The sequence below is a fragment of the Genypterus blacodes genome, unplaced genomic scaffold, assembly GCF_046128005.1.
Source record: "Genypterus blacodes isolate CSIRO-AG114 ecotype Tasmania unplaced genomic scaffold, CSIRO-AGI_Gbla_v1 ptg000106l_1, whole genome shotgun sequence".
Classification (NCBI taxonomy): domain Eukaryota; kingdom Metazoa; phylum Chordata; class Actinopteri; order Ophidiiformes; family Ophidiidae; genus Genypterus; species Genypterus blacodes.
In genome coordinates this window covers 1,170,781-1,309,987 of record NW_027466910.1, presented here as the reverse complement: position 1 = coordinate 1,309,987, position 139,207 = coordinate 1,170,781, and the positions used below count along the sequence as shown (strand labels likewise).

The window sequence follows — 139,207 nt, the reverse complement described above, 5'->3', positions numbered from 1 at the left end:
TTCTGCTTCATGTAGGAGAACACACTCTCAACACACACACACACACACACACACACACACACACACACACACACACACACACTGCAGGGACATGATCAGAGCATTCGAGATGGGAAAAGCAGGAAGTAACTGAAGTGGATAAAAAAAATAGAAATACTCCAATAAAGTAGGAATTATTCTAAAACTTTTGTATGTGAAGTTTTAATTAAGTGAAAGCGTACAGCTTCATCCAGAGCAGAGAGTTGGGTTTGTATTATTCTCCTTTATGGTGGAGTCATGAGGGAGACGGAGGAATAGTGGGATGGAGAGAAAGAGGACATGAATGTTATCAGTAGAGAAGGAAGCCTCAGGCATAATAATAATAGGCATCAAAATGATGTTGTGCATCAGTGAACAGGGTGAAGGAGCAAAAAGACACAAAGGCTGAAGACACGCCGCTCTGGTGTGAACTGGGATATTGGGAGAATTCTAATTGGATTACGATAGATAAATCAGATAAGAAGTGAAAGTAGATCAAATGAAGGGCATGGGGTGAGGGTTACTGCAGAAGTAAACTTGCAGCTTCCTCATCAACAGCAGCAGAAGACCTCAGCCTTTGCTGCGTCAGTGTTTCAGCTGGTTTGCTAGAAACACCGCCCTCAGCCACTTTATCAACGATATCAACCATGAGAATTAAACTTGACCATTCCAGTGGTTTCCATGTTTTGCCTCATTAACTTCAAATTCCTTTACATCATTATGATGAATGTCATATTGGTTTCAACTGACGCCTTGATTCCTCCTACAGCGCTATAAAAATCATCTTACAGAGACTTGACATTTTCTAAAGATGGATGATCCATCTCCTTTTTGATCTGCCCCACAAACACATTACTGGCTTTCTTCTCCTGTGCTGTGATTGGCTTCCCTCACTCTGTTCAATCTCTGCTTCTGTCATCATCATTCGCAGCTTGTAGCAATTTCATATTGTGCTGCACGTCAACATGCTCTCCTATTCTGACGAGTCCGTCCGTCCCTCTGACCTGCTGTCACGACCCCCACAGGCTCTGCCACTGCTCTTCAATTTTCTGCAGAGCGCAGTATCTGGCGCCTGCTGCTGAGCAGATGCTGGGGATGGCGTCTCTTTCTGACCCCCTGAAAAAAACTGGAAATAAACCTCGCAGGAAAGCCGAGGCACTGCTGCCGTTAAAAGCTTCACACAAGCTGCACGCCTCTCTCTCTCTCCCCTCCTCCTCCTCATGTCGCATCTCTTAGTAGGGCAACTGCTCAGGCAGCATCCGTGCAAATCAGCGCCACATTTAGCATCTCCACTGTCTCCAGCTATGGCAACTTCAGACAGGATTTTACATCATGTATGCATATTAGAGAGTTATTTTACATTACACATGTACATTTATTCTTCTTAAGTAACTTTGCAAGTTCTCTTCAAGTAGTGAAATGAATAAGAACCGGCTGCAATAGAAGGCAGTGAATGAAAGCATCACATCTGTCTTTTTCTCTTCACATCTATATTTTACATCTCATCCACAGGTTGGTAAGATCCGTAAGACAGCGTCGCGGAGGAGAGAGTACCACATACTGTTCATGGTCCTGACCACGGTGGTGTGCTACATGCTGTGCTGGACTCCATATGGCGTGGTGGCCATGATGGCCACCTTCGGCCCACCGGGCACCATCAGCCCCGTGGCCAGTGTGGTGCCGTCGCTGCTGGCCAAGAGCAGCACGGTCATCAACCCTCTCATCTACATACTCATGAATAAACAGGTGAGTGGGGCCGCGTGTGGGGAGAGGAAGACGGCAGAAACAGAACAAAAGCAAGGTTACATACAACAACTTTATTTACATGGTAAAAAAGAGAAATTACACCAGCTAAAATCATACAAATGTTCTATTTAAATATTAATTCAAGTGTAATAAAAGAGAAGTCACTGACAAATCAAAATGCAGAAAGAACCCTAAGGCTGCTGGGAGTGAAAACACGACATTCGCTCTTATTCTGTCAGACATGAATGTTTCCTTTCATCCCTTCTTTCCAAGAGAACAGCAGGATGTTGAGGGAGGTTTAGAAAGGGAAACTAAATGGACGGTCCTTCAGAGGCAGTGTGGCGCAGGACCTCTCATCCCGAGTAGAGTAGAGTAGAGTAGTAGTAGAAGACGGGCTGGACAGCGTCGTCTTTTCTTGCCCCGCTCCTTCTAAAACAGATAAGACAATGCTGAGTGTGAAATCTCACCCAGGGCTTCCCCGAGAGACGGAATAGCACCACAAGTCCTGCTATTATTCCAAAAGACTCCTGATGCTGCATTAACTCACACAGGAAAAAACAGAATAGGAAAAGAAAGAAATTTGGCACAATAATAAGATTGGACTGAAGTTGCTCTGCACTTAAATCAAGCGCCCTCAGGGAACTAATAATAGCTGCACCGCAGCCGGGTGGGGTTCCCTCCACAGGCATGCATCAGAGTCTGCAACAGCAGTTAGGAAAGAAACTCTCGTAGCTCGGCCACCTGCCTCTTCCGACACGGATGACAATGGTGTTTACTGGCAGCACAGAACAGCACAGACAGTTTAAGGCTCAGCCCTGATAGACATGCATGCCCTGTGCAGTGAAAAGTAATCAAACTTATCATACATGTACAATATATTCATGGTTTCTGCACCTTCAGTGTGTTACAATCACAATAAAAATATCTGAACATTTCAGAGACATATTAAACCAACAGCAGAGCTGAAACCCTGCCTGATTCCAAACAGAGGCTATAAAGGCCTCAGGAAACAAAGAGATCAGGCCCACGGACACTGGTGTTTAATATCATTTTTAACAAATGGACTTCACAGGTCAATATGAGCCTGAGGCCAGAGGCGTCAGTCAGGGCGGCAGTGGCTGCAGTTCATCAAGCCCACAGTATTTAATGATTAAAAGTGGCCGGAATACAAAGAGCCTGAATCACAGCATGATGAGCCTCGCAAGACGCTTTGTGTTTCTGCCCTGAAGGTTGTACCTCATACACCACCAGGGCCTCAAGCCTCAGAGAGAAGGATTTGGGGTCGTTTCTGTGAGTTTGAACTTAGCCCTCTAACACTGCCAGGCTCCGCCTCCTGCAGGGTACTTATACTAATACTACTACTGCTGACTGCATTCAGCCAGCAGGGTCATTATCCTAACAGTCAAGTATCAGAAATTGCCACAGAACGCTCGGTCAGGATACTCGTCTCGTCTCCTCTCAGATCTTCACTTACAGCCTTTCACCTTTAAACACTTTTAACACTTTAAACACTGATGAATTTTGGAAGTTTGACTTCATTTTCGTCTTTACGTTCAACAAAAGTGTCAGGATATACAGTATGTTTGGTATCAGTGCCAAAACTCAAGTATTGCATTTCTCATCATCCCCAGCCCTGCCTGACACACACACACCACAATGCTAAGCACCAGAAAGATCACAGACACAGGAAAGTAAAGCATCTTAGAAGGTAAAAACTGGCAGTTATCTTATTCTCTACAGGACAAAGGGATCCTCTTTAACTATGACTCATCTGACTAATCAATGAAGTTGGGACATCGTGTACCAAACCATAACCAAAGGGCACTAAACCTTTCCTACAGACTAGCTTACACTTAGCACTAGCTTGCACTAAAAACCTGTTACAGGCAACACTTATCAGACTGCAGATCTGCAGGAAAGCCCCGGCAAACACCCCCACCTCCCCCCCAACCAAGCCCCAGCCCTCCATGCCAAACAAACACATCTATACGCTGCTGCAGCTCATAAACATGAAAACCATCAAAACCGGAGACAGAGCAAATCTCCGCTATTACTGATTCAATTTCCTGCGACATGTCCTCCTCCTCCCCCCTCTCTGCTCTGGAGAAGGTTTCGCCCTACAGACCTTTACAGGAGGATTCAGAAAAGTGTTCGACATTTACATTTCCAGCAGAGGAGCCTCCTGCTGTAATAGGACAAATAAATAACCCCCCCCTCCTGCAATGAAGACAACATACGCAGACTGAACTTTCGTGCGGGACTCCCGGGGTGATTTGGCGAAAAATCCAATAAAATTACATTCAATAAAAGCTGAAGTGACCTTCAAAAACACGGGCTGATGGCTGCTGAGGCAGAGCAATACGTCCCCATTCACTGTTTAACACAACAATAAGTACTGCTCAGTGATTACACACACACACAGTCCTGACAGTGTGTGTGTGTGTGTGAACGGCAAGAACCTCAACAGTCCAAAGGCAAGAAGACTTCAGCCGTCTGAGGCGTCTCAGGGTTACACTGTTCGCACCCGTTTGTACCATTAAGCTCCATTTTGTCCCCGTTGTGTTGTGGTCGCTGCGAAGGTAATTATATTGAAGGATCAATCTAAACACTCAAACTAGTGCTTAGTTGGAGTTTGAGCTCTGAGAGGTCACCCTGAACGTGTGAAGTGACACTCGGGATGCAAATGGCAAGTGGTTTGCTAAATCATGCACAGCAGAAACAATTCAGTCGTGAAGTGTGAATTAAAACCCTTGCGACAGAGCACACACACACACACACACACACACACACACACACACACACACACACACACACACACACACACACACACACACACACACACACACACACACGGTGTGGGAGGGGGTGTGTGAGGAATGTCAGACGACGCCAGCAGAGCTAAGAAACATACGCGTGTGTGTGTTAAATAAGTAAAGTAGGACAGTGTTGGGTGCAGATCAACTTCCGTACATAGTTCTGCATGTGTAGCTGCTGCAAGTCAGCGGAACGTTATGTGTGTGTGTGAGTGTGTGTGTCCATTCAATGCAGACTCCTCCACATGTTCACAATCCTTTGGACCAAAAAACATAAAATCACAAATCTCCACTGTTAAAGCACAGACAGTTGCTCCTCCTGGGCCGACCTAGACTATAGAGAAACACAGAGGTTACACCATGAAAACACACCCAGGGATGAAAAACTCACTTCATCTAAAAACACTGGTGTGTTGTTGCTACTCTAGTCAGCTCCACAGCTAACGTGGCTCAGCTAAAGCAGAGAGAAAGGTTCGGTCGGGCCAGTGGACACGTCGCTCTTAGAGACGAGCTCCTTCCTGTGCTGAAGGAAGTGGTCTAGATGAAGCCAGGGTCCATGCTGATCGCACCCTGAAGGTCTATGGCTTATGTTCTTCGTTTGAAACGTGTGTTCCCTAGTCGTCTCCTCTCCAGTGGCTTTATTGCACCTCGCGTTTAGACAGCCAGAAAAAGGCCCAAGTGTGTGTGTGTGTGTTTGGGTCTGGGAGGTTTCCACCAAAGTGTCAGACGTCACATTGGACGGTGCTGAAGCCGGGCAGGGTGACGCGGCCCCTCCTCCTCAGGTCGCTCTCCGGCCCCGTGTTGATGCGCTGGATCAGGCTCTTCTCAAACAGCAGAGGGTGGTAGGCGCCCAGCGTGCAGGCGGCGTCGTAGTAACGCTCGTGGTAGTGGCACAGGTCCGTCTGCCTCATGGAGGGGATGTACTCGTACACGTGCACCTTCTCGCACAGCGCCATCATCAGGAGGATGCCTGCAACGACAACACAGTGAAGAGTTGAGACATTCGTATACAAAAAATAAACAAGCCAATTCATGCGATTCAAAGCCGTTTCCTGCAGTTCCACATAGACACAGCTGGTGGCAGTAACAAACACCACCAGGACGGGTTTCGAACTAGTGTATAATATATTTCGATCTCCCTGAAGATACTCCATCGCCTCGCTCCTCTCAGCCTGAAGGCGTCTGGGTTTCGTTTCATTATTCCTGCACAACAGCAGCGAAGGTTTGACGGTGAAACACCACGAAAGAAGACTAATGACTTTCAAACACGTACCTTCTTCTCCTTCTGTAAAGCCAAAGCCAGACTCTTTAGTTACAGCAGCAAAGATGGTGACGGGAAAATTAATGGAGACGCGGCTCTAATGGTCACACTGAGTGATACATCCCTTGATTCAATGCCAACGAAGAGACGAAATGACTTATTGAGTGCAAACAGAGAAACAAAAGGGAAACCAGAACATGGCAGGAAAGGTAATTGACAGATAAATGACATCATCCCTTGAGCCTTGGAGGGAGAAGCCAGGCGTCCACACTGCAATTGGAATCAGTCCAAACCGAAGTGAGATTAGCGCCTGATGTAAACATCTCAGCCTGAGTGTCTTCAGCCTCATTCTGCTGTCACTCAACACCTCACCTACACATCACATCGATTCAGTGAAAGAATACGGCTTGATCGGTTTTGCCTCTTAACAGCTTTAAGGACAAATACCCCTGAGTATCGATTTAATGCACTGAACCATTAGAGCCCCTCTGCTGTGCTCTGTTAGGTGGTAGGTTCACTGCCCTCCCCTCTCTCTCGCCCTTTTCTTCTCTCTCTCTTCCAAACCCTTCACTCCTTGCAGCCTTCATCATCTGGGAATTATGCATCTCCGACCTTTTCTCCGATATGTTTAGAAGTCATGCTTTGACATTGTTTGCTTACTGCCTCTGCCTCTGAGCCTGAGCTTTAAATCTCCACTTCATTTACAGGAAGCTGGGCTTTGACCTAACTGGAGAAGATTTAATTAAAGATGACTTCATACTTTATTTGCCCGCTCTTATACAAGAAGCACGAAACAGAAGAGCAAACGCTTGTGTGTTCAGGATGGAAGCTGTCAGGGTGTTTGATATACAGTAGTGTGTAAACATCAAGAATATCTGAAGGTGCTCACACTCTCCCTCTCTCTCTCTTTCTCTCTCCCTCTCTCGCAGTTCTATAAATGTTTCCTGAAACTGTTCCGCTGCGATCACTGGGTGAGAGAGAAAGGAAACACCTCCATGCCCTCTAAGACCACGGTCATCCAGCTGACCCGCAGAGTCTACACCATCGAGTCCACGGCCACTCGAGGTCCCCCATCGTCCCGGACTGTACCCATTGCGACCACAAGCGTCGGAACGGCCAACACCCAACAGTCACCCAACAAATCGCCGGCGGTGCTGAGGTCGTCCGCCACTTGACAGAGACAAAGGAGCTAAATACTGTAAAGCATGACCAACCACAACGTAAATGTGTGTTTGTATGTTTGAGCTTGTGCTTGTCTGCAGAGGACAGTGTTCTGCATCCATGTGTGTCCCCTGACTTTGAGGTTGTATTTGTGTTTTTGTGGCTAAAAAGACACAAAGAGGCCGAAGATACGCTGTGTGTTCGATGATGATGATGATGATGATGATGTCTCGTCTTCAGTATTCAGTGTGACCAACTGGAAATTGATCTGTGAGTTATATCCTGTATGTTCTATGAGTCTAGCTGTCGGGTGTTATTACTTGTGTAACTAAGCACACAAACACGAACGCAAGAGCTGTCAAACTTTGTTTCCTGTCCCTAATTTTCAATTTTCACCACAATTCAGAAAAAGAGAATTCAACCTTTTCATTGAAGTCTATTTTGAAAGCTTGGCAATGCTTTAATGTAAGAAAAAAACACAATCCCTTCCATGCCACACTGCCGCTGTGCATACTGAGTGCAAACTGGCCATTGTAGATATATTGTCTCTTTCAGGCGAGAGACAAAACACTTCCTACTGTATAACAATACAATAAAACAACAAAAACGCACAATACATCCCCTTTAAACTTGTATTTGTTTCTATTAATTAATAGTTAGTGATTTATAATTAGTGAATCCCCTTTAGTGGCTTTTCTCTTCGTTCCCCCGACTGTAAATAACATGGACGGCGCAGACTCTGTCACGACTCTGAGCCTCTTCAATCAGCGTACGAGTGGACCCACACATCCACTGAACTCCTTCACCTCCCCTGCCGGCACCTCCAGCCTCTTGGTCGCACTGACCGTCACCATGGAAACACTTGGAAGCCACAAGAAAAGCAATTTAAAGAGATAAGCAGAGCGGGCACGTGATGCTCTTGTGTGTCAGAGAGCTGCCAATGCATCTGAAGTCATTTTCTAATCACCTGCATGAATGTACTGTAAACTGCCTGCTCCTCCACACCGGCAATGGATGTGAGAATAAAGTATTTTTAAGAATCGGCGTGACCATCTCTGACCACACACACACACACACACACACACACACACACACACACACACACACACACACACACACACACACACACACACACACACACACACACACACACACACACACACACACACACACACACACACACACACACACACACACACACACACACACACACACACGGAGGGAGATCACACGAGGGTAAGGATGAAATATTTATTAAATCCGACAATAATACAAAAGTGACTGAATTAAACTAAGGCAAACAGGATCAAACCAAGCGGGGAGATCCGGTGACCTCTGTCTGAGGCCCACAGGCTCCAGCTGGGACAACACAGGAAATGAACCACAAAGCCACGTTTTAAACTTGGCTCATAGTGTATTTTGATGGACCTGTGAGGGTCTGGAGACGTTTTGGTGTCGGGTGTCTTGCTCCTCTCGCTTCTTTCCAACTCGGAGGAGAGAGAACTGTACTGAGCAGAGGTCACATGTGACGCTGGTCGGGTCAGAGGTCACATTCAGGTTTGTATGATAGAATTGGTTTGTCCAGATCTCTTCAATGGGTTTTTAAATGTTTGAGAAAATATCAAAATTTGTCTTGCAATTTCAATGAAAGTGAAATAAGTCTCCAGTCAGGATCAGCAGCAGATTCAGGCTCAACCTGCACCTCTGCTGTCATGACTCCATATCCCTGCTAACACAAAACAAACAAACTGTCCCCATTCAAGCATATTCAACTGTGGTTGCTCTGCACGTGTGTCCTGCATGATTTATTTTCATTATCAAAGCGCTGAGAATGAACATTTGATTCATGGCGGCTCAGTCTAACAGAGAGCAGAGTCCAGCTCAGCTGATAAGCAGCTTGTGTGTGTCCCTCCAGATAAACACTGTTTTACATTCATCTGAACACATTCCTCGGGGAATGCGGCGACACGGAGAGGAACGAGTTCACTTCCCACCGCGGCATCCAGTGCACACACTCACACACTGCCTGCACGACCTCCTGCAGTCATAATTACTACAGGATGTTCAAAACAACAAACACACAAAGGGAAAGACAGAGCCAAAGCCTTTCTAATAAAAGTAATTCTCATTTTATGGACTGGGCTCTGGCAATAACTCGGGCTTTTCTGAGCTTTGCTCCTTTATTATGAGGTACACCTGTGCAATTCAAAGCAATCCAAGAATGATCCAGCAGAAGATCTCACGTCTGTGGAGCCAGACAGACCTGATGCTATCTGAACCCTGAACTGCACCACAGACAGTTCTGTGTGGTCTGTGCTCGGATAAGAGTCTATCCAACTGAAAGGTGTTTAAATATTGTGTCTGTTAAGGACTTAATTCAGTATTTGTACTTGATTAAAGGGACGGAGACGTCACATAAAGAGAGCCGTGCATGACAGGGAACGTTACAACATCTTAGTCATGCTGAAAGGAAAATCCCTCCATGACAGGGTTGCTGTTTTACCTTTCTGCTCCTATGCACACAGATTTCATCCGAGCCATCAAATCATCTGAGCGAGTCTCCTGGTCAACCATCATGTAGAACACACAGAAACCAGCAGCACTCTGAGTAATGACTGCTGCAAACCAAACCCTGGCTCCGTTCCTGCGGCTCTGCTGTGCATCAAAGGTGAACCCTCTGCTGACGTAAACAGGTTTGACTTTGTTAATCGCTCTCTTACTCAATGTCAGTTTCAATGAAGTTTAGCTTTCATTTATAGGTTGGAACTCTCCGAGCTCCCACTAGGCTGTCATAGCACCGGGGCCGACTTGTGACTTATCCTCATTAAAGTAAAGGTCATGGTAAATGTCACAGCTTCCGACCCTTCAGGCTCCTGTGTTAAGTGTGTCTTGAATAAGTGTTAAACCAGTGACAAACGCATCACTCCAGTATTTAAGCAGTAAATCAATTCTCGTCCAACATCGTGTAAACACCGTCTACAAGAATAGATGCCAGTGAACGCACCGCGGCTCTACGACTGCAAATCAATAACTGTCGAACACCGACACTACTTCAGCTTACAATAAGCTTATCAAGCATTCTGTGTGTGTGTGTGTGTGCAGTTTCCCTCTGGATGAATCCTATGAAATGTGTATTAGCAATAATCAAATTAATTCATAACGACATGAATCCTCTCACAGAATTTGATAGTAATGCCCGACTGTGATGAAGAGGAGACGTTGACATGGGAATCTGGTAATACATGAATTGAATGGGGATGTGGGGGAACGTTCTCCAGTGAATATGCAGAGGCTGGGAATGAGGGCAGATTGCTTCACTCTGGGGTTTTATCTCACAGTATGTTATTGGTATTCTGCTGTCATCTTCTCGTCAAGCATCAAACGGCATCCAGCAGAAAGTGACAGGCCAACATAGCTGCTGGGCCTCATGTCGTCCAATCACTGAATGGTGCATGTGTGGAATGTGGAAGAGGCTTTCAGCGCCTGAATTGCCGCTTCCTGAACAGATGTGCTACATGGCAATATTACCAGGATGTGAGGAAGATCAGAATCCCATCACCTCCCTCTCCACGTGAGGGTGTGTGCGTGTGTACTCACCTATGAAGCCAGACGAGGGGGGATTAGGCTGGATGTTCTCCTCCGTGTTCCCTTGAATCACATCCCACAGTTGCCACACGTATCTGGGGTGAAGGATGTAGAAGGGCTGGTCAGGGTGGAGCCTGCGGTGCGCCATGTACGGACCAAACAGGTTATAGTCCGGACTGGCATACCACTGAGAGGGAGAGGGAGGCATAAGGAGAAACCGCTGGACGTAAACATGTTGTCATGACAGACACGTGTTTGATATAATGGAGTGCAAGCAAAGGAAAGCAGTGAACTCTGTGGTCCACCTTCATGCTGTTGCCTAGATACTTTATCCAGATGCTGAGGTAGCAGGTTTAAGGATGAATTCTCCCCTTAAAGCCCAAAGCCCAAAGATTCTATCCATCAACACAAACACACTGAACACACAGCCTTTCAATTTTGATTTTGAATTACACGTGCAACCTCTCACAGTCCGTTTGACGTCTCCGAGCTTATTTACAGTTTGTTCACATGTGAGGTTCAAAGGCTGGGCAGAGTTTCCCAGCTCTGCTCTTACCAAGTGTACATTCACACACACACACACATACACACATACACACACACAATAGATGGCAGAGGAGATGGAAGATTCTTATCACAAAGCCGGAGCACACTCACACAATCGGGCCTTTCACTCGCGGCCATAATGAGGGTGAATTCCAGATAGAAACACCGCCCTTCTTAAAGCTGTGAATATGTGCACTATGTTTTAGCTATTATAGTGGAAGTCTATAGTACAGCCACTTCAAAGGACTCCATTTACAGGGGGCATGATTAACTAGTGTGTTTCCTAACAGCTGAGCTTAATTATCATCTGTTAGTGAAGTGATACTGAAGTCATGAATATGGAGATGATCCTGATGTTAGAGACTTTATATATATATATATATATATATATACGCTCCTTTGTGTTGCTTTACACACAGAAATGCAGAATTAAAGAGCTTAAAGAGCTGCTGCTGATAATGAGGCCTCCAATTACATCATATCTTTGGAAGTCATTCTCTTCATTAATATGTTATGACCCTTAAGAGAGAAACGCATTTTACTTTAATGGAATTGTAAAAAAAGAGAATTCTAGTCTATTTTAAGAGAATGAAGTCAATGATGTCGCCAAATATTACCATATTACATATTCAGCCCAGTTCAACCAGATAAGCGCCAGATCACACAGGTGCAGAGATCAGGTGGAGCTTTGGTTCTGATCTCCGTCCTGATTTGTTGTTTTGTTTTCAAAAATAGCCAAAATATCAAGAAACCCCTTAACTGTCATGGTTAGAGTGCAAAAAAAATCATTTTCTTCTCCGCGCAGACAGAGAGGCTTCTTTCACCACAGGCTGATGTGCCACAAATGGGGAGTTTGTGAATTAGCATTTCTGCATGAATGTGTGAGCGGCCGCAGCTTCTGACACATTCTGCTGATCTCCATTCTGCGGGAAAATGGAAGTGAAATGTTTAATGATCCGTGACAGCCGAGGTCACCGATGTGGCAAATGCATAATTTGCACGGTGTTGACTGATTTCCCCCATCCTTTCCTGTACGTGTGTGTAATATCATAAAGTCAGACTGACGCGTTTAGAGCCTCAGAACCGCTCCTCAGCTACGTCACAGCTGAGAGTGGATTTCTAATGGACCCAAATACTTTCTTCCCCCAACACGAACACATCAACTGATTGCTTGATCTATGCGTTTTAATGACTGTTTCAGCTGTTTAAAGCACGCAGGATAATGTCATCGCCCCGGCGGAGCGGCACAGTGAGGTGGGACACTCCAAGGGAATGCCAGCAGGTGATGTGATGTAATTACCTCTGCTGTTCTAACAAAGAAGCAAAGGTCAGCGTCTGAGAACTGCTGCTTGTTGATACGGAGGGACAAGCGTCTCTAATATTAGCCCGCAAGAACCGAGAGTCCCGGGTAATTCAAATGGACGGGCAGATAATGGACGATAGTGCCTGAAAAAAAAAAAGTAAGAATGGCAAATAATTGAAATCGTTCGAGGAGCAGAGAGGGAGAAATCGATTTTATTGCGCCGTCCTTAGATTGGTAAGCTGATGGGATCGGCCCTCGCAGAAAGAGTGGAGAGTGGCTCATTGATTGTAGCTGCATCATTTACTGAATATTAATATTTAGGGAGGTCAGGAAGAGGTGAAGGTGAAGGGAGGGTGGGGGGGGGGGTGAAAGGACAGGAGAGAGGAGGGAGACACACTGGACACTGGACATGAGTCAGAGAGACTTTAAAGGCAAGGACAGACAGAGGGCGAATGTAGCAGGCGGAGACGGATGAGAGCAGACTGTCGATATGAAGGAGGAGGGGATGGGTGGGAGAGGGGGGGGGGGGGGGGCAGGGGGGATGAGCCTCAAGTGGAGATGTGATAAGGAGCGATGTTGCGTGTTTGGATGTTGGGACATGGTGTTCCATCTTGATCGTCACAGTAGACTGATAAACTACCCACTTGATTAAAAACCCCTACCTTGTGTAGGTTGACTGTATAAGGTGCAGGGTCCCAAGCCACCAGCGTCACGTTCTTGTAGAGGGAGCTGGTGTTGAATCGATGCTTTGGATTGGCCAGAATCTACAGCACAGCAGAGCATTGTATCAAATTCACACCACCAATACATACAATCCACAAACAGGGTCAATCAATCTCTCTCCCTATATGATTTAGACTTTAAAACACGTCGACTGTCCAACCAGAAGGTCGATTCTGGTTGGACAGACTTCTACAAACTGGTTCCAACAAACTTCTCATTTTGTTCTAGAACTTGATCACAAACTCAGTGGTAAAGTCATCGTAGAGCTTTAGGTGAGCTTTACCTGGGAGTTGATGATGCGTATAGTGGTCTTGCTCCCCACGTCCCTCTCGTATCCCTCTGTCGGTGCGGCGTTGAACCGTAAAACTGCGTCGTGAGAATCTGAGGGGCGAATCAGACAAGAGAATACTTCAATCTGGAAACGTTTAGTAACAACCGAGGCATAAACAATGTAAAGACGTTGTGCGGCACCGTCATAAAAAGAAACTGAGACGCGACGCCGAATACAAAGACTCAGGTACAGGTGCTGTGTCTTTGAGGCAAAAGTTACTATGACAACACTATGGAATGTGATGATGACCCGTGAGCACAGTGACTAGTACAGCAGGTCTGCCAGGCTCATAGAAACAGCCAGGATGCCCTCTAGTGGCTCACTCGGGTAACTCTGCCCTGACCAGAGATTCGTCACCAAACACACATGACTGGTTACTTTCACACCCAGACCTTCATGCTTCACACACAGACATGGAGGGATCAGCTTTGATGGATGACTGTGGTGATAATTACAAACATGTCATCTCTGCATGTCTATCGATCCGTCCATTCCACTTTGTCAGTCATGTGAAACATGAAGGAGCGATGCTCGGGGGGGTTGCTGTGACAACAGAATGGATGATCCTCCGCCAACTGACCTGATAGTCCTTCATCACTGCCACCAGCCGACTGGTATGACACACAATCACACAGAATACTACACTACTCTTATATAATCCTGCTGCTGACGAGTGTGTGACGCAGGATGAGGTTTGTGTGGAGTGTGTGGATGGGGTCACATGTCCTTATCTTCCAGTCACAGATCCATTTTGACACCTTGGCAATTCTCTCACAAGTGCAAGAAAACCAAAAAACTAAACAAAATGCAAATATCCTTTCTTGGAGCAAAGCTGTGCACACTGAGTGACAACATGTTGTATTAGTTTTCAGCCAGTATATGTATAGTTCCTATTGTCTTGTGCGAAAAAAACTAAACAGGAAGCATAATTAAGTCATAATATGCATCTAAGACACACCCACACACACCTGCAGAATGGCATGTGTGTGTGTGTGTGTGTGTGTGTGTGTGTGTAAAATAAGCTGTTATTGTAGGACAACATCCCTCCTGTCAGCTGGTGAACCTTTGAGGCGAGGCCTGCTGGAGCGGCGGCTGCAGCGTGATGAAGGCTCCACTCTCACACGCTGGCTGGGTTCATTTGGTTAATTGACAGAGGAACCCTGAGGGCGGCGAGCTGTCAGCGACGTCACGCCACAGAGGGAAAACACCACTTAATGGAAAATAGTCTCATTTAATTGCCTGTCAAGTTTTAAACATCTTGATGATTACATGTTTTATAATTAGCTCTTTCTTTAGTTATTGATTTATTTCCTCTGGGCTCTGATTCTGCCCGCCGTCATCCAGACCAACAACTACTGCTGTGAAGTGGGATTAGTTACTTTCATAATGGAAGGTTTCCACTAGAACATGGCTGAACCTCTTGGTCCCTTAGAGCCCGACATGAACCTCAGCTCTCTGAGACCTGGAAGTCTTTGTTGACGCTCACGTCTCTTGTGTGAATCCAGACAGACGGAGACGCCATCCTTACTGAAATCCAAAACACCACAGCTTTATTTTTTCCGTTTTCTCAAAATATTCTTATGTTGGCTTAATCTCACCTCACCAGGTTTTTATAACTACGTTCTTCTCTTGTGTTCTCTTTCTATGCTGGATTATTCTATTCTTAATAAACACTTTGAGCTTCCTCATTATATTAACCAGCATGACAAACGTGTCCTTTGACATTCAAAGACTTCACAGAAAGAGAAACATCTTTATGTGTCATGTTAGGAGCTCAGAGGCTTGAAGTCATATTTATTGACTTCAAATGATTTTTTTCATGAAATCATTAGCTCAGTCAGATGTTTGGATCCTGACGGAGCCTGGTGAGAGTTCTTACAGGAAACATCACACTGATGTAATAAAGCTTAACGGGAATAGCGACAAATCAAACGAGGTCAAAGGTTTACAGGCAGGAGAACAGAAGAAGATCTGAACGAAAACAGGAACAGTTTTATGTGTTTATATGTTATGTTAGTTCTGCCAAGATAAGAAGATAATATTGTAAATGTGGAATGATTGTGAATGTTGCTTTGCCTCAATACGTGTGTGCGTGTGCGTGTGTGCAGCCAGCAGGCAAAAAACACAAGACAAATAAGTCATTAAGTTCTCAAAAACAGACGAAAATCCCACCAAATGCCGAACAAGAACCCTGCACTTCTCTTCTTGGCCACACGATGGCAGACAAACATCACAGGGCGACGCACCGACGTCAAGCTGCGAGCTCATAAATGAGTTTTCTGGTGGCAAACTGGGCGCTGCTGCAGCCACTGAGACCAAACTGACATTCAATACAAAAAGGAGCCGCGACGTTCAAACATCCTGGTGAGACGATACACGAGCCGACGTCCTGCAGGTCTGGACTCGGCGCAGAGGGGAGAGGGAAGTCGAGTGAGAATCAATGAGCTCTGATTTGATCCTGCTGCACAATAATTACTCAGCTTATTACCTTCACCTTATCTGTCAGGAAGCTTCTGTCAGGCTCAGACACACTGAACACACACACTCAGATAGCCACCGTCTCAAGCTAACTCTTTTAACGCTTTTGTTACCATGGGTGTGTGTCAGTGCTTCATAATTCCCACTCTGTTCACCGTAGTTTCTGCTCATTTGTAGAGTTTAGAGCGTCAACTCCTCTGTGACCGCGGGGGTCAGACTCTAAATGAGCTCTGGTTGATCTATCTGTGTGTCTGCGTTTCCTCGGTTACCCAGACAGCGAGCGGTATGTGGCACAAACTCAGATGAATCTAAATGTTGTGAATTTTCAGGGGCAGCGAGTCGCTCTGAGCTAAATTAAGAGCGAAATGCAAAGAAGATATAAGTGATGTGAAGGCGCCTGATTGGTTAGCAGAGGGGGTTCGGCTTTTTTTCCACTCAGCCATCTGTCCCCGAGTTCACACTCTCCCCACCTATCAAGGAGCTGCCAAAGGCTCTAAACCAAGAGCACACACACACAAACACACCCTCTCTCATGCAAAGACATATGACGGTCTCTATACACACACACACACACACACATACACACACACTGCACAACACCCAACCGACGGCTTAATCAACCAACACTGTGACAAACAAAGCAAGTTGATGGAAACGGCAGCGAGTGTTTGCACCTGGCAAGCTCAGAGTGTGTGTGTGTGTGTGTGTGTGTCCATTTCAGACAAAGACCTTCAAGAGGAGAATGACGCTGCAATTCTGGGCAGAGAGGGCAGTGTGTTTGGTTGATATTCAGGTGTGTAAGTCAAAGCTTACTGCGTCTCCATGGGGCTGCAGCTTAGAAACACAAGAGCCTCAGCAGATCTTCATCACATTCGTCTGTGAGATTTTCTCTGGGCAGACAAAATGTTACACTTCTGTCCAAGAAACATAAAATCCAAAAGCCAAATCATCAATCATGCCTTTCCAGCTCAGGCAGCGCCCCCCGCAGGTCACATCCAGACCCTGCAGGTCCGATCCAGACCCTGCAGGTCCGATCCAGACCAGATCAACACATCCAAGCTTCTAACCACAACACAACTCATGGTCATGTTTCCCCTCTGTGTGCCGCCTCTCTACTCACCGATCTCCTTCCCCAGGCCCGAGCGCAGGATGGCCCCGGCTGAGGTGACCACAGCGCAGGTCTTGAAGCCTTTCTGGTCCCGCCCGCTGTGGAGTCGCTCCAGGGGAAGGCGCGGCGCCAGAGCGGCCCAGCCCAGCAAGGAGAAGGGCTGCTCCGACCCGTCCACGGTCCTCAGCCTGGCCTGGGCCTTCAGCTGACACAGCAGCTGCTTGGCGCTCTGTGCGGTCCTGCGGCGGCCCTTGTAGGACACGTGGTGCTTGTTGGTGCTCAGGTAGTCCTTCATGGCTCGCTGCAGCCGAGGACTCAGCATTCCGGGCGACACGCGGCCGCGCCACAGACGCTGCACCACCGAGGCCGACTTGGAGAAGTAATATTCCTCCAGGTCGGAGGAGTCGCCGCCTCTGCCACCGCCGCCACCGCCGCCGCCACCGCCGCCTTCCTTCCTGCCTGCTGTAGTCTTCATGCGGTTTCCCATTTCCCCTTCTTCCTCTTCCTCCTCCTCCTCCTCCCCCCCGGCACGCTGCCGCTTGGGGCTGATCCTGTTCTGACGAAACTCTGTGGTTTGCGACATTCTCTCGCGGCTCAGCACCACAGGGTCGGAGTGAGAGCCCACGTTCTCTGTGCCAAAGGAGGACCAGGCAGCCAGACTCTGGGGGTCCAGGTACTCTTGGCGGTTTGCCTCCTGGCTGGCGTAGTTGGCATACGGAGCGCTGTTCGGGCTCTGGCTCACCTCCAGACTGGACTCTGCAGTGGTGAGGCTGGCCGAAGGCTCGGGCTCGGGCTCTTCTGCCGGGTAGGTGGTCGTCACGGTGGCGGGCTGTTCGGGCTGCGAGCCCATGATGGCGCGCTGCTGACGGGTGGCCTGGATGGAGGACAGGCGCCGCGTGTCGGGGTGCTGGGAGAGCGAGGAGCCAGCAGAGGTCAGCGGCTCGTCCACGCGAGTGTCCAGGAAATAGGAGAGGAGGGCGAGGAAGAGCAGAACCCAGGCCAGCATTCCCACCAGCACCAGCCTGCGCCACTGCCTCATACTGGACTTCATCACCTCCCACTCACATACACGCCTGTTCAACCGCAACGCCCTGCAGCCAGGACTGAACCAGGAGCTCAGCTGGAGGGCCTGAGGAGCAGAGAGACGGGAGCATGAAACTTCACAGGAAAGAACACAGAAAGAACACAGAAGAAAAGAACAGAAAAGAACAAAACATGACGACAAGAATCAGGCAGAGAAACTCACCTCCACTTGTGATTCTATTTCTTCATATCCATTTGCGTATTCCAGGACACAGCAGGGCCCTGAGGAGAGGAGAGGGACAAATTAACATTGCACAGCTTTGCTCTTGCACACACACACACACACACACCATGTTAAAACACCTCCTGCAGGGAAGAAGTTGGCCGCTTTCCACTTAGAATGAAATAAGAGGAATTTTTCTGCTCTACACCGTTTATTAAGTAGCCTCACATTTACAGCTCGGCTCTTATAAGCTTAAGCACTTAGCTGATGACTAAACTTCTCACACTCACACACACTCACACTCATACACACACTCTGGTCGATTCATCTTATTTGGTCGGGGGTTTACTGTGAGATTAACAAAGATCAACATCTAAATTTATCGTATTTTCCTCTATTTAATATGATTTATGAACATATTAGTCGCAGCCGTGTCGGTGATATTCAGGCGTAAATAGCATGTTAGATTTCCTTGACAGCTTCCTGTTCGGGGGGGGTGGAGGAGGAAACGAGGAAGGTGAGTGAAACCAAGCGTTAAATTGCTCGTCCGCAATCAGCTCAGCCGTACGTAATTATGAGTTTGGGTCTCTTAATGTGGGAGCTTTCCTCCTGAGAGCGCCACAACGAGGCAGGAGAAAGCTCCCCGGGTGTTCAACCTCCTCTAGACCTAATTACAGCTTCCTGTTTCTGCAGAGCCTCGACTCAGCCGCCGGCGCTCAGGTTCAGACGGCCACGGCCTCCTCCTGCCCCGAGGCCACACAGGGAGGCCAGAGCTCAGCCGCTGACCCCGGGTGGGCGGGCCGGCGGGCGGGCAGGAGGGGACTAGCGGGGAGCCCCACCCCCCAGGGAACAGCAATTATAGAGGACAGAAAAGCCATCACACACACACACACACACACACACACACACACACCTCCAGCTCATTCTCAAGCCTGAAGGCCTTGAAAGTTCACCAAAAATTCACGAAAGCAATGCGAGAAAACACACAAGAGGACGCAAGCTTCACCTACAGATGCACCACTCAGGCCCTGTGTGTGTGTGTGTGTGTGTGTGTGTGTGTGTGTGTGTGTGTGTGTGTGTGTGTGTGTGTGTGTGTGTGTGTGTGTGTGCAGTGGGTTTCACTTGGTTTGCCTCACCTGGCAGCAATCAGTGTGCTTGCTTCAGCGACTGCGGTGCAACAACATACAGGCGTCTGGGCACAGATGGAGAGGCGGGGGTGGAGGACACAGCCAGAGTCTGGTGAGAGGTAGACAAAGAAACACCACAGAATAAGAAACCTGGAAGCGAGACGGACAACTCCCAGTTAAAGGAGCGGCAGACGGCGAAGGAAAACGCAGTTCCGGCGGCGGAAAATAGAAACGGCACTAATAAAGTCATTTTGCGGTCGTCTGCGATTCTGAGCGGATGAGTAATGATGTCATGGAAGAGAGACTGATGACGGAAGTGCGTCTCGCCACTGCGGACGCAAGGTTGGAGCGAGTTTGCTTGAAAGCTGAAATGATGAGCCGCCAGAATCAAAGGCGAGAGACTCTGAGGCGGTAACACGATGCAAAGCAGATGGAGATTATGCAGAGAGGTTAGGGAGCGCTTGTTTCGCCCCGTCTGCGTCCTGGGACCCGGCTGATAAAATGTCCCGGCGCTGGAGTGAAATCTGAACTTCACGTGTCAATAACCTCCATTTACAGGAGAGAGAGGAGGGGAGATGTGTTACTGACATTCAACATTAAACTGGAGAGGAGAAGAAGAAAGAGAAGAAGAAGAAGAAGAAGAAGACAGAATCTGAGCGAAACATGGAAACTTGGATCGCGCATTAAAATCATCTTATAAGGTCCAGCTGTGAGCAAACCATAAACATCCGACGGTGCCATTCTACCGCAGGAACATGTTCAGGAGCTGTTTGTTTGACCTCCTGCTGCAGTGTAGGGCTGCAGGTTTTCCTCACTGCTTGTTCTAAGCTCTTCCTTACTATTGGCTACAGAATTCTGGAATGCTGGCCTTCTTGTTGGACATTAAAATAACTCTAATAAGTAACCAGCATTCTTAAATAGACTCATTCATTTGTAAGATTAAGAAAACGTTTAATTTGTTAATAATTTGCCACAATAATAGAATTTCCACAGATTTATTCTGTTTTGATTTACTGTAGAAATTCCCAAATCAGTCACGGCGTGAAGATCAAAGAGTGTAGCTGTAGAATAATGTGACCTGCTCTAATTACACAATGAGTATAAATAGAATGCGAGCAGCGTTGTGCCTCATGTTGCATGTTGCGCCTCATGTTGTATGTAAACACACAGCCTCGTCGTCGTAGCGCCCACTTTGGCTCGTCTGCAGCGCGGGAGAGCTGCAGACGGAGGTGAAGTCCCAGCTGCCGTCTGGCTGCCAGGTAAAGTGCCGGGGCGGCCCTGAGGGGAATCCAGCTGCTGCACACTGCTGCACACTGCTGGGCCCGGCTTCATACGAGCCCTGCTGAGGCGCCCGGCAGAGAGAGAGAGAGGCAGAGCTGCACACGCCTTCATCCCAGCCACAGAGAAAAACGGCTTTAATAAGCCAGCAGAGGCTTTAGAGGGAAGTGGAGCGCCTGACTTTGGCTTAAGGAAGCAGCCGGCATTAAAAAACACAGAATTCAAACGCATTAAACCTGTGTTTAAGTGTAAAACACCCAATGGAGGCCGAGTGGGCGGAGTGATGGAATAATGTGCCACCTGTGCTGCTGCAACAATAAAGACCTGAACAGAAAAACAATTAGAGAAGAAGTTATTAATCCATTTATTCTCTACATGGGCACAGAGGGAGGGAGGGAGCAGGGTCGGGCTGGACAGGTCAGCAGTCACAACGCACAGGATGACCGCAGTGTTTAACCCCCATCAATCCAAGACGGTGTGTGTGTGTGTGCTGCTGAGGAGAACACGCCGTCCTCCTCTGCTCTCTAACGTCAAACCTGCACGTCTCCCAGAAAACACTGACCAAAGAGTTTGTTCCTCATTAAATATTGAGCCCCCGGAGGAGCCCGGTTGTTCAGGCGTCTTTAAAAAAAATAAATAAACAAACAAAGCCCTTTCCTTTAATATTCAGCGCTCAGCAGTTTGCAGAGCACAGTTGCATCCCCTCGTGTTTCTGTGTGATTTCCTTACACTGCAGGCAGCGACTGAGCAACAATACATCACTGAGAGGTAACACAACAATCAACAAGACCGCATCTGGCGACACACACACACACACACACACACACACACACACACACACACACACACACACACACACACACACACACACACACACACACACACACACACACACACACACACACACACACACACACACACACACACACACGCAATCCAGAACACTCACAGTAAAGATCATAAGTGCATGTTTATGGTTGAACAGGCAGAGAGACACTCAAAATGGAAACCATGACATGACTTCACACTCCGACGCCCTCGTGTGTTAGATTTAGACGGTTTACTGCTAATTTGCAAGCGTTGTGTCAATCTCACAACGCTTTGTCAAGTTGTTGTCGTTTCTAGTCGCTGTTTCCTGGTTCTCTGTTCTGTTCCTGCAGCCTGGGAGGTGCTTTCTCTGGGTAAGCACAGTACCTTCTTCTCTGTTGGACAGTCTGGCTTGTGTTCGTTCTATCGGAAAACCTGGAAGTCCCCTTTCCTGTCTTTTTAGACCTATCTCCAGGCTCTGCCCAGACTTCAGCTACAGCGGCGGTTTATGCATGAAGATCGATTCTCCTTTTATTCAATTAAGGGAAATTCCCAAAACCAAACAAATGGCGGCGTCGCTCCGGTGTACAACAAAGAGATCAGGAGGTCATTAGTTAATCTCCACGCAAGACAGCGAGGGGAGAGTGTGTGAGGCAGCTGAGGCTCAACGTGTAAATCACACCAGTAGCTCTGCTAAGTATGAGAACAGAAGGAGGAGCAGCATCTGATCCACACCCGGGCTAACTCACATGATTCAATAAGAACCCAGACCCTGATCTGATCTGGGAGAGGTCCTCAAACGCAACACCAGGAGAAAAGATGTTATTAAAGCAACGGGGATCGATCCCGTCCCATTTTTAGAACTGCTGCAAGATGAAACTTCCAAAGTACTACACATTCGAGCGTGGCTAAACGGACCTAACGTCTCCCCCCTCCCCTCGCCTCAGGAATGAGCAGCTCAGGGTTCAACCAGGAGGTCATCGCTGTGTGGGACGCACCAGACTTCACCTGTTGTAATTACACTTAATTCTCCAGCGCCATAAAAGCTGTGCCACACCTCATCACATCCCATCTGGGATCCCAAAGTGCAGCTGTTAACAAAAGCTCGCAGGCCACCTGAGCTCCTTCAACCGGTTTAGGACGGTGTCACGGTGTTGCCGCGTCATACAGTCCACAATTTCCCCCCCCCTCCTATATCTGCTTTGGCCTTTCTGCTGCGGCATCGTTCCTGAGCTAAAACGGGAGGAGAGAGAGAGAGAGAGAGAGAGAGAGAGAGAGAGAATGTTTCGGAGGAGAGAAGGAAGACGATGACGGAACTGACTATCACTTGATTTCAAGGGGGGAAAGGCTGGTGGTTCAGGGGTTAAAGCCCACCCTCATCCTGCCTCTGCTCCTGCATGGTGACAGAACGAAAGGCTTCCTCATCCTCCTCTTCTTCACCGTCTCCTCCTTCCCCCCCACATCTGCCTGGCTCTGACCTACATTCTGCTGCGCTGCCGTACATGCAGAGAGAAGTGGAGACCGAGTTACGCCTCACCTGCAAAGAACCGAATCAATACGGCCGTCCGCTGATCCGCATTCATCGCAGTGTCAAAATGTGTGTGTGTTAGTGTGTGTGTGTCACAGTTGTACAGTCCAGCCTGCGTTAAGGTGGATATGTGACTTTACTACCAGCCGGACATCAACCGGCTCTTCAGCTCTGGCAGCCAGCATGTGGTGCCGAGAACACACACTGCAGGCCATACCACTCATTCCAGCCATCCAAACGCCTGCCAATCACACATACACGCGCGCACACACACACACACACGGCCAAATTCTATTGCCTCGCCTGTGAAATAAAGGTCTTAGAAACGACCAAAGGATCCTGAAACGAGAAATGTGCCGTCTCTCCCCGTGTCCCTCTGCTGCCGTGTCTGTGGGAGCATCAGATCACCAGGAGCTTCACGGCGTGGCGGCGTCCTGGGAGGTCAGAGCAGGAAGCAGCGACTCCATTAAAAGCCCGACCATGCCGGGGCAGATTAGAGCTTCTCTCCTGTCCCCTGCTATCCCTGCTCACACACTCACACACTCATTCAGCTTCCTCTCAGGGAGCAACAGCCAAAAGGTGCAAGAAGGTGGATATCTTCCTCACACACACACACACACACACACACACACACCTGCTCTCCTGTCACAGTCCATCTGCTGTATAATAATAATCACACCTGATCCACAACGCTGCAAAGAGACGACCGCTCCCATCAAAGTAAGTGTGTGTGTGTGTGTGTGTGTGTGTGTGTGTGTGTGTGTGTGTGTGTGTGTGTGTGTGTTGTGATAGTGAGAACAGTGGACATCTTTACACTCTTTGACCACAACAACAACCCTCCATTACTAACAGTAAGCAATGGAGAGGAGAAAGTAGAAGAAGAGCTTCACACAGCACAGATCAGGAGAGCGAGAGCGAGAGCGAGAGCGAGAGCGAGAGAAAGGTGTGGTTACAAACCCAAAGGCACAAAAGGAGAGAGGAGCGTTGGCCTGATGAAGAAGCTTCTCCAGGTCGGGCCCTGAGCTTATTACCGTGTGGGACACCAGACTTCACCGGCTGTAAACACACACCAGTGTCCACGCTCAATAAAGACTCAGCCACTCCTCATCACACTGCATCAGTCATCCCAAAGTGCAGCTGTTAACAAGAAGCTCACACGCTACCTGAGCTCGTAAAAGAACGGCATGTCAAGACGGGACGTGACGCAATCCGCCGTTTCAGAACAAAAGGAAAGAAGACGGACTCATTATTGGGGCGTCTGTTGGAAGAGACGAGACTCCCAGGATTCAGAGGCACAGGACTTTGATTCTGATCCAATTTAAGGCACTGAGTTGATTGAAACACGGTGTGAACTCTGGAATCAGATTGAAATCGGCACAAACGAGTCCTGGATGAGTCCTGGACTGCAAACTGCAGAATCCAATCCTTCCATTCAAGTCCATGCAAATGATGTTTTTCTCTTTAAATGTGAGACCGGCGTGAAAATCTGGAGTGAGTTGGAAAAACACAGCAGGTGACACGAAAATCTGACAAAACAGCTCCTGAATGTGTGGAGACGCTTCAGGAGCCCAGCCGGTAGAGAGATGACATCATCACTCATCTGCCGGTTGTCTTACAGGCAAACACGAGGTCGGGGGGGGGGGGGGGGGGGGTGGGGGGGGGGGGGGGGGTGGTTAAATCGGTTACGCGCGGCCAACGGAAACGGCCCGGACGCTTTAATATGAAAACTAAACTCCTGCTTTAAGGAAGTGAGACGGGGGCCGAAACAGCAGGCTGGGCAGAGATGAAGCCTCCTTCTGAGCGCATCTCCTTCTGCTAAATCATGCAGGGCTGTGGTTCTAGATGACAGCACACACACACACACACACACACACAAACACACACACTCCCCTGCCAGCAGCAAGGTCCTGTGAAGGAAAGGCGGCCCCGCTCACCTCCCATTATGGCCCATAAATACAGCCGGGAGCACCCACACCCACAGCAGGCTGCTTCTTCACGGGAGGAATTAGAGAGAGTCCATTTACGGCACATTTCACTGGTCGTTCCTCCCGCCGAAGAGGCTGTAAAGAGACGAGGACGGAGCGGCGGCGCTACACTCCGCTGGGCCCGGGAACAAGAGGTAATACATTCCTAACAGCTTATAGGGTGCAGGAACGTGCTCAGACGCATTCAGATCCGGGCGGAGCGGAGCAAACATGGAGTGAATTAATAGAATCCCTGTGTTTGCCGAGCACACACGTGACCGATGGTGTGATCCGCAACTTTCAAAGTGTGTGAATGCTGATCGAGTACAATGGATTCAAAATACAAAGGAATTACTATGCACCAAATTTTGGGACAAAGTATCTGTCTGACCCATCATGGACCTGCGCTCCTGTCTGTGATGAAGAGTGCAGCTTTGTCTTAGAGTCTCAGAGAGAACTCAGTCTTTACCTGAGCAACAGCAGCGAGTGTGAACGCCGAATAATCAGGATCTGAACCTTGCCTGCTGTTTATCAAGCGGCCTTTTCGATGCAGACTGAGGCTTTTATGAAGAACATTAAGTGCCCGCTTGGTCTGAGCTTCTTCCAGATGACTCAGCCTCCCTGCCATTGTATAATCCATAAGTGTCGTTCACACTTCAGAGACACGTGTGTGTGTGTGTGTGTGTGTGCGTGCGTGCGTGCGTGCGTGCGTGCGTGTGCTGAAGGCTTCCTTTGTCTCCTTACAGACTGAATTCACATACTGGGTCAGACTCTCTGGACGTTCTTGCCGTTCTTTAGTAGTCCAGTGAAGAATGAGGACAAATGCTTCCATAGAGTTTGTGCCCTAAGAGCGGTTTGTTGCTCTTACACAACGTCCTCGTACTCTTCAGCACCTGAGCTTCTGGCAGAACCGAGGTAACGAGAAATCTCATTACAATCCAAATGGATCCTGGTCTGGTTTTTCCTTGCAATTTCTGTTAATTTAATCAGGATGGAATTGTTCCGGCGTCTGTTTTACCAAAACGCAGTGCAGCGCCTCCTTTAGCTTTCACTGAGGCAGAGGATGGAGTTCCATCCAGGCAGAAGCATGAGCACACAGTCACTGCTCACTGCATCAAAGGTTTCAGTTGATTTTGCATTTAAATGTTGGGACAACACCTTCAAACAGGTGAACGAGGACACGTGGGGCCGTTTCCTGATGGGGTTCATCTTCACCAGGGGCCTATTGTGTTTGGGAGAGAACCAACCCACTAATCTGAACTCTCACAGCCCTTTTTCAGGCATCTTAACCTCTCAGTAATCTGTCTGAACTCTGGTCCCTCCCTTCTAAACGTGAGCAGAGATTAGACACATGTCACAGACGCAAGAGTCCAATTATGAAAGCTGCTCCATATTAAGCTGCTCCAACATCTTCACGTCCCTGTTTCAAAGCCCAGACATGACAAGTGGGGGTTGGTAAAATCAACACACATACAGACACACACACACACAGCGACCGGCGTGCAGCATTTCCCAGGAAGTGTATAATCTGGAGAAGCAGGCTAATTACCTCAGACGTCAATGTGTTTCTCATGGAGCGTCCTGTCCTCTGAGCGCACACACACACACACACACACACACACACACACACACACACACACACACACACACACACACACACACACACACACACACACACACACACACACACACACACACACACACACACACTGGTGGAGCCAGGAGTGAGCGGCACAGCTGGTCTTGATGACTCCAGCGCTCCTTCTTTTGAAGCCTAAGCTCATATAACTGTCTCTCTGCTCGGTTAGCGCTCATCTGAAATTACACCTCCACCTTCCAAGAGCTCCCTGCCCCAGCAGTCCGCCGCTCTGCCCCGCGCCGCTCTATCTCCACACGCGGTCTGGCACAGATCAAAAATGGAAACTCTACCTCTCCCTTCAAACGACAGGAAAATTTATACCAGCATTTCAGGATTAAATAAGAGGAAGATGAAGAATCGATACAAAAGTTGAAGCCGCACCACTTCCTTTGGAAAAGAAGTGTGTTTAACCCCGGAGAGTTAGACTGAAGATCAACCAGACGCAGAGAGACTTTACTGTGCCGTCCTTCATCACGCAGGCAAAGACATCTCTGGGTTCAAATCAATGCAGACCAGTGTCATCATCATTTGGAGGCGGCGGTGATGAGACATTGAAATGTGCTTGGCTCTGCTGGGAGGAAGCCACTCGTCCATTACTGCACATCCATCTCCCACAGACAGAAGGAGAAGGAGAAGCTCAAGACTCAACGCAGCCTTCAAGCTAAATCACTGTCATGTTTGTCCTCCAACGAGCTGCTCTACAAAGTCAACCCTCAAAAACAACCACAACAATAATAATAAAGAGTTCCCTGAAGCCATTTCTTACAGCAGAAAACGGAAATTGCATGTGTGTGTTTCTGAATCTGCATCATTTCAGTTACACACTTTGCTGTCGTTATGGATCCCAGATTGTTGTTCCGGATCTGAACAACAACGCAACTATGCATTGTTGGCCCAGACGTCTAAGCCTTACTTGGTGGAATTACTCCCGTGTAGTAATAGTAAAAATGGTAGGGCAGATCTGCAAGTCCTCCATTTTCCTGGTCCAAGGGAGGAGGCCTGGTAGATGGTCGACAGGGAATTGGAAGACAACAGGAGGAAGCGCTTGTTTCCTTGGTTGCAATCAGGATTCAGGTCGAGCAATCAAAGGGGATCTCCAAGGGTTTAGAGAAAGGACAAGGTGTTCACTGAGACAAAGTTTGGGCCTTTGTTCAGGGAGAGATGAGGTCTCTTAACGTCTTCAGCAGCCAAGCAGTAAAACAGAGAGAGTCTTGGGTGCTGAATTGGGCAAATCCAGGGCACGTTCTTGAGTTTCTTGTGTCTCCTTTCTGCTTGGAGTTCAGCTAGGGGTGTTAGCCAAAGACTGAGAAAGTCTTGGGTTCACTGAATTGGGCGCGCACACACACACACCCACACCCACACACACTAAATTAACACTCGGTTTCTTGGCTCGTCTTCTCCTGCCATTATACATTTGAAGCGTTGATATTCAGCGGCTTAAGATAAACAAAGCACCAGTCCTTCTCACACACACTGATCACTTGTGTAATAAATGGTGTCGGCTGAGCGAGGTGACATGTTTGACACACCATCTTACAGCTGGGACGCTCTGATTCAAATACGCACAGACGATCCAATCAGGGCGCCCGCATCAACAACAACAACAACCCACATCTATGTACAGATCTGAAATACACTCTTTCTTGTTCCATTTCAGAGAATCCATTAACTCACTGAAGAAGAATCCCACCCAGCCCAGCAGAATGTGAGCCGTCTCATTCCGGTTGGGGGGCCGACGGAGGAAGAGGAGGATGGGTGGAAAGAGGAGGCTGCAGTTGTGCTTTGCCGTGGCAAGAATGAGCGGCGTGTGGTGGAGCTTACACCTGTGGGCTCGCCACACACACACGCACACACGGGGAGAGAGCAGAGCAGAGCAGAGCAGAGCGCCCCATTCAAGCCCAGGAACAGGCAGCTGCAGACACACGGAGGTGCCAGCCTGTGTGCAGCTGTAATTAGGTAGTAGGTGTAAAAGCAGCCATGCAGATGTTCAGCGAGGATGGAATGGCTCCCGTGGGCAGGAGGAGGGCGCACAAATCCTGTCTGCTATCTATTAGCACATTCAGAATGAGATTCCAGCGTGGGCAGCAGCAGCTCCGCTTAATTTACTATGAAGAAATGTCACAACAAGAGAGATGAAGAAGCTGATAAATGCTGGATATTTGGGATGTGAGATGTGACGGCACACCCCCTCTCATGTCGGCCCTCAGTTGGCCGCACGGCCTCGTTTGAGGCTTCGCTCACCTGTGCTGCATAATCGGCACACGGAGCGGCGGCTGACACCTTCCAGCGCGCCGCAACAAAGTGCCCCAGCGTGCGCGTTCTTACTAAAACGGCTCGGTGCGTCCTCACCTCCCGCCCCCGCTCTTTAAGCTTTAACTGATGTGAGCTTGTGTCTCAGAGCTGATGAGTCTTGACACCTCGCAGTGATAAAGCAGCACCTCCCCGTCTGCAGGAGCTGAGAGGACTCGCCGCACTTCAAAGGCAACGCAGCTCCTTCTTCTTCTTCTTCTTCTTCTCCCACTGAAACACGCTGCGTTGTCCTTGGCAGCTTTACCACAATGGAAACAGAATCACAGCCGCTATTCCTTCCTTAAGACTCATTAGTGCACATACCTCCACCAAGGCCATTCAAGCATAAAGAAACTGTAACACACTGCTCTTAAACAAAAGAAAGGAACATAGTTAACATATTTTCCCACCAAATCAGCATGGGCTTTGCTACACACTCGTGGTTGTCGCGCGTTTCTTCGTCTCTTTGTTACTTTACAGCCGCTAAATCGGTCTGACCCAAACAGATCACATTTGTTATTGACGTCGGTGTATTTTAGATTTCAGGAGGTTGGGCCAAAGCACTGGAACACGCCTGATCTCACACACATCCAGACCCTCACACCTTCTGCCAGCACAGTTCAGAGCGATGTGAGGAACCAGCAGACAGCAGCAGGTGAACTCAGAACCTCCTTAGAGGATCCACAACAAAGCTTCTGTGTGTGTAAGCTGTGCATAGAGCGGGGTATATCTACTGTCAAAATTATGCAAAATCTAAATCAACAGAAGAAAACACTCCTCATGTGCAGTTTGATTAAAAATACATCATGCAGTGGCTGATCCAATAATGGTTCCAATCGATCCAATATATTAAGATTTGCTTCCTTTGCAACTCCTCTTAATAATGAGGCTTCACATTCCTGCAGGGCCCATTGGTGTGTGCGTGTGTGTAACGAGTCCACAGTGTTCCTGCGTGGAGCTGCTGGATCATGGACTGAGTGACAGCAGAACAATGGAGCGCTGCATCTTCTCTCCAAGTTGTGGAGCTGCAGTGGAGGCCTGGATGGACCCACTCGGCTTCTTCTTACGCGTGGACAGCACCGATTTCTTCCCGTGGCGCTTTCTCTCTCCCTCTCACACACACAGACACACGCGCTCACACAGCGGAGCCCCGTTTTAACCACGAAAACGCCTGAGTCTGCAGCTCATTCTGTTCGTTTAGAGCTCTGATCTGATTGAGACCAAACCTGTTTCTGTTGTGGGGCGATAACCTCAAAGAGCCGCGGTGAGAGGACGAGCAGCCGGGGTTGAGCTTTTCTCGGGTGATAACGGGCAACAACGGCACGGCTGATGGATCAAAAGTACAACAGGGAAAGAAATCGCGACACCACCTTCGCGTTCAATCAACAATTCGTTCGCTTATCGCGTCGTTTCACTACACACACACATACGCACACACACACACACACACACATACAAACATCTCCTCCTGCGCTGCGCGTCCTGCACAAAGCGCCCCGGAGAGAAGAACCCAGATCTGCATGGAAAAGCCTGCAGACGCGACGCTTACCTACAATCCGAGTCCGGCTCCGGTGGCTGCTGCCCGGCGGTGCATCGTGCTCCTGCTCGCCTTGCTGGTACGGAGCTCGGAGGCTCGGGGAACCGGGCTCGTCGCTGCGGTGCTCGGGTCTACGTCCACGCTGAGAGGAGAGCTTGTGTGCCCGTCACATTGTTGCTGGCCTTTTTCTTCTCGCATCCACATCGGAGTGTGAGGGGCGGAGCTACGCAGGGCTTTACCAGCGAAGCGAGGCACCCAGATAGAGGGAAGGAGGGAAGGAGGGAAGGAGGGGAGGAGGGAAGGATGGGACGGAGGGAAGGAGGGAAGAAGGGAAGGAGGGATGGGAGGGAGGGGGGCAGAAAAGAAGGAAGGAAAGAAAGATGAAAAGAAGGAAGGAAGGAAGGGGGGAGGCAGTAGCTCAGTGGGTAGAGCGTCCGCTTGGGAACTGGAGGGTCGCCGGTTCGAGTCCATGCCAAGGTGCCCCTGAGCAAGGCACCGAACCCTCAATTGCTCCCCCCTCTGCGTAGGGTGGTAATGTAATGTAAGTCGCTTTGGATAAAAGCGTCTGCCAAATGCTCTTAATGTAATATAATGTAAGGAAGGAAGGAAGGAAGGAAGGAAGGACATGTTAAATATCAGAGGAGGTCAGTACAGGTGCAGATGTCAGCGTCCTCCTCTGAGTCCTTCAGGTCCTGTAACCTTCAGCCCCTCATGTTGGAGACCAGAGCAGCGTCACAACAAAAGGAACCTGCAAACGCCTTTTAAATCCTCTTAAATGTTTCATCAGTCTGCTCCACCATCCAACATGGAGACACACTCCTGCTTCAGAAGCACACTGCAAGTTCCGGTCTAGTGCACTTGGTAAACACACTCCTCACACACTGCTGTGCTGCGATGGGCTCCATCATCACACCATCAGCTTCTGCTCACTGTGACCTTATCACCAATCAGCACATGTCAACCACTGCAGATTGAACAGAGCAGAAGATCTCACCCACTCATTTGGTTTGGCCACATGTTAGAATACAGCCAATAAAATGAGTGACATGTGGAGATAAATGGACTTATTGGTGCTGATTAAAGGAACAATCTGCGATCCAGGTTCACACCAAAGGATCAACCATCAACAACAACTTTAAATGACTCACAATAAACATCACAATGATTAAAAACAATCATTTAAAGAGACATAAAATACACAATCTGTCTTTTTTTTACTTCTGCAATGCTTCAGTGAGCAAAAACCCATGACTACCCTTCCCAGCTGTCCAAACTGAGTGAAAACAGAGCCTTTCAGGTGCTCTTCTGGTGCTTTCACAACCCATGTGTGCTGCTCAGACCCATGCTTGGCTGGCTTTTTCTCACCGGTTGCTCTTCTGTCAGTTCTACCCTCAGGTTTGCACCCTTGACAAAGTTGAGACCAGCCTCCATGCTCCATTACACTCCATTCAAATTGAACTATAAAAAAAAAACCCTAACTCATAAACAGTTTGTCCTCTTGAACGTCTCCTGCTGTCAAACGTTCCTAACAGCAGTGAGACGCGTCTATATTTAAATCCTTATCAGTTAACAAACCTCATCATTTCCATGTGGCAGCAGCCAAATAAGAGTGTGTTTATTCTGCCAGCGCCGCCTTAACACCCGACTGTTTACACCAGCAGCCTCCATCACACTTTGCTTTGTAATAAGTGCTTTCACATTTTAAATATATGTTTAGCATTCAACTTATTCAACCAGGCACTCTAATCAACTCTGCTTGTCTTGGCTGCATAGTTTAAAGTATCTAGTATAGAGGATAGAAAAAAATGTGTGTCTGTAAGTGTGTGTGTGTGTGTGTGTCACAGGCTTTTATCTATTGCAGTTCACTCACCTTTTCCCTCTCAATTAAACCCTGTGTGTATGAGTGGGAGAGGGAAATTGTGCATGTGTATTAGTTCCTATGTGTGCGTGTGTGTGTGCGTGCGTGCCTGCGTGCCTGTGTGCCTGCATGCGTGCGTGCGTGCGTGCCTGCGTGCGTGCGTGCGTGCGTGCGTGTGTGTGTGCGTGCGTGTTTAGCCTGCATTATTGCATTCTGGTTGCATGTTTGTGTTCTGCCCACTTAATTGCCTCATCAGTAAATGTCAAACGTTCCGCCATACAGATTTATTTATTCATTTGCGCCTTGTCAGACGCAGGCGCTGCTGCTGCTGCTGCTGCTGCTGCTGCTGCTGCAATTACAGCTGCACGGCCAAATGTGCCAATGAATAATAAATCACAGCATAAAGAGACCCAACTGGCGGCCTGTGGACCATCATAGGAACGGGGAAAGTAAACTCACGTCATGTTTCAGTGTGGAGGAGGAAATCACTGGCAGCTGCAGCACACTCACACACACACACACACACACACACACACACACACACACACACACACACACACACACACGCACACACACACACACACACACACACAGCCTGTGAATGTACACAGTTAATTACCTTTTCCTCACTATAGAGTAAAACTTTATTGGGCAGGATCTTATGCAGTAACTTGTTAAATACTGTGACACAACCCTCCTCCAGGGCCGCAGTGCTGCAGTTTGGGTTATATAGGATGTCGTAATTAAGCACTTTCACCTGATATCCTGAGCCTGTAGATCAAAACGCTTCTCTGTGGCAGCTGCCTGTCTGTCTGCACGGATCCAAAGCTAGTGATTTATAGTGGTGGTTGTGTGGGGTGTGTGTATGGTGTGTGGGGTGTGTGGGGTGTGTGTGTGGGGTCGGGGGGGTGACGCTCGACCCCTTTGCACGCACGCAGCTTTCTTCATAGTCGAACCCTCTGACATGGTTTGAAGGCAGATGATTCTCACTCACACACGGGGTCACTGGTGGGTTCAGAGAGTGAGATGGGTCGAGTGGTGGAGAGTGTGAGTGGACTGTGGGAAGTGTGTGTCTCTGGCCCAGAGCAGTATGTTAAGACTTCTGTACTGAAATGTCTTCCCCGCTCATTTCCACCCCCCCTCCCCCTTCCTCCCCGCCCCCGCTGATTGGCAGCCGGGCGCTGAACCAACGACACAGGTGCTTATCGCCTCTCTCCAGGTGAGCGTCACTCATCCAGACCTCATACTGCAGAGCCTTTGTACTGCCAGCTAAAGGAATCCTACGAAGCGGGAGTGAGCACGTTGCCTCGGTGTGTGCGTGTGTGTGTGTGTGCGCGTACGTGTTACTATATGAGAGAACAAGAGCGTGCGCTTGTGTGAGCGTGTTTTTGGTGTGTGTGTGTGTGTGTGTGTATCAGTCACTTTGCTTTGAAAATGTCTGATCACAGTGATCAAAGGGAGCAATTTTCCACACACACTCCTTTCCTACCTCCACCTATATCATCTTTCCTCTCTTCCCCCTTCAGCACTCACAGACCTCTCACCTGGAACATAAACTTCAATTTCAGTCAGTGGGAAAGTGTTGAAAATGGAGGATGAAGCCCCCACATACATACACACACACATCCATACCTGCCCTCCTCCTGTGCTGCTGTCTGTCTGTGTACACACCGGCCCTTTGTTCCACGTGTCCCCATCAGCACCCTCATCATTACGGCCTTTTGTTATCATCACCCACGCTCATATCTGCGTGATGGAGATCAGAAAGCAACCCGAGCGTTCTGCCACATCTCAAAACAGGCATCTGAACATCTGGCCGGCTCTGATCTATCCCAGTTTGCTGTTCCTCAAGACTAATTGCGGCCATTAGAAACCCGCGAGAGCGTGACGGTTACCATGGCGACGCGGCCATCTCCTTGAGCGTTCCGGGCCCTGAATATCCCGCTTATTTTATCCCATCTGTTCCTCCTGCTTGCAATACCTCGACTGATTGGAATTATGTGAATCAACACGCGGTAAAAAGCCTGGCTGCTATAACGACCGCACTCACATCATGAAAATGCTGCTGGAGCTTTGTAATGAATGTGAAGAGGGAGCAGGAGGGGAGCGTGGGGAACGTCTGAAGGCTGTTTATCGCATTTATATCCAAACCCTCCACACACACACACACACACACGGAGACACAGGACTGGGGGGAGATTAGAGCACAGACGTTGAGGCAGAGCACAGAAGAGAAGAAGAAGTAACGCTGACGTATCTAACAGAGACATGAAATGAGCGTCGGTCTGTGAACAAAGACGATTCCATCCTTTAGCTTTAGAGCATCTGATGGGGCTGATGGCCTCCTTTCTCTGCACAGGAAAGTGGATCATTTCCTCTTCTCACAGGAAATGATCTACTGCTAGCTGGAAATAGCCGTGAATTATCCACAGACATATGTTCTCCACCCTGTGCTTGCTCGCCTTCTCACGTTGTAAAGACATCTTGAAGAATTAGCATTTCACACTTTTGGCTAAATTGGATGTGATCATGGGCGAGGTTGCTTGGATCTGAGTCCAACATGCTCAGGTAACAATACACCAGAGCCATCAGGTGAAAATGATCTCCATTAGTTTGTTGGTGTGTCTTGTCTCACACATTCCTCCAGGACAGAAAATGTGACCTTTGACCCCCTTTTGACACATTGTATTGGATTTTGCTTGTCAGATCACCGTGACCTTCTTCATCGACTGTCTGCCCCCCCCTGTGTGTGTGTGTGTGTGTGTGTGTGTGTGTGTGTGTGTGTCTGCTACAGTATCAAATGACCGGTACAATGGTGAATGTGTGTGACTCACATGTTTGTACTGCAGACACAGAGCAGCACAGACATCCCACTGGACTCCTGCTCGCGTCCGCCTTGGGGATTTTGTCTGGCCGTCCTGTGCCGGGGGAAGTAGTCAACCATCTGAGCAGGAAACGTCTTTCAGCACAGCTCTCTATCGCTCAGGAAGTTTGCATTCCCGTTAATGAAAGCCGCGCAAGTATTCAAGCAGTCTGTCTCCCTCTGCATCAGCCAGCTCCTTGATTCTGATCTTGTTGTTGATGTTGTAGACTTTTCTTTCTTGTGTTGCTGCACTATGAGAGTAAGTTCCAATAAACAAGGTCTTCTGAAACACGTCCCTGTCTCAAAGTCTCTCTGGATCTCCTCTTCATCCATCACAGCAGATAGCGGCGCTCACACACACTCAGCAGTTCACCGTGTCAGTCTCAATCTCCTTCAGAAATCTTTTGTTGTGAACACAATATTGTACAAACCATCCAGTAGATAAAGACACTTAGTATCTCTGCCTTCACAATCAAACTCCATTTATACTTCATAATCACATCAATGGCTTTCTGTCAAACATGTAAACAAATGATTCAGACTGAAGCTGGCTTAAGTCAAAGAGTAACAGAGCTAAACCATGTGAGGGAAGATCGATCACTCAGACGATGTAATCCCTCCGCGTTCACGTCTTACTGTCATTATCGCCTCATTCCAGCGTCGCGTCACACAGAAGAGTCCCCCCCGTAAACAAATGACCTAATAGCTGAGATGCAGATGAAGACAGACTGGCAGAACTGTTCCAAATTGTTCCAATTTCCTCGATGCCATCGTGTATTAAAGCAGAGAAACACTCAGCGAGGCTTATTTGTGTGATTACAGGCTTAAAGTCTTTGGTGGCTTTCTGGGGGCGCAGCCTCAGCAAGGCCGGCACAACAGCCAGGTAATCAATGCAGCTTGTAGTTTGCACTTTTCTCAACAACGTCCTCAGTGTGTGTGTGTGTGTGTGTGTGTGTGTGTGTGTGTGTGTGTGTGTGTGAGCTTTACAATAACATCAGCAGCTGGATCCGACCCACAGCTCTGACACATCTTTGTCAGAGGAGCAGAACTCCTGTGGGCACTGAGGTATTAGCTGGAATGTGAGATCCTCCCACTGACAACCACAAAGCACCGGGAAGGTGAAGACGGCAGATTTGGAATTTCCCCAAGGGCACAAGTGAGCACTCGCACGTTCCCTCTGAAGGGGACACATACAGAAGAACAAGGAGGGAGAAGGTTTCTGTTATTTGGGCTAAATGGAGGCGCAGATAGAAACATTTCAGCTTTTCTGTTTTTTTTCCAATCCTCATTATTGGACCTGGTGCCTGCTCACACACAGATACACAGACACACACACACACACACACACACACACACACACTTGTGTTTGAGCTCTGCCCACATGCATCTATATTTGTGCTGTTTTCACGGCAGCACGGCGGTGGTGAACCCTGTGAGGTTTCCCTGGGATCTGGCAGTTCCTCTCCTACAGTCTCACTATTCTGCAACCACCGTCTCTCTCACTTTTCAATCTCTCTCTCTCTCTCTTTCTGTGAGTGTGTGTGTGTGTGTGTGTGTGTGCTTTCTTTGTCGTTCTGATACTGTATTAGCTCATTATCGGTTTCAATATCAGTACCATAATAAATTTACATCTGTCCTATAACATCTGGAGTCTGAACGTCCACTTCATGCCTCAGCTTCATATCAGCCACTAACCGTTTCTCTCTCTCTTCTCTCTCTCTCTCTCTCTCTCTCTTCCATTTCTCCTTCCCTTCATCACTCTCTCTCATTTTCCCACTCTGCTTGTAATCTGCTTGTTATCTGACTGATGTAAGCTGGATGTAATACCTTAAATGATTACAGGGTGTTGATCAGATAAGCACGGCTGAGCTCTTTGAACCAACATGTAAATCTCACCACAACACACACATTATCTCTCCAGAGAAGGCCGTAAATTGTGTAACTTCTGTGAATATGAACATCCACATCTCAGGTCTCATGAGCTCCAGCATGCTTATGACTGATCGCACATCAGCCCATCTGCTAGCTGTGTGTAGTTGGCACTGCTCAGGAGCCAGAGAGAGAGAGAGAGAGTGTGTGTGTGTGTGTGTGTGTGTGTGTGTGTGTGTGTGTGTGTGTGTGTGTGTGTGTGTGTGTGTCACATTTTCACTTCTTCCTCAGTCTCATTTTGTCAAACTGGGAAAAACAAAGATGAAGGCGTCTCTTTCAAAGCAACACATCCGTAGTCAGGCTCGGCTCTGTCTGGTCCTCCATTATCGCTGCACACGCCTGGTGCAAGCATGAAACTAGGTTGTTTCCATGGTGACTAAATATTTGATGGACAGGTCTGTGTACAGTCGCCAGTCCACTGTTAGAGCTTCTAGCTTTCTCTCTCTCATCAAACAGGATGCCAAGCAATTAGCACGTCTACATCTCACACACACATTCCTGCACACACATACTGCATGTACAGCATGTATAGCATGTATTCACACATGTAGTGTATGTACAGCATGCATACACACATGGTCTTATGCTTTCACTGACACAGGGAGTTCAATTTTATAGATTTGCATGTTGAACAGTGAACAGTGTGTCTGTATTGAACAGTGTGTCTGTATTGAACAGTGTGTCTGTATTGAACAGTGTGTCTGTATGCATTGAAGTATTAAACACACAGATAAAGCCTTCACACTGATAACACTTCTGTTTTTAGGAAGAAACAGCTACACACACACGTTGATTATATCTACACCTAAAGAAATATTGGGTCACAGATAAAATTCAAACCTTCATCTTTCATCTCAGACTCTGTGTTTCCCTGCACTGTACCAACGTGTGTGTGTGTGTGTGTGTGTGTGTGTGTGTGTGTGTGTGTGTGTGTGTGTGTGTGTGTGTGTGTGTGTGTGTGTGTGTGTGTGTGTGTGTGTGTGTGTGTGTGTGCAGTGCAGCAGCCTTTAGGAAGACAAATGCTTTAATACTTATCCTTGTTCATTATCAACATGGAGGAATGGTGAGAGGTTCCACAGCTGCTCTCAGTAGAAATGTGTCTTATGCTGCCGCTTTTTGCTTTTATGTTGAAGTTTTCCCAGTGAAATGACCGAAGCTCCACCTCTGAATCATTCTGTTGCATCTCTCTGGTGTTATTTTCAAAGGGGCGTATCAAAGTGCTGTCTGGTGAGAGAGAGAGAGAGAGAGAGAGAGGGAGAGAGAGAGAGGCACACAGCTTATCTGACAGGATTACTGAGGGAGGACGATGAGACTTCTCTCTCCTTTTTACCCCCAAAATACCTCCCTCTCCTGCTGAACACCTCATGAAAACCAAACACCGGAACAGTTAGCAGCTATCCAGCTCCAGAGGAGACAACAGTCACGACTCCCACTGCGTTTAAAAACACACACTTATCATTACAGTCTGTCCTCAGCGCCTCTCTCTCTCTCTCTCTGCTTCAAACATCTGCAGGTCCCAGCCACTAAAGAGCTTTTAGTAGCGACGCACAAGTCAGACTCCCAAACCCACACACAGGATAACACCTCGCTCTTCCTACCACATGATCACACTCCTCCACTCCCACATACGGGGCTGGATCCAAATGAAACATTTAGGTAAACTCACCCGGCCCTTTCCTTTTGCCCAATCCTCCTCCTCCTCTTCCTCCCCCTCCTCCCCCTCCTCCTCCTCCTCGCGCTCGTATTCTTATCGCTCCTCAAAAATATTCTCCTCCACAATGCATTTGCAAAGCAGGCTCAACGCGCCGCCTCTCCCCGGCTCGGCCCTAACAGGGACGGAGGTCGCCTGTTCAGAAGAATGTGACGCTGTTCTGTAAACCCCGGCGGACAAAGAAGCCGTCTAATCCCAGAGGGAAAGTATTCAGGCAATGAGGATTTGCATGACAAAACAAATATTGTGCATTGTTATTAACATACAGTGAAGATCTGAATGGCGTCGCCGCGGCCTTCTGAAGAATTTCACAGCGGCAGATCATGGTTTTATAGCGACGTCTGAAAGCAGCCTGGATGCAGGTGAAGCATGCAGAGGCGTGCGGAAAATGATTGGTCGTCTCCCAGAATGCACTGTTCTCCCTAATACATAATTCATGGCGGGTATGATGGCGGCTGCCTGATTTGCAAGAGGGCACAGGCAGATTTCATTATTTTTCATTCAGGTTGCTTGTTCATTCGCAAAATCTGCCTTTTTATTCTCGTTTGGCTTTTTGTTATACACACAAACACACACACACACACACACCGGCATAAACATCAGCGCCCGCCGCCGCCGCCGGTCCCCGAGTTGACCAGCACAGCCGCGTGTGTGTGTAGCAGCAGGAGTGTGTGTGGTTTAAACTGTACTGCAGTGTGTAATTTCCCGTGAGCTGCAGAGGCTTTGGACGCTTGTTTCCATCTTCTAAACGGCCCGAGCCTCCGGTCAGAGGTAACCAGGGAACACCGGGGCCAAAGTAGAGGTTTAGAAAAGGTAATGAGTAAGACCAGGAACAAGTCTGGGTTCAGCCTGGTATAATTAGAGATGGAGGGTGGTGATGGGATGCATTTAGACAGAATCAGTCATATATTTAGTTGTGCTGCCCAGGGAGAGAGAGAAAGTCAGGAATCCAGCCTTCAACCCAACATGTTCAACTTCTATTTATACCACAGCAGGAAAATTACAACTCTGCTAGATTAGTGGAGAGATTTTTCCAGCAGATTCCACAGAAGTCCCAGTCCTTCCACTGAGCTCAGGTTTGGTGTTTGTTATAACCATGACAACTTCTTTAATAACACTCACACTCACAGACACGGAGAGGGAGCTTAGGTAGGAGAAGCCGTCTCTACTTTACATGCGTGTTCTGGTCATTAGCCCACAGGCCAGCAGCCCGGCCGCGTGTTTATGAAGCCGGCCCGACGCCTGAAGCCAGTGTGAGTTTAGAATATTCACCAGCTAATCAAACACTCCTGCTGTCACTCCGTTCTAATTAGTGAGATGTGTGCGGTCACTGCACACTTCACTGTCTGCGTGTGTGTGTGTGTGTGTGTGTGTGTGGAACAAGAGCACATCACACGCATGGAAGACTCACATCCACATCATATGCTCACTATGTTCCTGTTCATTCATAAACTGCTGTACCTTACATCCTGTTGTTTACGTTGATACTCACGTTTACTGCTGTCTCCTAATAGGTTCTCAAATAGGAGCAACCAAACCAGAGCCTCAGACTTTGCTCTATTAATCAAACGGCGATCCAAAACCAAAGTTTGTACAGAATTTTAAAAAGTTCTCTCAGAATTTATCGCACCGTTAAAGCGAAAATATAGTTCAATCAAAGACGCTGCATGTAAGTGGAGGAACATTTATTGTATAAACTGTTGGACCGGTTTATGTGCTGGAGCAGTTGCGGCTGCAGCAGCGAGTGCAATAAGACGGAGAGAAGAGAACCCAGGAGGGAGATAACCGGGGAGTGAAAGCCACAAAACGCAGACAGAAACAAATGACGTCACCGAGTCTGGCAGTAAGAAAGTAGAGCAGAAGGAGAGCTGGAGGATGGAAGGGATGAAGAACGGCAACAGGTATCAGACAGCAGAAGCAGCAGCTGCGGCGTAATGACTGAGAGAGAACCAGAGTCACATGATCCTCATCATCTGAAGGGTGTGGAGCTCAATGCAACGCTTTCGCCCGATCAACCGCAGAGGAGTGTGTTGAATTTTCCACAAATAACTCCTGACCTGAGGGAGCGTCTGCATGTATTCTTAAGACACACACGTTTCTGCTAATTGAAAGGTTAGACGTCGCTCTGCTAAAGTGGGCAAGCGACACAAAAAGGCAAACGCACACAGCAGGTAAATAAAACAGGCAGAGCATCAAAGCTGACAAAGCAGGCAGCAGTTCTGTCAGCACACCTGCAGAGGCACAGATGGTGCTGCACTCAGCTCAGGGTGATCGCCGACATCCCTCAACCACAACAACAAGTATCCAGGGTCGTCTATCCATCCGTGTTCCACATCCTCTCATCCTGTGCAGCGTGCGGGGTCACGGCGGGGCTGGAGGCCATCCCAGAGTTCATTACCAGGACAAACACACACACACACACACACACACTTACAACCTCATTCACACTCACATTCACACCTACGGGCACATTTAGAGTTTCCAATCCATCAGAGCTTCATGTCTTTGAACCTTTGACCCCGGGCGTCGTGGAGGTCGCACAGAGACTCACACAGAGTTCACACACAGAGTTCACACCCGGGACTTCTCTAGCTGTGAGGTGACGGAAGACGGAGGGCGAGGAGAGTTCATCTGCCTGTGAGGTGGCAATCGTGACAAAGACGTTCCCTCTTTTCTCCTTATCCCTTAGTTAATGCCCTTAATTAACCCTGGGTGACATTATGTATCAGTGATTCATGCTGATGGCTCCAGTGTTCCACTTCTCTCGGTCTTTAGCCGCTGCTAATGCTCCTGGACACGATCATCCATCATTCCATCAGTGGGCTCTGGAGCTTTACCAAAGAGAGAAATCAACAGCTGGAGCTCGCCATTCAAAAAAGAGGTGACTCAGTGGGCTGAGGGGACGGCTGCATTGTAGGGAAAGGTCACTGCAGAGACACACAGAGCGCAGAGCTGCTGCTTCTTCTTCCCCGTGGGCGCATGACAGAGAGAATCTCACCGAGCTGCTGACTGAATCACTCACTCACAATGGATATTTATAACTCCATCACAGCGGCTCTTTCAAAATGTCCTCCTAGACTGGAAAGGAGGGTTTTCATGCAGTAACTCTAAATCTGCAGACGAGCTCATTCAGTGGAAGCCTGCTGCTCTCTGGAAGCTTCAGCGTGTGTAGACTTGGAGAGCACGTCTGTTATTAGAACATTCACTTTACTCAGCAGGGGAATAGTGAAGTCTTTTGCCAATACCTGATTAGATTCTGAGGCTAGCAGATGGATCCTGGCCGCCCTGGCTTGGGCGCTGAGTTACCTCTGCCAGTGTTCACCTCTCTCACGGACTCCTGCCCTGAGAACTTAACACAGGTCGGTTGGGGCCGGCTACACATCTGTCTCTCTCTATCACCTGATGGCCCGAGGTTTGGTGCGGCCGCTGCATCAGGAATGCTGCTGGCGAGAATGACCGGTATGTCTCCTCCCCTCCACCTGGCTGCTGCTGGACCCTACAGACGGGGAGGTCAGGGGCAGGAGGGAGAGAGCTTCATCTGCAGGTGCATGAACTCAGACGTGACTTAAGATGAAGGTGCTGACATGGATGTTTGAACGAGCTGCTTCACGTGTAGCTAACTGGTCCGGGTGTCACAGCATGTGTGGGATGTTGGCGTTTAGAGAGGCTGAGCTCAGAGATATGCCTGCTCAGTGTCACTATAGATGACGTCATTCCTTATCTTAACTGAAACCCAACTGCTATCCACTGAGCCTGTAGATCGCCGTTGCAGGAATCAACCGCAAACAAATCCAGAGGTGAAACAGTTAAACAAAATAACATGCAAGGATGTCAGACTAAACAATGGGTCGGGGAAACAAAAGGAGTCAAAGCAGCTGGAACGGATCGCACAGGCAGTCCGTGTCCACCCGTGTCACGTCAGAGACATATCCTGGAAGATCAATCAGCGCCGCAGCCACAAGGTGCAGAGAGAATGTTACAGGTGACAGAAGGTCGCAGAAGTCAGTTTCAAATAAGGAAGTGATTTGTCTTAAATGCTGTCTGGCTGTCAGAGTGACTTCCTCTCCAACGCTCACAGCACTTCACTGGAATTGAACCCATTGTAATACAGAAAAAACACCAGAGAGACAACTAATCCAGATAACCTCAACCGTAGCAGAATCACATGTTTATGAATTAATTATTGGACTGCTTTTGAACGCTGAAGCCGCTCTGTCTTCCTGCCTGAGATCGGCCACAGGCAGAGCATTAGCAGTCTGGAACCAGGAGGCCTTTCTGTGCACTCGTCCAAGTGTGACGAGCGGTTGGGCGGGTGTGTGTGAGTGTGTGTGTGTGTGAGGGGGGGGGGGGGGGGGGGGACACACGGGTCATCCCGGAGCCATTCAAGGCTTTCTTCCAGAGTGTTTGCCTGGCACCATGCCCCTAAAAGGCAACCAGCGCCGGAGATAACATTATACAGCTCATCTCATGGCTGGCTGGGTGAGTTTCTCCACGCAAAAAGAGGGAAGCCCTGGGACAAAGCCTGGGTCGGGTCAGAGCGTTCGCCTTGTTCAAGTCACTTGCTGAGTACAGAAGGGTGCTGTTTATCTCAGAGCGGGGAGCGGCTTCTGGGAAATACACATCGTGTTTGGCAAAGATTAGAGTGACTTGAGATCATTTCCACCCTGGGAGAGGAGCCGAGCGTGTCGCAAACACAAATGAAAGGCTCGGGATTACATCAGAAACACTGCTAACATGAAACATACATCAACCACAACACGCAGGCAGCTTATGGTGATTCAATGACGTTCATGTGACAGGAAAACATCATTTGATTCAGGCTCAAAATGAATGAATCGCAAACTTAAAGCTTTCACCGAGGAGAATTTTAACACAAAAAATGAGGCTTTGAATCCACCGCTGCTGACGGGTGTGTGTGTGTTACACTCTGTCACACCTGCTGACAGCAAAACACACACCTGAGATGAAGTGCGGCAACATGACTCCAGGGGAAAACATTCTTTAAAGTGTTGATTAAGTGGGAATGATATTCAAAAAGGAAAGCCGTGTCGCTCCGTCTTTGATGAAAGGAAACCAACCGAGCTGAGACACCGGACATGAACCACGGCTTGACCCACCTGGTGTGTCAAACTGCACTCCACCCAAATGCACACGGTCAATACCTCCTGTATATGAGTCATGTCACAGAATTCAAGCAGATCTAAGCCACTGTAAATTAACCCTTTACACTTTGCCAAATAGCCTTGTCTCGACCTAAAGTAGCTCCGTGGCGGGAAAGAGAGGAGGGGATTAGTCCTTGTTACTGCGCAAGTGACTCCTAATGGTGTTAGCAGAGGGCAGCAGAGAGCGGACAGGATTAATAGGATTCCTCCATGCAAGGACGACACGTGACACGTTGGCTTAATGGCACGAGGGAAAGTCCACAAGGTGAGGATCTGCAGGCAGAGACGGCTCGCTGCAGGTTAGGAGGTTTGGTGTCTACATGAGTGTCACAACAGCTTTTAAGTGTCTTAATCGGAGCCTAGTCAAAAGTTGTGGCGTGATCGCTGACTACAGCACGAGGAAATTCAACCGAAATCATTGAGTAACTTCCTCTGAGTGAAATAACAAATGGTGCAAAAGCTCCTCTCACTCATTTTGCTGATGATAATAGGTTCATGTGGGTTCTGCTTAGACTCATGCAAACACCATGGAACAACCCTGGTGTGTGTGTGTGTGTGTGTGTGGGTAACGATTCATCATCTGTATACTGGAGATGACGCCTGAACACACCAGCCTGTCAATCAGAGGATGATGAACATCTCTTAAATGCTCCCTGGAGGTTTTGTTGGGATGGAAAAGCATCTGAGACGTTCCGTGTCTGGCCACAAGTCACTCTCTCTGACCCGTCCACAAGTGAGTGTACCGCTGCCCACGCAACCCTGTGTGTGTGTGTGTGTGTGTGTGTGTGTGTGTGCGTGCGTGTGAGTAAGCGATTTCCTTTGCGTCATCCTCCCTCCCAGTTTGTTTCTTCCAATATATATTTCTACAGTCCATTTATAAGATATGTTTCAGCTCGGCCTTATCTCTGCTCTCAGTCTGCCTGTGGAAGTGGAATGTTTGTAGTCAAAGATATGAAACATCCTGGACAACAGGACGTCCATCAGCACAGTAGCAAAGCTCTAGCTGTGTGTGTGCGTGTGTGTGTCATGTTATGTTCCATTGACGATCGCATTCAAGTCACGGATAAAAGCTTTTTTAAATAAAGATAATTAAGGTTATTTAATGACTTCACACTGAATTTAGAGACATTATACTGTTTATACTTTATACTGGGGATGAAGCGTACACACACACACACACACACACACACCAGCCTGTCGATCAGAGTATGATAAATATCTTAAAAGCTCCCAGGAGGTTTCTTTGGCCTGATAAGCATCTCAGCCGGCCGTTCCCTCTGTGTGACCTTGATAAGCAGCAGCAGTGAGTGTGTGTTTCTGTGGGGAATCAAGAGGCAGCAGCCGGCGTCAGACTGCGACACTGAGAAGGAGCCGACGTCCCTGCAGGGCCTCACCGCTGCCCGAACTCATGCAGAGGCTGAGTAAGCATAAGAGCACAGAGGAAACAACGCACCACGACCTTAAGGGCAACTCATCTGAACCACTGACCCCACCCGTCCACAAGTCAGCACATCACTGCCCGCCTGTGTGTGTGTGAGTGTGTGTGGGTGTGTGTGTGTGTATATTAGAGATTTCCTCTGCGTCATCCCCCCACCCAGTTTGTGTCTTTCTCATGCACATAGGCGTGTACATGCGTGTGTGTACGTATATTTTCACAGTCCATTTACAAGATAGGTTTCAATCTAAAGTCTGGATCTGCCATGTTTTCAGTCAAAGATATGAAACATCCTGTAGGACAGGACGTCCATCAGCAGAAAGTAACAAAGCTCTGTGTGTGTGTGTGTGTGTGTGTGTGTGTGTGTGTGTGTGTGTGTGTGTGCGTGTGTGTGTGTGTGTGTGTGTGTGTGTGTGCAGCTTATTTTATTACTTTACACTGAATTTCCTCAATTTCTCAAAGCAATTCTCTAAACGAAAACCAAAAACAATCCCTCCTCCCCTGCCTGTGAGACGTTTAAGGACATGCGAGGTATCGGTGTTCTTGTTTATGTTCTGTTCCAAACCCTTTGTGGTGCTCAGTCCATTAGCATGCGCTCATTAGTCAGAGGATTTGTCCTCGGTGTGATTAAAGGCTAAATGAGATTAATCTGTACACGAGCACAGAGGCATCAGGAGTCCACTGCTCTCTGAGTAAACAGGAGACGCTGCCCACATAGAGGAAGAATGCGGAGGCGGCATACATTCATTCAGATGTTTACACGCCACAATGAATCAATTTACAATCACATCATCCAGCCCGTTGCTCTGAGGGAACATGTTTCACTTTGTGCTCTTTTCTTATCCCTGACATCTGAGGAATGATGATCTATGGCCTTCATCGCCGCAGAATCAAAGTTTAAAAGTGCCTCATCGACTCCTCCACCACCGCCGTGCACGGTGAGCGAAACATCCTGCTATATTCCGAGTATATTGGCGAGTCAGGACATGGAAAAGGCTGACTAAGCACTTGCTCAGTAGGGTTAACACTCGTCACATGTTTGCTTCTGCATCACACAATAAACAGCAGAGCGTCCAGCTTCTGTCCCGGCAGCCGGGGACGCCAAGTCTCCCTGCTCCTACTAAACATACAACGCATCACAGAGAAGCATTTCTATGCTCTGAAGCATGGAAACAGACGCACAGGGAGATGAAGAATAATTGATGAAGTCATTTCTTAAGCTAAGAGGTTGATGACCTTTGAGTTGACTTTTGTCCCTCGCCTCATCCCCGCTCCAGCTGAATGTACACAACATATATATATGAAAAAAACTCTATGTCTGCCAACCAAAACATCAACTTTGTGGCTTCCTCTTTGAAGCATCTGCAAGCTCACTTCCTGTGTGACTTCCTGTCCGTCTGGAGATCCAATGGCAAGGCTCATAAATCAACCTGGGTGGGGAGAGGGGGGGGGGACAGATACCCTGCAGGCCGAGAGCAGCAGATGGAGAGAGAGAGAGAGAGAGAGAGAGAGAGAGAGAGAGAGAGAGAGAGAGAGAGAGAGAGAGAGAGAGAATGTGACAAAGGGTGAAAGATGTCTCAGATGTAATAAATGGCCGGGTCAAACAACAAAGTCCCACAGGTTGCCAGACAAAGATCTGAATGAGAAGTGGACAAGCGGGGGTGGAGAGGAGACAAAAGGAGGGACAAGAGGAGGACGAAGTGAAGAAAACAACAAGAGGGTGAAAGTTGTGGAGCTGGGGTGAGGCATGTGGGCGGGGGTCAGAGCGCCACCAGCAGGCCGGTCTCCTAAACGCTCCATCAGGAGGGAGTGAGAGTGCAGAGGAGGAAGGAAACATCCGTCCACAAACACTCTCTGTCTGGACATCACGGACAGTTTTGTGGACGACGCCACAAACTAAAAAGCGCAAGAAGACGCTGAATACAGAACACACACACACACGAGGACAGAAACACGCCGGGGGAGACGGATGTGACGGACAGAGAGAGAGAGGAGCGAGGAGGACAGGGAGAAAGTTTGACTACGTGCGTCTGTCCCAATAATAGAATGATGAATGAGTTCCATTCAGTGTGTCAGAGACGGTTCTTTGGGAAAAGCTTCCCCCAGGCTCCGTCTGTCTGATCTCTGTCCTCCCTGTCAATTCACATTCTGTCCTTCACTTTGTCCCCTGCCACATTTCACATATTAGCAGTTTTTACATGATTAGCCCAATTAAGTAGGAATGTCAGTGTTGATTTCTTACCTTAGAGAGTTTTTAATGTTGATTGTCTCGAAAAGTTAAAGACGTACTTTAGTGAGACTTGGCAGGAAGGTTGGACTTCATCAAGGGGAGGAGCTGTTACATTCTGGGAGCAGTCGGCCTGATGGTGGCGCTGTAGTAACCACTTCACCATGTAATCATGAGTCAATTGTGGGTGGATTATGAAGTTGAGTTGCAGCGGTTCACTACTATGCAAACTATGAAAACGCCAATGGACATGATGCTTTCACTACAACGACAACAATTAGATTTGGTCAATCACTTTGGAGCGGGACAGACACCAGTCCTCTGAGTGCCTCGGAGTTAGGAGGAAAAAAACTCCAAATCCAATATGCAAAGAGAGAGAAAGTACTTCAGCTGTGTAATCCATCACAGGAAACAGCGTGCGTCCTCTATTTTCCTGTCAGAATCAAGTTTATTGTGACGCAGTCGTGTGCACGGAATGTTTTAAAACCCCTCAGCATCGGAGACGTGATGCGGCTGCTGAACAGGAACGTTTTCAATCCCACCAAAAACCAAATTCCTGTGATCTTCCCCTCTGCCTTTGCCGGCTCTTACATCAGGCGCTGACTCTCTGACTGAACACCAACCAGCTCTTCTTCTCCTCCTGCATTATTTCCATCTTGGCTTTGCATTAACCTGCAGGATACGCTCGCTGACAATAGAGTGTGTTATCTGGAGATGCTCTGTACGCCACGGTTATGTAGCGTTCCTATAATACGCTCTTACCTCCCTGTGGCTCCGGAGCTTTCCCTGCGTAATGCAGCGGGGCTCAGTTTATCAGCTGCTGGCGGGATTAGCCATGCCCAAGTCTAAACGCCACCGCCGCACAAGCCAACGTGCTGCTGTTCTGTTTGCCATGCAGACGCTCGGCCCTGTATTCATTACTTCTCTGCTTCTTCCAGATGAAACGCAGGCACAATGAAAGGCGGAGAAAGTAATTCTTTTGGGCAAACATTAATTTTCTCTCCTCTCCTTCCCTCCTGTAACACGGTTTGTAGACATAATACATCGTTGTGATATTGTCCTTGATTCGATGGATTTCTGCCTGCACTGCAGTGGAATCATAAGTCTGGAAATGCAATCAGCAGGAGAGACGCAGAGACGACCGGGGCACCAAAACTCACAGAGAGACAGCGGCTCTACACACTCTAACACACCACGGAACACAAGGACTGAAGGATGAAATGCTGCGTTTGAGCCTTTTGGATTTACTTCACAATCAGTCTTAAGGACATCCCTGTTTAAAGGAGGTCAAAGTGGACCGGACCTGTGTTCCTGTGTCCACTGTGCACAAAAAAGGGAAATGAAACAGAACACATTGCTGCTTATCTCGTGTTTACAAAGGTAGACACGTTTTTGCATTAATGAACGACTGAAGCACAACATCAGAACATCCTCCACACTGTGAGGCCGGCTGGATGCTGGAGGGGCGGAGCCGCTCCGGTGCCTCGGGGTCTGGACCGCTCGGAGTCACTCAGCACATTTACACGCATTCAATACAAAGCAAAAATGATTGACGGCCTTAATCAGAGAGCCGATCGCAGTTTTAAAGTGCTTGTAAACATGCAGGCCGAGGGAGCGAAGACGATGAGATGGACTCCCTCCTGCTGCACCAGAGACCTGCAGACATGACTGACAACTGAGGGAGAGAGCCCCCCCTGTGGTGACTGGTAGTATTACCTGCTCTCATCATTTTCCAAAACCCAAAGTCCCAGCAGTAGGAGGCGCTGCAGAGACCTGCTAAGGCTCAGCTCCTGGATGGAATCACTGCTTATGCTAATTCAACAAAAAGAAAAGTCTTAGGTTAAGTGTGAATAAATCCAAACTGCAGCTTTAACACAAGCGAGATGTTTGTGGCAAGAGCGGCAGAATTATTGATGAAGCAGGAGCTGAAGTGAAGCAGCTTTGAGGGCAGGAATGTTTCGTCAGCGGCAACAGAAAACATTAGCTTGAGTTTATTACTGCTAAATGTTCGACGGGTGATCAAATATTTATCCCATATTAAAGGTTCACCTACTGTGGACTGGACTGGATTGAGAATGATTAAAGATGAGATTTACTAGAAGCACTTTAGAGTTATTTGTGTGTCGGTCCAGGGAGGATATGTTTGTCTTTTATTCTGATTTAGATGAAGACCAAAGCAGAGTAAATAGCTGATAAATGCAGAGCTACATGAAGGTCCAGAGCCTCGCTAACGTCTCCTCGCCACTGCAAATACATTTCTGAGGCTCCGTTGTTTGTAACCTGATAGAGTTTGATGAATTCTCTCCTCCATCACCGGCTCTATTATTTAGCCAAGGTCACAGTGACTGATGGCGTCGGAGAGCAACCAGGAAGACAACACCACTCGTACAGGCAAGAGGCTGTAATCAGAGGAGGGAGAGGCTATAATCAAACATAGAGCTCTGGCAACGCGTGACAAAAGGAGCAGGAACCTCAACACGGACAGACGTCGGATAAAAATACACCGGAGGAGAGAACGGAGTGAGAACGGAGAGGAGAAAGCTGCGTGGAGAGCGAGCGTGTGTGTGAGTATGCGTGTGATAGAGTGAGAGCGGAGGGTGGAGGGATTTTCAACAGGTTCTAATCAGGCCCGGCACATCAAAGATGGCCGAGTCGCCCGCTCAGGTAATCAGACAGGAGGCAGAGAAGTGAGCGCCAGAGACAAGAGGGAGGAAAGTAAAGCAGGATAAGGAAATGAGTTGTGAAATCCAGTAAACTCTCCTCACCTGAAGCTTTTCTGCTTCATGAGGGGATTTAGGGAGACGGGAGGAAGTTTCTCTCCCCTGCTCGGCCTTCAAGCGGTTCAGTGGGCTGAGAGGAGCTGAGCGAGGAGAGACAGAGGAGCTGAGCCCAGAGTGAGGATCAGATCAGAGCGTCTGCATGATGCTGGGAGGGTTGCAGCTCTCTCACCGTGCCTCAGGCTGGGATTGCCCTGGTTTCCCTCTTTTACCTCGGGAAATAAAAGGAAAAATGCCCAGAAAGTATCTTGGAAATCCATCAATAAGTTATAGAGGAGATCACCTTCATGGCAGAGATGATTCATACCCAGCTGGAGTAAACAGGACGGTCGTCACGGTGACTGCTGCTCTTTTCCCTCACCAATCAGCTGCAGCATGTGATAGCAGTGTGACAGACAGATGAGAGTGAGACGAGGAGCTCCTCTCCTCCTCAGATTTAAATGCCAGATGTTATTTTTGAATGGAACCACAGAGAGAGAGTCTTTGATTTTTTTTCTTAAGATGAACACTTTGCTCCCGGTGCGTTTCTGTGGCTTTGATGAATCCGGGTCTTTGCTGAGGTCTGATGGTGCAGAGTGAGAGTGTGAGAGCTGGGAGGGTTATTGATGAGCTGCGGGGGCGAGGATGCTCAAATCACACAGCAATCAGGCCTCATCACGGCTCCTGGGGCCCGAGGATCAGCGCCGCGCTCGCTCCCTTTCTCCAGCACGGTGTGTGTGGGGGTGTGTGGAGTGTGTGTGGGCGTGTGTGTGTGGGTTTGCGTGCCCACCTAGCGGATGCTCAAAATGGCTTCCGTTTAAGTAAATTACGAGGTGACGGAATGCAGTGTGACGCTTTCTAAACTAAGAGTCTGATCTAATATAGAGACAATCAGTGGCGTGGAGCAAACAGCAGGACGCTACAGCACGCCGCCGCCACCGCCGCCAGGCACAGAGACACTTCCTGCTACTGACATCAGATGGGAGTGAGACTGGAGAAGCATTTAAATGTGTCCAGGGGCCCGGATGGTGGAGGTTTACATCCAAGGAACCGAGACAGGAATTCAATAACAGGCTCTTGTCCTGTGAAATCTCACTCTTCCCATAAGGATTCTCTCTCTCTCTCTCTCGCTCTCTCTCTCTCTCCCCCTCCCTCCTCTCCTCGTCCTCTGGGGGGGAAGAAGTTAAAAGCTTAATGCTGGGAGTACTTGAGTGCTGAGGATTCCTCTTGAATGCTAAGCAGTCTTATCAAATAGCACTGCAGCAGAGGATCTATAGTGATGGGCAGAGAGGCTGAGCCGGCACACCAGCAGCCTGCAAACCCAAAGGTAGGAGAGAGAGGAGAGAAGGCTGGGGCCGGGGAATCAAAACAACAGACTGAAGGAGAATCACAGAGGAGGAGGGCGGTGCTCATGATGTCTTCCTTCTTTTAAGTATTATTAATAACCTGACAGAAACAAACCTGAAGGTGTGTGAGTGAGTGTGTGTGTGAGTACATACTGTGCTCAGGCAGATTCAGATTTATATTTGCAAAGCACATCTTTACTTACTTACATGCACTCAGTACTATTTGTCCTGTATCACTTTTTGGCAAAACGTGATGACGCAATACACACAATACACACAATACACACTCTCTTGATTGGATCTTCACCTGTTTCATCATTTGTCCCGTCGACTTTGAATAAATGTTCACACACACACACACACACACACACAGGACACAGAAATGCTGCAATCGCTTCATTTGTCCAATGAAATATTCTTACCCCAGAAGCAAGCGCTCCCTCTCTCTCTCTCTCTCTCTCTCTCTCTCTCTCTATCTCTCTCCCTTTAAGCCTCAAACACACACACACACACACACACACACACACACACACACAGCCACACACACACACACACACAGCAGGACTCTTGGCATTGTGGAGGAACCTTGGTATAAAGATTTAATGCGGCTGCAGAGGATGTTGTCTGGTAGGTTTAAATGTTTAAACATTGCTATTTCTTACGGCTAGACAGGGTTGAGAGAATTTCCTGTGCTAATCCGTCAGAGGTCTTCCTCCTCTTCGCTTTGCCACAACAATTTCCCGCAGGCTTGAACACATCACTGTCTGCATGATGTAAGCTTTGTGTAACCCCATCATGGAGGTCTGAGGGGAGAAAGGAAGCGAGTGTGAATATGCACAGAGACAAAGAAACTAAACTGCAGAAGAGGAAGAAGGAGAAGAAGAAGTCGCTGTTTGGGTTGAAAAAGGGGCCAGGTAAGAAACGGTAGCAGCGGTTTGCTCGGCGTTGTTGCAGTGAGGATTGGTGTGCCACCTGTTCACAGATGAGCAGAGCTGCTGTGGAGTTCTGGGGAGCTGTGCTGACACGGTGCATTGTGGGTAAAGCTCTGGAACAGCCAATTTGGTATGTACGGGCAGAGAAAGGACACGTCTTGGAGGAAACCTGGCTCCAGCCTTAATTCAACATCTAAGAAAAAGTGGTTCTGACATAGATTCCACTTGACAGCCGCCACCGCCTACACACACTCAACTGCTCTCACACTCAACTGCTCTCTCTCTCTCTTTCTCACACACTTAGTTTCACATTGTGCCTCCTTCTCTCACTCTTCTCTCTGTGACACACACACACACACACACACACACACACACACGCACACACGCACACACGCACACACTTACAGGGTGTGATGTAACAGCCCCTTGAGCCGTAATCAAGTGTGAGCGTCCATAAAGAAGCCAGTTAAGATGTTGAAGAATCGTCGTAAATCTACAGAAACATAACAATCGTGCAGCGCCATCAATTATGTGATGAACCCAGATGTTACAGGGTGTGTGAGTGTGTGTGTTTGTGTGTGTGTGTGTGTGTGTGTGTGTGCTGCGGGGGTGATCAATGCATGGGGCCATCAGCTGCTTATGTTGTGTTGAAGCAGCAGTAAGTATTGTTAAATGCAGCACAGGAACAGAATGTTAGCTATGAAGAGGCAAGAAAGAGCTAAAGACTGGACAAGACAATCTGCCTTAACTAATGATGAACAATGAAAAAATGGATTTGTTCTCATCAATAATGAACTCTCGGTTTAAACATTCATAGTTTAGATCAGGAGAATAAGAGCTGTTTACCTGAACCATGAGCAGATCTGAACTAACTCAGAGAAGCTTAGAGCGTCTGTGACCTCAAGCTTTCATTTTTACACAATATGTTGAGATTTTCATGGAATTTAACTCAAAACACGGTCACTGATATTGTCTTTTGTCGTGTGGAGCCTTCTGGAGATGGTTGACCTTCACTCAGCAGGATGTAAGCCTTCTGCCTCTAACAGCACAAAGATACAAGTCATGCACGGCACAATAAAAGGAACCTTACACATTTCCTTTAGGTATCATTTCCCTTAACACCCTGCAAGTAAGTTACTACAGCTCAGCCTGTACTGGACTAGACTATATTAGGCCGAAATCTATGAAAAATAGAGAAGTTTCAGGGTAAAATGAGGACTTCGCCTTTCAGAAACCCCTGAAATATTGCTGAACTGGTGTAAAAATTTCCCCTCACTGCTGCGTAAGTGATCAGCAGCCACAGGAAATGCTTGCTGGAGGTTCAAGCCGCTGAAGGAAAAAGGAACTACACCTTTTTAAATAATTAAGCCTGCAGGGGGAAATACAGCTTTGACTCTGTTCACATATACATGCTGCAGTAAAGTTCAGGCTAACTCTGGATCAGTCTGTTTGTTTTTGTTTTGTTTTATTTGCCCTGTTTATCGTGATCATTTACTTATAATTAACGATAAAAGGAAATGTTCAATAAAGCCTCTGGGGATAATGATGGCTGGTGTTTCATTAGTTTAGGCAGGATGTGTTTGTCTTTGATTGTGACTTAGATTAAGATCCCAGCACAATGATGAGCAATTAGAGGAGGAATCAGACTCATTCCACGGATTCTCTTTAGAAAGCATTTTGACTCCCATTTGCATCGATTTCCTTCTGCGTTGAGGAGCTCATCATCACGTCTGTGTGTGTTTACAAAGGCGGGGATCGAAGATGAATTTCCATTAACTATGACATTGAAGATACAGAGATTTCACACTTCACTTGGTGGCTGTGATGCATCAGGGTTTGGATCATTTGGATCTCAGCTAGTATCATTTTGTTTACAGCCTGAATCTTCTGTGAATCAATAGGACAATAAAGCATAGCAACACTTACAGCAGGCATAGAGGCTTGGAACAGATCAGGAGTCCTTGCAAAACATGGAGACATTGTGATAGAATGATATGAGACTATTAGGGAGGAAGATTAAGTCATCATCTCCATCTGTACTCCTCACACCAACAATTATTATTCACCATTGGTCAGATATGTGCAGAAAGATACAGGTTAGTTACTGGCAATGACATCGCCCTTCAACAAAAACATGGAAATGAAGCTGCGAGCAAACAGTGTGTTTCAAGACTTTAAATTTATGGGCACCACAAAATGGAGAACAACGAGAACAAAAGGAAAATAACAACAGTGCCTCTGTTCGTAGACAAAGAATGGATAAAGGCTGGCATCTTTGGGGCTTTTTGGCTGCAAGCCTAAGCTGCTCAGTGCTATAGTGCCATCTAGTGGCGCATTTCGGTGAAGGATTCCACTCAAATATAGAAGAGCAGAATGTTTATGTTCCAATGTGACCTGTTTACAATATCAAAACATTATTCCTTATATATAATAAGAGCTTTTCATTCCATGGAGGGAAAATGAGGAGAACACTTTAGAAATCTGATCCATGTTTGTTTAACAGCAACTCAAAATGATTACAACAAATGAATATAACACCTTTAAATGGATTCAGTTGTGACGGTAACTTGATCTGTGAAACTGGACCCTTTTGTTTTAGGTGTGTGTGTCTCCTTGTTCCAAATAAAGCCAATATACAAATTGAACTACATTTTTTTACATCTCTTCCTAATGAAACCATCGGCCTATCAAATATTAAATATTCATTCAGTGTGTGCAGACACCTGTTCGTTTGTCACTCGAGGCACATTACTTGACTTTATAGAAGATTAAACACACAACAGTTACATGATACATACATCAATACAAGAAAATGTTTTTAAAATATATATAAAACAACAAAAGGGTTCAAACGGTCACGTCTAAATATCTACATCAGGGTTAAACTGAACAACACTGACTGGCCTCTAGGTGGTGCTGTGGAGCTGTCAGTCTGCACCTCAGCCCTAAACACACTTGACACGCTCACTAACAACAATATAAAAAAATACTATATTTATATATATATTTAATAAGGTTTGAATGATCCATCAGTTCATCCATGACCTCATATCAGCATTACACCGTCTTTAGTAGTAACATTAAGTAGTTACAACAGTAGCAGTAGTATAGTAGTAACTTTATGCTGCACCGCTCTCTATAAGTTTAGAGCACAATGTAGAAGTGACAATAAAGTTCAAATTGACTTGATCCGTATTTTGTAGTGAAATATAAACAGTTTTTCGAGGGAATAGTTTTCTGTTTAATGCGTTTAGTGTTTGACTTGTTTTTCCTCATGTTTTGTACTTGGGTGTGTGTGTGTGTCCTACCAAACAGGGCACCCACCCAAAAGCAAGGCGGTGAGTCCCCGAGTGTGAGGTGACGTTTCACAGGCCGGAGGAGGGTTGGACTCCACTGCGAGGAAGTGGTTTGTCCTCAGATCATGAAGGACTGAGTTTGTTTGTAGTTCTTGAGCTGCAGAGAACAGAGTCAATCATTTCCTTTAATTAGCCGGGGCCGCTGCTATCAGCTTCTTATCAACACCATTTAATGGAAGCCTAAATTCACGGCAGCAAGCAAAACAAGCAGTGACACGATAGCGACGGCTTTGATCACTCACGTTGAGAGTGGGAGGAGGCGGGGGAGGAATGTAGGACTTGGTGCTGAAAGACAAAGGCTGAGTGTTTAGACTGGGTTCATTAGACAACAATAGAAGGAGGAAAAGAGTCTAAGGTGGAAACACTCACCTTTTGGCTTTGTTTCCCTCTGCTCAAAGACAAAAAAAGAGAAAAGCAATTCAGAACAACAGAAGAAAACGTTCTCCATAAGCTTAGATGGACATTTGTCCCATTTTATCTGCAGGTCAGCAACAAATTAACTAAGTTTAATTCTCCACAGTCAAGAGGAAACAAAGAGATTAAACTGTCTTCTTTTTAAACTAAGCTTAACCAACCGAGTCAGGCCTGCCACACACACACACACACACACACACACACACAGAGAGGGGTCTACTCACTCCTGCAGCAGCTTCTTCGTCTGCAGACACACACACAGAGGCAGCACAGGATCATGAGGAGGCAGAGGCCTGCAGCTCCGGCTATCAGAGTCGTCAGGCTTAATGGATCTGTAAAGAGAGAGAGAGAGAGAGAACGTTTGTGATGTGCAGACTCTGACACTTTCTATGATCAATATTACTAAAGGATACTTACATTCAATGACTTTCAGTGGTTGAGCCACACAGCTCTTGGGCGCCCCCACACTGTTGGAAGACTCACAGCGATACACGCCTGAGTCGGCTTCAGACACACTCTTAAACTTCTGCTCCAAAGAGAGAGGGGGGCAAAGTGGAGAGAGCAACAGCTGAGGGGCTGCACTGTGTGTGTGTGTGTGTGTGTGTGTGTGTGTGTGTGTGTGTGTGTGTGTGTGTGTGTGTGTGTGTGTGTGCGTGCAGTGAGTCACATTGCATATGGTGCACTCACCAGCGTGCCCTTGTGTGTGTCGACGCTGTACAGAGTCTCTGCTGAGGAGGTCAGGACCTTGTTGTCTTTGTACCAGCGGTAGGTGGCGGGCGGCACGCTGAGTTTGTCCCTACAGAGAAGCTCCAAGTCTGCGCCTGCAAACACCGAGTGGGGCACCTGGCACGACGGCACGTGGGGAGGCACTGAGGGGAAACACACACATGGAGTTTTAGCAGAAAATACATACAAATAGATGCTTAATCTATGCTTAATCGACCCTAATGTCTTTGGAGATGTAGTTCCTGTAAAGGCCACTAGAGGCTCTGAAGAGACTGTGGACACACCGAAGACACAAAGCGAAAACAAAAAGTTTCACTCTTCAACACTTCATTAGCCAGGTTTTGGGGCCACCTTATCAAGTTGTTATGGCTACACATTGAACAGACACAGAGCAACATTAGAAACCCACTGGTGTTGTGTTTTGACCCCCTGTTTTCAGTCCCAACCAGCTCCACCAAAGATGTCTCTATGTTTATCATAATAGATGCTCATCATTCTACATCACGTACTCTTTAACACACACACTCTCTCACACACTCTCACACACACACACACACATGTTTGCTGTCTTACCCAGTACATTGAGGGTTACTGTGGCCTCTCCCAGGCTGACATGGTCCTGGCTGGCAGTGACCTCGCAGCGATACTCCCCTGAATCTCTCTGAGTAACAGAATGTATGGTCAAGGTCGCCCCCTGGATCCTGGCACGGCCGGCGTACGAGCCTGAAGAGGAATGGATGGAAGATGGACTGAGAAAGGGGCTTAAGGAGAAAAATGACCTTTAAGAATAAAACTAAGAGGGAAAGGAACTCTGCTCGCCTGTGAATTTTTGATCAAAGTACACAAACGTCACTCCTTTCTCTTTCTTCTTCCACTCGATGCGAGGGTTGGGATCCTTCTCCGTCCTGAACTCACAGGCCAGCACAGCGTCTGAGGGAGGAAGAGAAAGAATCGATCCAGAAGAATTAGTGTCGTGGCTCTGTAAGTGTAAAGTAGCTTTAAAGTAGCTTTCTCTCTCACTTGTGTGCTCGTGGACCTCCACTTCAGGTTTACTGCTGCTGACAGTCACCGACCAGCAGCTACGACCTGCAGAACAACATCACAGCTCAGGGTGAGGAAAGGTCCGCTGGAGTCTCAGCTCGGCTTTAAGAGTTAGTGGTTAAAGAAAAGCAGCAGCGGTAAATAGAAGAGAAAATATAGAATAAGAACACAAGAGGCTGCGTTGTTTACATTTAAGTATTATTGCTACTGTGGAAATCAATACTTTACAGGAACAAGAGGGTTTCACTGTATTTAGTATTGATCCCACCGTCACCTTACTCTATACTGAGGCAAATAGGGAAAAGAAAGGGAAGTGGGGTTTTTGTCTTAAATCAAAAGAGAAATGAAGAAAAATGTAAGTACATAAAACAATAAAGACAAAGATAAAATAAAAGAATACAAAGATCAGGTCGCGACAATTTAAGATAAGATGCGGATGTGAATGAATCTGTGCTACAGCATTAACTTTCTCCCTCTCTCTCTCTCACACACTCTCACACACACACACACAAAATGTGTAACTTGGTCCTGTTGGTGCCAGGAGCAGCAGTGTGCAGGAATGCAGGTGATGGATGAGCCTCTGACAAGCTGCAGAGCTGCTACCCCAACCTGATAACCCCTATTACTGCTCTGTCTCTTTAACACACACACACACAGCGAGAGAGAGAGAGAGATTTTTTTAAATGCAAATATACATAAATATGCAGAAATGAAAGAACAGCTAGATCAGCTTTTCTTTTGGAAGCAAGGCTGTGTGTGTGTGTGTGTGTGTGTGTGTGTGTGTGTGTGTGTGTGTTTCCAAAGACAAAGCCGCTCTCTATCACAGTAACTCTACCCTCCTCAGCTGGCACAACAGAAGGTATCAACACAATCACACATGTATCTATCTGCCATAACCACACACACACACACACACGTATTCCTTTACATGTGAGGAGCTTCACTGACCTCATTCAACTTCTAGCACTAAACTAACAACCCCCGCCCCGCCCCACCCCACACACAATGCTGTACTGCCTAAACTTTAATGTAACTCCTAACATCTATGAAGAGAAAAAATAATCTAAAATCTAATTTAAAAACAGCCATGTTTACCTAGGATGGGCATGAATGAGTTTTTGTAATATTTATATATGTTTGGATTTGTATTGTTTCTTGTGCCAAATAAATCAATTAAGCCATTTTATTATTGTTGTTGTTGTTGTTGTTGTTGTTGTTGTTGTTGTTGTTGTTGTTTCTCTCCGATTAAGCCAGACTACTGTTCAGCCTTGGGGAGGGTATGTGCTCAGTCCAGGTAGGATTAATTTATTTTTACATGAACACATATTGGCTTATATTCCTTATTAAGAATACTTGTTAGATGTTGTAGATGCAGTCACACCCCACGCACACTCTTCATCTTTTGGCATCATAAACATTACAAACAGAGAGCGCGAGGCTGTAATTATGTTGCAGCCGGTTCAGATCCTTCAGCAACTTCAAATGCATTTTTGCAGATAGTAAATGATGGTTTTGATCTGTGGCCAGTGAGCTGCGGGGTCAGCTGGGGGTCTTCAGCAAAAACCGAGACTGCTCTAACTCCTCCGCTGGGCCCTTCATCTGCCTCATCAGCCCGTGGATCTCTGCTCCAGACGGCGTCAGAGGCTCCAGTGTAAACACCGAGCCCGACCCTCCCTGCAGCCCGAGCACACGCGGTCCCTGAACACATCACACCCCGTCCCTCCCTCCGCCACCACTGACAATCAACGCAGCATCGCGACATCAAACACACCGTGCTCTCACAGGAGTTTGCTACAACGTCCGCTACTGATACACAAAATCTGATACACAACCTCTGATGCACTGCAGCTAAAAACACAACAGCTTTCATCCATCAAAACATTTGTATCCATTTCTCCCGGCGTTTTTTCTCCACAAAAAATATTACTAATAACTGTTGCGAAATGTAACTTTATTCTGTTTGTTTATGCACCAACCTGTTTGCAGATGAATGAAGCATTTAGCCGAAGAAGCTTTTTTGTAAAACAATCTAAACGAACTCAGTTGTAAAAAAAGCTTAAATCTGCAGAAACGAACATTTGACTAATAAAGGACAATTCTGTTCTGTGCAATACTTTCAGAAAACATCCGGGATATTTTAGTAATGTAATAGATCGGATGGTAGAAACGTTTACGTCATTATAATTGGCTATTATACTGTTTGTTACATGCAACACGAGACGGATTTGAGTTTGAATATAAGATTGAATAACGTTCCATTTCTGTCACAAAGAACATCAACAAAGTCTGAAAAAGCAGAAAATATCTCACTGTGGATCAAAGTGATGAGCAGAGGCACAATCAGCATCTTCATCGTCATCATCTTCACGCTCGCTGTGAACTCTGCGTGGCGTCTGCGGGAAACAAAACTCTTCAAGTTTGAAAATGCGCGTCCCCGCTCACAGGGAGCGCGCAGAGCCACGAGAGAGGCTGAAGAAGTGTGTGAGCATGTGAAGGAGGTCAAGTCACCTAATCTGACAAGCTGGTGACGTCATATAAAAACAAAGCCCCCTCCCCAAAAGAAAGAGTGGAGATATGAGGTTGATGGATAACACCAGGCTGATCCACAGGCTGAGATCAATTCTGTCAAATTCTTTAGATAAAGTCCAAATGTCACGCTGACACTGAGCTATAACAACTGGATTTTAGGATCTAATCTCTAAATGAATGTAAATCTGTCTGCAAACTGTGTAACCATGCAGCATAAGGTCTCTTTGTCTGTTTGTTTGTTTGTTTGTTTGTTTGTTTGCAGGTTTACTACAAAGATCATGAACTGACTTTGGAGAAACTGTCGTGGTGTGTCGTGGCTCAGGGTGATCGTGGGGCTAATGTAGTCTAATGTAGTCTGGATCTGGAGACATTGTAAGGACAAATAAAGCCACTGAGGTTGATCTCATCTTATTTGTGTCTCTCTTTTTGTGAAACCAGCACAAACACAAAGAAAGTGTCTCTGTATCAGACTGATCACCTTTTGCACGTCTCTTTCTAGAAGATTCAATAAGATCAAGCGTGGCTGGATTAACTCGTCCAATCAGAGAGCACATGAGCTTTAATCTGCAGGGTTAAGTGCAGTGATGGTTTGTGAGAGGAGGTGCAGGGGAGCAGAGGAGCAGGGGACAGCTGCCTGAGCTACTGCGTCCTTGTGCCTCTCTGTCATGGCTATTAGGTTTCTAACCAGCAGCTCTTACACAACAGCACATTGTTAGTCACTGTGGTTTATGTGCACACATGCGCGGACATTTGTGGCCATATGCGCACACACACATACATAGAGGCTGCACACACACGTGTGCATGTGCAGACATAATGAGAGAGAAATACAAACTCACAAAATCTCAGCTGCGGCACCTGTTCACCATCGACAATCACAGCTGCTGCTTGAGCAGGACCCTGTGCCACACACACACAAACACAGAGAGAGAGAGAAGGAGAGCGAGAGGGAGGGAGGGAGGGAGGGAGGGAGAGAGAGAGAGAGAGAGAGAGAGAGAGAGAGAGAGAGAGAGAGAGAGAGAGAGAGAGAGAGAGAAACAGAACCACAAGATTCAAGATGTTTATTGTCATATACACAGCAGATAAACACAGTGTACAGTGTGTAATGAAATTCTTACTTTGTTTTTTCGTCTCCCGACATGCAAATAAAATAAAATAGTGCAAATAAAATAAAATAGTACTAAACGAAATAAAGAAATATAGAAAAAATAGAAAATAATGCAAATATTCTTGCAAAACAAAAATGCACTAAAAATGTACAAAGGTGCAGAGTGGAGGTAGCTATGTTCCCAATCTAGTTTCTACTTGCGTTTTATCTGATTAGTTTTCTTTATTGAACTCAGTAAACTCTCAACATGTTTGTCAACAACTTCAATGGAAACACAAGGATTTGCATTAGAATTTACTGTAAATTAGATTTTAGATTGAAAGATGTTACTAATCTGTGTAATCCAGGATCTCACAAAGACAACAAGGACACTTTTGTGTGACAAATCTGTATAAAATGGTAAGATCATTCCTGTTTACTTTGAGAGGAGGGATAATGACTCATTGGTGTGACACAGTTTGGGCCGATGCTGAGTCAAACAAAGATTCGAAAAGAGATTTGAAAAAAACTGTTTGAAACTAAAAATTGAAGCCTGTCTAAGACCTTTGTGGTGAATCCACACAGACAGGAGTGAAATCAGTGGACTGGCCCTTTAAACTGGACGGGGAACAGCAGCAGGAGACCAGAATGAGAAAGCTAATAAACAATATCAAATAACTTGTTGGACTTCCTCGAGTGTCAGGGGCCTAAGAACAGAGACAGACTGTGATTAAGTGTTTATCTACATTAACAGTTAATTATTGACTGCATGTGGCCGGTCAGAGTGCGGCTCCATGCAGATCAACACGTGAGGAAGATGATGATACGGCAGGTTGCCACTAGAAACTTGGATTTGCTGCTTCTTTTAGTGGCAAATTTAACTTTTAACTCTTTAAATATCAAATATCCATAATTCAGTATATTCATAAGCATATTGTTGTTATACTTTTATTGACCATTTTTACTGATGAACCAATTAACTTCATTATGTTATTTTGTCCACACAAACAGCAAAATGAAAATTGAATTGTGTTGATTAACACTATAATACACAAGAATCCACAGAGACTTTAGTTGAGACACGTCTAAGGATTCTGACATGATTATTAGATATATTCGCATTTATTTCCTGCTTGGGCCTGAAGAACAGTGAACCTTCCTCTCTCTTAATTATTACCGCTATGAGGAAGCAAATGAGAAAACGTGGGACTTTTTATCAAGATACGGTCGCCCGGAAGGTTCCATATGCAAACCTTTTATTACTTACAGAAAGTGAGTGCTGATAAAAGGTAAAGGGGGAAGGACTCCTGCTGTATATAAAGAACCAAGAACGTCAATAACAGGGAAACAAAGTGATTTGAAGTTTTCTGGACGGTGGTTTTTACTTCTTAGTCTTGTTTTTTGCTCAGAACACAATGAAGACTTTGGCATTGCTGTGTCTCAGCCTGGCAGGTAAGTGATTTCATTCTCCCACCAAAAACGAGAGAAATAGATTTTAGTTTGTGTCTCTAGAACAGTAGATTTTCAAAATAATCCTCACTCATAATCTCAGAGAAACTCAAGTGTGTTTGTGGAGTTTTGCTGTTGTGGCTGAAGTACAAGAGACTGAATTGCCCTGATGTTGAGTTTTATATTGGAGATTTTCCTTGGAAAGATTAAGACAAGTTTCCACTGTGTGCAGATCCTAAAATTCTATTGTATTCCATTCTATGATCCCAGTCTTATGAGTGATCACATTTCAGGATTCACAGTGGAACAGGACAGTAGACATATACCAATAAATGAAACTGTTATGGTGTCTAAGTTTTACAAGATCAATATTAATCAATCAATGTATAAATGAAAGCACATTTATCACTAAATAACTCCTCTGATGATTCACGTACAGTTGTTCATGGTTAATGAGTCATGATACTGATCAGGGCTTCAGTCATGTCCAACTCTCATTTACAGGTACATCTCAAAAAATTAGAATATCATGAAAAAGTCCAATATTTTTTGTCACTCATCCCAGAAAGTCAAACTCATATATTATACAGATTAATGACACATAGAGTGAAATATTTCAAGCCTTTATTTCTTGAAATTTTGATTATTATTACAGCTAACAGAAACGCAAAATTCAGTGTCTCAGAAAATTAGAATATTACATAAGATCAATCAAAAAAGGATATTTTAAACAGAAATGTCAGGCTTCTGAATGTATGTTTATTTCTATGCACTCAATACTTGGTTGGGCCTCCTTTTGCATGAATTTCTGCATCAATGCACCGTGGCATGGAGGCAATCAGCCTGTGGCACTGCTCAGGTGTAATGGAAGCCCAGATTGCTTCGATAGCGGCCTTCAGGTCATCTGCATTGTTGGGTCTAGTGTCTCTCATCTTCCTCTTGACAATACCCCATGGGGTTCAGGTCAGGCGAGTTTGCTGGCCAATCAAGCACAGTAACACCATGGTCACTGAACCAGCTTTTGGTACCTTTGGCAGTGTGGGCAGGTGCCAAGTCCTGCTGGAATATGAAATCAGCATCTCCATAAAGCTTGTCAGCAGAAGGAATCATGAAGTGTTCTAAAATGTCCTGGTAGATGGCTGCATTGACCAACACCAGCACATGACATGACTGTTGCTCTGTGGTCCAAAGTTTCGCTTTGATGCAGAAATTCATGCAAAAGAAGGCCCAACCAAGTATTGAGTGCATAGAAATAAACATTCATTCAGAAGCCTGACATTTCTGTTCAAAATATCCTTTTTTGATTGATCTTATGTAATATTCTAATTTTCCGAGACACTGAATTTTGCGTTTCTGTTAGCTGTAAGCATAATAATCAAAATTTCAAGAAATAAAGGCTTGAAATATTTTACTCTATGTGTCATTAATCTGTATAATATATGAGTTTCACAAAGTGACAAAAAATATTGGACTTTTTCATGATATTCTGATTTTTTGAGATGTACCTGTATGTTCTCTTCTCAAGTCAACTGCATGTCAACATGATCCCAAACAAAGAAGAGCGCAGGTGCAAGACTCATTCCTAATCAACATTGTGTATTCTTCTTCCTTGGCAGTGGCTCTGGGACTGCCTGTTTTCACTGAAGACGACAGGAGCCCTCTGCTGGGCGCTTGGGTTCCTGTGCTGGAACATGTGGTGGAAGATCCTGCACCACAGATCAGACTCGGCTCCAAGGAGCAGGGAGAATCAGCCGGCATCCCAGAGGTTAAAGCAGAACCAGAGGCTAAGGAAGAGCCAGAAGTTAAAGCAGAACCAGAAGTGAAGGAAGAACAGGAGGTTAAAGCAGAACCAGAAGTGAAGGAAGAACAGGAGGTTGAGGCAGAACCAGAAGTGAAGGAAGAACAGGAGGTTAAAGCTGAACCAGAAGTGAAGGAAGAGCAGGAGGTTAAAGCTGAACCAGAAGTGAAGGAAGAACAGGAGGTTGAGGCAGAACCAGAAGTGAAGGAAGAACAGGAGGTTAAAGCAGAACCAGAAGTGAAGGAAGAACAGGAGGTTATGGCAGAACCAGAAGTGAAGGAAGAACAGGAGGTTATGGCAGAACCAGAAGTGAAGGAAGAACAGGAGGTTGAGGCAGAACCGGAAGTTAAGGAAGAAAAGGAGACTGAAGAAACTCTAGATGTTAACATGAACCCAGATGTTATGGTGGGGCCAGAGGGTCAACTGGAACCAGAAGATTTTCAAGTAGCGAATGAGGTTCCAGAGGACCAGCAGACAGAGGCTGTTCCATACCAGGAGGTGGAAGAAAGACACATTGACATGGAGAGGAACTATAAGGTGCCAGAAGAACCAATCATGGAAACACTGGAGCAGGACTTCCAGGCTCCAGAGGAACCCAGCGACGAGGAGCTATCACAACAGGAACAGAATTGGATGTCTGCATTTCTGGGTCAAGAACTGATAGGTGAAGAACCCATCATGGAGCTGGAGCCAGAACCACTGCCAGAGGCTGAGGGACTGATGGGTACACAGGACTTAATGACAGGAGAAGAACCAATCATGGAACTGGAACCTCTGGAGCAGAACTTTCAAGCTCCAGAGGAACCAAGCGACGAGGAGCTTTCACAAGAGGAACAGACTTTGAGGTCCGCATTTCTGGGTCAAGAACAAGAACTGAAAGGTGAAGAACCCAACATGGAGCCGGAGCCAGAGATGAGCCAGGACGTACCAGATGCTGGTATGACAGAAGAGGGGAAAGTGTCCCCGGAAGACCTGCTGGAGCCTGGAGCCTACTACGTCTCCACAGAGGAGGAGCCAGAGGAGGGGGACCAAGAGGCAGTACGTGTGTTTGACCTGGATTATTAAAACAAGAAAGAAGACACAAAAAATGTACTTCTTTTCATTGTAGTCTTGATGTATTTACATAGAATAAGCTGCAATACTGTACCATGTCAATATTTAACAGGACAAATGTCAAATAATGTAATAAGTTACATTGATGAGTAATAAAATAAGACCACAGTATAAAACCAACATAAACCCAGCATGGAATCCAAACACACCGTCACCTAAACTCACTCCACCTTCAGCTGACGAGTTGTGTTTCATTTGTTCTTTGATCACACTCTACATGACTCACCCAGGACCAGCACGTGATGGATGTGGAGCCTCGAGGAAGTCTAGGGAGAGCCACAGAGAACTCAGGGCCCAGACTGCACCTGAAAGGGCAAATGAAAGGTAAACATTACATGCACGCTTGACATACTGTAGGTGTTGGATCAGTCAGGGATGTCACACATTAACAGGCTATGATTTAAAGTGAGACTCCACATGAAATCAGTCTGTGGAGTATCGAACACTGAAGGCTGCTGGGGGAATAAAGGTTTCAGTGGCTGTTGTAATATTGGCTTTGACCCACAGGGGGGCGCTCTTCAATTGCTGTGGTTTTTGAGGGGAGGTTTTACCAGTACTTCACTCAACCAAGAACTGCTTCTGAAGCTGAGGTACACTCAACATTCTCAACAATACAAAGGATCCATGTCCTTCCTGTGTAAATGTGCTGCACGCTATGGGCAGAACCTCACCGGCTCCTTTGTTGGCTTCCAGTTCTTCTGCCAGAGACGCTTCCCTGGTGGCCACCTGGCCTCCATCACCACCCAAGAGGTCCACAGACAGCTGATGAACCTGATGCTGCTGACAAATGAAGCATATACACGGGCTTGGGTTGGAGGGCTGCGCTATTTGAATGTATGTATGTATAAGAGGATGTGCAGGATTAGGCCCTGTATTTGCAGACGCAGTCTGAATAAGATGAAGGAAGTCCGTCTCCACACTGCGACTCATTCATCTCCTGTTCTTTGTCAGACCGGTCGCTTTATCTGGTTGGATGGATCCCAGTGGCACTATGAGGACTGGCTCAGCGGGGAACCCAATCACACTGCAAATTTGGAAGACTGTTTAGAGGTCCTGCCACACGGTAGGAGCCACTCAGAACACACACTCACACACACACGTCAATATCCAACGCAGCACTGTGACGGAGTGTTTCTGATCTGTGTTTGGTTTTCGGGTTTCAGGAAAGGGGAAGTTCAATGACTTCACCTGCTGGGAGCCTCAAGCATTCTTCTGTTCATATCCATTCACGTCCTGAGCCCAGATGCTTCCAACACACACATACACACACATACACACACATACACACAGGTTTGATTCCACCATCTACCAATCCAAAGTTATAGATTATAGTGTTTTTGCTGTGTTTATTATTCCGCCCATCAGGTTGACTGATGTTTTATATTTGTTTTTTTACAATTTTGTTTAGTTTCCATAGTTTACTAAGTAAGATAAGATAAGATAAGATAAGACAAGATGAAATTTTATCATCCCGAGGGAAATTACTGTGCAACAGTTACGGTACAGCATGAAAAATGAACCAGAAATCAGAAATCACCCAACTAGTGCAATAATGGAAAGTGCAAGAATGCAAGTAGATAATAAGCACACGATAAGTACACACAATAAGGGGTATGAAGTACATACGATGGGGGAACAGTACATGACAGTATAAGTACATAAATGATGACAGATGACAGATTCTGTTAATAAAGAAAGTTTTATATCTTAAGTGTTTACCAGGCAACAGTAATACAAGTGTGTGTGTGTGTGTGTGTGTGTGTGTGTGTGTGTGTGTGTGTGTGTGTGTGTGTGTGCGTGTGTGTGTGCGTGTGTGACCTTCAGGAGCCATGCACAGCAGCCTAATCTCATCTGTCCCATACAGTCCAGGGATTGTGGCTTACAGTATTTTGCAGGATCAGAGACCTGCCTCTCTGTGGAAAAGCCCAACCTGCTCTGGTGCCAACAATCTTTCATGGCAGCCCCGTCTGCTCCCTCTCAGGATTTAGATCTCACATGCTGAGTCGTTGCCATGTTGTTGGCTGCATAAGCTTGGCTCGTTGTGTCGATGTTCCTCTGTCATCTAGGCCCATTTATTCATTCCAGTCCTCACTTTGTTTTCAGCTTTTAGGGGCTTAACACTCATTAACTGATGCGTTCACACACTCACACCGCTCATGTTGCCGTGTTGTGGCTGTGACTCATTTTCCAGTAGCCTACACACACTTTTCCTGTCCTGAAACGGTGATGACTGGCAGCTCCTTATTCTCCTCATTTCTGAATACAAATACTTGTGTGTAGTGTGGTTCTCTCTCTCTACACACACACACACACACACACCTGGTTAGCTGAACCAGACGTGACCACTTGATCAGGAGTTGCTACGGCCCGTACCGTGACTGAGCTCAGCACAGCAGAGACGCAGTAAGCAGTGAGCCTGAGGGACTCTCATTGTCCCGGTACCAAGAAAATAGACTTGTGCTGGATTTAAGGGATCTCAGTTTAAAGTCTAACCCCTAATCTATTACTGGAGAGAGCATCTGTACGTAACATGATCATATATTTAGAATCAGTATAGAATCTGATCCGTGTGTGTCCAACATTAAAACATCTGCCAAGTCACGGAGACAAAATGAGCTCACTACTGAACCAACATGGTGAGGGAGAGATGAAACCTGTTGTGATGGAAACCTTCTAATACCAGACTGATGTGTGGTGATCATGCGTTTCTGTTTAGATGAGTGTGACTCAGCCGTGCTGCCTGCCGTCTGTCACTTCCAGTTGTTTTCTAGCTCTGTGGAGTCCAGGAGCGCTATGGGTCCACACACACACTCAGCCCTCGGCCCTGACTGAGCCCTACAGAGCTTATACACACACTCGTCACATTAAATACCACTATATCCTCATGATGTTTCATTACAGGCTGGACTCTGAACAGCAGTTACACCCCACAGCCTGTTATAGTCCAGAGACATACCAGCATGGATCTATCCATCCAGCATGTCAGCATACGTGACAACGCATACCTCCACCAAGGCCGCGTAATCCAGTAAAGCCGTTATTGCAACCATTCAAAAGATTTTTTTCATACGCATCTGGTGCTTTAAAAATACACACAGTGACAAGACATGTTAGAGATGGAAGTCTTGTAAAATCCAGCCTCTCCTCTTTACGGGAAAAGATGTATGACGCTGACCATGAGGGTGAAGAGTGGCAGGAGAAATGCTTGAGGAAGAGGGCTGAACTGATCAAACACACCTGCCTGTCTCTGAGGTAGGACCCTCTTAGGCTTCCAGAGCAGCCGGAATTTGTCTAGGCGCAGTTTAAACAAGGTGCTGGAACCCTGCAGAGTGTTTAGTCCACATGAACACAGAGCTCCACTGCTGAGACTGAGCAGATAAGTGGAGAATCCCTCTCATTATCCTGATACAACTGAGACCTGAGTGCTTATTTGTTGTTGTTGAAACTTCAACTCTTATCTCTCATCTGGATAAAACAATAAAAGAGATGATGTAATGCTCATCCTCTCTCTCCTCTGTACCATACTGTGTGTGTCCATACCTCCTCCTGCCAGCAACCTGAGAGGGTGTAAAACCTTTGGGGGAACCAAAGGCTGCTGGATTGGATTGTGCAGTCTCAGTAATCCCGCCTGCGACCGCAGACCTTGACAAATCCACTCAATCTTTTTAAAAACATGCACAACAACATGTACTCGGTGTTAACGGATAGGGAGGAGATCTGTGTGAGCAGATTGCTAGGGAGGAGTCAAGATTATACATCTTTCTCTCTCTCGCTCAGACAATATAAATGTGTTCCTCTGTCTGAGCCTCTCAGTCCCTCTGCCTCTCAGCCTCTCAGCCTCTCAGCCCCTCAGCCTCTCAGTCCCTCTGCCTCTCTGCCTCTCAGCCTCTCAGCCTCTCAGCCCCTCAGCCTCTCAGTCCGTCTGCCTCTGCCTCTCAGTCCCTCTGCCTCTCAGCCTCTCAGCCCCTCAGCCTCTCTGCCTCTCAGTCCCTCTGCTTCTCAGTCCCTCTGCCTCTCTGCCTCAGCCTCTCAGTCCCTCTGCCTCAGTCCCTCTGCCTCAGTCATAAACAGGCGAAGCAAAGAGACGCACACAAAACAAGGACGGAGGATAAGAGATCCAGAAGAGGTCACTGCTTCATACAGGTATGTGTCCAGTGTGTCAGAATGTCAGATGTGGAGGCTCTGATGAGGTTAAACTATAAATAAGGAAATACTCAAGAGATTGTTTTACATTTTAGGAGATGTAAATGATGGTGCTGGAGCTCCACTGTGTTCTCTGATTTATCCGACTTCATTCTCACAACTTTCTTACATAGAAATGATAACTTTTTCCCTCAAAATATAGTAACTTTCTCTTTCTATTGTTTCCAGCAGTGGTTCTGATATTCTATAATAATAATAATAATGTGGTAGTGTATAACCTTTACAGTGGACAGAAAGTTTGGGCAAGAAACTGTGACACTCTGGTTCAGTGTGCACTTATGGCCACCCGGGGGCGCTATTGTGCGTAGTTTGTTTGGCTGGAGGTTGTAACAGCTGCTTTGTGAGCTCCAGCTCTGAGTCGGGGTCTAATGACAGCCAAAGGGACTGGGGAACTGAATTAATGTCGTTCTGAACCATTCCAAATTTAACCGAGCTTAAAATAAGTCACAAACATACAAATCATTTAACAAGCACAGAAGCAAACAGAACGCTGAGCCAGAGAATGAGCAGCAGATGCAAAGTATCATTACTGGGAATACTGATGAAGATGAAGAGAATGAGCAGCATCTCTGCAACATCTGGTTGAGTAATAGCACAAGTACAGGTCTAGATTTAACCCATCATGTATGTTGACATGTACTGCAGCGGCACAAAAGTCAGCTGAGCTCATGGAGGGATTGTCCACAATCAACCAGCCGATCCAACAGAAGCGTCCCAGAAAGAACAAGGACGTCCAGGAGCCTGAGAGGGACAACACTCACGCTGGGAAAGTACAGGCGGAGAGGGGGAACACAGATGAGGGTAACAGAGCCTGAGCGTTACCTTGACTACTGCTATAGTTTGAAGAATCTTAGCTCATTCTTGACTCTTTGATTGTTCTCTTGTTTTCTTCTCCTCCTCAGCCACACGCGACCAAAGAGTGATGGCAGGAGAGGCGCTGCAGAGGAGGAACGTGTGGGAGCCCAGTGTTTACTACGACCTGGGAAAGGAGTCTTTCTGCTTCGCCGGTCATGACATCAGCATCAGAGAGTCGATGGATACTTATGGAGCTCTGATCTGGCCTGGGGTTCGTTCAGCCAGAAACAAACAAACCTATCTGACTGTGGTGCTTACTGGCTGTATCAATAATCCGAATGATTTGTTCTGTAGGCAGTAGCTTTGTGTCAGTTTTTGGAGAATAACCAGCAACACGTCAACCTGATGGACAAAGCAGTTCTGGAGATTGGAGCTGGAACTGGGCTGCTGTCCATTGTGGCCAGTCTCCTTGGTAACTATAAACAAAATCTATAAAATAATGTCTAAACATCCATCAAACTCCATTATTACATTTGTAGTTTACCTTAATGGTTGCTTTTCACTCATTTTACATTAAAAGGACAAAGTTACAAGCTTTCTTTCTAAACATGGACCTGGATACTGAGCTCTACTCTCCTGAATGTCTTTCCATGGCTCTGCCTCTCTTTCTGTTCACTTCTCTAGGTGCTTGGGTGACAGCTACTGACCTGCCAGACATCATGTCTAATCTGACCTTTAACCTTCTGCGGAACACCAGGGGCCGCTGTCGCTACACCCCTCAGGCCACAGCGCTCACCTGGGGTCAAGACCTAGAGCGAGACTTTCCCTTTCCCTCCTTCCATTACGACTACGTGCTGGCAGCAGATGTGGTCTATCACCACGGCTGCCTGGAGGAGCTGCTGGCCACCATGCGCCACTTCTGTCGACCGGGCAGCCGGACCACGCTGCTCTGGGCCAACAAGATCCGGTTCCAGGCAGACGTGAAGTTCACAGAGTATTTTAAGAGCAGTTTTAATGTTTCGCTGCTGTCTGAGCTTCCACAGCAGGAGGTGAGGATCTACAAGGCCACAGCAAAGGAGTGAAGAGGGGGGATGAAGGGAAATCCAGTCTGGTTTGAGTTTACATGAGTTTACTGTCACCTGTGGCAACCAGAAAGCAGAAGTTCTTGTCTAAAGTTAACTTCAATAAGCTGTTTTCTTTGCCAAAACGTTTCATATATAATGGAAAAATATGAAATTACATATCTTTTGTTTTTTGCTTTAATCCTTTTTCCTACTGTACATCATTTGCATTTCCTGTTTACCCAAATATACTTTATTAAAGTAGCTCTGAGTAAATGTAACTCATCACAGAGTCACTGTGGAATGTTGTTGTTGTTGGACTGGGATCCCATCACAATGCGTTCATTTACATGTGACCTCATTATCTGGGTAACATTACAGTGTAAAGTGAGCCAATAAAGCACCTGTGATCCCGCCAAGCGTCCTCCGCTCCTCTACTGCCCCCTAGAGGAAAAAATACGGAACACATTGAAATGTAATGTTGAAATACATTTCATATATGCATGCACAACCACACACTCTCTTCTGGAACTGATCCGAAGACAATTTGAAGAATGTTATTGGGATAAAGCTCCAGTACATTTCTCAGAGTGACCTCAGAGAGGCCGAGGGCGAGACGGAACAGTGCAGAGCAGTTTGACTCAGAAAGCTCCCAGTGATCCTGTATCAGTGTTTAACACTGCGGGTTAAAGCCAGAAGAGAAACACACAAAGACATCAGCATCATCACTGCACACAGAGGCCACATTCTCTGGAACTAAGCTATCAAAACAACTGTATTCATTAAATCACTGCGTACGCATCACTCAAAGAATCGTTGTTTCTTTGGATTCTAGCGCAAGGAGAGAAACAATGCACTGCACTATGCTCCCTCTGCTGCTCTATGCTCCCTGTGCTGCTCTATGCTCCCTGTGCTGCGCTCTACAGAAGCAAGGCTTTCTTCAAGCAGAGCCAAGGCCAAAATTCAAATTTTGACCATTCAAAGTATTCCAGAGGAAGATGTCTCCTGTTTCAGCTGCTCCATCATTACACTATGGAACATTTGAATTATTCATATGAGACGCACACAAAACCACAAAGGCTCCGGTAAGACGAGATGCTGAAGAAGACTTATAGGATTGTGGCATTGAACACAACAAATGTTTAGATTTATCCATCATTGAGCCTTAATGTCTGAGCAGCTTGTGAACACATGCAGAGAGAACAGATCAACAGGACGACAGCTGGTGGAGGTTAGATGCTTACATGCTTACATCCTTACCTTCACTGTCTTCTTTCCAAGTTTCTCCATGGGTGTAGTTTTCCACTGGCACATCCCCACACCTCGTCTCTCTCCAGGGGTTCTGCAGGTAGTTGCTTAGCGACAGCGTCCTCAGGCAGGACGGGACAGTAGGACTTGGCTCAGGCCTTCTGTTTGCTGTCGGTTCATCATGTCACAGCCCCTCGTGTCACAGACATCCTATTTCACACACACACAAACACACACACACACACACACACACACAGTATTGGTTAGTACCATAATGCCTGACGTGTACTGAATGATCACATGCAAGGACAGCCCAGTGTAGTCAGCTGGAGAACAACAGTGTGTCCATCGTGTAAACCTTGAGTAAACTTCAGGTGCTCATCCTGCAGATAGTCATATAAAGACAATTTAGAGGATTCAACTTCTGCAAAAGCATTTTCCTCTTCCTCTTTATACCGTGCACGTCCGAGGTGTTCCTAAACTCCCGACTTCAGTTGTGGACTCAGGACTTGTAGCTGTGGGTGCATGATCGTGTGGTGAATACAGCGTTTGTAGCAACTGATCTAATTAAAAGCCTGTGATGTTGACGTGAAAGTGTTAGAGCAGGAAAAAAGGACCTCCTCATACAAATAACAGTGAGAATTATCCAACCTGTAGTTTCAGTCACAAACCCACAAACATATGGATACAAAGTTATTAAAACAATCTATATTTAATTTGCAAACTTATATTAGATTACAGAAAAGGTATTTGGAAGATTCAGTAAATGTGTTGCTCAGTTTTAAAAGGTAGAACATCAAGACCTATACAACCACACATTTGATACATCAATACCTTTCAGGTCTAACTTGGCAACTGGCCTCTAAAGGATACTATAAGCTACAATCATAGGCTTCATATATGTCATAAACAAACAAAGCTTATTGTCCTATCAGGAGCCTCGGTTATGAAGGTCTTTTACCTTGCTGGTGCCATTCTTTTGTAAACACTACCAAGGTGTGACAGCTGATGAAGAATTCCTCAACCTCTGAATACAAAAACAAAAAAAACTAGCAAACAGGATGAGGAAAGCAGCTTGGCTACAGATCAGAAGGAAGCCAGGCCAACGTCATGAAAAATAAAACTATTTCAAATTATCGTCCCAAAAACACAGAAACAGAAAAAACAAACACATTGATGGAGCCCCACCCAAGGATGCCATGGCAACTGTATTAGGTCATTCCAAGGTCACGGTTCTGAACTAACACAGCGTGTAAAAGCAGACACTTTGGCCGTCTTGATCATAAAGTCTGCTATGTTTAATTGTAACATAAAAGGGATAAATATTCAAACAGGTTCATAATACATTCTCCAACAGCAGTAGATTATACAGAGGGATCTTCTTTTTAAAGTGGGGATGGCTTATTGAGAAGTGGATTAGACATACAAAGACTTCAGTGCAGTGTCCAGGCCACAGACTACAGTTCCCTCGGACCACAGCTCCCCCCCAGAGCTGAGGCGCAGGCGCACCAGATTTAGGAGCAAAAAAGAGCGGGTGCAACACACACACACACACACACACACACACACGCCTACGTCACTATCATTATTCATCTACACCCCTGAGAAAGCCAGACGAGAAGTACAGGTGTGAGAGACGGGGGAAAGACTGGAGAAAGCACACATGATTTAAGGGGACTCGGGGGTCCCGTTTGTGAAGGTGGTTCTGACGGACTGTGCTTGTTGGAGAGGCGAGGGACAGACGGGCCAGATTAGTCTTCGTCGTCATTTTCCTCGTAGTCGTCGTCCTCGTCGTCATCCCCCATGTAAGACACCGGAGTCTCCACGCGAGATCCACTGTAGTGAGAGTCGTTAGAGCTGGAGGCCATGGTACCGTCGGCACAGCCGTCACTAACAAGGAGACAATGTTAAACACTGAGAAGACCGACGCAGAGATAAGGATGAAAGGAAAGGAAACACTTTGTCTCTCTACTGAGGCCTCTCACCTGCTCGCAGGGTAACGGGTCCCGTTGGCAGAGGACCCTCCGGTTATGTAGACATTACTGATGGGACCTTTTGCCATCTCTGGAAACGGAGAAACAAACATCATTAAGAAACACAAGCAACAACAAAGTGAATGCACTCATGTCAGGTCACTGGGACACTCACCTATAACGTAGGGCTCCAGGGCTTTGGGCACCAGGCTTCGTGCCACCTTCAGGTCCTCTGGAGCGCACTTCCCTACCTCCAGACCACAGGCCATGCCCATACGCTTCAGAACCTCTATGTCATCATGGATCTCAAACATGCTGTCAAAGTTGAACAAATACTCAAACCTGCAGAAGGGAGGGAGGGGAAAAGAGAAGACATAGGGGGTTAACTTTGAACTATTTAATGAACTTAGATAATTAACATCCAACTTTGTCTCCAGTAATCCCACTGAGCTGGGAGCAGGTCGTACTTGTCGTTGGAGATGCTGCAGTCGATGACTGTTTTCTTGCTGGTGCTGACGATGATGAAGGGGAGGTTGATGATGGAGTTGGGCGGTGGAGATCTGTTTGTCTGTTGCTCTGTTTGTCTGTTCCGTTGAACCAGCTTCTTAAAAGCTATTTGCTGTAAGGTAAGAAAGCCGTGTATTTATAAAGGCAGCCACAGGAGTTCAGTTTACATTAACAGCCTTAATGTTTCCTTCTTACAGCCAAACTGCTGCATCTGCCTGGACAAGAACACAATGCAGTTGGTCACATGGTTAATTAGACCAAACACTGATGATAAAACACCTCAGGCAACTGCTTTGGGTTTTGTCATACGAGTCTGGATTTGTTAGAGGATGGTGTAAGACTTTAGTTCATTTAGTTTAGTTCATTCTCACCTGCAATATGAGCTCCTGAAGTTGTGTCTGTTTCTGCTTAATCCTCTCCAGCCGCCTTTGTCTCTCCACCTACAGGTGAGACAGGTGGGTTATGAGGAGTGAAGACATGGAGAAGAGCAGGGGCTGAGGCGTTCCCAGGGTGGGCTGCTGTGAGAGTGGTCTTCAGTGTGTGTGTGTGTGTGTGTGTGTGTGTGTGTGTGTGTGTGTGTGTGTGTGTGTGTGTGTGTGTGTGTGTGTGTGTGTGTGTGTGTGTGTGTGTGTGTGTGTGTGTGTGTGTGTGTGTGTGTGTGTGTGTGTGTGTGTGTGTGTGTGAGCTCACCTCTAGGTTTTGGCACTCCTGCGCCGAGTTGGTGGGCAGGCCGATCCACTTGATTTCTTTCTTCTCTTTAGAGATAATGTTCATGGCCATGAGCACATTGAGTGCATCGTACACACGCCGCCGGATGTTCTTCTGGTCATACACATGCTGACATGATGGGAAGAAGGTTCAAAACATTAACACACATTTCCACACAGGGAGGACACTTTTGCAAATGAAGATACATTCAGGTTTCCATGTAAAATGTAACATTTAGAAGAACACAACCTGTTTCTCCACAGAACACAAATCAATTTATAATTGTTAACAGCAACTCCAGAACAGTGAAATAAGCTACAAGGTACAAAGTGAGGAGGAGGAGGGTCCAGAGGCAGACGCTGCTCTGATCTAAACAAATGTGTGGCTGCTATGCTTATGCAAACATCGACTGCTACTTCAGAAACGCATGTATTCCACACTAGTACACACAAACACACACTGACATTGAAAAAAAAGACTCTTCTGATCTACAAAATTCAGGCAAACGCTCCATTTGACTTTTAAAATGGCGAACTTCACAGATGGCCGACAACTTTGCAGATATGGCCAGCATGAGATCAGATGAATAAAATTCCCGTTTGTCAAATGGGAACCAATCGTTGCCTTGATGGAGCGGCTGCACTCACCGAGTCGTTGGGGGACATGTGGTTGTCTGTAGAGCTGAATTCTGCAACCAGTTCGTCTGCCACTTCGTTGTAGGTGGTGACTCCTTTCTTCTGCACTTTCTCACACACTTTCATGGAGAAATGTCTTAAGCCCTTCCCATTCTTTTCCCCTTTCTTACCCCGTTTCCTGCAGACAGAGCAGATCAATCACACGACTGCGTTCTCATATCAACTAGCAAACCATTGTTTTCTTTGATGTGAAAATAGGCTCAACACAACTCAAACTTATCAAAGTCTCTCCAGGGAACTCCACAGTGCTGTTCTCTGTGCTGTGTTTAAGGGTTAGGAGTGTTTCACTACTCACCCTGATGACCATGGAGAGGCATCTGGTGGTTGGCTCTGAGTGAGAAACTGGGAACTGGGTGTGTGTGGACTGTTTACCAGTATAGTGTTGGACACTGTGGGCCTCTGGGGCGTGCCGATCACCTGGAAGAGCCAGCAAGACCACGTGAGAACAAATACTTGGTTTTTCATATTGTGATGTTGTTATGAAGACAAAAATAGGTCGCCTACAAAATTCAATATATCTAACATGCAACAGTGTGTGTGTCCTGTATGCAGGACATAGTGTGGTGTACACACACACATATACCCAAAATGAAAGGCGTGATTTTGAAAGCTATTGAATAACAGATAGATGTATATCCATGTAAACATGAGATGATGGGTGTAATCCTGCACACTGTAGGGTTGATAAGCTGAGGATCAGCCGCCTCCACCCATCCCCCACCCAGCCACCTCTCAATGATAATGAAGTGGCTTACACCATAGGAAGACACACAGGACACACTGTATACATCTCTCAAAATATGAATGAAAATGCAGCTCATATTGCAGGCGTCTTCTCTCCTGCAGAGGTATTAAAGTGTGGCAGAGGCTGCTGCAGTGAGACCTCAGTGTGTGTGTGTGTGTGTGTGTGTGTGTGTGTGTGTGTGTGTGTGTGTGTGTGTGTGTGTGTGTGTGTGTGTGTGTGTGTGTGTGTGTGTGTGTGTGTGTGTGTGTGTGTGTGTGTGTGTGTGTGTGTGTGTGTGTGTGTGTGAGAGCTGGGAACACTCACCACGTGTGGCACGTGTTGCACATGTTGCATGTGTGCAGCAATGTTCACGTTTGATGGCCCAAGGGTTTTGGGAAGTAGCTGTTTGGCCACAGGGATGACGGTGGGCTGAACAGTAACCAAAGACAGGACGCCTGACAGAAGAGACGAGCGGGCAGAACACGGATCAGAACCACAACTCTGACAGAAATACAACAAGACAACATGAAGCGCCACCATTCTGTCTGGTTTACCTTTGCTGGGGCTCTGATTCTGATCAATGAAAACCTTCAGTTCTCCATTTGTTTCAACCAAACCCACCTGTGGAGGAGAAGAACATCCTCTGTTTAAACCACAACAACCCGCCTCTTCACATCAAATACACAGTTTGACGCTTGATCAAAGGGAAAAGAAGTTGTTATAGGAACGTCCTCAATCAGTTTAGTAATAAAACGTATACAAATGTTGTCTTAAACATCAGACACAGAGTCTCTAAGGAGGTTTACAGGCTGGAATTTACAGATGTGTGAGTTTGGTCCCAGTTTGTTTGTTTCCACACAACAGAATCCTCCATCACTGTGACAGACACACACATCCAGGGCGGCACTATGGCATCTTGCGTCACGTCATGTCAAACTTTCAGTTTCAATTTCAGCAACCATACACTCAACATTTCTCTGTGTGAACTTTGGCACCAAAGAGCCCAGCAGGCGTGTGTGTGTGTGCTGCACCTTCAACCTTTGGTGTTTAAAGGCTCATAACAACTGTGTTCTCTGTGCAGTCTAAGAGAGGAACCCAGTACAGTTAGAGTGTGTGTGTGGAGTGTGTTAATGTGACATAGGAACAACCAATCATGTGATCTGAGTTGGCCTGAGTGGAGCAGGTAGCTTTCACGCCCGAGCACAGGAGAACTAAACTCCTGCCCGCTGCTTCAGCTTTACACCTCTGAGCTAAAACTATCTTAGCCATGAAAACAGCTGATTGATCAATCAACCCAGGGTGAGATAAACACACAGATAGCAAACAAACCACATCACTCTCAGCTCATAACCATGGTTACTCACATCTTTAGCCATCATCCCAAAGGAGCGGGGAAGTTGAGCTTCAGGCAGGAAAGATTTGTCTCCTCTTGGTAACTTTTCAGACCCCTGGAGACAGAAAGGCACAGTCACATCTTCATGTTCAACACAACACACCGAGTTTCCATCACACAAACTCTTCCCCGTTGCACCTTTAACGTTACAGCGCGTGTGCTTCAGTTATAGCGCCACCTGTGTGTGGAACGACCGGGACGACCCTTCGCGTCCGTGCAGCACCCGAATCTAACGCACCTGAAGTGATCCCAACTTTTGCTCCGCTCCACCGTGCGTCAGGCCTACTGCAGGTACGGAGAGCGAGCGGCCGGAGGAAGAAGCACCGCGAACTCACGCTACAGGTCAAGCAAACATGCTAACTTTAACCACGTAAACACAACGCAAACACTTTGAATAAAGTGATATTAGGACATATATGTAAAGATATGAAAGCTGCGTGCAGTCTGAACATGACGTGGACCAGAGGAACATTCTACTGAAGCCGCTCTTTTGTTGAGTGTGAGCAGCTAACTGTTCCTGCCTGTGTTAGCGTTAAGCTCGGGGCTGCTGACGGCAGCTAGCTAGTTAGCTTCTGCACGTTCTGACAGGATTCGGGTCAAATGTAGCGAGTTTCTGTCCCGGGGTTCTTGTTCCAGATAAAGCCCGGTGTGGCTAGACGGTTTCTAAACACCGGGGCGTTCTCGGGGTGAGTGTGGTCGCTATCTTACGGGCGCTCTCTCCAGCTCCTTCGACGGCTGCTGCTGTTGTTGTTGGCATGTGAGAGCGGAGGAAGAGGAGGAGGTCTGAATCCTCACCAAACAGGAAACTAACCAGGCTACCAACAACTACTTTCACGCTACTAACTCGCTACTAAATCCAGGCTCGTATGAAGATTGGAAAAGTAGCTGCAAATTAAGTCACCCGTTTCATTCCAAGCACACAAAGCAAGACAGTTAACACACAAACACACACACACACACACGAACTTCTAACTTATTTGATTCAGACCAAGAGGACAAAACGTTCAGAATTTCAAAACAAAACAATTCAATCACAACCACCTTGAATTCTGTTGAATGTTTAAATAGAATTATCGATGTGTAATTCTTCTCTTTGTGACAGTGACGGACCGATGGGCGTCACAAGTGTGTGTCAACCCAAACACACACCGACATCAAGCACAACATGGAGCCCTGGTGCAAGAATCCAGACTTTTACTTTACTTATTCAGTTAAACTATTAACGTAACCACTCTATCTAATATCTATTATGTGCACTTTTACGTCACTCAGCTTTAGAGAAGATGTTTGTGTTCAACTTTATTCCTATCGTGTGTGTTATCAATACACTCCAGGCTGTTATAGATGCATCATTATATCTACATTTTCTATCATTTGCGGTTCACAAGTTTGAAATTTGTGAAGTTCCCGTTTGCAAACACACACTTAGCACTTCTGTAGCCGCTCCTGCACGCAGCGCAATGGACTCCGCCAGTTAGCAACCACGACTTCTGCTTTCTTGGAAACGAGCAAAGCAGCGACCTTAAACCCCGCAGAAGAGAAGAGGAGAGCAGAGGAGAGCAGAGCCGAGCCACCATCTGCGCTTTGTTAGCCCAGTGACGTCTGTTAGCCGCTAACGGGGCAGGCTAACCTGCAGCTGTCAACGACAACACGCGCAGAAATACCTCCAACTATTACAAAGCAAGACCAGCTCTATTGGATATCTGCACAGTTTCTACAAATATTTACCTATAAAACGTTTATATGACGCACGGGACATATACGGCCCCAAACTTTACTGTGTGGCGGCCATGTAGCATGCTACTGTCCGGTGTGTGCTGCTGCTTACCGGCGCGCTCCACTCGTTAGCTCCCTGTTAGCTCTTTCTATTCACTCTGTGCTAGCAGCGCTACAGCCGCGCGACTCACAATCTGATCTTGGCGGTGTATAACATTGGGGGCTTCTGATTGGTCAGCATCACCGAGACGAAAGCACGAGAGGCGAAGTAAGCACATGCCCACAATTCGTAGCTTCTTCTTCTGGTAGAATTTGTTTGGCGGTTGGGGATTGTCGCATTGGTGCATTATCGCCGCCAGCTGGTGTGGAGTGTGTATCAGGATTTCTAATTAATAGTTCTGTACTTGCAGTAAAAGTGAAATAACAATAAAACGTTTATACCCTCAATCAGTAAGTAGTTATAAAAAATAAAAAATAAAATTAGATAGTATATACTTATGGAGCTTTTTGGTAAAATATCTAATCAATTTTCAAAAATGCAAATTACATTTTTTTTAAACAAAATAATTTATTTTTGGAGCATATGGATCACATGTCTCCTTTCTTCATTATACGTAAGCATTGTAGCACAGCCAGCTGCACGTACACGATGCACACACTGCCACCTGCTGTAGTGGAACACATGGGCACATCTTGCACATTCCGCCTTTTCAACCTCGTTTTCTAAATCCTGTCTGTTAAGTCTGAGATCTTATCACTCAAGCTGATTCTAGAATGTTGGACCCCACTGTCAGACAGGACAGGAAGTTTGACTAACGGTGTAACTATATACTATTACACTACTCTCTGGCAGCGATAGTAGTCTTCTCTCAGGATTTGTTATCATTTAGTATTCCGATTTAAAGCAAACATGTGGAGGTTCGAAGAGTTTGGAAGAACTTTGTAGACAGTTTTTTGGACCAAGACATTGGATGATGTCCAGATGACAAAGTGTCCACTCTGTCCTTCTATCCTGATGTTTCCTCCAACAAAGTGTCCACCTCTTCGTGGACTAGGTGGCATCTGTTCCTCTCGAGCGCGCGCGCGCGCGCACACACACACACACACACACACGCACGCACACACACACACACACACACACACACACACACACACACCAGGTTAACGTTGCTTCATATCTCACCTATTTAAAAAAGCTCCAGCTGCCCGAGTGCTTCCGCGCATGCGCACATGGAGCGACCGCGGGGCTCTCAGAGTGGTCACACAGCGGGAGTAAAGATGGTAGGTAACCAAAATAAACGACAACACAGCCCTCGTTACTGCCTCTAGCCGGACGTTAATCCACAGTTATGTCTGTGTTCTTGAATTAGGCGGACATGGCGCGTTGTCGTAACAATACACTGATAGTTGAGTCCATTTTTAGAAGGGAAGGTCAGGTAGTGGCGCTTTGTGAGCAGCTAGCTGTGCGTCCAGGTTTGGGTCGCTGCTAACTTTGACACCGCCGTCGTCAACCGCCGAAGCTCAATCTAGCGGCGTCGGAGTGAAAGTCCCGGTCCCGGTACATTCACACCGGCAGTGGTAATCCGGTGTTACCGTCAAGGCACTTTTCTGGCTACGTTAGCTAACGTTAGCATGGACTAACTCGTACCTGTAGGTAGAGTACGTGAGCAGCTAACTAACTAACTTCATGTTCCATCTGAGGTAACAACAGCATGATCAGCGTTTTAAAATCAATAGTCTTTATCTGGGTGACGTCACTGAAGTCAGTAGGGACACTTGTTTGTTAGAGAAGTGATCGAGCCTCGTTTGCAGTCAGGATGTGAGATGTTGGAGTCATTTACCTGAACGTGTCAATCACACGAGGGATACACTGAGTTATGAGTTCATTAAGCACACTAATACACTCCTTTACAGCAGCGCTCCATTACATCATACCTTTGGGAAGCTTGTAATGTTCCGCTTTGGTTGTTTTAATGTCAGACTAACATATGGAAGAGTGTTTGAAATGACAGGTTGGAGTAATGACCTCACACTGAATCAGGTCTTAAATAACGACAACTGAACCTTAAAGATCATTGCAGGGCTGTCATATTGGATTGCTTTAGATCATGTAGGTACCTTATTTACATATGTACGCTTGTATTGTGTGTCAGTTTTATACCAAGAGGGATTTAGATAACATTTACATTCTGCTGTCTTTTCCTGGCCTGAAATTCATTCTTAACTTTTGACAGAATTTCATGATCAACATTACACATGTATGTTAACTGGCCATAACTGTTACATACATCACAAAAAGTTTCTTTGGGAAACATGTGAGGGTGAGAGATTCCAATTGTGTGTGTCTAGTTTTGTAGGTGGGACCAAACCTTTTTTTTTAAGCTGTCAATCATAGACTGTAGCTTTAAAGACTTCACTGTTGCTGTATGAACATTTTGTCCTACTTAAGTTATTCTATTGACATTTTCTTATGTGCACATATTTGATAAACGTGCTCTGAGCCACCAACTAATCTTCCCATGATCTCCAATGTGGTGTTCTGTCAGAAATATGGCGGTGTCCTATTCCCCTCATATTGCCCAGGTCTCCTGACAGGGTGCTTGTGTTACAGTCCAGACTTCTTGCACCTCAAGGTCCTGATGATGGCATCCCGTTTCCCTTCTCATGTTACATCCATGAATGTAGTTATCGGAGGGGCCCTCTGGGGTACAGCATGTGCTTTAAGAATACACAACATCCACCATCAGAGTAGCCCGTGTAGCGTTTGGACTGGACCTCCCCTCCTATGATGTCTGTTTGTGTGATGGACTAAACTTTGGAGATTTGTGTCTGCGCTTGTCTTGTCTTCCCTGTCCTCTGTTCTGTTGCATGAATGTCTGTAGATGTGTGTGTTTCGTGGTACGTTGTGGTCGGCATTTCAATCTGTGTTTGTGTGTTGCTGTCTGTGCTCCCTGGTCTGGTTGAATCCGTGCCTGACAGCCCGTGTCCTGTGCTTGTGCAGCATAAGCTGAAGTCTTCGCAGAGGGACAAGGTTCGGCAGTTCATGTCCTTTACACAAGCCGGGGAGAAGACAGCTGTTTACTGCCTCACGCAGAATGACTGGAAACTAGAAGTGGCGACTGACAACTACTTCCAAAACCCAGATCTCTACTGTAAGGAATCGGTGAAGACTTCTGTAGACCGGAAAAGACTGGAACATCTCTACAATCGTTACAAAGGTAAACTGGGTCCACTCATTATGTTCTGTTCTGTTCCCACAAATATAAATGTACCTGTGTTTGTTTAGAATATTGAAATACTCCCATAGTTTAAGTGTTAAATGTTTATTTACTTTTAAAGGGATCTTATCTTGTTGCTTTTCCTCTTTCTACAAGAGGAAGCTTATTTTCAGTCTTTACCACAACAGGACATTGTTTCCTGTAATCTTTGGTGAGCAGTGTCTTCTTGAAAGCAGGAGGCACTAAGTTTGCATATGGAGAGGCATAAAGTCCAAATTATAATCACTTGAAATAGATATTCTACTTAAAAAACACTAAGTGTATTTACTGGGCTAATGTAGTAAAAACAAATGGTGGTTTATGTTGTTGTTGTTCTGACTTGAGGGTGGTATGTTCCTCTGACAGATCCTCACGATGAGAACAAGATCGGCATCGACGGGATCCAGCAGTTTTGCGACGACCTGGCTCTGGACCCGGCCAGCCTCACCGTCCTGGTGGTGGCGTGGAAGTTCCGCGCCGCCACTCAGTGCGAGTTCAGCAGGAAGGAGTTTATAGACGGAATGAGCGAGCTGGGGTAGGTGATGACATCAACAGCATGTGATACGCGCTCGCAGTTAGACATAAACACGGTGCTTGAAATATCTTTGCTTAGTGGTTGTCTTAAAGTGGCCCCAGTGAGGGAGGGGAGGGAAGGGAAGGGAAGGGATTCTATATTTAGACTCACAACCAGCGCTCAAAGTGTTCAGTGTCTTCGTGGAAAGTCTCAATGGACCGCGGCAGGGATTTGACTTCTGAGGTTCATGTGTGGGCAATGACTTTGGGTTCCGCGTTTATCAGCGTCAACAATACTGTGTCTACAACTGTTTAGGCTGTTCAGTTATTGGCTAAATGTTTGTCCGTAGGTGTGACAGCCTGGAGAAACTGAAGGCCCTGCTGCCAAGATTTGAGCAGGAGCTCAAAGATGGTGGCAAATTCAAAGACTTCTACCAGTTTACGTTTAACTTCGCTAAAAACCCAGGACAGAAGGTTCTAGGTGAGCAGCGTGACACTAAAGTGATGTGAACCCCTCGCAGAACGATGCCAGGTCAAGCTTCATCTGTGTCTCTTTGTATCTTCATTCAGACTTGGAGATGGCTGTGGCCTACTGGAATCTGGTTCTCTCTGGACGCTTTAAGTTCCTTGACCTTTGGAATAGGTTCTTATTGGTGAGTCAAGTAGACCAGCGGTGGTGAAACTCAGGGTTCACTAGCTTTCATTCTGGCTTAACACTTCAGCTGCTGGCACAACATCACATCCAGTTCTGACCCATCAACTCCTTCCAGGAACAATGTCACAAGAACACGCACCACCTGGAGTGTGCTGCTCCAAAATGAATGCAAGATACATTTCCTCTAACAACACGATAGGAGCAGTGACCCAACACTAAAACATGTTTTGAAGGATGTTAAGTACAACAGCACACGTATGTTAGGGGAACTTTGGCTCCCGAAATTACAGAACTTGGCTGAACTGCACTCCAGGCCATTTTCATTTGTCTACCTAAAGTACTCATCTGTATTTGTTGTAGTTGTTAATTGGTGATGCACACATCCATACAGATGCTATACACTCCCATCTTAAGTCAAGTCTATGTGTAGAGCCCAATGTCACAGACAATGTCCCGTCCCATCACGTGAATCAAGGTCTCTGCCTCTGCCATGTTGAGGAATGCTCTGATCCGGTCTATACTGGAACAGGAACCAGCAAACAGGAACCTTTGACTTCACAATCTCACTGCAATTCCTAATCCCATCTGAACTAGAATAGACATCCTGTGATCAAAACTCAAACACTGTGTGAGAAACCAATCCCTATTCTGATTGTTGCGTTCCAGGAACACCATAAACGACCGATCCCTAAGGACACCTGGTACCTGTTGTTGGAGTTTGGTAACACCATTGCAGATGACTTGTCAAACTATGATGAGGACGGTGAGTCCTACAGAACAGTATGAACCAATCCTCAGGGTTTGTATTGAATTTGTGTGTATTTACCTCATTCTGACCTGATTGTTCCCTCTCCTCCTCTGTTCCCAGGTGCGTGGCCGGTCCTCATAGACGACTTTGTGGAATTTGCACGACCAGTTGTAACGGGATCGAAACGCAAATCTCTCTAATTCAGATCCCAACTCTGTGGGTGGAGGCACAACTATCCTTAAGTGACTTTATGGTTTTTAAAAAGACTTGCAGACCTCAGATAAAATCGGAAGCACTTGAAACTGAAACCATCTCTCTGGAGAGCGGAGACAATGAGAACAACAACTGGCAACGCGTCGGGTAATGCGTGGCAATCATACGGACGTTTACCGGACTCAACCTCTGTCTCTCCTGTCGGAATCTCAGTGTCCTGGACGCCCCTCAGCTCTGCTCTAAGAGTAGGACTTCCTGTCAGGTCACAGACTTGTAAGTGGCGACAGACAGCACTGAAAAAAATGTTTCACTGCCCGTCTGGAGAGGAGAAATCCGCTGGTTTTTAAGGTTTATTCAACTTCTTCAGATTTGTTTTGCTATAGGGAGCTACCAGTGACAAGTGTGCAAAGGAGCCAGTGTCTTACTCCAACTTTGGGACGGAGCTCGCTACACCAGCACATCACAAGTGTTGCACATTGGACTGTGCAGACTGTATCTAGTGGGACTGAGAGCTTTACGGAGAATAATCAAAATACATTTATAATTGCAACAGATTATTCCTTTATGTACAGTAAATTAATAAACTCTGTAATGGGATTCCTCAGTATGTTGGATGATTTTGCTGTAGGTGGATGTCAGGCTGATTTTTTGTTATTCATGGAATTAATGAGCTTCTCTGTGAAGATATGTGAATCATGTTTATGTTGACCTCTGACTGATTTCGCAGATTGATTTCTGATGTGAGCACTGACGGCTTTTTAATTTCTGCATATTCTTGATTTGTTATTTGACTTGTATGGATTCTAATCAGGGCTTAGAGCTCAAATCCTTATTAGCCTAGCCCTGTCCTTAGCTCACTGATCTGACGCCAAAAAGATATCTAAAAGATGTCTCACGTATGAACCTGGAACATCAATGGACATTCAAAGTTGTTGTTTTTTTTTTTCTAAACACAGTGCCTTAAGATTTGCACGGCACATACATGTTATCATGGCAGCCCTTTGTACAGAAGTGATGGCAACAACCAGAGAACAACTCAAGCCTTCTGATTCAAATTCAGTTTAAACTCATTTGTTCAGTGTTGCTGTAGAAAATGAAAATATGTTTATACCCAGTGTAAGGAGTGTGAGTATATTGTTCATCTAAGAAAGTTGAATAAAGCATGACCTTTTCCATAAGCGGGGCTGTTTAGTTCTTATGTTACTGAGAAGCTAAAGAGAGCACAGCGCTTTATGTTCTCCTATAGAAACCAGAGGGGATTTCATCAAGCAGAAAATACTTGTGTGATTAACTGACTTGAATTTTACATTATTCCATATTTGAATTCTTCCTGTCTATTGTTTATACACACACACACACACACACACACACACACACACACACACACACACACACACACACACACACACACACACACACACACACACACACACACACACACACACACACACACACACACACACACACCAGCTCTACATACTGCATCCATAGATCCTGATGATCTGAGCCCTTCACTGCCTTGGAACAATGTAACTTTCTACCCTTAAATCAGGAGCAAACACAGGTTCTCCTTATTGGTCCTAGAGAGCAAGACATTGTGTGGTTGCCTGAGAGCAACTACACAAACTCCACACATTACAAACCAGGCACAAACACACAGCTAGTGTTATCATTGATTTGGACCTAAGCTTCCACGTACATATAAGGGATTCAAAGTCAAACTTCACGTGCGACCTTTGTCTGGTCAATAAAGCTCTGCATGGACGAGCTCTAGACTTGATTATCTGCTTTAATTGCACAGTAATCCCAGGTAGAGGCCTCGGCTCCACTCACTCTCTTCTCCCTTCTCACTGGTCCAAGGACTCTTGGGACCAAAACTCTGGAGTGGTCCTCCTGCCAGTCTCAGATCGTCTTACATGACATTACATTACATTACATTACGATCATTTGGCAGACGTTTTTATCCAAAGCGACTTACATGACATTACCACCCTTCGCAGAGGGGGGAGCAATTGAGGGTTCGGTGCCTTGCTCAGGGGCGCCTCGGCAGGGGCTCGAACCGGGGACCCTCCGGTTCCCAAGCTCTACCCACTGAGCCACTGCCTCCCTTACAGGGCCTTATTACGGCAAATAATAATAATAATAATAATAATAATAACTAACTGCCATTTTAATCTTTTAGTTTGTCACTCCATCTTTTAAACTGTGCGATCTATTTGAAATGTTTTAATTTTTGTTAAGGCTTCTGCTTCTGTGAGATTTTTTAAAATGATTATGCTTTAAAGTAAAGCACTTTTCTTGTATAAAAGGTGCTCCATGAATTAAGTTTTATTGTTATTACTGTATAACAGTTGTTGTCAGCGATGTGTAGGTTTCTACATAGCATATCAGTATATCAGTTTTTTAAGGTTAAAATAGCAGAAACTAAAGGTTGATACAGGATTATTAAACTGGACATTTTACATTTTTCCTATGGATCCCTTCACCCTTCATTACAAATACCAACAACCCCACAATACCCAACAACATTACATCTAACACTGCTTCTACAGTAAACATTGTCACATTACTGTCATGGTAACTACTTCTATTGCTGCTTTTCTCATAACTATTAGTACAACTACAACTTCCTGCTATCCGTCCTGCTGCCACTGTTTGTTCCATTAAAACATAATCAACACAATCTCTCGCTAGAATTTGCACAGTGACATATAAGTAAACATTCTTTCACTTCCTCTGTTTTGCATGCAAATGAAGCCCATACTTGTAAACGCACCTGGGTGTTTCAGCAGCAGCCCCTCCTCTCAGCACAGTAAGGTGAGACACTCAGAGCTCAGACCGCTACGTTTCATTTGGTTTGTTTTTCCTGACAGCAATATGCCTCTTTGCTTTTGTTTGGCTTTGTTTTCTGTCGGGGGAATCTCTATGAAATAACCTTGACATCTCACGGTGTTTACAAGCTCGGTGTGCTACCTGTAACGCACCACAAACAATGGAGATGGAAATGAAAGAAACAGCTCCTCAGCCAGCGTGTCATAAAGCCACAGACAGGTGAGCTTTCCTTTAATGCTGTCTTTTATTTACTGGCTTTACTCTACATTTTAATTCCACTGCGTCAACTGTTATTGTGGTGGAAAGCCACCATTGTTTACACCTGAGCAGCTTCAGTATTTCCTCAGACAGCTGTTCAATGGATCCTCATTGCTTCCTACTGCACTGCCTATCATTCACACAAATTCTATGTGTAACCTGAAACTTCAAATATCCAAAATTGAGGTAGATGACATCAGATGTGACTTCAGATACAGTTTCTGAGTGTATTTCTAATCTGGATCCCTACTTCTTGCCTCTAATTTCAGTAAAGTAATTTAATACGTAGTGGTTCGGCTCGGTCATCTGATCTCCTAGCCACAGAAACTTTACACAGGGGCGGCCGCTGCAGTGTCTGTCATCGTTGAATAGGAAATACAACAAAAGGCTGGGGAGGGAAGTGACCCTGCTGTCAGCTTTTTCTATACACTGTTGATTTTGCTCAGGTGTACTGATCCTGGCCCGTCTTGTTTTGCCCCTACAGGGTGGATCCGTACGGCTTTGAGAGGCCTCGGGACTTTGACTCCTACGTGGACATGATGGATGAGTACGTGGCTGTACTCAACAGAAGGTCCCTGAGGTGGACCCAGCTCCTCCAGGAAAAACCTCAGGTGGAGAAGAATGTGACAGGTAAAAGAAACACACACACCGAGACACAAACACACACACACACACACACACACACACTGAAGCATGCACTGTCACTGTCCTCTGTGGTTATGTGACATCATTCCCGCATCTTTCTGTTTTGGAAGTGAAGAGGTTTGTGCGTAAAGGTGTTCCCAATGAGCACCGGGCTAGAATCTGGATGGCAGCTAGTGGAGCCCAGGAACAACTGGACCAGAACCCGGGTTACTACAACGCTCTGCTGACCTCAGAGCACGACCCCAAGCTGGAGGAGACCATTGAGACAGGTGCAAGGAGCTGAACCTGCACACACTTTCCCTCCGGATTGATAAAAATGATAACTTCGTACATACATGTATGAAGGTACAAGTGTCACTTCAAAGTAAGAGTCCTGTGGTGTTCTTCCAGACATGCCTCGGACCTTTCCTGACAATGTGCTCTTCCAGAGGAAAGCAGAGCCGTGCCTGCAGAGGGCCCTGTTCAACGTGCTGCTGGCTTACGGACACCATAACAAGGCAGTGGGGTACTGTCAGGTAAACTATCTGGTAACAGTGTTAGAGACAGAGAGAGTGTTGACTCTCCTCCCATTTTAATTAATGACTGTTTACATAAAAACAGGACGATCTAGTTCACTGTACACTTCATATCTTGGATTTTCCGGAAAAACGTCTTCAAACATTTATGTGTTATATTTACTCACAGCTGCTCTCGGCTTTTTAAACAGCAAGTGATATCTTCACTTATCTCAAAACTATACTTTTCATTTCAAGTCTCAGAGTTTCATATTGTGATGTCACTATAGCAACGGAGTGAATTCAAAATTTTGTTTTAAAACCCCTTAATATGCGGAGCAATATTTTGAGATTTACTGTATAAAACCTTACAGCTTTAATCTTTTGTCTGGATTTTTCCAGGGCATGAACTTCATTGCAGGTTACCTCATCATCATCACTAAAGATGAAGAGCAATCATTCTGGCTCATGGATGCTTTGTTGGGCAGAATACTCCCAGGTAGGCTATGTTTGGTAAATGTAAAAGTAGTGGACCCAGTTTAGAGCCTTGCAGTACTCCATGTGATACAGATGGGAAATTCAGTGCACAGAGACAAATAAACATTCATCTGAGAAAGAGGATCAAAACCAAAATACAATCGCACCTGGGAGCTCTACTAACAGATAGACAGAAATGAGCCTGTCTAATTGCTGGATGTTACAGACTACTACAGCCCGGCCATGCTCGGGCTGAAGACTGACCAGATGGTTCTCGGGGAGTTGGTGAAGGCCAAAGCCCCAGCAGTAGGTCAACTGATGGCTCAGTATCTGGGCATATGGACCCTTGTGGTGTCACGCTGGTTCATCTGTCTCTACATTGACATCCTCCCCATTGAGGTGAGGAAGCATAAGGGTTTGTAGTAGGGAGGTGTTAAATCTATCCTGACGCTGGAAAATGTGTTTTTATAAGAATCTGTCTCATTTCCTACTCTTATCAGACAGTTCTGCGTATCTGGGACTGTATTTTCTACGAGGGCTCCAAGGTGCTCTTCCGTGTCGCTCTGACCCTCATTCTGCAGCATCAGACCGTGATTCTGCAAGCTCGCTCTCTGGGTGATGTGTGTGACTGCTTCAAGCAAATCACTCGTGGAGATTTCACTCTGGATTGCCACACCTTCATGCAGGTGCGATGAAAAATAAGACAGAAATTCAAGAAATGGACCCTGGTGGTGGTTACATGAGCCAGGTTTAGACTGGAATGCTTCACAGTAAACAATCACAGAGAAGGGATCAAGTCAAATACTGCTTCAAGCTCTTCAGTTGTAGCCTGTGGGTCTCTCCTTTAAATGAGAACCACACCAAAACACACAGGGGATCATTCAGAACACATAGCATCAGATGTAACATGTTTTCTCCATGCCTGCTACAAGTCTACCAGTATTATGGTCTGACAAACATCATCTTCTAGCTCACAGAACCTTTTCCATGCCTGTTCTGCGTTGTTGCATTCATGTTCTGGCTCATGGGCTTGTTCTCCTCCTTCATTGCTGAGCTACTACAGTACTTCTACCTGTGCTGCACCACTGCCACCTACTGTCACTACGTGGTATTGCACAAAGCAGCTGCTCTCATCCATTTGTAGAAGACACTGACAATGTTTCAGGCAAATGCTGCTTTTATTAATCAACACATCGGAAAATCTGACAGGTCTAACTTGTGGTTGATGAGATATCTAAAAATGCAGTCAAACATGAAAAGTGAGTTATCTTCATGTACATCTGTTGTGAACACATCTGACAAATCTCTTTTACAGAAAATCTTTGCAGACCCTGGGAGTTTGTCTATGGCAACGATTGACAAACTGAGGGAGAGGTGCAGACAGGAAATCATTGAGGATGAACACGTACTGCCGTAAGGTTATGGGCTCACATTCTTTCCACACAATGCTGTATTTCAGTTCTCATGCACGATTACAAAGTAACACTGGGCCATCAAGAATACAAGAAATGTAACTGTAACATTGTGGCTTTAATGATACTGTGGCTCTACTTGCTCCAAACACATTCCTGAATAGTGGATGGTATATTTGACAGTCTGATCCAGTGGACTAACCATCTAAACATGGAGTTTAAAGTGAGCATTTCTCTCCATTAGTGAGATTAGATTGTGTATTTAATGTAAATCACAACTGTAAGTATTTTTAAACGCTTTTGTCTGGCTTGCACTTTGCCACAAAAGTATAAAGTAATGGTTTGTTATGGGAATAATTGTTTTTGAGTTTCATTTCTGCTGTATTGCCATCACTGGATTTAATGTCTCTTTCGTTAGAATATAAATCAGATCACTGCTCTAACCTTTTGTTGCTTCATCATTGTTAACTAGTTCCCGTTTTTTCTTTTGGGATTACAACACTACATTCAGATTTTAGTAGTTAACAATGTCACAACATCTTATTGTTACCATGCAGCTTTTTTATTTTAAAAGGACCCATTTCTTTCCGGTTCAGACCAAACGTTTGTCAAAGTGTGACAATTGCGTAGAAACAATAACTATACAAGCAACCGACTCTATTAACGCTATAACTCATTTGCTGTGTTGTCTGTGCTACTTCAAAGTTTGTCGCTTATGTGTAGAGGCTCAGAAATATTTGAACATCTAACCAAGCTTACCTGATGCGTCTTCACAAGAGAAATAGTTTGTGAATATTTGGCTGTTTGCGTCCATGACAGTGCATCTTTCGGTGAACCTCATGTTGTTCAATCAACAAGACAGCAGCAAGCAAAGCGCCGGTGCTCACACGGCGCTGCTGCTCCATTTTAGATTGTTTGTGATTTTGTCCGGGCGAGTAAAGACAGAAGCTTTATCCAGGTAAAGACGTCACTTCCTGCTCCAATCTAACCAATCGCTTAACAGTTTGCAAGCGCGTGGCGTTTGTTTACAAACTTTGGCCAGCCGGTAAATGTTCAATCAAGGAAAGCAACGGAACCACAGGCTTGAATGAATGCAAAAAAAACTCACAGCCTCGTTCTTTTACATTTATTGACTTTTCCTTTAGAAAACAGCTCAAATATTCCATTAAAACCATAACAAATCACGAAACAGTAATTAATGAGAAACACAACATTTTACTTTTTCTGTCACATCAAACAAAGCAGATCTATGGTAGTAACAGTACAGGAAGGCTATGAGAGACATGATGACCATGCCTCTAACATGGCAGCAGAGAGAGAGACCGTGTCAGTGGGTGAGTGAGGGACGACCCCCTGCGGTGTCGGCTTGAATTCTGTCCCATCCATGTCACAGCTGGGAAGGCACTGATGAACACTGGGCCGGGGCGTTTTGGCCGTTTGGAGCGGTTAAATTTGGCTTTTTGTCTCGGGACTTCAGTGCAAACTCTTTCCCTTCAGTTAGCAAACATACTTGGTGAGCTCCTATTAGAGGCAAAACAACAAAAACCACCCGGTGAGCTGTAAGAAACCTAAACGTATCATGAGCTCACTGATTGCAGCGACGTCCTGAGCGTCTCCATCCACCTCAGCCAACACCTAACCTGTTTCAGTTTCCTTTAGCCACTCCTCTTGTGCGTATGTATGTATGTATGTATGCATGTATGTATGTATGTATGTATGTATGTATGTATGTATGTATGTATGTATGTATGTATGTATGTGTGTATGTGTGTATGTGTGTATGTGTGTACAATTTACCAGCTGAATCTAATGAGTGACAACATGTAAGTGAAGTCTTCACCCATCTTATTAGCGGTAAATGTGCTGTGGAGCAGTCGTGGTAACAGCGCCCTCTGCCAAACTTCCCCAGATATAGATGGAGTTGTATTGTAAAATGTCGAGGGTCTTTGCCATCTGAAGTGGAGCCAATTATTTTCCCTTTACAGTAACAAACAGCTTATGAATGGCAAGACAACTAAAACAGCTACCAAAAATAACAAAACAAAGCTACAGTAGCTACTCTTCAACAGACAATTCATCCCAATTCCTTTCCCAAAAATCATAAATAGTACATTAGTACATACAGTCTGAGGCCTGCATGGTGCAAAGCAACTCAACATAGTGGAACACCTGACGTGTGACCTAATGGCTCATATGACCAACTTCCTTCCATTCCTTCTTTCTGTGGTACCAGCCAAGAGTTCTTCCCTCATTCCATTACAATCTCATCACTCCCTTTTTCTACAAAACACAGAGTCGCGTCAGAAAGCACATAGACCTCCAACAGAACCAACTAAGTGATATGGACCTGTTCTAGGGTCGATGAAGGAAGAAGGTGCACAACACAGAAGGGCCGGGAGCAGAAGGACGATGGGACTGGAGGGGAATGAGTTGGCATGGGGGCGGGGGGGAGGGGGCGGGTAGTGTGTTACTTCTGATAAAACCGTGGTTAATAGCAAGGGTGGGATAGCGCCGGCGTCATGCGAGAGACGAGCCACCTCAGATGGTCTGGTAGCCAGCGTGGCTCCTCTTCCTGCCGATGAGGTAAGCCATGAGCACGATGAGGACGAGACCGGCCAAAGCTGCCCCGACTATGATCGGGATCAACATGTCGTCCTCATCCAGCTGGCATTCCTCGGCTGAGACAGAGAGAGCGACAGCGTGTTATCACAATCTCCTAGGCGGTGACAACGTCCTATTCCATCTCAAAACAAAACTCTATACCTTCTCCGAAGTCATCTCCAGTGGCACCAAAGGGTTGCACCTGCAGCTGGAAGGTGTTGATGGTGAGGCTCGGGTCCACGTTCAGAGTTTGCTCCTCGCGGCACATGTAGGAGCGCCCCAGGGTGCCCCGCAGGTAGTCCAGGTTGTTGTTGTGGGCTGCAAAGGGCTCTGGGGCAAAACACAGAGAATAACAAAGGGAGGAGTGAGAGGAAGGGAATGTTGTTCGGTGTTGAATGTGAAGCAGCAGAAATAAAGATGAGAATGAAAGATGGAAGAAGCTCTAAGCAGTAAAGATGAATGGAGCACAGGCATCATCGGTGATCCTTGGCTCCAGGTTCCCAGCAGACGTTAGAGTGGACTCACCTTTCATGTCCGGCTTCTCTGCAGACAGGAACAGTCCACCCAGGTGATACTTCAGGGATGTGACATTCTGGAGAAAACAATAACACCTCAATCAAGCAAGCAGTCCACTTCAGAGTGTTGCTGCCATCTAGAGGCTGTCTCAGTAAATACAGCATGAAGCTCCAAAAGCCTGCTAAACACTCAGGAGGCAGCTTAGGTTAGCAAAAACAGTTGGAAATGAGAGACGGCAGATGCAGCGGCTTACCAAGGCGAAGAGAAAGGTGAGGTTGAGTTTGTCCCCGCCTCCTGTGATCACCAGGGTGGCACTGTCGCCCCCACACAATCCAGTGCTATTGGTTATGTTGGGCTGGATGTTCATTACATCATGCACGGTCTGAAAATGCACAACAGGACAGTCAGGGTCTCCAGTCAACACTTAGGAATCACAGATGGTACAGATTACATATTGGCAATGAGGATCACCACATTTACTGCGGTCGTTTCTGCTGAGTTCAGAAAAGGTAAATGCCTGAGCTAGAGGATCGTCTTGTTCCACTCCTTTAGCTCCAGGTTTTGAATTGTAAACATACCTGAAATGACTGAGCAGGTACAAAATATTCAAGGCGTTGGCTGGTGCTGGTGTGTGTGTGTGTGTGTGTGTGTGTGTGTGTGTGTGTGTGTGTGTGTGTGTGTGTGTGTGTGTGTGTGTGTGTGTGTGTGTGTGTGTGTGTGTGTGTGTGTGTGTGTACCTTATTCTGTGAGACAGAGCTGTAGGAGATGTTGAGCTGGAGGCCCATTTGTGCCAGTAGACAGACGGTTCCGTTGCTGGTCTTGATGGAGTAGGTCCCTCTCTCTGGCCTGCCTGGGTCACTTGGCAGTGGAGCAACAGAGGCAAAGCTCTGATGCAGGACAGCAGCTGAGCAGACAGCAGAGCAGGAGTTCAGTCAATAAGAGAATCAGTTGAGTGTTTGTTGTGCCTTAACAGAGGGAAAGGTGCCCGTTGCTCTCTGACAGAGGGCAGACAGTATATATCAGTGTGTGAGTGCAGGGGTCGGCCTCTCTCCCAAAGCTCTACAGCCTGGACTCACAGGCCGGTGTGACCTTTGTAGCCTCAGGATCACACAGTGCCTTCTCTTCATTTCAATAGGTCAGGAAATAAAACATGACCACAGCACCGTCACACCGTCTACTACTAACTTAAACAGGCCAGTCCAACATTCCAGTCATACACTGTATATCCATGGAACATTACTGTATAAATGTATGATATGATGAGTGTTTACGTGAAATTTAACCCTAAACCTTTATGTTTATTAAATTTACGACGGTACAGGGACAGACTGGCGGAGGTCCCGGGTTCAGCGGAGGTCCCGGGTTCACCAGAGGACCCCCCCGTCCGGTCCCTGACCTGGGACAGAAACGGAGGAGCCGCTCTGGGATCACTGCTTGCATCATCAGCAGTCCTCCATGTTTGTTTAGTCAGACAGAAGCAGAGTTTCAAACGAAATGACGCCAACTTGATCCAAAACAAGGAGCCGAGGCAGATGACGTAGTTAAACTCACGCGACGAACCACATCACGTCCGCGTTTATAACTACTATAAAATATATATTACAGAAATACAACGATTTATAAACAAAACAGCAACCATCCGTGTGTCTGGCTGATTTTAAACGACATTGCATTAAAGATGTAGCGATGTAGTTGGATGTATTGTAGCGTTTGCGGTGTATGGTCGCTACAGTTATATGTTAGTAGCGTCACTGAGTTATATGTGAGTAATGTCGTTTGTAGGACATTTTAGCAGGAAGATCTTGCACATGTATCTGTAGTTATCTCTGTTAACACTCAACTACCCAAACAACCGCAGTTAGCCGGTTAGCCGCACTTACCCCAAACTAGCAGAAACATCCCTCCGTGGAACCATGACTGGACCCCAGCGAGCTGCGTCATGGTTCTCCGCTTTCCGTCCGAATGCTTAGGCGCAAAAACAAAATCTATATACAACAAACAACACAAAACAACACCCAGGACGGAGCTAAGTAGCAAGGCTGGGAATGTTGTGCTAAGCTAATGTTAACAAACAGCGGGCAGAGAAGTGAAGCTACAGCGCGCGGGTCCAGCTAACGGGAGAGTTACAACTTCTCTCTTTGTTTCTTGCGTTAAATGCGCTGCCTACGCGATGATTTAACACTTTAGCAGCGACACCACGGCACAGAGTGACATCAGGGTCATGTGACAGGCTGTTTAAAGAGTCGCCCCTTGTAGGTCACGTGGTATAGCTTCGTCATCAAGCTACAGCTACAGCTACAGCTACACCACCAAACCGTGTCCCAACGAGCTAAACGTGCTCCTAAGTTATCAAACAGTTCAGCCTGCGTGTCAGGTTTGATGAGATAAGTGTAGTGTCAGAATCCCCCCAAAATGAAGAAGAAGAAGAAGAAGAACAACAACAACAACACTTTATTCGTCACAACCCTTCAAAAATTCAGTTTCAAACACAATTCATTTACAATACTTACTTGCAGTTTCACACAATGCAATCTTCTAAATACTGTTACATGTACTCAGTATACACTGTTTCTCTCATGATTGTTGTGTCTGATTGTATCTGTTGTACACACAACGACAAAGTAGCTCCGATAAATTCATCAGAGAAGTTAAGGTGGCAAATATTTGTATTTCGTCTCTACTCAGATGTTACTGTTTCATCGCCAGTGATGTTTGTTTAACAGGATTGAAAAATCACTAACCCTAACCCAACCCCAGGGCCTCAGGCAGGAGTTTAATACACAAACATCACATGATCGGTATATGGGTATATATATATAGCTGCGAAAAGAGAGTTGATGAAATGTAAAAATGAATAAATAAATGACTTCAAAGCTGCACTGTGGTGCTCCTAAGGTTGGGTGTTGTTGCTTAATTGGAGGTCCCAAAGGTCAGGCTGCCACCCTCCTCAGTCAGATGGCTCTGAGCATTTCATGTATTTGTGTCAAAATGCCTTCTCTCGTCTGTGTAAGGTGGTTTTCACCTCCTCTGCACTCTGCTGTCTTAATGTAACACCCCCGCACCCCCTATATGCACACATACACACACACACACTTCAATCATCTGCTGGCTGTTTCATTAGTTTCCTCTCATAGTGGTGTGAGGAGGCAGCCTGCCACGGACTTTAAGGCTAGACCTCCCCAGATAACCTGCAGAGCCTTGTGCTGAAGTTACAACCCTCCTGCATCACACACACGCACACACAGACACACACACACACCCTTTGATCTGTTGAACACACAGTTTGTTCAGATAGGCTGTGTCTGGTTACAAATGTCAAATCAATCTCTGACACTCTTCATGAGTCATTGGTTGGCTGTTGAGCAACACAAACAACATTTTGTAACTTGTGATCGGTAAAATTGGATTTTTACCGTCTGATAATCTTGAGAATCACATTTATACAATTCACCATTTCTTCAATGACATGTCTGTGGATTTGTCAGTTTGTATCGATAAAAGATACAGTAGAACTTTAAGGCCTAACTTGAGGGAATGTTGAAGAGCTGTACAATATGACAAAAACCTAAATAACATTATCATCTAAATGTTATTGTTACTTAATGACTCTATTTTTCAATTAGGAAGCATATAAATCTTGTTTGCCTGACCTGAATTGTTCTTTGCCTCTCTGTCTCAGTACAGGATAATGTGCAACTCATCTTATCACCCTTTCCTTACAGCTATAAATGTGTGTATGAAACGCCAGCTGTCTGATTGACTTGAGTGTCAAAATGCTGAATTAAACTTACTTTACAACTTATTTAACAGAAATTGCCACCACAGTGTTGTGCTGGGGCAAGGGTCGGGGCCATGGCTGGGTCGGTCTGCCAGGGTGACTATCAGGTCAGCTGTTTGAGCTGTGGCTGGGACTCTCCTAATGGTCCAAGGTCCACAGACTCAGCAGAGGAGAATGGAGTCAGATGTCAGCAGCAACTGAGCTTTTACCAGGAGACATGATGTGCCTGTGCATTAACTGTTTACAGTGCAGACACTTATGGATGATGTGAATTTCATCTTATCAAGCCATCTCACCTCCAAAGCTGGGACTTTAACTTTGAAATCATAGTAATAGTGCTGGTGTGTAGTCAGACTTGTCTTGAAATCAAATATATAAGTCATTGTCTGAATTTAGTTTTTGTATCCCGTTATCTGTTAATACCTTATTTTCAAAAACGGACACTGTCACTTCTGTATCCTTGCGGTAACTTTGCACCTTATTATGAAAAGCGGATGTACTTACCTGTGTATCCTTTCGCTACCTTTGCCAAATGCCGTTCCAATGCATAGAATACGCGTCCGCTTTGTGAACCGCCCTCTTCTCAGTTTTAACCAATCACAGATCAGTCAAGGGGGCGCGAACTCTACGTCATTTCCGCCTTGTTTGTTGTTCGTGAGAAACCCCGCGATCACTACTTGCAGAAAGCTTCCTTCAGGTCTGTATCATGCATTAGTAACACCTTTATTTAGCGAGCTTTTCTCCTGTTGCGCATATTTTGATTGAGGCTAAAACACGTAGGGAAGTAAATAACGGGTTGCAACGCGATATGCTACCAAATCGCTAATTAGTATGATTTCACTTGGTCTGATTGATGAAGCGTGACTGTTTGAGCTTTTGTCCCATAACACAAACAACAACAACAACGAGCCTTAATGTGATGACATTGGACCTACATTAGATCCAAATCGATGGCGTTATTTTGTCATGCGAGGCTCACAGGTCAAATGTCATTTTTCTTTACATTCCCCCACGTTTCACTCCACCCGCATGCATTCAAATGAATGAAACGCCTCATTGCTTGCTTCATCAGGTGCATTAAACCATGAAGCAGCTGCCAGCCGACACAGTGCGCCTGCTGTCCAGCTCTCAGGTCGTCACCTCTGTGGTCAATGTGGTGAAAGAGTTGGTGGAAAACTCCTTAGATGCTGGAGCTTCAAGCATCGACGTCAAACTGGTAAAGTATTTGAATTACATGTCAAAGTTTGGAATTTATTTGATCAGTAATATTCACTTCTGCACTTTCCTTTCCCACTTTGCAGGAGAACTACGGCCTTGACCGGATAGAAGTGCGAGACAACGGCCACGGAGTCAAAGCTGCAGACACTCCCTTCATGGCTGTGAGACACTTTACCTCAAAGATCTGCAGCCACGACGACCTGGAGAGGCTGGAGACGTACGGCTTCCGGGGAGAAGCGTTGGGCTCTGTCTGCGCCGTGGCTGAGGTAAGAAATAAAGTCGTTCATTGCACAGAAGGTGGGTTACTAAGCGACGGTCAGCTCAGCTTCATACAGTCCTACTCTTCCTTTAAACGCCTCTCTTAGAGTGCTGATGTGACTTTTGTATTCTTTTCCTGAAGGTTGCTGTCACCACAAAGACAGAGGAGGATGATGTCAGCACCCAGTACACACTGGACTGCACAGGGACCATCGTCTCTCAGAAGCCGTCTCATTTGGGTCGAGGCAAGTGGCTGTTCATTGATGAAGTGATCGCCGTCATCCTAAAACAAACGGCCCCAGTCAGCAGCAAACTGACAGCTTTGTGTTTTCCAGGCACCACAGTGAACGTGCTGAAGCTTTTTAAGAATCTCCCGGTGAGAAGGCAGTACTACTCCTCCACCAAGAAGTGTAAGGAGGAGGTGAAGAAGGTGCAGGACGTCCTCGTAGCCTACGCCATCATAAAGCCTGACCTGCGGCTCACACTCACTCACAACAAGGTAAGCTGGTTGTCACTGTTATTGTCTTAGAAATCTGTTCTTAAAAAGACTTTCCATCTCATTTCACACTGTATGTATGAAAGCAACCACAAGGTGTCCTCACTTGTCTTCAGATGAGCAGAGGGAGCTCAGTTACTGTTGACATGTCTTTAGTGTGTAGAGGATCGTGTTGCATTTGTGGCAAAGTTCAGTGATAGAATTGTTTTTTAAAATCTATTTGCTACAAACAACAGGAACCAGATTTAGATCGAAAACAAAACAGTGTTAAGTAAAATGTAATGCACTGTTAGAATCCTGATTGGATTGGTTTCCTGCCTATAGAGAACATTATAACTGAAGATGGATCACACAACATGAGATTGAGCCTGAACAGGAGCTCATATAATGTTTGACTGAGACATTCTTTAATGTCCAAAACTCATCTTAACACACTTAAAGTTGTCTGCCCATTAGAACCGGGATGGAACCTCAGCAGCACCAAAGCAAACCACTGTATTTCCATGTAATGTCCTATTTGTTAAGAATGAAACAACAGCTCTTATAATTCATTTTCTTCAGTTATTATCATCTTCAAACTGACGAGAAGGCAGAGCGTCCCTGTAATTCTGACTCCCACCCCCTCAATGATGTGAAATGTTAAAGGTTATTGATGAGCTCGTGATCATGACCCTGAGTAGTAATCACAGCGCCACCATCAGGCCGCCTGTCCCCAGTGTTGATGGGTTCTTCCCTGGACGGCGTCCCAGCCTGTCCACCAGTAGGAGGCAGGCACACGACCAAAATATCACTTTTATGGAAATCCATTCTGAACGTGTCATGGGGCGGATGATGAGGACGATGCCCCCATTTTGTTGCGATCAGCACTGGCCTGGCCCTATCGTGTATCTCGAACTCTGCTCTTCGGCCCGTGTCACGTTTCACAGCTTCTTCAGGAACTGTTTACAGGAGTGATCCGTCCACATGTGCCAAATAGCAGATTTCATAGCTGAGACATGCCCGGCTGCAGAGTGCATGCCCTCAGAAATCAACACTCAGAAGATATACTCCCTGCTGCACACACAAACTGCACGCCCGGCCCACGGCTGGCAGCATTCCAGACCTTACAAGTGTTTTGGGATGATTTGGAAGCTTTAACATGACTTGGAGTCGGCGCTATTGTATTATGTGCTTCCAAACTCTGCCTTTCTAATTGTACCGCAGTTATTCCCTCTTGATTAAATGTGTGTGTGTGTGTGTGTGTGTGTGTGTGTGTGTGTGTGTGTGTGTGTGTGTGTGTGTGTGTGTGTGTGTGTGTGTGTGTGTGTGTGTGTGTGTGTGTGTGTGTGTGTGTGTGTGTGTGTGTGTGTGTGTGTGGAGATGAGACAGACTGTAAAGAGACAAAGATGAGGAAGAGGCAGAGACAGTGTGTTGCCTTTACCTGATGAAGGCTCCATGACACTCTGTCCTCTGGTTCCAGGTGGCGTTCTGGCAGAAAGCAAAGGTTCCCGATCACAGAAGCGCCCTCATGGCCACCCTGGGGTCCGGCGCTGTTGCAAACCTGATCCCCTGCCACCATCGCCAGGAGCAACCAGAGGTTAGCTGAAAGGAAAAATGCAAGAGATGAGAGAAAAAAAATGGAAAAGTCCTTTAGGCGTTTCGCAAGTGAATATCTGCAGGTTTCCAACGGTTACCAGAGTCTGACAGGCTGTGGGTTAGAATCCAGTCAGCACCAGATCTGTGTTTGTTTAGGTTCAGGAGTAAAGGAGTTACATCTTTACACACACACACACTCAAAGTTAAGACTTCACCCCTTCAAATTCCATCCATCAATCACTGGTGGCCCAAATCCCTTCACATTATAGAAGCCACGAAGGTGATGTCATTTAAATGGGTCAAAGTTCAGATCTCATTTGACTGCACAGGTTTGGGTTTCACATTCACGTTACTTTTACCGTTCCACCTGGACTATTACTCAGCTGGATACAGTTACGTTGAACTTTTATAAGAAATGATGCAGAGAGTGTGGAGAGACGGCTTCCCACGTGTCACACACACACACACACACACACACACGCACCTCCTGCACTCCTCCATACTGCTCCAGCTTTTGTCTTGATTTAAGTGAACTATTGCGACAAGCATTTGCTCCGACAACAGAACTCCAATTATCTCTTTGTCTCTCTGCCGCTCACAAAGTTAAACTAACTAACATTATCTGTTGTCATAGCGCCACCATCCATCCGGTTCATTGTTGTTGTGAGGTCACATGTCCACCAAGTTTGTTTACAGTCGCCTCAAGTCAAAGTTTTTGTGACAATTGACCCAAAATTGAAACAGGAGATACAAAAACCTACGTCTACTACCGGGGATTGTTTTGTGAGTGATTTAGATATTTGATCTACATGACACGGCTTTCTACACGCATGTTCCTGTTGGCCAAGCTCTCATAACCTCGTGAACTAATAATATAACTAACAATAACTAATAATCGTGAACACTTGGTCTCAGGCCAGTAAACGTGGTCAGCTGGTGGACGGGCCGCTCTGCCCGTGCCCTTCTCTCTCTCTGGTGATTTCAGCTTTACCGTGCTCACTGAGTGTATCTGTGCTGTGGTTCATACCTGCTGTCAGACTCCCAGCTAATCTGCTCTGACAGATATGAAGCCAGAACCCTTTTAACCTCCTTTCTAACACATTTTCCTCTTTGTTGTTATTATTTGGTGCCCGGTTATGAGGCTGACCTTTCACCTTTCTCGCCTCCTCTTTTCGTCCCCCAAGACCAAAGCTCTTGGATCACAGAAACCAGGCTGACGACCTCGTCGGGGCCTCACCGAGGGGCGTGGGCGTACGCGTACGTGACGCTGGTTTTTGGCAGCGGGTCGACACGAAGCCGTGGCCTTTCGGGGTCAAAGGTGGCGCTCGTGCTCTCATAAAGTGACCCTAATGAGCAGAGGTAGAGGGAAGCACATGTGCCCCGACCTGAGAAAGCAGCGCAGCGCGTTTATGAACTTCATTGGCGTGCGTCTGTGGTAATAATGAGCCTCGGGGCCGCGTGGAAAAACCTGCGACCCATTCACCCTCATTACATTACGATCTGTACAACATTAACAGCTTTCCATTCTTTCTTACAAGCTGACATTCTGATGACGAAATTGGAATTGCAGTCGTTCAGTTTTACGCCGACTAAACAGTTTCTGCTTCAGGTGGAATTCGAGGAGAACGGCCATCACGCACGTCTCACTTTGGTTTGGTTTTACAATTCAATGAATCTTTATTTTCACAAGACAAAGTTGCGAAGAGTTGAAAGGAGCAGATTTGTGTGTGGATGAACCTCGGTGACGTCGTGGCAGCGTACAGTAAAGCAGATCCAGACTTTACGGCCTCATCAGCTATGTCACTCGCCGCTTCAAAACAACGCCTTGACTGATCTGTAGCAGTAAAATGTATGTAACGTAAAACCCCGTTGTCCAGGTTTTCGAGAGCAGTAATTAAAGTTTCAGATAAAAGTCTGGCCCGGTGGCTCGATGCCAGCCCACCGCTGTGCCGCTGTTAATTTGAAATTCTTTACCAAGGCGTGCTGAGTGTTAGAACAGGCTCTCATTTCAGGACCTCTGCTCTTCACCTCCGTCCTTCCTTCATCACTGAACATGTGACATGATGATGATGATGATGGCCCTGTGCTCATCTCCTTTACATCTCCTAATAATTCTTTTCTTTTGTTGTTTTAGATTTTATTGGACGGCTTTCTTCCTAAACCTGGAGCTGATCTCTCCTCTACAAGCTCCACCAGCCACGACAAAACATTTATATTTATCAATGACCGGCCTGTCCAGCACAAAGACATCATGAAGGTAAAGGCTTCAGGATGAGTCGGTTTACAGTTCAGCTTCTGTGTCGTCTCATTCTGTCCTCTCTGTCTCTCTTCCTGTCTTTGTTGTGCCTGGATGCTGTGATCGCTCATCAGTTGTTGCGTCAGCACTACAGCGCTCAGTACCCAGACGACTCCGCCCGAAACCGCTACCCCAATGCCATGCTGAAGATGGTGGTGTCACCCTCCTCTGTGGACGTCAACCTGACACCAGACAAGACCCAAGTCCTTCTTCATGACAAGGTAGGATGTGAACATGAGTGTGTGTCCAACAAGCTGAAGCATCACATTATAACACATAATATAAACCTATGGAACAATGAACTACATGTGTTGTGTGTGTGTGATTACATGCTTGAATAATAATAACTGACTCTCAGAAGAAACTCGACACAATAGACACACCTTCAAATAACCACCGTCTCAAAAATACAGGCTGACAACCTGCACTGAGGAAGATACACAATATTGATTACTTCTCATCCTCCCACGTCTCTACTGTACAGAGTATTGGATAGTATGGAAACTTGAAATGTCCAACAGGTAACAGATTCTTTCAGTAGCTGTCAGATGACATCATATCTTGTCCTCCATGATCCAGGAGGCTGTGCTGACGGCAGTGGAGGCTTTGTTGGTTTCCCTCTATGGCTATCGGCCAACTAAGGAGCCCGCAACTGGGACTCAGCTCGGCCAGGATGCATCTCCTTTGCCCCCTAATCCTGCTGAGCCACCATCGGACCAAGTGAGGGACGACGGCCTTGCTGACCACAGGGGCAGCAACCCCAGAGCTTCAACTGAACACGGAGACGCAGCGCAAAGCACCGAGGTGTCGCCGCACCACCTGACCACAAACAGCAGCTCGTCCTCCTCTATCGCAGAGGACTGGATCGTCAACCACATCCCAGGTGGAGCCGAGTCAAGCTTCTCCCTCTTTGCTGATGAAATGACCCAGAGCTCCCTAACAACAGAGACGCACCCAGCAAACAAGTCACATGAGAGACTTGTTGACCATGCAGAGCTAAGCGCAGACAAAGACCAGTTAACGGCTGAGAGCTGGAGCAAGGGAACGGCTTTTAGAGACCCGGCATCAGGAGAACCCCTGCAGCCGGTGAAACTCCATCAGCCGGGCCGCAGTGACCTCCACACAGACGAGGTCAAAGCTCAGAGCAGCTCCAATAAAAAGACCTTCAATGTCATCACAGAGAAGCGAGCGGGGCTGACGGCCTACGACCTGATCAACAACCGCGTCATGAGGGCACCGCTGTCTCCTGTCGCCCTGTTCGAGAAGGAGGCCAGAGCCCAGGTCCTGAGGGAGAATCCCACAGCCAGCCTGCAGGATATCAGCATCGTGCTTCACGAGCGCTGGAAAACTCTGAGGGAGGAAGACCGTAAGAAGTGAGTTTCCAGACCTTCACCTTTCCTAGCAGTTGTTTCCATTTCTTGTTATTTGCAAGGCTGAGAGACAGAGGGAGAGCGAGAGGGAGGGAGGGAGGGACAGAGGGAAGGAGTCTGACCTGACGTTTGCACGTGTAGAGCATCGCCTGGAAATGTTGTTGATTGGGGCTGTGTTTCTGTTTTCCAGACAACTGTGACTAACTGGGTTTCCGCAGTAAAACAGGTGTGACGCCTGATGAGATGTCCTCCCTGATTTGAGGCAAAGTGTCCGTCCAGACACACAAATCACAATTCAATATAAGCTCAACGTTAAGGTCATAAATTAAACTTTGAGACGGCCTGAACTTCTTTATATTTCTGGTCTAGACACGGGGCAGCACTGACGGTCAAAGCGGTCTTAAATAAGTGGAAGATTGAATTGTAGTCGAGTGTCACGATGGGATGGTTAGGGACCTTAGCCATCGTTCAATATCTGGACATTCTAACTTCTTGTTTCCAGGTTTTGTGTTTGACCTTTGCTCCCCTCAGAGTCCAAGGATCATGAAGGTAAGAGGGAGGATGGATGGAAGTCAAAGAGATGAATGTGCTCCTCTGGTGTGTCCTCTGTCCTCTGGTGTCCTCAGAGTGTGTAAGACCAGAGAACACAACATATGAACCGTCCAGAGAGCAGAGCGCCATGCACACTGCCTCCTAACTCATATAGCAAATAGAGATCTGAGCCGATCGCCCGCCCATTAATAACTTCTAACAACATCCAGATCCAGTGAAGCACAAACTGCCATCTCCTGATCTGCTCTCACCGATCCACTCAGCATCAGCCACTCAGCATCAGCCACTGGCATCATGGAACAACAGCATTACACTGTAGTGAGAGCGCTTCCACCTAATTACGTGCAATCGCTGCATATTGAAGGTAACTGCAAGGTTGGAAAATGTGTATCAGCAGAACCCGGGGCCTTATATAAGGTATGGAGGAGTGTATGGAAAAAGCCATCTGTTATGAATCCTGCCTAGAGTTACCGCTATCTGCTACATGAAATCAGATGCGGCAGAGGCTTGGCTCCTTTCAACGCCACTTGTTAAGTGGCACAGCACTTCTAGGAATTAGACTTACAAGAAACCGCTTCTTTAAGCTTCTTCTTCCGTGAGTGTGTATGGAAGCGTGCGTCGGTGAGGAAACCCTGCGTCCAGGTATCCGAGCACGTGAGAGGGACGGCTCGGTCCAGAATCCTGAATCTGATCAAAGTCTGAACGTGCTCCTGAGGTGCTGAGGTGACTGAGCTCCTCTATAGGCGGCTGGATATGAACGGGCTGTTCCGGGCCTCACAGAAATAGGCTTTATAGCAGCGGTGTGTGTTTGGTTAGGGCTGGATCGTACACGTGTACCCAGTAAAGTCTGCAGGTCACGTAGAAGTGATAAAGCTTTTTTGGTTTGTAACTTAACATGCCGTCTCGGAATAGCTTCTGATACGATCGCCACTATTCTGGTCACTCATAAAGACTTGGTTGAACTCTGCAGGTATGAAGAGAAGGCGACAAAGCAGCAGGAAAACCACCAGCAGCAGATCAGACTGGCCTCAGCTAAAGGAGACAAAGAGGGAGAGAGGCTCCTCGGTCCCGGCACTCCGAAGCACGGCCAGAAACGTAAAGCCCCGCTCTCCAACCAGCAGCTGCTGGATGAGCTCTTCACCGCTCGGCCCCAGAAGAAGCCAAAGGGCCCCGCACCCAAACCTTCACAGCCCCTCCCCTGCGACATGGCTTCCCTTCGGCTGCGGCTTCAACGCCTCTCGTCCCAGAGCACCTCAGCGCCGCGGGGCCTCCGTCTTGTAAACCGGCTGGCCTCTCAGAGCGCCTGGGTCGTTTTATGCGGTCCAAAGATCATGTTGTTAAATCCATTTCGGGTGGAGGAAGCCTTGCTGTTTAAGAGACTTGTAGAGAATAATACGCTCCCAGCAGTGAGTCTGCAGAACCCTATACACTTAACAGATGGGTAACGTATCACTCACTTCTCTCCTATCAGCAAAATGCCTCATGCAAACTCATTCAGTTTTTAACTACATGGAGAATTTTGAGACTTTTTAATGCAGTAAATCCTAAACCAAGGTCTCTAATAAAGTGATGTAATGTCTCCAATTCATACAGTATGTTAAACATCTGCTTGTCTCTTCTTTCTAGGAATCTGGGGGGGGCTGAATACACTCAGGCTCTGTGCAGCATGGACCAACAGGAGCCTGAGCTGAGTGGAGGGGCCATCTTCTCTGACCCCAGGCTCGTGGCCAACGGCTTTAAAATCAGAATCACAGCGGGTAAATCACTGTCAGATTGCATTTGAACCATAACCTTCTCACCAAGACCGTCCTGGAAGCTCACACACTTTCTCCTTCATAACGATACGGCTGCACATCATTGACACACTCTGGTAACACACACATCCTATTACTCCAAAGGAACACACGCTTTTCACTTGAAGAACAATTCTGCGTAGTCATTAATGCCAGAGTTCACCAATCATCTCCAAATGTCAAAGCTAGAGTTCCCAGTAACTGGATTACAGGTTCTTATTCCTGACAGAGTTGCTGTGTGTTGGATTAGTTTAGAACAAGGCAGAATCCCACAAATCCTTTGATAACGTGTAGAACTTTACATTTTAAAGGACAAAGATAAAGAAATGTGGTCTAAATATGACTTCTGTATTACAGTCAAGGAAACATGATGTAGATGTATGCAGATTCAGTGACTAAGCAGGGATTCCAAGGGTTAATAAATGAAGAAACTAACCATGAATACACATTATGCACATGTTTGACCTCAGATTAGTTTTATACAGCCGTCTCCATTCAACATATAAACATAATGGACCAATAAACCAGAATCTGCGTTCTCTCTCTGCTTGGTAAACCCGGTTGTCTTGTCATGTCGTTTGTCCCGGGGTCGCCTCAGTTGCCGTTGGCCTTTGGCCCGGCAGTGTAATGTCACACTGGGTTTGTTCCCAAATGTTCAGGGGATGACAATGGTTGCCCTTTAGGAAATTAGAGGAATTTTAATTTGGCCGTGCCGCTCACAGTGGGAGTGTGGGACTGAACGGAGCGCCGTGTTAAACTGTGTCAATGCACAATTTCTTCCGAATTTCCCGAACGTGCCTCCGTGTGTACGAGGAAGAACAACAGCAGAGACCTGAGTACGACATGTAGACACTTTGTAATGTGTTGTCATATTCCTAAGGTCAATATTGTGACCCACATGCCACAGTAAGCATCAGAATCCTTAGGTAAAGTTGTGTTTTGGTTACATTTACTCAAATAGACAGTGGATGCATCTCTAGATTGTTTATTACCCTTCTGAATTCATCTAGCATCCAAAGCCATAAATCAGAAATATGAATTGCGAGTGATTTGCAGTATTTCCTCATGAAACGCAGAGCTATCAGTCTTCCTCCCTACAAGACAGCTTCCTTCCAGTCTTCTGGGGCTTGTATTAGTCGTTTAACACTCCATTTGGCCTTTCCCTTGTTTGCCTTGGTCCTCCGTTCTGCCGTAAACCACAATATTTATTTATTATTCTTTCCTGGAGATAGTAATAGTGTCTGGAGTATATTAATCCTCATCTTCTGCTTGTCTTGGCAAGGCCCCGTGTCAGCAGAGAGACATCTGGAAGTGACAGCAATGGCAGACTGCGTGCCTTTCCTCGGCGTGCAGGACCTCAGGGAGATCCTGACCGCGGTGCTGCACAGGAAGGCCCAGGCGGTGAAGGAGTGCCGGCCACTCAAAGTCACAAACTACCTTCAAGTGAGAACGGCTACCAACCTAACATCACGCTGACGTCTGCGATGAGATGATTCTCTTTGATTTATTCAACATTTGGCTCTGTTTCTTTTAAAGGGTGAAGCTGTTCGACTCGCCCGTCAGCTCCCGTCTCATTTGGACAGGGAAGACATGGAGGAAACGCTTCTACGGATGGAAAAGCAGCTGGGCGGAAGCGAGCGGAGCTGCATACATGGACGGCCGTTTCTCCAGCACCTTTCTGACGTCCCTAATACAGACGATGAAGCTAAAGCTCTGTTCAGGCCTCTGGAGACTCCTGATACCTGACACCAATGCTGCACAGCCCCAGGGGAGCAACAGAGACACCTTTACTGTGATCGTACCTAAAGAACAATGTACAAGTAACCAGAATAATGTACACATGGTCTCTCTACACTATTCTACATCAACAATAATGCATGAACGATGACCAGACTGTAACATAATAAATCTATTTTTCCATGTAGTCCTTTGGTCTCATTGTAAAAACCTTGAATAGATCATTTTGTTTATACATGTGACGGAGTACAAAGGGGGGGAGAGGGAGCTGAACACTCAAAGCATCAACATACAAAGAGCTCCAGTCACCATCCAAACTGTGAGAGGAACACCTGGTGACTCTACTGCGACAAGACACACAACTAAGCATGCAGGTGGCTGTGGACCTGGATGTTTACTCCATAGCTGGATTTGTTACTGGGTTTTGGTCCAATCAAACGTTTTCCTTACTATTAGGATGTGGTAATAAAGGGCTGTGGCATGGCCCCCCTGAAGCCGCAGTGACACTGGACCCCCCTAGCTGGAGTATCTCACTACCCCAAAGCCTCATTGCAGCACATTTGGACTGGGTATCAGCTGGCACGCTCCAGAGCATAAACCCTTCCCTGTGCCAGCTACTATCCATAATTCTTTTCCCCCCCAATTAGTGCCAGCTGCTCTGCCTTTAGCATTGACAGATAGTTGTATAGAATCCCTGGCTGCCATGAGTGCTTTAGAGATTTGCACTGTAATTTCAACCACAAAGTTTAACAAATTCTTGACACTGTGCTGACTTGTTATGGTGCCACTTCCTAAAGACATCAGTCTACGCCATTTTGTTAGCGTAGCGTAGCGTAGCAACTGAACATTGAGATTGTCTGCGCTCAGAGGTGAATTCAGCTCTCAGCTCTCTTGATCCCGAAGAAAGAGAAGAGATTGGATAGTAAAGTAGGATTATCTGTTTTCATTCATTTGGCTAGAAGCAGTGAGAAGTGATGGCAACTCAATGAAGGCTTTAAGGCTTTGTGTTGACATTAGGGGAGCATGCCTATGTTCCCTCAGCCCTATGTTCCCACAGCCCTATGTTCCCTCAGCCCTATGTTCCCTCATTTCTAAGATTTTTTCAAAATTAGGCCCTATGCTCCCTCATTTCTAAGATTTTTTCAAAATTAGGCCCTATGTTCCCTCATTTCTAAGATTTTTTCAAAATTAGGCCCTATGTTCCCTCATTTCTAAGATTTTTTTTCAAAATTAGGCCCTATGTTCCCTCATTTCTGGGATTTTTTTCAAAATTACGCCCCCTATGTTCCCTCATTTCTAAGATTAGACAACCCTAACCCTAACACTAACCCTTATTAGAAATGAGGAAACATAGGGCTGAGGGAACATAGGGCCTTATTAGAAATGAGGGAACATAGGGCTGAGGGAACATAGGGCCTAATTTTGAAAAAAATCTTAGAAATGAGGGAACATAGGGCTGAGGGAACATAGGGCCTCATTAGAAATGAGGGAACACAGGGCTGAGGGAACATAGGGCCTAATTTTGAAAAAAATCTTAGAAATGATGGAACATAAGGCTGTGGGACCATTGGGCTGAGGGAATATAGGGCTGACCCCGACATTAGCACACATCATTGTTGTCCTGTTGAACAGGGTGACAGCCCACAGTTTGACTCTTTGTGCCACGTGTTTCTGCTGTGCAACTCTTTTCCCTTACTGTGTCACATTGTTCAGTATCATTTGGTCACACTGGGCTAGCGAGAATACTTATGGCCACACCAGGTTGTCACTCAGCAGCTTTTCATATGGACACTGAATCCCACCACAGGGAAAAGTGCAACCTGATCACTCCTCCTATGATAATATTATAGTTAGGACAGGGAAAGGTCAGAGCCCAGCACACGTCTTGTTTTCCTCTGCTGTAAACCCCCAGATGGCCTGAGCATTGCAGCAGGACCAAAACGCTGCAAAGTGCTTCTGGGAAACTGCCAGTGAGGACCCCCAGCCCCATCATCTGTTAGCTCCTTCTCCTCACTCCTACACAGACTCCTGTTAACTCCTGAACCTTCTTGTTCTCGGAGGCCTGTATCCCAAGTGCTTGTAAGCAGAAATGTACGCGGCAGCAGAATCTTCCCCCGTACATGCTGCCTCTGGCACCCAGGGGACATATCGGAGTAATTAGGGAGGATTAACTGATGATCATCTTTTGACCATGTGACCAGAATGTTTAAAAGGTCAGCAATGGCTCATTTTCCCAGCTGTCATTCAAACCACCTGTTGGACTGTTTTGGACATTTTCTGCGAACGAATGAAGGCTTAAATAATGGAACAAGCCTGTTTGGATAGCAACATGGAATATCCAAACCTCATAATTAGATACTCATCTTACCTACATCAGCCTCATGACATATCTATCCTCCTGTTACTACGGTGATCTGCTGAGTTACGGCCTCTGGGGTCGTATTCAGCAGCCACAGAAACTGCACGCCACTCTCTCAGCAGAGTAACCCAGCACTTTAACAAAGTCATCAAATCCAAACTAAAATGACATGAACTATATTTAACCCCATTCCCGCTCTATTTTTGGACCTGCAGTGAGAGGTGGTCACATACAGTACCTTAGCCTGAACACCCTGAGCACCCTGAGCCCCCTGAGCACCCCGGGTACAAGAGCCACCTGTTTCTGTTTAGAAACGGGACAGGGAGGAGAACGTATGATGTACAGGTACGTTTGACAAGAGGCATACAAACAGAAGCCAACATGGATATACTGTATGAAACTAAAATAAACGTACATTTAAAAGTGATACATAAGGGAATTGATGCCACCATAGATATACCCGATTTCGAAATACAATTCTCGAAGTTGACCGATGCTCACTTCACTCTAGGTACATTTTTGGATCTTTCTAGTGTTCCGACACTTCTACATCCTTCTGCCATAAGCAAACATCCTCGTTCCTTGAAACCTGAGTAATATGGTTTAGTTAATATCAACTGCATACCTGTGATTCATTGCGATTGGTCAATTGGCTATGTAAGTTCCAGAAACAGTAGACGCCCCTGACCATCACCTACAAGTATTCCTGAGATAGGTGTTGTGGTTTGTCCCTGTAAGCTTTTTAAATCTGTCACCAAACATTGAACGTCACCAGTGGCAGAAGGACTTCATCAAGGACCTTCAGACCCTAAACCCTACCATCGCTCACATGGGAGCAGCTATTAAATCAAAGTTTTTCTTCTCAGCTGGTAATTGGCGGTGTCTTGCTGTGACAAACCACCTCAGACCCACTCAGGTTCTTTTAATGGCTCCAGGCACCCACTAATGTGATGGGTGTCTCAAAGCCACAGGTTTGCAAGTGTAGGAGCATTTACAGCTGCTCCACGTCCAATTTCATGGGTCAAGGGCATCGGCAACGAGGTCACCGAGACGACCAGGTTTAGTTTGGAGATTTATATTCCAAGACATGGCACTTGGAGGGATACATAAACAAAGTGACTCAGCAATGTTGAAAGGAAGCCAAGTCACAAGCTGGTAGAGACGGAGTGGTGTGTTCCAGGTCACGTCACTCTCCTTGTTGGTTTTCAGCCACAATGCCTCCATACTTTCCAATCGTCCTTAACTCACGAAAGCTCTGCTCTAATAAATACCTGCTGATATTGAATTAATATGCTGTAAACATTTGTGAAGCATTTTTGAAAGTTAGACTTCCTTCCATATTAATAAATGTCAGCCTGTGTTTAGACAGCCTCCTGAATCTATCCACCAAGGCCCAATTCTGGAAACTCCTGCCTGTCAGTCAACTCAGAGCCTCTTGTAAAATTAATTGTGTAGAAATCTGTAAAATCCTATCATAAATGTAACTCGTACAATGTCAGAGTCTATCCTGCTGCCTGACACATACCTGGTAGTGCTCTACATCCGTCTGTGTTAAGAACATAGGCACATTAGCAGCAGACAGGAGGTTTCCATAATCTGCCCTCCTTCAGTCTCCTCAGAGGAACATCTATTCTTCATCACTGTCAACCTTCCGTCCCCAGAGAGACCGAGCTTCCCTGCCTCAGAGACTTGGATGGCTGAGGGCCACATTTTTTGCTTGTCACCTAACCCCATCCCTGTGAACAAACATTGACATTGAAGCATTTTGTAAACATATCTGGAAGGAACTCCAAATGTATCCCATTTCCAAACGTCCAGTAGCTTCGCTCGCTCATAAATCACGAGATAGTTTCCCAGTGGTGACTTTCAGTCTGGGGGTAGGAATAATGATTTCTCATCCCTAAGTGAAAAAGCAAGTGGAATTCAGACGGAAAGGATAAATCATGTGAGGAGTGAAGACAGGCAGCGTCCAGCAGCTGGACATCTGGCCCTCATCGTGTCCCAGACTGGCTGATTTTATTGCTTTTCATTGCTTTCTGTGGACCCATGAGAGATTTTCACAAACAACCTGTCATCTGCTCTGACATGTTGATGATAAGTGATGATAAGTGATCACAATGTGAATACAGAGGCTCACGTACTGTATGTTGAGTATCACGCACTGATAAGCTCAGACAGCCTCCCAGGGGTGCGTTTGAATCACTTCATTACATAATAAGTGCTTACTCTGGCTAACATGTTAACAAACCAGTTAGCTAATTGTACGTTCAACAGACACAGAGCAAAATTAACAACCTATACCTATCTGTCCACCTGATGCATGATCAATATTCACCCTCCTTAGCTTATGGTTCAAAAGAAACAAGACGGACAGTTAAGATGACATCATTTCAGTCGCTAAAACCAAAACTTTGTGACTTTCTTGAACTAGCAGCTAACGGATAACAGGGAGGATTTGTTACTGTGACAAAGTGAATTTGGTGGAATGGCTCCATCCTCACTCACTCTGAAGTATCCACACAAAGCTCCATCCTATGACCTGTAAGTCCCCTTTTTATGGTATCACAACAAGTAGCCAAAAATGATTGCATACACATTTTTAACCACAGAAGACAACGGATTAATAAGACAAATGCCATAGCGGAAATCGTAACGGTGACAAAACTGGTTTCTTGTAAGAAGATGCGGTTTTCCTTCGTTCCCTCACTGTGAAGACATTTTCAGTTCGGCTTTTAGCATTTTTTGGGTTGAATTTGTCGAACAACCTTGTTCCCCTGAAGCATTTCTTTTCTCCTCCTTGACAACTTCATCTGTCATCATCACAGTTGCTGAACCGTGTTGTCGTCCGGGGAAACCTCTGACACAGAGGGATCTGTTAGCAGCAACACTTCTCCAGACAGACGGCATTTTGCACATCTGTTTAAGCCTCCAGATGTTTTTGGATGCACCTGGCAAGTCCCTTTTCCCTCCCCCTCCCCCCACACCCCCCCCTCCACCCGGTGTCCATGGCCTCAGCACCACATCCAGGATAGGGGCATCCCCTCCTTTGTCCAGATGTGAGGGGGATTTTGAAGCGCTGTTGTAGAATTAGTGGCGATAGAAACGCTGCTCCTCAAATTCTGGTATAGAATACTGGCAGCTCTTATAAGAACATAATGCTTCTCTTATTTTCTGGACAGTGTTTGGGTCCTAAAGTTCAACGGAGCTGCAAATGGAACGTCCATTAACATTTTTTCCAAAGGTAAACCAATCAGCTCTGTAAAGGTCCCGCAATTTGCCACGTAGACTTAGTAAGGGAGTTCTATAAAGATCATGGTGCTGACGACTATAGAACAAAGCCACACGGCTGCGTTGTGATGCTGCAATTCAACAAATCAGGTGCCATTTAAAGGAAACCAGGATGTACAGATGGGTTCCTCTGACTACAGCCATAGAGAACCTCATCACAAACCACAGACTCAAAACGGACCATGTTCATACTCTCGTCACTCATTAACAGACCAATGGAACGTCCACTCTACCCTCATACATCTTTAGAAATATGTTTTTATCCCATTCTCATGCAGCTGTTCACTGAATAATGAGGAGCTGAAGAGGAATGCAGGTTCTATCCATTCAAATTCTATTAACCTTACACAACAGGAATCCAGTCCAATAACGGGGTCTCCAGCTGCCTTGGAATACTCCCTCACCCCCTCTCGCCCCAACATCCTTCTTCCCGTTCTCTCACTCTCACTTCCTCACCTGTCAGAGGCGGAATGTCGTTGGCGGATACAGTTCTCCAGGGTCTCGCTCTTGACAGATGTAGCGATGCTCAGTCAGAATGTTTCCTAGCTCCTGTTCTCGGAGAAGCCTGAAACAAAGAGGCAGCAGCGATTACTGCGTGCTTGACATCGCCGTGACAACAACAACAGGTTGCACTTATGCGTCCGTACCTTCAGCAAGACGTAAACTACAGGTGGGTTTATATTCTCCAGCGTCCAGAACTGATGTGAGGTTCAGGGTCAAATCTCATCGGATGTCGCATTCTGAACTAATTTGTGTCTAACTTAAGTTTAAACATCAAGTAGACGAGCTTTGAGAAGATGTTCCACGTGTTCCACAGGTTCATGATGCTTCGTTCTGTGAATCTATAAGGATACAGACTTACAAGCTTACAAATTAAATGACCTCATCCTGACCTGATACAGATGTAAGTTTCCTCATCGTATCACTTTAAGTCATAATGCCTAAGATTTCAGTTCAGTTTTCAGTCAGTTTCAGTTTAAGTCCTTATCAGAACTACTGTGGTGCTGGGAGAGTTAAGAGTCTGGATTGTTGTGGTACTATAGAACTTAATGTAGATATAGACATTATGACACAATTAACCTTTTTGTTTTTGAATCTAAACGCTCAATTCTCAGTGAAGCACACATCAAATCTGGGAGAAGCGACTTCATACGTACAAACTGGTTAGAAAGTGAAACAGTGTTAATTGTCCCACAGCAGATGGAAGCATGGCGGCCCCAGGTGCTGTAATGTGTGAGGAGATTTAAGGATAAACACCAGAGATTATAGGTGAGCTTTGTGTTTGTTGGCAGCTGCTTTGTGGTGACAGAACACACACTGGACTACAGCTGCCAAATGTGAGTATTTAACCTTTACTATTCCACCACAGTGGAAATGAAAGAGCTTAGCCTCCACTCGCCTCTCTCACCAGCAGCAGCAGCAGCAGCAGGAGCAGGAGGAGCAGGAGGACATTCAGTCGGGTTCAGTTTTCCTCTTTCTCCACTGGGAAGAGAAGTTCTGTGGATCCTCTCCACTCTGGGCCTGGAGCAAGCAACCATCATGGCAGCTTTCCAGCTCACAGTGGGGAGAGGAAGTGGATCACAGAGGGCAGAGCCCAGCTCGCCCTCTACTGGGCGGAAGACACGCATCCAGGAAACCACTCAGTGCTGAAGGACCTAGGTCATGAGTGAGAGTCGCATCCTCTTATTAGACTGAGGTACTTTCATCATCTGGGCCTTTCAGAGGGAAACAGCTTAATGTAGGGAATGAATGGGAGGGAGCCGGTGTAATGTGGTACACACACACACACGTCGCCCATGTAACTTATCAGTTTACACCATGTGTTAAAGACATAAAGAAAGCTCAATCACTGCATTGCCATCACATCCGTCGTCACTCAGTTTGTTGTGTTGTGAAGCTGAAACACACAAATGTGAAGCAGCAGACCATATCTAAAGTAAAGTACACACACACACACACACACACACACACACACACACACACACACACACACACACACACACACACACACACACACACACACACACACACACACACACACACACACACACACACACACACACACACACACACACACACACACACACACACACACAGAAGAAAGTAGTCCAGGAAACAAGTTAACAAACAAGCTAGAGACTTTATTTGTTCGAGTGAATATAGAATTGCTGTATTACATCTTTTATCTTGCTAGTTTGTGGCTTTACACCAACAGTGGTTCAGAAAGGCAACTGCTAATGGAAACACTGGCATAGTTATACAATACAAATTAGCAAACGTATCAAAATCAGTTTTTACAACTTTAGTAGCCACCAACCCTTTCTCTTGGTGTGCCATAGTGCAAACTGTTGTTTGTTGGACAGAGCGGAAGCATGATCTCAGCATTCACACACCTCAATAATCCCTTCCTCCGTCTTAAACACTTCATCTTCTTCATCTGTAGGCTGCATTTCGTTGTGCACTTCAGTTCAAGTCCTTCTGTCCAGTCATGTGAATTTACAATCAGAATAATTCAAGTGTATCGGGCCGCTGCGGCTGTTTAGGCTGTTAGTGAGGAGTCTTTATGACTGAACACAAATGATCCTGGGTTATGTGAGTGCGTGTGTGTGTATGTGGCACAGTACAAGAACACACACGGAGACCTGCGGTGCTGCTTCAGCCTGGGAGAACACTTTCACTTCTGGTTGCACACCTGGATGGGATTATAGCATCGATCAACTACCAGCATGTGAGGAAATCTACTGTTTATGTTCTTTACTGATGTTTGGGTGTCACAGCTGTGATCGTGTGTGTGTGTGTGTGTGTGTGTGTGTGTGTGCACCAATCTTTGTTCTACCAGTGTGAAGCATCACTCTGCAGAGTCTCCAGCTGTGTGTGTGTGTGTGTGTGTGTGGAAGCCCTTTCAAAGAGTCCGTGAGGATTCCTGGTTTCACTCTGAAAACATTTCTTACACAAACGTATAGCTTAGTAAAAGGTGTAATAACTTGTAAGTGGGGTGGGAGGAGTTAAGGTGGAGTGGGAAAGGTGAGGCGGGGACTGGACGGCGTACGTGCGTCTGTGAGTATAATTCTGCTGGCGTGTGTGTGTGTGTGTGTGTGTGTGTGTGTGTGTGTGAGAGTAAATGGCGAGAGCACAGAACACCCAGACAAAGGTCCAAGTTTTTGGACAACTTTCGAATTTCTGTCTCCATCCTCTCCCCGAGTCGACGTGTGTTTGTGTCCCTGCCTCCGTCTGAGCTCAAAGCCTCTGCTGCTAAAATGACACCGGAAAAAGAAAAACTAAATACAAATTACAAAACCATAGAATGCGATATGCCGATTTTGAAAGTGCTGCGCTGCGGGGAAGGTCGGCGGCGTCGTTGCCTCTACTCTGGTTCTGGTTCTATTGCACCGGGTTCTGCAGGAAAGCACTGGAACTGGTGGATCGGTTGTGTCAACAAGTCTGAAGTGGAGGGCTGGACTGAGCCACAGCCCCCCTCCCGCCTCTCTCCCCACCCCCCCCTCCCCTCCCCTCTCTGGCCCGGGCCTCCGTCTCATGAGCATCCACATCGGTCCACCACCATGGAGGGGATCATGCCGTAGATGATCTGCTCTTTGCGGTTAAAGTAGAGCATGTTGATGGGGGACATCTTGGTGGGGGTGCAGCAGGGGCCCGCGGACCCCCTGGGGTTGGCCTTGTTCACCAGGTGGGTGTGCGGGTACTTCTGGAAGTGCATGTACTCACATTCCCCGGAACAATAGTTGGCTTTGTAGCGCTTGGGGGCAATAATCCAGTCCCAGCCAAAGTCTTCAAAGTCCACAGTGAGCGGGTAACGGCAGCACTGGGACTCTGGAGAGTTCTCGTCACAGTCCAGGCCCGAGTGTCTCCGGGTCCGCCTGGGGTTCTCCGAGATCTTCACCTCCAGGAACGGTTGCTAGAGAGACAGATCGTGTGTGAATACGTAAAACACAACAAAGGAACCCTTCAAAATGTATCATTATTATCATTAAACCATTTGATTGCTGATTAGCTGCAGCCTTTCAGGTGTTCTAAGCTGAATTAATGCTGAATGATGTATTTTTCTCAGTGTTTGTGTGTGTGTGCGCGTGTGTGTGAAATGCTTAAGGAATGTGGGGCTGATGAACTTTTTATGCAACCAAGCACTAAGTTGTGAGCTTATTGTGAGCCGGGCTGGTTGCCAGACGCAGGTGAAAGCCAACAGAAGCTTGCTGCTCCATGAACCTTTAAAGGTCTCACGCTTCCTTCTGCAGCCTCCTGCCGACTCTGGAAAGCCTCTTGGCTCACTAAAACCCTCCAGAGCCCAAAGTTGCTCTATTTATTGTTGATTTAAAGGGACAGTGCAGATGAATAGACATGATAGTTTATGTAAATGAGACAGATTGACTCTACATGACGAGTCTGGACTGATTGATTGGCTGATTCAGATTGATGTTGTCCTGTTCTGCATCTAAGTGGATACCCCCGCACACTTGCGCTCTTAGATTGGATCATAAAGGTTCCGCTCACCAGTCCGTCCTCTCCAGGTTCTGCCGCGGTCACGGCCAGGTCGTTCCCCGTCGAGTCGAACGCTCTGATGTGGATTCCCCAGTTGGTGTCGGGCTGCCGCAGCCACACCGTCAGGACTTGTTTGACGTCGATGCTTTGCCAGGAGGCGACGCCGGCATTCACTTCGATCTCCAGGGAGCGGATCCGGATGTGCCTGCTCCCCTCTGTGACCGGCATCAGGCGGGAGATTTGCAGGAACACCGTGGTCGACTCGTCCGATGGCCGCAGATGCACCCAGAGCTGAGCCCGGACGATGCGGCTCACCTGGAGCTTTGGAGTGAAGGAGAAGAAGCAGCACCTCGGCTCTCCGTTCAGCTGCACGATGGACTCGGCTGCAGAGAGAGAGAGAATGAGACATGAACGTTTACGCGCAGTTTACACACAAACACGGCACTTTATAATCTAAACCAGGTGATAAAACTTGATAATACTATGACAGACTTTCATTATCAATCATTTTAAAAGCCAACACACTGAGATCTAACGCGTCACGGTGCCGGTGCCGGTACCGACCCTCTGCTGTGAGCGCTGCTTGTGCGTAAAAGCGATTTTGGAGACGCCCGCGTCCTCCTCTCCGCCGCGGCTTTAAGTGGAGATAGTGAACACTCACGTTCCGTCGCTATCAGCATGATTGTCTCCGTGACTGCGTGCTCGTCGTCGTCGTACTCCAGGATCATATCCTTGTTATCGTCTCCAAGCACGTCGTACTGGTCGAGCAGCTGCAGCAGCGGCGGCGCTTTGGGCAGCAGCTGCTTCACGGTGTCTCTGCTGATGTTAGGCGCTTGTTTCATTCGCAGTTTGCTCAGAATTTGGGATTTGATCGCGTTTAGCCGCATGGTCTTGATCTGCTGCCGGACCTCGCAGGTGGAGCACGGCTCCGCTTCCTCCGGCGCGGCGGCGGAGAGCTGCTGCAGCGTCTCTTGGTCACCGGAACCTACTGGACCCAAAGCAAACAGCAAGCTAAGATACAGCACAGCCTGAGACAGATGCATTGTAGAAGGTGCGGCGTTTCCCCTCAGTGTGCGCTGGACTCGATGCGCGCCAGAACCGGGACTGAATGAATGTCCCACCCTGATAGACATCATACTTGATTAGCGCGCAGCTTTATATACTCCAACTTTAGCCGCTTTTGTGTCGTCTAATACTATGATTGGCTGGACTGGCAACAATGACTTTACCCGACTGACATGAAGGCTTTTTTTCTCGCTGTCAACCCATAAAGGGACCGTGAACAGTGAGCATGTGCTGAACGCGTCCGCACGGGACTGGCGATTGCGCAATCAGCTGAGGGATGCAGCCACAGGTCCCACATGAAGGATCTACATGTGGAATAAAGTCAGGGTTAGATTCAGACGAGGAGACAGGATGATAAATGTCTCTGAGTACGGAATTATTGCTCAAGAATTCATACATGTTTTTTTTTTAAATAAACTTTCACTGTTGTGGGGGAAAGTCCATCACAGCCTCTGTGTGTGTGTGTGTGTGTGTGTGTGTGTGTGTGTGTGTGTGTGTGTGTGTGTGTGTGTGTGTGTGTGTGTGTGTGTGTGTGTGTATGGGAGCAGGATGTGCTAATAAATTCTCAAGTGTCAAAATAATAATCATTTTATATAATACAGTTCGGGGTCTTGTAACAAAATGTGTCTAAAGGGATTTTATTTGGCTCCAGTTTAATCCAGTGGAATAAAAACAAACTAAAAAACAAATTTAAGTAGTCGAGGAATGATACTAGTTTCAATAAAAGACAGCAACAAATCAATAAACGATAACAATTTGTTGAACACAATCCCTGAACCTGCCAGAGGGCTTCGTTCCGCGTCCTGCAATGTATGTGAAGGTGTATAGCGCCATCGTGTGGCAAATAAGCAGCCTGGAGGTTTACGATCATTTAACAAGTCAAATGAATGAGAGAGATGAGGATCAATACTGTCCAGCTCTCAGTTTCTCTCTGTTGTATTTATTAAAGTTGTTATCTTTATTAGTCTCTCTTCCGGTCTCTTTCTCACGCTTACTTTATGATTCATACTAACTTTTACCCCGGCGTGTAAAGGGTTAACAGAGGCGCTTGGAGGCTTGAGAAGAGGTAACGCGCGTGCAGTTCCCAGAGTGTCCGGCAGGTGGCGGTGTTGCAGAGGGATAAAGTTCCCTCGCAGTTCCCCCTGAGCCGCTGCGCACCAGCTGGACTGCAGCTCCGCTCACCGCCCAGAGCGCTGAGCTGAAGTGATGCAGATCCGCACGATGTGAGGGAAGAGAGGGAAACAGGGAATTAGTCCACAGTCCACAGTCCACAGTCCGCTCCGCCTGCTCCGCTCCGCCCGCCCGCCCGCCCGCCCGCCAGCCCGGGATTATTCCTCCTCTCAGATTGGATTCGGAGTCAATCTGCCAGATCAACCAAACCGGACAGCAGCGGCAACAACTTGAGAGGCATTTACCGTTTTTCTGGACACGTTGCCCGCAATTGACAACGTTCCGCTTTCAAGTTCGCTCGGATGAAGATCTGAGCAGAAACATCGCGACCCCGGATGCCGTCTGGATTATTCTCTCCCTGAACGACCTTGGCTTCATCTCCCTGCTGCCGCTGGATTCATATTCTCTTTTTCTTTTGGCTCCAGACTGTTGAAAGTATGTATAGCGCGCGCGCGCACACACACACACACGCAGCTGACACGTCTATAGGTGAATATCGATCCCGTTAGTTCCCGGTGTGGTTGATGCACTCACTACACTGTGTTGCTCAGTGAAGTCAGTTGTCATCTTTAATCCAAACCCCACAGATCTGACAGCTAATGGATGATGATGATGATGATGATGATGATGCGTTCACGGGTTGGTGCATGTTGACATTAAATCTATTAACCTCTCAGATCACAATGGAGATTTTCTGACTGAGTTCAGATGATGTGAGGCCAACAGAGGACACAAATCTCTCCCTCTTCCTCCCTCTCTCTCTCCTCTCCTCTGCATTAATCATTCAGGGCCTGGCTGTTGTGACTCCAGCATGCAGCTTTCTGAATGAAGCACATGTTTACTGTAGAAGCTGAGCTCCTCACTCTGAATCAGGCTGAACCAGGCTGAACCAGGCTGTCAGACTCAGTTAGAGGAACAGATGGGACCGCAGGCTTTACAATGAGACGGCTCCAGAGCACTCAGGCTAGAGGGGCCAGAGCTTCACGCTGTGCTCCGTCTAAACAGGCCGAGGGGTTGAGTCATAAAGCACCGGGCAGGAGGAGGGGCGGGGCGGGGGGGAGAATAAACAGTTAATGTGAAAAAGAGGGGACCGGGGCGCAGCCACTTGGAGCCCCGGGTCACGCTGGAGCTGCCATCAGTGGGAGAGACGCTCTGCACCATCTGGTCTTCTTTAGTGTCGCTCTGATGAGACATGAATCACTGAAACCCTCTCTCTCTCTCTCCCTCTCTCTCTCTCTCCCCCTCCCCCTCTCCCTCTCTCTCTCTCTCTCTCTCTCTCTCTCTCTCTCTCTCTCTCTCTCTCTCTCTCTCTCTCTCTCTCTCTCTCTCTCTCTCTCTCTCTCTCTCTCTCTCTCTCTCTCTCTCTCTCTCTCTCTCTCTCTCTCAGAGATGAAGTCAACACAGCAAACCAGCCGGATTGACCAGAGCCGCTTGAACGCCACGCAGGGATGGGACTCGTAGCCCCTCGTCCCCCCCGCCGCCTACGCTCTTCATCGCCACCCTCTGGAAAGTTTGTGACGGAGGCGACTCCAGCAGGAAGAATCTGAGGGGGCGTGAGGAGGAGGAAGAGGAGGAGGAGGAAGGTTGCTCTGTGGATATCTCACTCTCTCACCTGCCTGAGCACACTTCCCACCCGCCGCTCTGCTGTGCAAATCAATGCTAGAGCTTCCAGAACATGGGCTGCGTCAAATCCAAGAGGAGCGACTCGGCTCTGCAGAATGCAAACTCCTCGCAGCAGAAGCTGGAGGGAAAAGCCAAGGGGACCAAAGGGGAGAAAGTCTTCTTAGTCCACGCGGAGACGGACGCAGAGACGGACGGGGGGGACGGGGCTTCCCCTCAGGTCAACCCGGTGCTGCTGGACTTCGCCCAGAAGCTGTCGGAGGAGATCGTGGCCCGGGCGGTGCAGCAGTGGGCGGAGGTGGAGCACCGCTACAGTGACATCCCCTATATTGAATGCGATGTGCCGTGAAATGAGCAAAGGAGCGGAGGAGGACGGAGCAGATGAGACTATGAGGCCTCTCCTTTGACCTTTGACACCTAGAGGTCAACGCCAGAGGTCTCCAACACGGATTCCTTACGGGGTTTGAGGGTGAAAACCTCAAGCGTCAACAAAAACACGGGGCAGAGATGTTTGTTATTGAGTTTGGATCCAGATTTGTGATTGGATTAGAACCTGGACTGAGCCTAAAACCCTCTGTCCAAAGCGACCAAAGCACTCTGATTGCAGACGCGCTCCTGTGATTGTGTTTCAGGGCTTTCCAGCCTCACTGAAGCTTGGCAACGTACGCTGGATATCAGCTTTCACACAACAGATTCCTGGGACGTTAACTCTCAGATACGGCTCAGGATCGCCGTGACACTGAAGTCTCTGTTCTTCATCCTCGTCCCAGGGCCGCCACAACCCCCCCTCTCTTACTGTGGAGGTTATTAAAAGGTCAATTCATCAGCTGAAAACTTTTCGCTGATGTAATGAGGTCACACACACACAGACACACACACACACACCTGCTCGGCTGTTCTCTCTGCTCTGACAGAGTTTCTGGGGCTGAAGCTCTTTCTCTAATGGCTTCCCTGGAGATCCTGTGGTGCGGCCGCAACAAGGAACATCTCCCTCTCTGCCCGGACCCCCATTAGGACGGCTCCACCGCAGCCTTTCATCCCACACACACACACACCGGCTTCAAAGTGGGTCACGTCCACTAAGTGGAAATTCTGCAGTAATTATCCCTACAAATGAGCCCATTTCCTGGACTTCAGGAAACTGTGCGTGCGTGCGTGCGTGCGTGCGTGCGTGCGTTACGTACACAAGCTGCACCCAGACGGAGGAGATACTGGGGACCGTCAGGTGTTTAGAGACGGGTCAGAACGACGGCACAAAGCTCTGGAAGCTCTGAGGTTCTAATCCAGAGCATGTGACTTCTCGGTGCTGCTCTATAACAGAGGGACGTTGGGTAACACAGAGGGGAGAGTCCAATGTTTTTTCGGAGAAGAGGTTCAAAACTGCCAAAGCCCTTAATGTGTGTGTGCTTGAGCTCAGTTGTGTTTGTGTTTCTAACGGCCTGTGTGTTTGTGGACGGAGCCTCAGCAGATCAGAGGTCAGATTTCTACTCTGCTACTAAAAGTCCTCCTGCTGATAATAAGCCTCAGATCAAAGTGCATTAACGGGGACCAGAACACTGCCACACAATCGCTCGCTGTGTCATTACGTCATCACGGTGCATTCAAGCTGCCGACTCACAGATAAGATAGATCAACCATAGAAACCAAGGCCAGGCTTTCACATCACACTGCCTTCTGCTCCAGCTCACTAGATCATGAATCATGCTACTATTTACTTTATAACACAACAGTGGCCGGGTAAAGCAGTCAGGTCAGGGGTTTGTACTCGCAGCGCTCCTTTAATCAGCCTGTAATGAGACTCAGTTTAGTTATGAGACTCAGTCAGGCTGTGTGGTTCAGGTGAGTCGGCCTGTTGCAGAGTAAAGTGGAATCTCTAAAGAACTACAATGGTGTGTGACAAACCCAAACCCTCGCCCCCTCCTCTATTACCATGACGACGGGCTCATAAATCAGAATGTGATTGAAGAGATTAATGAAATTCAGATTGCTCTCCTAGGAGTTTCCCCTGATACGTCACCAATAAGTCAAAGCGTAATTAGATGTCGTCGGCTTTGCCTCAGCGAGCCGGGAGCGCCGCAAACAACGAAGGTGGCAGCTGCTGCATGTGTGAGTTCCTGTTGGAGGATGAGTCGGTTTGTTTTACACCTTTCACACCCGGATAAGAGATTAAACAAACGCCCCCGGACCCAACGATGGCAATCTGTCTGCTAGGCTGCACGGCACAGACGCAGCCGCACTGCTGATGTCAGGCTCAACTGTGTCTCTGTGTGTGTGTGTCTCTGTGTGAGTGAGTGAGTGAGTGAGTGAGTGTGTATGTGGTCCAAATAGATCAGATTACAGAGATGATCATATGAGTGTTTACATCTACAAAAGGCAAGAGATTTGATCTTTGAACCGAGGCACAGACCAGATGTCCCCGTCCTCTAATGGAGGAGAAACCCAGGGAGTCTGGACCTCACAGATCAGGTTAGAGTCCAACTGAATCTGGATCTTTAAGGAGAATATTGTCCCTAGTAAACATCAGGTCTACAAATGCCTCTAACATAAACACCCGTCCTTTAAAATGGGGTTATTAAATGATGTACAAAGGTTCATTCAAAAGCACAACTAGATGCTGATCCGGTCTCAGTCAGGTTCTGGTTCTGTCTGTGCCTCAGCTCCGTCCTCCAGTCGACGGACTTCAACCTAAACCACGGCTGAAAGCTGCCAGTGCTTCTATTTGATGAGTGTGATTTGCCACTTTTAAAGGTCGCGTGTTTCAGACGACCTCATAGCCGGAGCAGAGGCAGCGTGTGTTTAAACAGAGGAAGGGGACTCTAGAGCCGCTCTACTGACTCCACACACACACACACACACACACACACACACACACACACACACACACACACACACACACACACACACACACCGTCACAAAGGGAAGACAGAGGCTGGGCTGTGTTGTTGTGATGTCTTCTGGCTTAAGTGTGTTAACTTAGTGAATGAAATGTGTTTAACTGCCAAGGCCGAGTCGTCGTCCGACTCTGACTCCGTGTGATGCAGTAACGTCTGACAGGTGGCGTTCTGTTTTACAACAACTGTCTCACTGCCGCAGCGACCCGCCGAGGAGAAGCAGCAGCAGCAGGCCAGCGAGTGTGTATGAGCCAGTAACGACACGAGCCACCTGTGTGTCTGCGGCTTCTCTGCTGCCGAAGCAGTCAACATGGAGGCAGAAGAGACTGAAGACTTAATCAGCTCAGCATCGTGTACAAGTCTGATTCCTGTAGTCAGTAAATATCCAATCTGTGTGTGTGTTTGTGTGTGTTAAGACTGATGCCAATAAATCGGATTCATGCCTTCTGTCGTGTGTGTAGCTTCTTTGTGTTTGCGGACGTGTTGCTTTCATGGTTGGCTCATACTCACACACGGATGTGCTGGCAGCTCTACATCCTCCTCTCTGGAGGAACACGCAGGGTTAAGAGTTCAGAGGCTCCAAGGGCAAACAGAAGGATTTAGAGACGACCGCCGGCCTCTGGCTTGTTTGGAGAGCGAACGGAGCCATAAAGCAGCCGGGCTTATCTGTGACGGAGAGAGGAAGGCTGGAGTGTTTACAGAACGCAGAGGTCACTGAGCCACGCTGGAGTGTTGCTCAACGGCAACGGCACACACACACAGCCTGGGAGAGGAAGGAATCTGATTGGTACATAGGAAACAAAACATTTGAAGTTATATAAGCCATGATCCCCTTTATTGTCAGTTGTCGTTCCAAATCAAACTCAGGTTGCCGTTAGGGAGGAGAGAACATAAAGACATATAGACGCCTCTGCAGCTGCTGGCAGAGGAGGCAAACCTGCTACAGTACGTATCTATGACAACATGAGCAAGCTGCAGAAGCATGGAGGAGGAGGAGGAAACACGTCACACACAAACAACATCCACATCCACAGCAGACGTAACAGAGCACTCAGTGAGGAGAGAGAGGAGCTGTGTGGATCAGCAGCACCACGATACTTTAAAAGAAACTTCACAACAACTTCAGTCCATCTTGTGCGTCATTAAACTGTCCCAAATGTCCGTCAAGGAGGACAAAACTGCCGTGTAAAAGCAGATCCTGTCCTCCCCTGTGGGGTTAGTAAGCCTTGTCTGAGGAGAAACACTAACGCCTCGTCTGTTCCTGACCTCTGCTGCTACTGAGATTTATTTTCCTGCAGCACCTTCCTCTCTACAAGGAGGAAGGTGAGCTTCTGTGTGAAGTGTGTAGAGGGAAACCATAGATCTGCACACGGCCTGTACGGCTCAGGAAGTGACGACCCTCAGTCCGTCGCTTCCGCTCGACCTCAGCAGCACGGCGCCTTGAGAGCAGCCAGAGTTTGACGCTTCCGCCGCCGCCGCTGCCAGGTGAACTTTACAAACTCAGGTCCTTCTCTCCCAGCGAGGAGAAGCACTGGTCCACCATCTGCTGGGACACATCCTCCAGGGTCGACGGGTTCCACTTGGGGTTCTGGTCCTTGTCAACCAGCACTGAAACCACAGAGAGGCGGCCAAACAAAACCATCCACCTCAGTCAGAACGTCAATTTCCACTTATCATTCACATCTTCTGGAGCTGTGCTGGAACTTACCGGCTCTGACGCCCTCATAGAAGTCACAGCCCCTCTGCAGAACACAAACAAGAGAGTGGAGTGGATTCAAACATGGCTCTCATCCTGTTAGGTGCCGTTGCTGATCGCTCTCTTACCATGCAGGCTTGGCTCAGGCGGTACTCCATCACCAGCACCTCCTGCAGGCTCATGGTGCCGCCCGCCTGCAGCTGCTTGTAGGTGACCTTCAGCGACGTGGGAGACATCCTGGACAGCGTCTGGAGGAAGAGGAGGAAGAGGAGGAGAGCTTTACCTTCATATAGAAAAACCTGAAAAGGACGCTGGCTTTCAATTAACAAAGGCACCTAAATGGCGCTGGTTGGTTTGTTTATGTATCAGTGGTCACATGGTGCAGCTCCGTGGGAACATAGTGGACTTTGAGCCGTCAGGAGATTAAAACTGAAAACGTTTGCTAATCTGGAGCCTGGGCTTCTCTCATTGGGTCGTGCTCCGTCCTCTCTGGGCTGATTTAACCATCTGGGTGTAGAGTAACATCGGATTTACTCTCCGTAGTGAGTCTCATCCTAACAAAGTCAACATCAGCCGAGTCCCAGCCGAGTCCCAGCAGAGTCCCAGCAGAGTCCCAGCTCTCCACTCTCACAGGGATCTTTGGTGTGACACACGCTGCGATTTGGTGTGACTAAGGTGCTGGGATTTCATCTGCGTGGGGGCGGGACAGAGACGATCGTGCTGTCTGGGTGCACACACACACACACACACACCTCAGCTTGTTTCTTAGCGAACGGCGAGTCGTCTGCAGTCAGGTTCTTCATGATTCCCTCCACGCTGCCGGAGCTGAACAGCCTGAGGGGAGAAGAAGAGGAGCGGGCGGTCAGCAGGTCGCCTCCATTCACTGTGTGTGTGTGTGTGTGTGTGTGTGTGTGTGTGTGTGTGTGTGTGTGTGTGTGTGTGTGTGTGGAGGGGATCTTTGCTCTGTTCTGAGCTTCATTAATCGATGGTTGGACACTTGACACTGACACACTATCCTGACTTATTTTTGACCTAAAGTTTGAAATGGACATGGCACACACACACACAATCAATGCAAAATCAGAAACCAGCATCAGTGTGTTTCTGTCCAACATCAATATTCCCTCGCTGCGATTCAACTCCACAAACTGTGAGAGCATGCAGATCAACCATCTGTACAGTAAACACGGCGTAGGAAATAGGAATAGTAATAATAAGTGAAGTATGAGCTTTGTTCTGAGACCAACCTGTCTATATCAGCCACATGCTGCTCCAACACAAAGGGCTTCTCAGCGTCTAAGCTGCTCTGTCAACAGAGAACCAACAACCAATCAAAACACAGGAAAGCATTTAAAGAAAACAGACTATGAGATTTCATATGAGCCAATTTAGCTTGAACTTGGACTTGGCCTTGTGTTACAGCAGCCTCAGTCTCTCACCTGGGTCTGGTAGGAGTCCAGCACTCTGGAGACCTCCTCAGCAGAGGGAGACTTCAGGTCCACCAGCTCCTTCTCCAGGTCTGAGATCTGTGGAACAGAAGGGAAATGAACCTCAAGTCACCAGAAAAACTTCAATTACACTGTGATGAAGGCACTAAATCACCTTCTTCAGTCAGATCAGAGTGATCTGATCTGTAAATGTCTTTAACAGGGGAATAAAGCCTCTCAACATCCACACAAGTGTTACCATGCAGCTAAACATTCACAACAATATGAGCAACTACTTCTACTTCTCTGTATTTCTCTGATGGAGTTCTCACTCTTGGCTTTAGTTTGAATTCACCAGTAGTTGCATCTTTGCTTGTTTGTCCTCTGTCCAAGGTTCTAGACTCAAATGAACTCCGCCGCCCACAGTTCTGACCTCGCACTAAGAGGAAAGTCACGCCAAGGCCGCCGCAAACGAGTTGAGGTTGGCACTTGCCGCTGAGATACCAAAGTGACTCAGCGTCCGGCTCCCTGCTGTGTTCCCGCCCTGTGCTTCTATAACTCCTCTCATCTTCTAAGGTGATTCAGGTGATTTACAGCCATCCTGGCCAAAAGCTTCCATGTTGTTTGGCTTGTGGAGCGTTTGTGTCTGGAGCCAGAGGACGCGGCGTCTCCGGGCGGGGGAGCGGAGGAAGTCACCTGAAAGACAACTGCAGACTGACCTTCGCAGATTCTACGAAGTGAGTGGCGACGCCGGCCCTCTGCACGTCGCGTCCTTTCAGCCTGAAGCCCGTCATGGCCAGGAACAGACCCAACTGGCCCTGGAGCCTGGGCAGGAAGTAGCCACCTCCCACGTCGGGGAACAGCCCTGTTTAGACCAAAGAGAGAGAAGAAGGAGCAGTTACGCACGATGTGACAAAACCAACAGGTGAACCGTGGGATTTCAGCCACCGCCACTGACATAGTCCGCACGTTGTGGCGTGACACAAGGTTGGGGGGGGGGGGGGGGCGGTGAGAGGAGGGGGGGGGGATTAGACCATCTGACCCCGATTCAGGGCTGAAAATGTAATATCCTAAATGTGGCAGATTATGAGCGTCGTGGGTTAAATCTGTTAATCCCACCGCACAGGGGTTCATGTGTGTATGTGTGTGTGTGTGTGTATGTAGTTGTATTTAATTCATTTTAGATGGTTTTTACATATTGCTTGCTTCACATCAGTTGTATATTTATTATACTTATTTTATTAATATATGACTGATCTTAAATTCATGTCATATAGATTTGTACTTATAGGAATGATCTAATCAAATTTCCTTTCATAAAATGTTGTCTCTTTTATCATAAGAGCCTCACACACACACACTCAGAGCGGTGCTGTGATGCGACGGCAGCGAGCGTCTTCAGAGAGAGAGCTCAGGTTTCCTGCCTCATGCCAGCGTTTGATGACTGAGCGGGTCTGAAGACACTGAGAGGCTCCGCTTCTCTTTATTAAGATCAAGGCAGCAGGAATCTGAACCTCTGGGTTTGGATTTGTGTGCTGGTGTGTTTGGGCACACACACGTGTAAAACTGAGACGGACAGAAGGACATAACACACAGATTTATATGATATGGTTTTCATTTAGGAGACTATGACAGAACACAAGCACACACACACACACACACACACACTAATAAAGACATCACACCAGGAGAGAGAAACATCTCTAACACACACTCCTCCTCCCCCACATGCCAATGAAATGTTGATGATGTCCTCGTGTGTCACATTCAGTGGCTTTCTTTCCCCCCACACACACGCACACACACACACGCACATACAATCGGCCACATTCTCCTGGCTGCTGTAAAGATGTCGCCTCACTGGATTTATGGAGTCGCTGCCTGGAGCAAACAGGAAAAAGCTCCACGCGTCAAACAAAGCCCAGAGAGCGCCGCGCCCTCGCTACACGCTGCTTCTAGGTTCACGGCCATTTCTGCTTCATTCCCGACAAAAACGTACAAAAATTTGGACAGCAGATCTGCAGAGGGGAGGAGCGGGGTGTGTGTGTGTGTGTGTGTGTGTGTGTGTGTGTGTGTGATGTGAACTGGACATCAATAATGCACGAGAACCATTTCAAGAAACCATTATCCATCATTACAGGGTGAACACACACACACACTTACTGAGGCTCTCTGCTCGCTTTTTCCATTCATTTCATTCATTGTGTGCAGGTTTGGGTCTAATCCAGGGGTCGGAAACCTTTACTGAGCCAAACCAGCCAAAAACAAATCTGTCTGGAGCCACAACACACACCTGAGCTTTATAATGAAGGTGACGCAGCCTTAAAGTCTTAAAAATAGCCCTTGTTCATTTCCATATTACTTTAGTCAGAGCCACACACCAGAGCTGCAGGTTGCCGACCCCTGCTCTGCTCTGCTCTGCTCTGCTCTGCTCTGCTCTGCTCTGATGTAGCGTCGGGCTGACATGGGCGTGTGGCACTCGGTCGGCCTTTGCTTCAATCGCGACGGCATAAACAAACCCCACAAAATGTGACGCACACACAGGCTGACAGACGAGCAGCATGACAGTTTGAGTACCAACGCCAATCTAAGGTGGTTGAAGAGCTGAGACCGATGAAAGCATCGATGGACGGCTGCAGCAGAGGAGAGGAGAGGAGAGGAGAGGAGAGGAGAGGAGAGAGGAGAGAGGAAGGGTCTGACACTTGGAAACATAAAGGGGAATGTATTCAACCGGCCCCTTCACCTTTAGGCTCATTATTGGAGCCTTTAGTGTGCAGCGTCCCTCTAAAGGGGGCGTGTTCTACTGCAGTACTTCACTAAACTATCGTAAGAGATAAAAATAGCTGAAATGTTCCTCGCACATGAAAGCATAAACGCACAAACACACTGCTGCAGGGGCGTCACAATAACAGCAGCATAGTTCCGACAAAGGGGGACCACTCGGGGCCGTGAGAACACACAGGATGAGTGTGTGTGTGTCTGAACCCGGGAGTCCCACCTGAACCCCCTCACAGACCAGGAGGTCAAAGACCCCAGATTAGTGACAGCGAGACATCCGTTGTGTTCAGTTAGATGTTAGAGATTTGCTGTAATCTCCTGGAGGCCTCGGGAGGAGACCATCTGTCCACAAGACTCAATTAGCTAAGCAGCAAACTAGAATTTATCCCCAGGGCAACGAGCAATTATCCTCCACTAAATGGCTTCATATGTACATCCAGTATGACCGAGAGGACTTCATACAGAGGCTGAGGTTCTGCAGCACTACAGCTCGGTTCCTCTGGACAGAACAACTACAGCTTCAGATCCTCAGCCTCAGCGTCCTCTCCTGTCTGTCGCTCCGTTTCCTGGGCGACCTTTACATTGAAGTAGAAGGGACGGATCACTTGGGAAAACAGAATCATCACAGGAGCGGCGGCAGCAACACACTCTACTTCAGTCTGTACACCATCAAAGACAGGGGGCCGGGACAGAGGGACAGAGGGACTGACAGAGGGACAGACTTACCGATGGCCGTCTCAGGCATGGCGAACAGCGTCTTCTCTGTGGCCACGCGAAAACGCCCGTGCACCGACAGGCCGACGCCCTGCAGGTGAGGGAGAGGAGAGGAGGGAGAGAATCGATGGAAGGTGGTGGAAACTGGGCTGAAGATGGAAATGCTGACTTAAACAAAGTTAAAGCAAAGGCCTTTTAACTCTGTGTGTGTGTGTGTGTGTGTGCGTGCGTGTGTGTGCGGCGGCTGGCCAGCAGGGTGAAAGCTAATGAGGGGTCTTGGCCGGAGGACATCGCCAGAACTGTTATTGCTTTGTGTGTGTGTGTGTGTGTGTGTGTGTGTGTGTGTGTGTGTGTGTGTGTGTGTGTGTGTGTGTGTGTGTGTGTGTGTGTGTGTGTACATGTTTGAGCATACAATCGACAGAAAAGAGCGTTGCCATGGGAACACTGACCTCATGCATCCCATTCAAGAAAATACCTGCAGCTGCATCCAAACATACACATGCATGACCGCCTGACATGTGAGGGCAGATTTAGATTTTGTGCTGTCAACTGATTAGAAGTATTCATATGCAGATATACACGTGTGTGTGTGTGTGTGTGTGTGTGTCCATCAATCTGTTTATTACCATAACAGAGACAAGAAGGAGAAAATACAATTGCATTTCCCAAATCCAAACTTATAATGAATCACCAGAATTCAGCCAATTTGAAATGAATGGGTCAGATAAACACAATAAAGGCTTGAACCTATAAATGACATCACTATTAGGAAGCTGGTCGGCCATGGCAGAGGTATGTACTGTACTAAATGCCCCTCCAGCTGTTTGTTATGTGATCCCTCATAAAGTGGATGATGTTTTAAATGTAAATCAAACAAAGATGAAGTCAACAACACAAAGGCCAAATCTCTTTCCAGCAGACTGGACGCTCTGTCTGAGCCACAGAGCAGCGCCCGCTGGCTCTGTGACAAACCACCACAGAGGATTAAAAATATCTGATTGCTGCCGGAGCCTAAACAGGCCCCTTCAGAGAGGGCGAGGAGCGGAGCATGATCATTGTGCTGTCAACACGTCGCCACTGAGGCTCCGGGCACACACATGAGCTGGACTCATCTGCTCACAAAGACAGAGATTTGATTAGATTCTTCTGTTCATTCAGAGCTCTGAACCTCTGTAATGCTCCAATATGCAAAATAAACCTGCAATTGCCCTGCCACACTATGCACACTGAGTGAAAACATGTCATTACAGGCACTGTTTCTGTTGAGACATAACGTTTCTGATTAAGGAATTTAAATCTCCACCACCTTTTCTCTGCTACTTCACGTTCTGAGGCGACGCCAGGAAGTGTGACTGTAGGGTAGCGATCCATGAGAAAGTTACAGACTTCTCAGGGTCAAATGTCAGAGGAACTCATTTCCTGAGGCAACAGCCAACATGTTTGACTCTAACTGCATGCCAGTGACCTGAAGTCCTGATGTCATTTCCCCCTAAAACGTATCACTTTAAGAAGGAATAAAGCGTCATGGCGGTGGGACAGACTCTCTGGAATGAGGCCTCCTTTATCTCCCGTTACCTAGGAAGGAACACATCACCATAAAAGTAGTGGAACATGGTGACGTGCAGTAGCGTTCGCCGAGCTCCATATAAGAAGATGTCTCCACAAAGTGCTCTATACAGTGGAATTGTGCAACGGGCTTGTTTATAGCTCATTCTCACACACACATCATTTACTACATAATTTACTACCCGGGGCTGAAGAACACGGAGGCCAGATGAAGCACCGCTGTGATATCTGGTTTACAGGAGATCTGCAGCTGAAGGAGAAGCTACAACCAGGCTTAGCAGAGGAAGGACAGGAGAAGATAAAAATATAGATGGGATCAAAATCTTTAGAGAGCTCATTTTTGGCTCTGACTCGCCGTCTTCCCGTCAAGCCTTATGGACTCTGTTCTCTAGAGGGGTGGTGGAGGGGGGGGGGGGAGTGGCATTACAGACGCACGGCTCTTTACAAACAGCCATCAATCGCTGGCAGCCGCTACGCCGGCCGTGTTAGAGAGACGTACAAACACTCCACTCTGGAGGCGAGGAGCCTGTGCCCCGACTGTGTAAATGTTTGAGATCTCAGGAGGAAACTCAAACACTCAGACGAGGAGGAGAGACGCAGCTTGACCTCAAACGCTGAGCACAGGCGGGACTAATAACAATTACACTTCAGCATTCACAGGCTTTGATTTGAGGGATTTTAAACTTTGTACAAGTACTGATGCTCCACAGAGAGCCTGTGTGTGTGTGTGTGTGTGTGTGTGTGTGTGTGTGTGTGTGTGTGTGTGTGTGTGTGTGTGATCTTTGACCTGTTGACGACATGCCTCATCTCCCTGGTGGCTTGTCCTTACTTATGCCAGAATACCCGTTTGACGTGGGAGTCTGCATGTCTGGGAACTGAGGTTCTGTCGGACCTTTCCATATACAGACCTAGAGCGGCTCTCATCGGAGCACATACCTCCGCCAGGGAAGAGTAGTCATCCAATTATAACTTTTGTGTCTCAACAGAGGGGACAGAAAAGGTGAAGAACTCCTCCAAAAGTCAAAGACCTGACCTCACACACCGCCACACAAACAGAGAGTGCTTATAAATAACCAATCACTACACTCAAGGTGACTCCTGGGAAACAAGCTCTCTCACTCACATACACAGTCAGTTTGCACAAAGGTGACAAAGGCACAAAGTCCAGTCGTGTTTAACACCTGGAGGAGGAAAAAAAAGGCCTGGGCAGCAACACACACTCCGTCACTTTAACGTGTCAGAGGCAAACAAGGGGAAGGAAGCAGCTGCTCAACACACACAGAAATCTACTGACACCCGCAGGACAACCAGAGACATTACACCCAAATCACACAGTGACAGTCAAACCAAAACGCTAGGATTTACTATGACTCAGCAGGAAAAGCTGCAATAATAATAACAATAATAACAATAAAGTATAAGTATGTTGTATTAGTGTATAAGTGTATAAACAAAGTAAACACTCACCCCTCCCATTGTTATTCCATCAATAAGTGCTATATAAGGTTTCCTGCATGATCCTTAAAGGAAGAACACAACAAAGATGATGTTCAGGATACAAACTGATGTACAACACGCCTGATTGATCATACATGTGTAGGTGCAGTCTGTCAGCGTACCTATAGCATTGTTCAGGACGTACTCCTCACGGAAAAAGTCCTGAGCAAGAGAGTCTCCAACTTTGCCGGCTTCTGTGACCGCTGAGAGGAAGAAGTTAAGAGAAGATCACAATGAAGCAACAACGTCTGCAACCGTGTTGTGTTGTTGTTACACATAAACTCCTCACCTCTGATGTCTCCACCGGCACAGAAGGCTTTGCCCCCGGCCGCTTTGATAATGATGATGTCAGTCTCGCTGTCCGTCTCCCATTTCTGGAATCGCAACAAGAACAATCAGGGCAAACGTTCAACCGACACAACTCTGAGCCTTGACCTTGACACTTGTCCCACTGGACGTTTGAACCTGCTGGGTGTCAAACCTTGAGCTGTGGGTAGATCTGCCGGATCATGGTCAGGTTGAGGGCGTTCAGGACTTTGGGTCTGTTCATGGTGATCACACCGGCGCTGCCCACTCTCTCCAGGAGAACCTCCGGCTCCACACGGCTCGACATCTGGACCACCACACACACACATACACACACACACACACACATCAGGCAACAGCAGGAGAACTATTAGAAACAGCATCATCACTACCATTCTAACTGCACTTAGTGTGGATTTTGGAAGAGTCTCATCTGGGGTCAAAGGTGAGATGTGATGTTTCCAATAGTAACCAGAGTCAAAGCGGTTCTCACCATGTGTGCTTGGATTCTTTGCAGTCTGCAAATGGACCTCAGCCTGAAGGAGACAAGGAGAGACTTAGTGTAAACAACACACACACACACACACACACACACACACACACACACACACACACACACACACACACACACACACACACACACACACACACCTCCTACATTCCAGTGACGTAACTCAACCTGTGCTTCAGTTAGTTTCAGTGTAAGACGTTTAGTAACGAAGCTTCAGTGTTTACACCTTTACACAAACACGCAGAAACAGCAGCAAACTCGCTCTGCCGGGAAAACAACCCGAAAGAACCGATAACCTTCGTTGAACTCGACATGTTTCCGTCTACAAACCTGTTAACAGAAGTCAGAACCTTTAACGACATTGTTGTTTGTACGTCAGTCGCGTGCCCGCTGGATGCTCTCGCGCTGTCTTCGCTACCTGCAGCTGCTGCGTTGACTTCCTGAATGACCTGCCGAACCGCCTCCTGATTGGTCAGTGGTCCTGACGTCGGTGTGAGCGCGAGCACCATCGAGAGGAGCGTTATCAACACGGTGTTAGACCCACACTGCCCTCTGCCGGTTGTAAATATAATGCACACGCTGTACATTCTTCAATAGTTTTGTACATTCATTGTTAGTTGAATAAAATTATTTGGCCCTTTGAATGAAAAGTTGTATTTTTTCAATTACAGCAATTACCACGTGACAGCAGAAAGAAACAGGCTGATTAACACCATTGCCATGCAGGAGCAAAGCTATATATTTTATTATTGCCCTTCATTATTCACAGAACGCAAAGTCTGACAGGTTTGCAAAGACATTAATCTAGTTTTGACAAAGGTAAATATTTGATTTGTACAAGACGAATTTCTACTTTCTTATCAGATTCAGCAGCCATCAGTGAAGCT

The 139,207-nt window shown here is 46.8% G+C and overlaps 13 protein-coding genes across 19 annotated transcripts in view; 7 read left to right on the top strand and 6 right to left on the bottom strand.

The window, feature by feature from the left end:
- The window catches only part of tmtops2b (teleost multiple tissue opsin 2b), a 20,210-nt gene extending 12,059 nt beyond the window's left edge, over positions 1-8,151 (top strand). The window contains exons 3-4 of the mRNA XM_076160525.1: positions 1,531-1,764; positions 6,768-8,151. Coding sequence (XP_076016640.1) covers positions 1,531-1,764; positions 6,768-7,013 — 480 coding nt within the window. The 3' untranslated portion in view covers positions 7,014-8,151. The remainder of the gene's footprint in view (positions 1-1,530; positions 1,765-6,767) is intronic.
- st6gal2a (ST6 beta-galactosamide alpha-2,6-sialyltranferase 2a) lies at positions 1,827-30,676 on the bottom strand. 2 transcript variants are annotated; one of them, XR_012964621.1, is made up of 9 exons: positions 30,501-30,676; positions 19,456-19,555; positions 18,320-18,378; positions 17,086-18,202; positions 13,440-13,537; positions 13,096-13,197; positions 10,597-10,771; positions 3,127-5,547; positions 1,827-3,052 (listed from the first exon to the last, which is right to left on the bottom strand). XR_012964621.1 is itself a non-coding variant. In XM_076160524.1 (8 exons), the coding sequence occupies exons 4-8, from the start codon at positions 18,122-18,124 to the stop codon at positions 5,300-5,302; spliced, it is 1,662 nt and encodes a 553-aa protein (XP_076016639.1). In that variant the 5' UTR covers positions 18,125-18,202; positions 18,320-18,378; positions 19,456-19,555; positions 30,501-30,676; the 3' UTR covers positions 1,827-5,299. The 2 variants fall into 2 exon arrangements, 1 of the variants encoding a protein (XP_076016639.1); XM_076160524.1 differs by having other exon boundaries at positions 1,827-5,547.
- A 24,193-nt stretch (positions 30,677-54,869) lies between these two features.
- jam2b (junctional adhesion molecule 2b) lies at positions 54,870-60,707 on the bottom strand. Of its 2 annotated transcripts, none has more exons than XM_076160501.1 (10): positions 60,555-60,707; positions 58,224-58,289; positions 58,023-58,133; positions 57,777-57,926; positions 57,165-57,346; positions 56,895-57,003; positions 56,702-56,809; positions 56,433-56,454; positions 56,306-56,348; positions 54,870-56,160 (listed from the first exon to the last, which is right to left on the bottom strand). In XM_076160501.1, the coding sequence occupies exons 1-10, from the start codon at positions 60,604-60,606 to the stop codon at positions 56,122-56,124; spliced, it is 882 nt and encodes a 293-aa protein (XP_076016616.1). In that variant the 5' UTR covers positions 60,607-60,707; the 3' UTR covers positions 54,870-56,121. The 2 variants fall into 2 exon arrangements, with proteins under 2 accessions (XP_076016616.1, XP_076016615.1); XM_076160500.1 differs by having other exon boundaries at positions 56,433-56,451.
- A 2,405-nt stretch (positions 60,708-63,112) lies between these two features.
- On the top strand, positions 63,113-67,933 carry LOC143008643 (uncharacterized). Its single transcript, XM_076160490.1, has 7 exons — positions 63,113-63,312; positions 64,926-66,145; positions 66,451-66,544; positions 66,728-66,810; positions 66,914-67,054; positions 67,172-67,283; positions 67,384-67,933. The coding sequence occupies exons 1-7, from the start codon at positions 63,276-63,278 to the stop codon at positions 67,455-67,457; spliced, it is 1,761 nt and encodes a 586-aa protein (XP_076016605.1). The 5' UTR covers positions 63,113-63,275; the 3' UTR covers positions 67,458-67,933.
- Positions 67,934-71,046: 3,113 nt separating this feature from the next.
- Positions 71,047-72,390, top strand: mettl21cb (methyltransferase 21C, AARS1 lysine b). Its single transcript, XM_076160573.1, has 4 exons — positions 71,047-71,224; positions 71,326-71,489; positions 71,573-71,690; positions 71,903-72,390. The coding sequence occupies exons 1-4, from the start codon at positions 71,050-71,052 to the stop codon at positions 72,298-72,300; spliced, it is 855 nt and encodes a 284-aa protein (XP_076016688.1). The 5' UTR covers positions 71,047-71,049; the 3' UTR covers positions 72,301-72,390.
- Positions 72,391-74,518: 2,128 nt separating this feature from the next.
- On the bottom strand, positions 74,519-81,486 carry tfdp1a (transcription factor Dp-1, a). 3 transcript variants are annotated; one of them, XM_076160563.1, is made up of 12 exons: positions 81,356-81,486; positions 79,499-79,582; positions 78,689-78,755; positions 78,459-78,589; positions 77,706-77,827; positions 77,363-77,528; positions 76,698-76,844; positions 76,379-76,447; positions 75,968-76,119; positions 75,676-75,842; positions 75,513-75,591; positions 74,519-75,417 (listed from the first exon to the last, which is right to left on the bottom strand). In XM_076160563.1, exons 2-12 carry the CDS (start codon positions 79,511-79,513, stop codon positions 75,279-75,281), a joined length of 1,254 nt encoding a protein of 417 aa, XP_076016678.1. In that variant the 5' UTR covers positions 79,514-79,582; positions 81,356-81,486; the 3' UTR covers positions 74,519-75,278. The 3 variants fall into 3 exon arrangements, with proteins under 3 accessions (XP_076016678.1, XP_076016677.1, XP_076016679.1); XM_076160562.1 differs by lacking the exon at positions 81,356-81,486 and adding an exon at positions 80,236-80,339; XM_076160564.1 differs by lacking the exon at positions 81,356-81,486 and adding an exon at positions 79,766-79,924.
- A 941-nt stretch (positions 81,487-82,427) lies between these two features.
- On the top strand, positions 82,428-87,807 carry LOC143008699 (DCN1-like protein 1). Of its 2 annotated transcripts, none has more exons than XM_076160565.1 (7): positions 82,428-82,524; positions 84,245-84,461; positions 84,867-85,035; positions 85,364-85,494; positions 85,584-85,666; positions 86,335-86,431; positions 86,537-87,807. In XM_076160565.1, the coding sequence occupies exons 1-7, from the start codon at positions 82,474-82,476 to the stop codon at positions 86,614-86,616; spliced, it is 828 nt and encodes a 275-aa protein (XP_076016680.1). In that variant the 5' UTR covers positions 82,428-82,473; the 3' UTR covers positions 86,617-87,807. The 2 variants fall into 2 exon arrangements, with proteins under 2 accessions (XP_076016680.1, XP_076016681.1); XM_076160566.1 differs by having other exon boundaries at positions 82,473-82,524; positions 84,223-84,461.
- Positions 87,808-89,430: 1,623 nt separating this feature from the next.
- LOC143008678 (growth hormone-regulated TBC protein 1-like) lies at positions 89,431-93,224 on the top strand. Its single transcript, XM_076160537.1, has 8 exons — positions 89,431-89,680; positions 90,204-90,349; positions 90,475-90,633; positions 90,755-90,879; positions 91,261-91,357; positions 91,562-91,734; positions 91,836-92,021; positions 92,651-93,224. Exons 1-8 carry the CDS (start codon positions 89,622-89,624, stop codon positions 92,750-92,752), a joined length of 1,047 nt encoding a protein of 348 aa, XP_076016652.1. The 5' UTR covers positions 89,431-89,621; the 3' UTR covers positions 92,753-93,224.
- A 634-nt stretch (positions 93,225-93,858) lies between these two features.
- Positions 93,859-98,111, bottom strand: lamp1b (lysosomal associated membrane protein 1b). The gene is made up of 6 exons (XM_076160554.1): positions 97,745-98,111; positions 96,602-96,768; positions 96,118-96,246; positions 95,874-95,940; positions 95,511-95,678; positions 93,859-95,425 (listed from the first exon to the last, which is right to left on the bottom strand). The coding sequence occupies exons 1-6, from the start codon at positions 97,803-97,805 to the stop codon at positions 95,286-95,288; spliced, it is 732 nt and encodes a 243-aa protein (XP_076016669.1). The 5' UTR covers positions 97,806-98,111; the 3' UTR covers positions 93,859-95,285.
- Positions 98,112-100,285: 2,174 nt separating this feature from the next.
- On the top strand, positions 100,286-111,113 carry pms1 (PMS1 homolog 1, mismatch repair system component). The gene is made up of 13 exons (XM_076160585.1): positions 100,286-100,339; positions 100,715-100,858; positions 100,944-101,126; positions 101,261-101,363; positions 101,454-101,617; positions 103,074-103,190; positions 105,324-105,446; positions 105,560-105,706; positions 106,065-106,858; positions 108,378-108,848; positions 109,034-109,164; positions 110,483-110,643; positions 110,737-111,113. Exons 2-13 carry the CDS (start codon positions 100,727-100,729, stop codon positions 110,944-110,946), a joined length of 2,736 nt encoding a protein of 911 aa, XP_076016700.1. The 5' UTR covers positions 100,286-100,339; positions 100,715-100,726; the 3' UTR covers positions 110,947-111,113.
- Positions 111,114-120,101: 8,988 nt separating this feature from the next.
- On the bottom strand, positions 120,102-122,416 carry mstnb (myostatin b). Its single transcript, XM_076160551.1, has 3 exons — positions 121,740-122,416; positions 121,091-121,461; positions 120,102-120,497 (listed from the first exon to the last, which is right to left on the bottom strand). The coding sequence occupies exons 1-3, from the start codon at positions 122,212-122,214 to the stop codon at positions 120,117-120,119; spliced, it is 1,227 nt and encodes a 408-aa protein (XP_076016666.1). The 5' UTR covers positions 122,215-122,416; the 3' UTR covers positions 120,102-120,116.
- Positions 122,051-138,856, bottom strand: hibch (3-hydroxyisobutyryl-CoA hydrolase). Of its 2 annotated transcripts, XR_012964622.1 has the most exons (15): positions 138,651-138,856; positions 138,303-138,345; positions 137,985-138,116; positions 137,793-137,877; positions 137,626-137,706; positions 137,474-137,526; positions 134,453-134,531; positions 131,668-131,813; positions 130,961-131,047; positions 130,769-130,827; positions 130,274-130,355; positions 129,650-129,769; positions 129,534-129,567; positions 128,336-129,433; positions 122,051-122,066 (listed from the first exon to the last, which is right to left on the bottom strand). XR_012964622.1 is itself a non-coding variant. In XM_076160549.1 (14 exons), the coding sequence occupies exons 1-14, from the start codon at positions 138,827-138,829 to the stop codon at positions 129,318-129,320; spliced, it is 1,296 nt and encodes a 431-aa protein (XP_076016664.1). In that variant the 5' UTR covers positions 138,830-138,856; the 3' UTR covers positions 126,724-129,317. The 2 variants fall into 2 exon arrangements, 1 of the variants encoding a protein (XP_076016664.1); XM_076160549.1 differs by lacking the exon at positions 122,051-122,066 and having other exon boundaries at positions 126,724-129,433.
- On the top strand, positions 124,825-127,840 carry akap19 (A-kinase anchoring protein 19). Its single transcript, XM_076160553.1, has one exon. It carries the CDS (start codon positions 124,989-124,991, stop codon positions 125,280-125,282), a length of 294 nt encoding a protein of 97 aa, XP_076016668.1. The 5' UTR covers positions 124,825-124,988; the 3' UTR covers positions 125,283-127,840.
- Positions 138,857-139,207: the final 351 nt, after the last annotated feature.

Coding starts and splice junctions, on each gene's coding strand:
- st6gal2a (XM_076160524.1), bottom strand. CDS start 18,124: ATGAAGTCCAGTATGAGGCAGTGGCGCAGGCTGGTGCTGGTGGGAATG. Junction 13,538..17,085: donor GGGCCTGGGGAAGGAGATCG/GTGAGTAGAGAG, acceptor TTCGCCCCTCAG/ATTCTCACGACGCAGTTTTA. Junction 5,548..10,596: donor CCCCTCGTCTGGCTTCATAG/GTGAGTACACAC, acceptor TTGTCGTTGCAG/GCATCCTCCTGATGATGGCG.
- jam2b (XM_076160501.1), bottom strand. CDS start 60,606: ATGATGACGATGAAGATGCTGATTGTGCCTCTGCTCATCACTTTGATC. Junction 57,347..57,776: donor AGTAACCCTCAATGTACTGG/GTAAGACAGCAA, acceptor GTTTCCCCTCAG/TGCCTCCCCACGTGCCGTCG. Junction 56,349..56,432: donor GAGGGAAACAAAGCCAAAAG/GTGAGTGTTTCC, acceptor TTTGTCTTTCAG/CACCAAGTCCTACATTCCTC.
- LOC143008643 (XM_076160490.1), top strand. CDS start 63,276: ATGAAGACTTTGGCATTGCTGTGTCTCAGCCTGGCAG. Junction 67,055..67,171: donor GAGGGCTGCGCTATTTGAAT/GTATGTATGTAT, acceptor GTTCTTTGTCAG/ACCGGTCGCTTTATCTGGTT. Junction 67,284..67,383: donor TTTAGAGGTCCTGCCACACG/GTAGGAGCCACT, acceptor TTCGGGTTTCAG/GAAAGGGGAAGTTCAATGAC.
- mettl21cb (XM_076160573.1), top strand. CDS start 71,050: ATGTTGACATGTACTGCAGCGGCACAAAAGTCAGCTGAGCTCATGGAG. Junction 71,225..71,325: donor GAGGGGGAACACAGATGAGG/GTAACAGAGCCT, acceptor TCTCCTCCTCAG/CCACACGCGACCAAAGAGTG. Junction 71,691..71,902: donor CATTGTGGCCAGTCTCCTTG/GTAACTATAAAC, acceptor TCACTTCTCTAG/GTGCTTGGGTGACAGCTACT.
- tfdp1a (XM_076160563.1), bottom strand. Junction 76,845..77,362: donor ACATGTCCCCCAACGACTCG/GTGAGTGCAGCC, acceptor CCATCATGTCAG/CATGTGTATGACCAGAAGAA. Junction 75,592..75,675: donor CCTGGAGCCCTACGTTATAG/GTGAGTGTCCCA, acceptor CTCCGTTTCCAG/AGATGGCAAAAGGTCCCATC.
- LOC143008699 (XM_076160565.1), top strand. CDS start 82,474: ATGGAGCGACCGCGGGGCTCTCAGAGTGGTCACACAGCGGGAGTAAAG. Junction 82,525..84,244: donor ACACAGCGGGAGTAAAGATG/GTAGGTAACCAA, acceptor GTGCTTGTGCAG/CATAAGCTGAAGTCTTCGCA. Junction 85,495..85,583: donor CCCAGGACAGAAGGTTCTAG/GTGAGCAGCGTG, acceptor ATCTTCATTCAG/ACTTGGAGATGGCTGTGGCC.
- LOC143008678 (XM_076160537.1), top strand. CDS start 89,622: ATGGAGATGGAAATGAAAGAAACAGCTCCTCAGCCAGCGTGTCATAAA. Junction 90,350..90,474: donor GGTGGAGAAGAATGTGACAG/GTAAAAGAAACA, acceptor CTGTTTTGGAAG/TGAAGAGGTTTGTGCGTAAA. Junction 92,022..92,650: donor ATTGCCACACCTTCATGCAG/GTGCGATGAAAA, acceptor TCTCTTTTACAG/AAAATCTTTGCAGACCCTGG.
- lamp1b (XM_076160554.1), bottom strand. CDS start 97,805: ATGACGCAGCTCGCTGGGGTCCAGTCATGGTTCCACGGAGGGATGTTT. Junction 96,247..96,601: donor GCTCTGTCTCACAGAATAAG/GTACACACACAC, acceptor GTGCATTTTCAG/ACCGTGCATGATGTAATGAA. Junction 95,941..96,117: donor TCACCTTTCTCTTCGCCTTG/GTAAGCCGCTGC, acceptor TGTTTTCTCCAG/AATGTCACATCCCTGAAGTA.
- pms1 (XM_076160585.1), top strand. CDS start 100,727: ATGAAGCAGCTGCCAGCCGACACAGTGCGCCTGCTGTCCAGCTCTCAG. Junction 103,191..105,323: donor ATCGCCAGGAGCAACCAGAG/GTTAGCTGAAAG, acceptor TTGTTGTTTTAG/ATTTTATTGGACGGCTTTCT. Junction 105,707..106,064: donor AAGTCCTTCTTCATGACAAG/GTAGGATGTGAA, acceptor TCCATGATCCAG/GAGGCTGTGCTGACGGCAGT.
- mstnb (XM_076160551.1), bottom strand. CDS start 122,214: ATGATGTCTATCAGGGTGGGACATTCATTCAGTCCCGGTTCTGGCGCG. Junction 121,462..121,739: donor CATGCTGATAGCGACGGAAC/GTGAGTGTTCAC, acceptor CTCTCTCTGCAG/CCGAGTCCATCGTGCAGCTG. Junction 120,498..121,090: donor AACCTGGAGAGGACGGACTG/GTGAGCGGAACC, acceptor CTGTCTCTCTAG/CAACCGTTCCTGGAGGTGAA.
- akap19 (XM_076160553.1), top strand. CDS start 124,989: ATGGGCTGCGTCAAATCCAAGAGGAGCGACTCGGCTCTGCAGAATGCA.
- hibch (XM_076160549.1), bottom strand. CDS start 138,829: ATGGTGCTCGCGCTCACACCGACGTCAGGACCACTGACCAATCAGGAG. Junction 134,532..137,473: donor ATGGAATAACAATGGGAGGG/GTGAGTGTTTAC, acceptor CCTCACCTGCAG/GGCGTCGGCCTGTCGGTGCA. Junction 131,048..131,667: donor ACTTCGTAGAATCTGCGAAG/GTCAGTCTGCAG, acceptor TCTGTTCCACAG/ATCTCAGACCTGGAGAAGGA.